The 144,179-nt window shown below is 39.3% G+C and overlaps 1 protein-coding gene and 1 pseudogene across 1 annotated transcript; both read left to right on the forward strand.

The window, feature by feature from the left end:
* Positions 1-4,872: 4,872 nt before the first annotated feature.
* On the forward strand, positions 4,873-65,647 carry Colec10 (collectin subfamily member 10). The gene is given in 6 exon segments (NM_001130541.1): positions 4,873-5,029; positions 35,239-35,310; positions 38,285-38,356; positions 56,801-56,854; positions 59,102-59,197; positions 61,545-65,647. Coding segments are annotated over 6 exon segments (834 nt in total). The 5' UTR covers positions 4,873-4,881; the 3' UTR covers positions 61,937-65,647.
* A 20,412-nt stretch (positions 65,648-86,059) lies between these two features.
* Positions 86,060-86,533, forward strand: LOC103692934 (ubiquitin-conjugating enzyme E2 C pseudogene; annotated as a pseudogene).
* Positions 86,534-144,179: the final 57,646 nt, after the last annotated feature.

Below are 144,179 nucleotides of genomic sequence, written 5' to 3' on the forward strand. Positions count from 1 at the left end.
AATCCCCATCAAAATTCGAACTCAATTTTTCATAGAGTTAGAAAAAGCAATTTGCAAATTCGTTTGGAATAACAAAAGAAAAACAATAAAACAAAACAGGATATCGAAAACTATACTCAACAACAAAAGAACTTCTAGAAGAATTGCCATCTCTGACCTCAAGCAGTCTTACAGAGCAATTGTGATAAAACTGTATGGTATTGGTACAGAGACAGGCAAGTTGATCAGTGGAATAGAATTGAAGTCCCACAAATGAACCCACACACATATGGTCACTTGATCTTCAACAAAGGAACTAAAACCATCCAATGGAAAAAAGATAGCATTCTCAACAAATGGTGCTGGTTCAACTGGAGGTCAGCATGTAGAAGAATGCAAATTGATCCATTCTTATTGTCCTATACAATGCTTAAGTCCAAGTGGATCAAGGATCTCCCCATAAAACCAGATACACTAAAACTAATAGTAGAAAAAGTGAGGAAGAGTCTTGATCACATGGGCACTGGGGAAAATTTCCTGAACAAAACACCAATGGCTTAAGCTCTAAGATCAAGAATCCACAAATGGGACCTCGTAAAACTGCAAAACTTCTGTAAGGCAAAGGACACTGTCATTAGGACAAAATGGCAACCAACAGATTGTTAAAAGATCTTTATAAATCCCACATCTGATAAGGCTAATATCCAAAATGTACAAAGAACTCAAGAAGTTAGACTTCAGAGAATCAAATAACCCTATTAAAAAATGGGGTACATAGGTAAACAAAGAATTCTCAGCTGAGGAATATCGAATGGCTGAGAAGTACATAAAGAAATGTTCAACATCCTTAGTCATCAGGGAAACACAAATCAAAACAACCCTAAGATTCCACCTCACACCAGTCAGAATGGCTAAGATCAAAACTCAGGTGACAACAGATGCTGGCAGGGATGTGGAGAAAGAGGAACACTCCTCCATTGTTGGTGGGATTGCGAAGTGGTACAACCACTCTGGAAATCAATCTGGCAGTGCCTCAGAAAATTGGACATTCTACTACCTGAGGACCCAGCTATACCTCTCCTGGGCATATACCCAAAGGATGTTCCAACATATGACAAAGACACATGCTCCACTATGTTCATAGCAGCCTTATTTATAATAGCCAGAAGCTGGAAAGAACCTAGATGCCCTTCAACAGAGTAATGCATTCAGAAAACCTGGTACATCTACACAATGGAGTACTACTTAGCTATCAAAAACAATGACTTCATAAAATTAAGAGGCAAATGGATTGAACTAGAAAACATCATCCTGAGTGAGGTAACCCAATCACAGGAAAACACACATAGTATGCACTCACTGATAAGTGGATATTAGCACAAACGCTCAAATTACCCAAGATACAATCCAGAGACCTCAAGAACCTCAAGAAGAAGGATGACCACGACACAGATGTTTCACTCCTTCTTAAAAGGGGGGAACAAAAAATATTCATAGGAGGGCATATGGAGGCAAAGTTTTTAGCAGAGACTGAAGGAAAGAGCCTGACCCACATTTGGCCCATATATATACAGCCACCAAAACTAGATAAGATTGATGAAACTAAAAACTGCATGCTGACAGGAACTGAATATAACGTCTCCTGAGAGACATAGCCAGAACATGTCAAATACAGAGGTGAATGCTGGCAGCAAACCACTGAACTGAGAACGAGACCCCCATATTACAAAAAGGATTGAAAGAGCTGAATGGTCTTGCAACCCCATAAGAATAACAATGGCAACCAACCAGAGCTTCCAGGGACTAAACCACTACCCAAAGGCTGACCCATGGCTCCAGCTGCATATGTAGCAGAGGATGGCCTTGTTGGGCACCAAAGGAAGGAAAAGCCCTTGGTCCTGCCAAGGTTAGACCCCCTACTGTAAGGGAATGTCAGGGGGCAGAAAGGGTGGGTAGATGTGGAGGGGAAATATCCTTATAGGAAAAGGGAAAGGGGAAAGGACAGGGGGCGTAGAGACAGGAATGTGGGAAAGGGAATAACATTTGAAATATAAATAAAGAACTATCCAGTAAAAGTATATAAAAATAATCCAACATAAAACAAATGGCCCAAGAGAGATGAGTATAATATTATAGAAACTTAAGTTGTTTCTTTTAATCTATGGTTTGTAACTTCAATGAATTCACAAGCCACATGCATTTGCCTTCCTTAAAAGTCAAAAAGAGTGGACACCGACTAGGTGCAAATATGATAAACATGCCCAATACCATGTTACATTGATAACATCAATACAGTCTAAAATGCTTTTTCTACTATATTTGTTTGAGAGTTTTATTAGTAAAATATTGAATGATGTGTAACAACCTAAATTTTTATATAATAATTCTATTGTTAGATATAGAAAAATATTTATATGCACTGTTAAGTAAAAGGTGGAGATTTGAGATAGAAGAAATGAGCTACTAAGGATATTAAAGACTGGCCTTTCCTTCAGATTGCTATCCAGTCTGTCCCTACGCATAAATGGAACAAGTCTGCTTTCACTGGGTTCCCGGGAATCCTGGAAAAGAAACAAAAGAAATGAAAGAGTATCAAATTAGACTAAATAATTTAAAGGGCATCAGTTTTCAAAGAGCATTAGATATAAAGTCAAAACTCACTTTATGTGCTGTAGGGCAATGGAAATAGAGTCATTTTTCTCTGTCACGTATCTACCAGTAACAGATGTGGAGTTTGAAGCTTCTAGCATCATTGTGTTTGTCCTCACTATCTTCCTGTCTCTGTCAGCCTGATAAGTGCTTCCAGTCTGTACATCCTAAGTGACTGTGAAAATCAGTGCATGCTCAAACTTCAGAGTACTCACCTTTGTAGAAATCAAATTGTACTTTAAGAGCAAGAATTTTCAGAAATAATTTCCCTTCAGTCGTGTGTGTGTGTGTGTCTCTGTGTGTGTGTGTGTGTGTGCCTGTGTGTGTGTCTGTGTCTGTGTGTGTGTGTCTGTGTATTTGATTTGTCAGTTGATTTATCTACAAAATGGGTGGCCAACTATCTATTCCATAGGGTGGATCTGTGGCTGAAATGAGGTAATAGTGAGGTTGTCCATCTCTCCTATATAATGATATACAATATAATATATACTTATATATAAGATTCAATGACTTCTATCTATGTCAGTTCCCTTCCTTCCTCTTCTCTTTATTTCATGAACAGTTCACTAAACTGTTACTGTTGTTCCTGGGAGGGATGGGTTCCAAATGCCTTTTATTCAACTCTAGATAGTACACCTACCAATATTAATTCAATAATAAAGAATGTAAGAGCCTGGGGAGAAAAATCAATTGGTAAAATGTTTTCCATAAAAGCATGAGTATCTGAATTTAATACCCAGCACCCATGTTAAAAGGCAGAAAGAAGGAAAGAAGGAAAGAAAGAAGGAAAGAAAGAAAGAAGGAAAGAAAGGAAGGAAGGAAAGAAGGAAGGAAGGAAGGAAGGAAGGAAGGAAGGAAGGAAGGCAGGCGGGCGGGCAGACGGACAGAAGGAAGGAAGGAAGGAAGGAAAGAAACGTGGGTTTAGTTGCATCCCAGCACCTGCAATTCCAGTGCTGGGTGTGGAAATGGGGTACCTAGGAGCTTCCTGACTGGCCACCTTAGCCAAATTGGCAAGTTTTAGGTACAGTGAGACATTATGACATTATCTTAAAAAGTAAGGTAGAGAGCAGTTGATACCTAATGTTGACTTCTTGCTTCCACATGTACACATGTTGCTTATGCTCATACCTGCATCCATGTGTGCACACAGGGGAGAGAGGGTGCATAATGGTAGGAGAGAGGGGGAGAAAAGAAGGGAATGACATAGCAAGATAGAGACAGAGAAACACAGAATTTAAAAAGAATATGAGAGGTCTCTCCAATGTAAATGACTTATTCTAATTTTCTAATAAATTACAGTCAAATCTAGACTGTTCATAGTGAAACAGTTATATCAGAATAGCAATACATAGAGAAATATAGAGACCTCAATCACCAGGATGTCTATATGTCTATATCAAATCCATATAGTAATATAAAAATCATCTGTCATTTAAGAAATATAATTGAACACTTTCTCTATAATTAAGTAAAGAACTTGCTACAAATGTCATACTAATATATTTGTATTTTACCATAACTTGTCAGCTATTATTATGGAGATGGATAAATCATATCCCTTCCTATCTTGTCCCATTTTCCAAATAAAGCTGTCTTTGTTTTATGTTATTTCCTTGAAAGCATGATAGAATGGCAAGGACCAGGCCATAATTATACACATTTTTAATAACTTTTATCCTTATTACCAGATTGACTTTCAGAAAAAAATCATTCATTTGGAGCTTACTCTTAGGGTAATTTATGCTCTCAAGAGAAAGAGCTATGTCATAGAAAATATTAAGAACATCTGTGATCAACTGCACATTCAGGAACAAGCAACACATTATAAAAAGCTTAAAGCCATGCATGATGTTTGCAAAATGTGCAGAAATCTCAGGTCGCAACCTCCCCAACACTCCTGGAATGCAATGTTTAAACTCATAGCAAACTAAGTACTCAGTACCAATCAGCTCTAGTCTCTCTGCTTATGGGAAAGTTTCCATTGACCTGCACATCCGAGTGTTTAGTTTAGAGATAATTTTCAATAAACTGTTGTCATTTGAAAAGAAACGGTCTGGACAATGTATGGTCCATTTGGAATCCTGAGAAAATAAACACCCAAGGGAATGCCTCCTTGCTTGTCTTTGAAGCCATTTCTGGAATGTACTTTCCAGATACCCCCTTTTTTTTCTTCTGAAGCAGAAGGTTTTACTTTAAAAAATAATGCTGTTTATTTCGTGTGCCTTAGGGACCCTCTTTTGAAGAACCACAGTCATGAATGGCTGTAGAGTCCTGCTTCGAAGAAACCAGTTCATCCTGCTGCTGCTGTTTCTCTTGCACTTTCAGAGTCTGGGTCTGGATGTTGATGGTCGCTCTGCTGCAGAAGTCTGTGTCACACATACCATTTCACCAGGACCTAAAGGTGAGGAAGAAACCTCAAATTTTATAAAATTTTTATAATATTGTATAAAAATAGATAGGATCTCTTTCCTCACCTCAAATCCGCCCTAACTGCTGTGTGTCCTCTCTCCCCCTCCTTCCTAGTTTCCTCTGACTTCCTGTCTATTTTGGAAATCAGTGGACTATTAGTTATTTACTATAGATTTCCTTGATGGTAGTTTAGGGAAGGTGGAAAAAGGTGAAGTCCTAGGATTTAAGTCTGATGTCAAACCCTGAGGACTCTGGGAAACTCTTCCATTGTATTTAGATGAGGTGAGGATTCTTAACCTTTTCGATTGGACTACCTTCCTTTACCCTAGAGCTACCATCCTTCCTCTCTTTCCTCACTCACACTGATTCGAAAGATAAATTTACCTAGATGGTCAAAAATAAATTTTTCTAAAGTATATGTTTTTTAATTAATGGGCTCCTAAGTTCCAGTGGGGAAGATGTTCTTAACTAAAGATCAAAAGTAGTATACAAATGAATATTTTTTATTCAAAAGTGGAATCTCTGAGGTCAATTGCCTTCAGCTGGAGAATGATAAAATATTCCTTTTTATCCCCCCAGGTAGAGTCAGGGTCTAAGGTCCAAATGCCCTTCTAGCACTGGTTGTCATTGCTATTTTTTCCCTTGGAGGTAGGTGAGCAGTCAGTTAAATAAATCTGTTTTCCTTGTGTCAGCTCTTACCCTTTTTGTTCTGAAAGTGGCCAGTGCAGTGTAGATTGGTTCTCTCCTATTAGTAATTCATGCTATGCTTCCTGAGGCTATTGGGCAAAAGAATTGTAGCTGCTTAAAGTCTCGAGTAGAAAATAAAAGATTTAAAAGAAGAAAGAAAGGAAAGCAACATGACTCGGTGCTTGTCAGTTATTTAAATTTGTATTGCTTAAAGTGCATTTTTCTTAATCATTGAATTAATTTTCTCCTGCGATTGCAATCCAGCTTCTAACCTTTGCTACCATAAAATAAATGGAGGGAGTCACAGAGAGACCTTGGGGCTTCCAAATCATTTCCTTGGTGAGTAGATGAATAATGCAAGGGCAAATGTTCAGAGAGGAAAGTTTTGGTTAGAAATAGTATTTACTTAAATCTATTACTGGACCTTTCACAGCATACAAGGAAATTGTGTTTTCCCTGTGGTATTCTGAAGACTGTATATTGAAGGCTTCCTCAATTGTGCAACTGAGAGAATCTAGCTGAGTTTTTTTTCCCTCTTGAAGAAATGCTACCATTTTCATGATGGAATAAGAAGCTCTTAATTAAATACCCTAAACATAACACATTCCCATCCAACAACTATGTCCCTGGCAATTCAACTACTAGGCATTGATTATACATTGTCAGGCCCTATTTTAGGCACAGCAGTACATGAAATAATAAATTAGTGTCATGAACAATAAAGAGATAAATTGTTTTGTGTAGATTTTCTGAGAAGGTATTGAGTTGAGGCTGGGACATAATACCGCAGAGCAAATGAGGAAAGAAATTGTTGAGACAGGAGCCAGTCTGCAGAATGAGCTTAAGAAAAGCATTAAGTAATTCTAAGTTTCAAAGGGCTGCATGCAATATGCAATAAAATCTGAAATGTTTGCAAAATCAGCCATGTACCACAGCATTCAGGAGGTTAAAGCAGAGGAATTATAATTTCAGAATGACTCTCATCTACTTGCAGACACTGAGTTAATTTAAGAAACAATGCAAGTCTTTATAAGAAACAAAATAAATAAGTTATCTACCTTTTAAAAATTAAACAAAAATATTTCATTTTATCACTTCAACCTATAATAGTCTTTATTGAGAACCAGTAGCATCCATGAGCTGTCTTTCGTCATGTCTTCACCTAGTACAAAGGTAGAGTCCTCTCATTAAAAATTCAAGTACGGGGGCTGGGGATTTAGCTCAGTGGTAGAGCGCTTACCTAGGAAGCGTAAGGCCCTGGGTTCGGTCCCCAGCTCCGAAAAAAAGAACTAAAAAAAAAAAAAAATTCAAGTACGGTTTTAAACTTTGGAAGCGTCACTCTCTTCCTGAGCCCAAGGATAACTGTAGGCAGATTCTAAGCTGCTGTGGGAGGACAGAGCTGTAGGTATGCCTTGAAGGAGGAGCTAAGAGAGTGTTTTGGAACACCGCGTTTCAGAACTTCATATCTTATAGCTCGGGTATGGTTTCCCCTTATGGAGCATGCGGCCTTTGCACCACGGGTGTTCTAAGTTCCCTTCTCAGTAAAGAGATTCCATGATTCTGGAACATCCTGAATCCTTCCCAAGTTCTAGGCATCAAGTCAGATGACACAGGTAAGATAAGGATCTCATCTCAGGACTTGTCTGTAGGTATCAAGCTTGGGAATGGATTGCAAGCTCAGGCTGAGCTCCTCGTTAACTTGTATCTTCGTGAACGGCCTTCACAGGGCCCCAACCTTAGCATGAGTTCTGATGCCTTTCCTCTGCCCCAGGCACAGTATTAGAGGTGAAAGCACATGGGACTTCCTTTGAAATATAAACCATATCTCATTCCTTGTAAGAACTACAATAGGCTCTCACAAATGTCAAGAAGGCAGGTGTAAATACTGCACTCCTGGCAAGGGGGAAACATAGCTTGATGGCCAAGGAGACATTTTTAAGGGGCCTAATCCTTTCTTTCCTCCATGAATAATCAGCTCATTTCAATGTTTACCAGCACAACAATACTGTGCTCAGAAATTTCCAGATTCCCCGAGAAACAGACAATTAAAGGAACGTAACTCAGTTTTGTGCAGGAGAGTGGGAGCTGAATAAATTATTCAGACCAGCAGATGAAATACCAATAACACCATCCCCTTAGTGAATATGTGGTTCAATAGACAGACATGCTTTTCAGCGTCTTTTCTGAATTGCATCCTACCAGAGGAAAAGAGCGAGATTCTGTTTGATCTACTCAAGGTTCAGCCTCTTCATTCAAAAACTTGGCCTTCATCATACATATTTTCTAATTTTAAGATATAAGAATCACCACAAACAAATCTTGTGCAGATATCACAAATACTTATTTAACAAATTTGACTTCTCTATCTTTTGCCTGCCTCTCAAGTGCACCAAGGAGCAATTTTTACGTTAAGTTTTCTAGTTACCAAGACTTCTTCGCTAAAAGCCCCCCATTATGTTTCTTTCTATACCTGAAGCCTTTATTTTCTGCTGCTTAGCAGTGAATGCTCTTTTTTATTTTTTTTTAAATCCCTACCACTGCAGTTTCTTTTAGCAACTTGTGTGAAAGTCTGACCTCTGGTGGTTTTAATTGTAAACAGCATGTATGAGAGAAAAATGAAGAAACAACGTAAAGGCTTTTCAGTCACTAAGGGGTATTTGGGAGGCTCGGCTAAGTAGACTTTGAATACACTGTCCTGTTTAATTTTCACAACGTCCATATCTATTATCAATATCCTAAGCAAATGAATGAGGAAATGTTCTCTAGAGAAGCCAAGTGGAGCTCCCAAGTTCACTCAGAGCTATAGTTACTCTTGAATTTATCCTCTTGTCCAGGCCTAGTCATTCCATGGCATACTTTAGTTTGTAGTTGTCATGTATTACACTTAAAAATATTAGCCACTGACTACCTTCTAATGATTATAGCTGCTTGTTCGTTTATCAAAGGACACTGACCTCAGATCACCTCAGTTCATCAGTGGACACTAAGGTATGTTAAAATGACGCATATGCCCTCATTAATCATTAAAGCTGGTGCTTCATTTATTTGGCAATAAGCATTATTTCACTCAAGTAATACATGTTAAGCAATGTATTACCATTCGAAACCATGTGAGTACTTTGCCACCATGGTGCACTTTAATTATCTCAATAAAGTTTGCAAAAGATATACAATTCCCATTGGCCGTATAAAGAAACTAGGCTTCAGAGTTAAAGTCACTAGTGTTATGCCACTGAGCTCCATTTGTATTGTCTTTTCCAGTCAGCCTGCTGAATGCTTTAGCCAGGCAGAGCATGGCCCTCAAACCGTGCTGAGTGTGCTCTAGTGTACGGAACCAGAAATGAGCTGATTTGGGTTTTATTTAAAACTTTCATTGGTCCCTGTAGAACTCTCACATGGAGAGATGAGGGCACACATCTGGGCAGAAAGCAGTAGGCATATGGTGTATCGCATATGTGTGTCACAGCTAACTTTCTTTTTATACTGAGAGGTCATACTATAAGGAAAGACAGGTGAAGATTATCCCCATGGGGAGGAATAAGCTCTTCCAAACAAATTAATTAACAATAGAAAAGGGACATACATCTGATCGTCCTCTTTATTATTTGACATTGTTGCATATTGCAGAATTGACACGACTTTCCTTATTTCTCCATATAGTTCTCAACCTCCAGTAAGAGGAAGGGCTCTTGCCACTTCCTCATACATAAAATTGGATACACCCAGGAGGTTGAGTCTCTCACATCCTTAGGTTAGACATATATCAATTGCCAGGCAACTCTCAATGATCATTTGGTTTAAGCCCAATTTTGTGAATTTGAAGTCTAGTGGGGCACACTAATGTCGTGCCAGTCTCACAGGCATTGGTGGCCAAGTTACAAGTAGAACTGGGAACCTAGAGCTTTTCATCCATCCTGTTTCATTATCCATGTTCTAACTGTGTGATCATTGGTTGTTTAGTCTGACTAGTTAGCATTAGAGAAAGAGATCTATGAGATCAATGTATAGTAAGGCATAGGACCACATCGATGGGGTCATATCTACATGTAGGCTGCCTAGTCTTTGCAAGTCACAGAGCATGTAAGCAAGTGGATTGGCTTCTTTAACTTTGATATTCCACATTGAGGGTCTTTGGGACCACTCTTCCTACCCATTTCCTTTGAATAGATGCCAAGATAACAACATTTCAAAGCTAGGTGAGGAGGGGAAGTATAAAACCCTCATTCATCAAAGTATAAAGATGGGTAGTGAATGGTCGTGATTTTTAAAACTGTTTGTCTCATTTTAGTAAAGGCATAGCCCTTAGACTGTACTTTCCTCAATTCTCTTATGTAACTATTTGGCTATGTACAAATCTCTGATTGAGACCATAGCACCAGACTCTTGCATATTGAAAAACCTTATATCATGGACATTGTATAAATAAATAAATAAATAAATAAATAAATAAATAAATAAAATATATTTTAATGTACTTAAGTATTTAATATATTTAGTATATCTAATATAATTTATTATATATAATACATAATTTTAAATTTGACATCTTCACTAATTATACATTATATATGTATATATAATAATATGTGTTCACATATGTATATAATTAGCCTTGCTGCCTTAAACTTTTGGTGCCTTCAACTTTAAAAATGTGTTACCATACACACTAAATCTTATTTTAAAACTAAAACAAGTTTATCATGCATCTCAGCTATCATTTATTATTTTTGCCCCCTTCTGGTGCTCTTACTGGTCACCATAAGCTTGCTTTCTCTTTAATTTGATTCAAAAAATTCTTTCATAGGCTTAACAAATTGGCTTTACAAGTGCGCCACAGCTTTCTGCCCCTTTTGGAACTTCATATTAGCCTCTAGTCCCACTTCAAACTCACCTGCAGTCTCCCAGGACACACAATCCCAAGACCCCACTTTTCATTCACTTGTATTTCCCTCTTTCTGTACTTTTTCACCTGGACTTCCCATCATTTATTCCTAAAATGAGAATAATAGTAGGCTTGTAATGGGGATTAAATGAACTTCAAGACAAATGATATCAAAGTCTGATTTTTCTAACCTGCAACATGAAGAAGAAAATTCTCTATGTCATGGTGTCACTGTGAGGAAGAAGGAGTTGAGCCACATGAAAAACTTAGTATACATATTTGATATGGCCTCAGGGATTCTGTGAATGTGCCCAAATAAATGGTTTAGAAGACTGGCTTTTGCACTTTCTTCTTCTTCTTCTTCTTCTTCTTCTTCTTCTTCTTCTTCTTCTTCTTCTTCTTCTTCTTCTTCTTCTTCTTCTTCTTCTTCTTCTTCTTCTTCTTTTTCTTCTTCTTCTTCCTCCTCCTCCTCCTCCTTTTCCTCTTCCTCTTCTTCCTTCTCCTCCTCTTCCTCCTTCTTCCTTCTTTTCCTCCTCCTCCTCCACCTCCTCCTCCTCCTTTTCCTCTTCCTCTTCTTCCTTCTCCTCCTCTTCCTCCTTCCTTCTTTTCCTCCTCTTCCTCCTTCTTCCTTCTTTTCCTCCTCCTCCTCCTCCTCCTCCTCCTCCTCCACCTCCTCCTCCTCCTCCTCTCCTCTTCTTCCTCCCCCTCCTTCTTCTTCTTGTCCTCCTCCTTCAAGAAGAATCACAGCAGCTATTGTCTACCCTGGGCAACACATTCTGCTGTCCTCCAGCCATTGTAGGATGATGTTACAGGTGAGGCAGGTACAGGATAGAAGGAGGCCTGTCATTGGAGGAGAAGGAAGGATGGCGGGAGAGAAGTTTGAAGGAAGAGGAGGAGACTAGGGGAGAGAGGAGGAGAAGAGGAGACGGAGAGAGGAGAGAAGCCATGGCAGGTGATGTTATGATTCTGCTCTGTGTATTTACAGGTTGTTATTAATGTTCTCAAGGGATGGATGCTACTGGGCTTTGTATGTTTAAGTGGGCAATTATATCTTACCAATTGGATCTAAGATTGTGTTGTGTTTTCTTTTATGTGGGGGTTTGAGTGTAGGAAAGTGCGGCTGGGATGTGTTTCTGCCAAAATATCTAGCAGATATCTTGGGACCTAGCGGGGTAAAAGATACCGTTACTTTTTATTCTTTTATATCCATACAACAACAAGCCTTTGCTGGGAGACGTAGGACAGACAACTTATCCCTCTTAGTTTTCTCCATTTAGCCTATGAAACTCCACCTGTATAACCTGGTATCTCTTTTAAAATGCTTCCATCAACCATCAGAGCTCATGCTATTTCATTTCCTAATGAGTCTGCCTGCTTTTATGCATCAAATTATTTGATCTGCAATCTTCTACCATATCATAAAAGTCTTCTAAATTATATTTTATAGCCATATTTGCTCTTTTAGGGATGGATTGTAAATACATGCAGTAAAATCCTGAACTCCAAATAGTCAAGTGAAATGTCATCTAAATAATTTAATGTTTGGGAGTTATTTACTGTGATTGTGCTTGATTTGAGAACTCTGTAAGCATCATTTCAGGTCTCTTGTGACCACTTGAGTATACTTGTATCTTTTTAGCAAATTATTTGCACATTGCTTTTGAGTTTACAAAAAGGCTCATCCATTATTTCGTTTTTAGTGCTGCTGACATGTATGGGGATCACAGCCCTTATTTTAAAGAGAAGGAATCTCAGGTACTGCTTTTGCTTATGGTTCTACTGAACCACCACGAGCCCATGTTTAAAGAGAAATAAAATGTGACTTATTCCCCCTCCTTAACACCATGACCTATTGCTTGTGTAAGCATCACCGTTGCTGTATCTATTAATTGAATCATTTCACATCAGAAGAACTACCCCTTCCTGAATGAGGAAGAATAGATGGACTACTGATACCAACGACTTTAATCAAGTGACAGATAATTACACCTTGCACTCAAGTTCTTCTAGATTCTTTCACTTGTTGTGAGCCAAAGTGATATGGTAAGAAATAGTATTTGATGAGGTAAAACAATATTTTCAATAGTGGTGTTTTACTTGTCTAAAAATGAACCTGTATCTAGGGAAAATGATATCATTTAAAGACTAAACTTAAAGTCACTTCTATGTCATTGGACCATCCTCTCGGCCACCTGAGTACACAGCAATGAGAGATATGAGACTCATACGTCTCTGCAAACTCGAGATGTAGTGAGGTGGACATAGTAATATGAGGAAGGACAAACTGAAAGTCCCCTCAGAAAATGGACATCTGGAAATAGTAATTTATCAGTGTCATCTTATTGCTCAGTTCATCCCTCAGGGATCAAGGCGGGCAGTCTTTCAAGGATTGTGAGGCAAAGCCTGTGCTGAACACATGGACCAAACCACTACCAGGAAGCTAGTAAAGTCACAATGCAGGAAACATGATCTATTTTCCTACATTACAGCAGACCTAAGATGGCATTTCCTTTTCCAAATTAAGATTAGCATTCATTTTAGCTGGCTAATCAAAGACTTAAAAGCTAACATTCACATAAAAGCTAACTATACTTATAATATAATACTGTATTTGTCTTTTTGGATGTGAGTTACCTCACTGAGAGTGATTTTTTCCCCTAGCTTCATCCATTTAACTACAAATTTAATGATTTCATTTCGTTTATCATCTAAGTATTTTTCTGTTTTGCAAATGTACCACGTATTTCCTTATCCATTCTCCTGTTAAAAGGACATCTTGGTTGTTTCCAAATCAGGCTATTATGAACAGAGCAGCAACGATCCATGTTGAGCAAGTGCCTCTGTGGTAGGATGAAGCACACTTTGGGTTTATGCCCAAGAGTGGAATAGCTTGATCTTGAAGTACATAGCTTCCCATCATTCTGAGGAACTGCCACAATGATTTCCCTAGAGGAGAGACAGGTTCACAGTCCCGCCAGCAATGGATATGTGCTTCGTATTTCACATCATCACCGGCATGTTTTGTCATTAGTTTTATTGGTCTTTGCCATTCTGCCTGGTGTAAGGGAAATTCTCAAAATAATTTTGTTTTGCATTTTTCTGATAAATTGTGTTTGAATGTCAATGGAGACTGCGATGCATCTGTAGATTGTTTTTGATACAGTGGCCATTTTTACTATGCTAATCCAGTCAATGCTTGAGCATGGGAGATCTTTCCACCTTCTGATATTTTCTTCGATTTTTTGCTCTGAAGTCTTAAAAGTGTTTAGCATAAAAGTCTTTCACTTGCTTGGTAAGAGAAATTAGAGGAAGTATTGAAAGAGTTGAAGGGGCTTGCAACCCCATAAGAACAACAATGCCAACCAACCAGAGCTTCCAGGGACTAAACCACTACCCAAAGACTATACATGGACTGACCCAGGGCTCCAACTGCATAGGTAACAATGAATAGCCTTGTGGGGCACCAGTGGAAGGGAAAGCTCTTGGTCCTGCCAAGGTTGGACCCCCAGTGCAAGGAAATATGGGGAGGGCAGTAAGGGGGATGTATAGGAGGAATACCTGTATGGGGAGGGGGAGGTGAGGGAGGGGGATTATGGACAGGAAACCGGGAAGGGGAATAACATTTGAAATGTAAGTAAAGAAATATATCTAATAATTTCTTTTTTAAAAAAGAGTTGTTTCTTTGATATCTTTTTCAGTCTGTAATTTGTATATAAGAGAGCTACTACTTTTGTTTTGTGAGTTTTTGTTTGTTGCTGTTTGGTTTTCTTATTCTTTTGTTGTTGTTGGGGTTCTTTTGGTTTTTTCTTTTGGTTTTTGGTTTGTTTGGTTTTTTTTGTTTTGGTTTTGTTTTGTTTTTTGGTTTTTTTTTTTCTTTTGAGTTAATTTTGTATCCAGCTACCTTGCTGAAAAATGTTTATCAGCTCTTGAAGTTCCCTGAGTAATTTTAGGTTCACTTGTATATACTATCATATCACCTGCAAATAAAGATACTTTGACTTCTTTCATTCCAATTTGTATACCCTTGATCTCCTTTACTCACTGCTCTGGCTAAGACTAGGTTTTGAATGGGTATAAAGAGAGTGGGCAACCTTGTCTTAGTCTGAATTTTAGTGAAGTTATTTGACTTTTTCTCCATTTGATTGCGTATTTTCTGTCAACTGTCTTTATTATGTTGAAGTATGTCTCTTTTATCCCTAATCCCTCTGGGTCGTTTATCGTAGAAGGATTTTAGATTTATCAAAGACCTTTTATTCAATTAGTGAGAGGATCGTGTGGTTTTTATTTTCCCTTTGTTTATATGGTGTTTTACGTTTATCTCTTTACACATGCATCTCTGGGATGAAGCCTACCTGCTCATAGTAGATGATCGTCTTGGTTTTGGATGGTTCTTGGATTCCATTGAAAATTTTTGCATCCATGCTCACAAAGGAAATTGGTAATTCTGTAATTTTCTTTCCTTACTGGATTCTTTGTGGTTTTTGTATCAAGGTAATTGTGGCCTCAAAGGAAAATTGGGCAATATTCCTTGTTTCTATTTTGTAATACAATTTGGGAAATATTGGCATTAACTCTTCTTTGAAACTCTGATATATTCTGCTCTTCAGCCATCTCACCATGGGTTTTTTTGGTTTTGGGAAATTTTGTTTGTTTGTTTGTTTGTTTTGCTTGGAAAGTTTTGTTGTTTATATGAATGTTTGTCTGTTCTTTTGGGTTTTGATGTTGGTTTTGTTTGTTTGTTTTTTGTTTGTGAAACTTCTTCTATTTCACAAAGGGTTATATGTTTCTTTCAATTGCTTATCTGATGTTGATTTAACTTTGGTAAGTGGTATATGTTGATGAAATCATCCGTTTCCTTTACATTTTACAATTTGGTGGAGTGCAGTTGCTCAAGGACATAAAATGTCCTTATGGGGCTCTGGATTTCATCAGCGTCTGTGTCATGTTTTTTTTTTTTCATTTCTAATTTTGTGAGGTACCATCTCTGCACCTTTTAATTACTTCTATCAATTTTCAAAAAGCACCAACTCTTGGTTTTATTGATTCTTTGTATTTTAATGTTCTTTCTTTCTTTGAAAATATTTTTAACCCTGAGTTTGACCTTTTTCTTTTTGCCACCTACTCCTTTTAAGTGTGATTTCCACTTTTTGTTTTTTGGATTTCAGGTGTGCTGTCAAGTTACTAGTATGAGATCTCTTATATTTTTATGTAGGTACTTAATGCTATGAGCTCTTAGAATCTTTTAACCTTCATCATATTTTATAAACTTGGATATGTTGTTTATTTAGTTTCTTTCCGTACTAGGGAGTCTTTAATTTCTTCATTTCTGTTTGAGACCAGTTTTCACTGAATAGAAAATTGTTCGGCTTTCATGAATTAGTAAGTTTTCTGTTGTTTCTGTTATTGCTGATATCCAGTTTTAATCTGTGGTAGTCAGATAGGATGCAGAGTGAGACTTTATGTATGTGGTAAGTTTTGGAGGAAGTTCCATGAGATGCTGAGAAGAAGGTAAACTGTTGAGTTTGTGTGAAATGTGTGATTTAGGCTGAAGAACTTTTTGGGATTTTTTTTTAATATTTTATGAACTGGTGTCCTTATCTTTCCTTCATAGTTATTAAGAATTGAACCAACTTCTTGGTGGATTTTTCCTTTGATAAATATGTAGTGTCCTTCCCTATCTCTTCTGGTTTGAAGTATATTCTGTCAGAGATTAAAATGATTGTACCAGCCTGCCCCTTATGTGCATGTGTTTGGAGTAACATTTTCTATCCTTTTACTCTGAGGTGGTATCTATACTTAATTCTTAAGGCATGTTTCTTGAATGCAGCAGATAAATTCTGATTTTACACCTATGCTGGTAGTTTGTCTTTTTTATTGGGGAGCTGAGTCCACTGTTGTTGAGATGTATCAGGATTTGCTGATTCCTTTTGTTTTGTTGTGGTGGTGGTGGTGGGAGGGCGATGCTGGTGTGTGCATGTGTTTTCTCTCTTTTGATTTACTTGTCTGGGATTATTCATTATCTGTGTTTCTTGGGTATGTTTAAAACCTATTTAGGTTGATGCTATCAATATATATGGATATTGTTTAAATTTGGTTTTATCATGGAATGCTTTATTTTCTCTGTCTACTGTGATTCAAAGGGTCACTGTGTACAGTAGTAAATTTTTCAAATTTAACGTTTTCTGACTAAGATATCCATTTCTTCTATCTTGTCTTCAATGACTGAGATTCTCTCTTCCATGCTGGGTATTCTTTTGGTGAGGCTTGCCTCAAAGGTTCCTGCTTGAGTTTGTAAATTTTTCATTTCCAAATTTCCTGCAGTTTGGGTCTTTGTTGATTAAATTTTCTCTTATACAACTTAGACTGTTTTATTCATTTCCTCTTTTAGAACCTCTATGATATTCCTAGCCACTATTGTGTTTTTATGCTACCATCTAGTCATCTGGGACTATTTTATTCATTTCCTCTTTAAGAATCTCTATGATATTCATAAAGATCTTTTTCTTGTGTTTCAGCTATGTCCCAGTAGTCAGGCCCCACAGTGGTAACGTTCCTGGCCTCTAGTGGAGACATATGTCCTAGCTGTTATTGATTGTGTTTTTATGCTAGCATCTAGTCATCTGGGTTTAGGGAGATTATAATTCTAGGTGCTGATATTTGTTGATATTTGTTCTTGTCCCTTTTTTTTTTTTTGGTGTTTTGTTCCTTGGTTTCTGTAGGCCTCTCTGCTTCTTAGGAGAGTACTGTCTGGAAGAAAATTGTTCTGGAATCCTGATAGGTATGACCACTTGAGGGTCCAGGTAAAATGTGTTTTTAGGTATTTGGAGTTGACACTCATTCAGTAATGAGAATGGGCTGGGAAAGGGGGCTAAGGTCCACAGAAGGGAGGAAAGCAGGGTATCCCATCACGTTCTGCTTAGTCCCCTGCAAATGGGGTCAGAATCTTCAACTGGTGTTTTGCTACAGAGTTGGTGAGGAAACTGAGGAATGGAATTAAAGGAGGTGAAGATTTGCAAAAAGCCTACATGGTCTGCTGCCCCTGCCTTCCAGGGGTTGGGATGAAGCAATGAATGTGGTAAAGGAAGTTTTGAAAAGTTCTGTGGAGAAGTATGCAGAGAGGAAGTGGAAGACACACAAATGGTCTTCTGCAGAAATGGGGATGGGACTAGGGGATTGGGTTTGAGGGAGTGGAAGGACAAGTGAAGATTCGCAGTTAGCCTACCTGCTTCCCTGACTGGAATGGCCTGTTTATTTTCTAAAGAGAGGCAGAAATGCTATGGATTTAGATGGGTTGGAAAGTGGAGAGGATCTAGGGGGAATCAATGGAGAAGACATTGTAATCAGAACATATTGTATAAAAAATCTATTTTCAAAGAAAGTAAAATGGGAAAAAGATGAATTTCCATAATTTTTATAGTATTTTTTACCTTGTCCTTATGAGATAAGAAAATATCATTGTGATATTATTATCTATACTACAGTAGCATGCAGTTTCCTGTTGTTCTTTATTCCTAATTCTCTAATATTTTAATTCTATTATTTTAATTCTGAACACATGAGTGTATGTACAGCTAATGTCCAGAATCACCACAGAGTATCTGTGTCTGTCTACTGAGTCACCCCAAGTCCATCCTATCACTGCATATTCCCCAACATACTCTTCTTTTAGTTATAGAAGTATAGGAAAAATACAAGTCAGGGTGGGGAGGAGTCCTTGGAAAGAAAATCAACAACACTGAACTCATCTATGATGTCTCATAGATGTATGGGACAGTGTCCTAACTCCAGAGTCATTCATCTTCACGCAGGTTCACTTGTTAGACAGCATTAAAAAAACACTGTTCAGAGATTCTCCACCAAAGTCTTAGGCACAGATCAGATCTTCCTTAATACAATATTCAATTCCTTTCAGCCCAACACAGAGCTGGATAGCCAACCAAGCACAAATACAACTGATATGTGCTTAATGAACACACAAGTAAAACTGATGCTGTGAATGACACTTGATATCAAAGTGTTGGACAAAAACTCTCTTGTCAAATTGAGTAGTGGACATTAATATGAAGTTAAATGAGAGTGTGTTGCTTAAATAGTATTTCATGGCATCAGTTAGAATGTAGTAACAAGTAACTAGATGGTCTATTACCAAGAAAACAATGCTAACAACAAACTTCAATAATGAAGGAATTAAGGCAGAATTTATGGGTGGGGTTTATGAAGGAAGGGAAAGGTGTAGCTCTTTTTCATTATTTTTGGCGAGAGAATTTTGAAGAGAATCTATGTAAAATGAAGCTAATGAGTTTTCCTAGTACTGCTACCTCTTATTTCTGGATTCATTTCTCTCAATGGGGCTTTTCTATAAATTTATTCCACTTATGTTTCTTCTTCTAAATAGTGTCATACTATACACCCTAGGAGACATAAAACTAAAATAAAGATCACCCTCTCTAACCCATCTTTTTTACTATCAACATAAAACTGTGTTTTATTTGAATATAGCTGTAATCACTGGAACATAATGATAATTATTGTTCCAACCAATGTCATAATTACACATTTTCAGGTGTTTTCAGTTTCTGATTTTTACCTCCAAATGTTATATATGTCTATAAAGAAGTCCTTTGAAGTAAACTAAGGTATCATATTTTTTAATTTTCTTTTTCAATACTAGGGACTCGACCTCATCACTCATACTAGGCATGTACCCTATTAATTAAATATATATCCAGCTCTCTTTGCTTTAAAAGATTATTTATTGCATATTTATTTATTCATTTATTTATTTATTTATTTATTTATTTATCCATGCCATGTGTGGCGGTCAAAGGACAACTTTCAGAAGTCAGCTGGCTCTCTCGGTTCACATTATGGGTTCAGGGGATGGAACTTGGCTCCTCAAGCTTAGCAGCAAGTGCCTTTACTCAGTGAGCAATCTTACTGGACTGTCTTTTACAGGGTCTTATTAAGTTGCTCAGACTAACCTGTAACTAATTATGCAGCCTAGGCAGCCCTTAAATTTTTAATCTTTGTCTATTAGCCTCCACAGCAGTCAGGATTACAGGCCTACAGATGTTTTAATTCTTTAATACATGCACTTTGATTTTACTTCCAGATTATTTTCTAGATGTATTTCTATTTTCAAGAACCATGAGTGAGAAACTTCAACATTCTTTATTATGTGTTCCTTTGATCTGTTATAAAATATAGCATAGATGTTTATAGAGGAATACATAATATATGATATTGATATAATATATGGTATATGACATATGATATATATGCCTACATACACACACACACATATATATAAATGTTTTATATATAAAAAATTTCACATCAAGTATTTGTTATTTAAACTTTTGAGTAATCTTTTTTTTTATTAACTTGAGTATTTCTTATATACATTTCAAGTGTTATTCCCTTTCCCGGTTTCCGGGAAAACATCCCCCTCCCCCCTCCCTTTCCTTATGGGTGTTCCCCTCCCAACCCTCCCCCCATTGCCGCCCTCCCCCCATAGTCTAGTTCACTGGGGGTTCAGTCTTAGCAGGACCCAGGGCTTCCCCTTCCACTGGTGCTCTTACTAGGATATTCATTGCTACCTATGGGGTCAGAGTCCAGGGTCAGTCCATGTATAGTCTTTAGGTAGTGGCTTAGTCCCTGGAAGCTCTGGTTGCTTGACATTGTTGTACTTTTGGGGGTCGAGCCCCTTCAAGCTCTTCCAGTTCTTTCTCTGATTCCTTCAACGGGGGCCTATTCTCAGTTCAGTGGTTTGCTGCTGGCATTCGCCTCTGTATTTGCTGTATTCTGGCTGTGTCTCTCAGGAGCGATCTACATCCAGCTCCTGTCGGTCTGCACTTCTTTGCTTCATCCATCTTCTCTAATTGGGTGGCTGTATATGTATGGGTCATATGTGAGCAAATCATTCATTGCTTATCTGAAAAGGAATTTTTCTAAATTCTTTTTATATTATGACAATTACTTATTTCTTATCAAATAGTCACTCTTTCTTTTGCCATTTATTTGTTTATAACCTTCATACATTTATGTATATTTACTTTAAACTCTCACCACTTCATTATGACTGACCCATCTTTTATGACTTTTGCTTTCTTTATGCGGACGAATTTCACACAGAAAGAAAGCATATGTGCCATCCGGTGACAGCAAGAGCTCAAAGGCAGTTTGATCAGGAAACAAACAACTCAGTAAAGAAGAGATTGTACTATAAAATAAGATGGAGGAATTTCCTTGATGTCAATCAAAAGCCCACATACTAGACTAAGTGTGGTCTGACCCTATAGCAACTGCTTGAATATTTTGAATGAGGAAGTAACAGCGAAGATATGATATTTAAGATTAGTTTGTAAGATAGTTTGATACAGCAAGGTTCAGATTCATGTAAACCGGTATTTCAGTGGCTTGGTGAACAGATGCTATTCTAATTGTACTGGATGTATCAATTAATTAAACTTCTTAAAGACCATTTAGGAATTACCTACAATGGGCAAGAATTGGGGCCTGAAGATGGAATAGGTAAGATAGAGAAAAGAAAAACAAGAGGAAAAAGTAAGGTTGAAGATGAGAAACAGGAATAATGAAGACGGGCCTGAGGAAAGATAAATTATCAAAACCAGCTTGACTGTTGAGCCTGGGACATTTGAGCATGATAAAAATATTAGGAGAGAAAATAAATTAGAGGAAGAAACATAACCACTGCAGGGCAGTAGCAATCCTGTTCTGTGTGTTTTCCTAGGCTGCCTTATTGCTTTAGAGGCTGTTACCACAGACTGAGGCCAATTCATTAATCAGCCAGTATGGGGAATGACATTTCAATCAATCACAAATCCGTTTGACTGTAGTGTCATTAAGCTCGCATTTATCCTTCTTGTCTTTAGGGATGTTACTCCTTTCTTTTCAAGAACATTTATTGAGCAGGTACCTATGCAGCTCAGTCTCGGTGCCAAGTGCTAGGAATGCAGGGAAGATAGCATGTCATTTCAGATCTATCCACTACTGGAATGACATCTTATGGTAAGAAGCTTTGAGGTGCTGAGGACCACCCTTCAGGGAGCACCATTAAATCTCTGTGCTAAAGTGCAATGCTTACATAGACATACGTATGCCTAGAAGCCTCTGGACCTGAGACTGTCAGGAAAATATCTCCCAGTAGAATATAAAAATTCACACGAGCTCCTATGGGTGAGAATGTGTTAGCATGCACTTGTTATACATACTAACAAGAGTATACGTTAGCTCATTTTCCTGCATCTCTCTTAGATGTAAATCTTCTCTATTGAATCCTCCTCAGAGATTCTACTTTTTCCTAACAAAATTCAGGGAGATCTGGGGATGTGGGCAAATTGAGGCAGGTGGCTCTTTTCTGCTCCTGTAACAGATTTTTTTAGCATTTGTTACACTGATTTTTGGCTTCCTGCAGCTGTGCCCTTGCCATGGAGAAGGGTGTTGCTGTCTTAATCATCATCTAGTAATTATATTATTGAGAAACTTGTATTAGCAAGTGAAAGAACCCAGCACAAGGCCAAAAAGTGAACAGAGGAGAGAATGCCAATTTATAGACTTCTGTATGAGGGAGAAATAGATAGAGCCATGTTAGAGTCGCCCGCATGCTTGACCACCATGTTCTGGGCTCACGTTTCTTGCCTTGGCTTTGTTCTCCTCTCTAGTTACTACACTGGAAAGCCCATTCTTTCTTGTGCTGTTAGGATAGATTCAGCATCTTCTCTGAAACACCTAAGACAATTTGATTCTTCTCTACTTTATGGAAGTTCTAATTAAAATCCTGAAAATGAGATTCATGATTCCTTATAAGGCCACATGTTATCATAATCCCAGAAAAAAAATACCAAGAGAGTAAAATCAATGGATGACTATTCAGTGTATACATAATATTTACAGAGGGAGCACATTTGATCCAAGAACTCCACTATGAGTTCGATCATCCATATCCTATATAATCTTCAAGTAGTTCCATAATAAAGTAGTTCCACTATCAATCAAAAACTCTGAAGAATAGAAGTTAATTGTTTAGTATAAGATTTAATTTAAGACACAGCCTGTCTTGTATTTAAGGCGAGTGCCTTTGTTGCCCAGTGCTCCGTATCAAGAATGAGGTGTTCCTGCAATAAAGGCTGTTAAGAAGAATCCAACTGAAAACCAGCGGATCGCTGCCCGCAGCAGGTCTCTGCCCCCAAACCCCATGGGAGAGAGCCCTCACCACCTGGTCAGGTGGGCACTCCTGAGGCTACAGAGCGGAAGAGACCACCAACACTGCCCAGCCCTGCCCACATCCCAGGCCCAAGAGGAAACTGTATACGGCCTCTGGGTTCCCGTAGAGGAGGGCCCAGGAGCAGCAGGTCTGCTGCGTCTGAGACACCGCCAAAACCTGAAGGGACCAACCAGATAAACAGTTCTCTGCACCCAAATCCCGTGGGAGGGAGAGCTAAACCTTCAGAGAGGCAGACACGCCTGGGAAACCAAAAGAGGCTGCACTCTGCACACATTACTGATTACAGAGGAAAATACCAAATGCCATCTGGAACCCTGGTGCACAGAAGCTCCCGGAAAGGGCGGCGCAGATCTTCTTGGTGGCTTCAGCCGCGGAGAGCTCATAAGCAACATCCCACGAGCAAACTTGAGCCTCAGGACCATAGGTAAGACCAACTTTTCTGCTCCAATCGACCTGCCTGGTGAACTGAAGACACAGGCCCACAGGAACAGCTGAAGACCTGTAAATAGGAAAAACTACATGCCCAAAAGCAAAACACTCTGTCCCCATAACTGGCTGAAAGAAAACAGGAAAAGAGGTCTACAGCACTCCTGAAACACAGGCTTATAGGACAGTCTAGCCACTGTCAGAAATAGCAGAACAAAGTAACACTAGAGATAATCTGATGGCAAGAGGCAAGCGCAGGAACCCAAGCAACAGAAACCAAGACTACATGGCATCATCGGAGCCCAATTCTCCCACCAAAGCAAACACAGAATATCCAAACACACCAGAATAGCAAGATCTTAGTTTCAAAATCATATTTGATCATGTGGCTGGAGGACTTCAAGAAAGACGTGAAGAACTCCCTACAGAGAGGAATTGCAAAAATCCCTAAAAGAATTCCAGGAAAACATAAATAAACAAGTAGAAGCCCATAGAGAGGAGTCACAAAAATCCGTGAAAGAATTCCACGAAAACACAATCAAACAGTTGAAGGAATTAAAAATGGAAATAGAAGCAATCAAGAAAGAACACATGGAAACAACCCTGGATATAGAAAACCAAAAGAAGAGACAAGGAGCTGTAGAAACGAGCTTCACCAACAGAATACAAGAGATGGAAGAGAGAATCTCGGGAGCAGAAGATTCCATAGAAATCATTGACTCAACTGTCAAAGATAATGTAAAGCAGAAAAAGCTACTGGTCCAAAACATACAGGAAATCCAGGACACAATGAGAAGATCTAACCTAAGGATAATAGGTATAGAAGAGAGTGAAGAATCCCAGCTCAAAGGACCAGTAAATATCTTCAACAAAATCATAGAAGAAAACTTCCCTAACCTAAAGAAAGAGATACCCATAAGCATACAAGAAGCCTACAGAACTCCAAATAGATTGGACCAGAAAAGAAACTCCTCCCGTCACATAATAGTCAAAACACCAAACTCACAAAATAAAGAAAGAATATTAAAAGCAGTAAGGGAAAAAGGTCAAGTAGCATATAAAGGCAGACCTATCAGAATCACACCAGATTTTCGCCAGAAACTATGAAAGCCAGAAGATCCTGGACAGATGTCATACAGACCCTAAGAGAACACAAATGTCAGCCCAGGTTACTGTATCCTGCAAAACTCTCAATTAACATAGATGGAGAAAACAAGATATTCCATGACAAAACCAAATTTACACAATATCTTTCTACAAATCCAGCACTACAAAGGATAATAAATGGTAAAGCCCAACATAAGGAGGCAAGCTATACCCTAGAAGAAGCAAGAAACTAATTGTCTTGGCAACAAAACAAAGAGAAGAAAAGCACACAAACATAACCTCACATCCAAATATGAATATAACAGGAAGCAATAATCACTATTCCTTAATGTCTCTCAACATCAATGGCCTCAACTTCCCAATAAAAAGACATAGATTAACAAACTGGATACGCAATGAGGACCCTGCATTCTGCGGCCTACAGGAAACACACCTCAGAGACAAAGAAAGACACTACCTCAGAGTGAAAGGCTGGAAAACAAATTTCCAAGCAAATGGTGGGAAGAAGCAAGCTGGAGTAGCCATTCTAATATCAAATAAAATCAATTTTCAACTAAAAGTCATCAAAAAAGATAAGGAAGGACACTTCATATTCATCAAAGGAAAAATCCACCAAGATGAACTCTCAATCCTAAATATCTATGCCCCAAATACAAGGGCACCTACATACGTAAAAGAAACCTTACTAAAGCTCAAAACACACATTGCACCTCACACAATGATAGTAGGAGATTTGAACACCCCACTCTGATCAATGGACAGATCATGGAAACAGAAATTAAACAGAGACATAGACAGACTAAGAGAAGTCATGAACCAAATGGACTTAACGGATATTTATAGAACATTCTATCCTAAAGCAAATGGATATACATTCGTCTCAGCTCCTCATGGTACTTTCTCCAAAATTGACCATATAATTGGTCAAAAAACAGGCTTCAACAGGTACAGAAAGATAGAAATAATCCCATGTGTGCGATCAGACCACCACGGCCTAAAGCTGGTCTTCAATAATAATAAGGGAAGAATGTCCACATATACTTGGAAATTGAACAATGCTCTACTCAATGATAACCTGGTAAAGGAAGAAATAAAGAAAGAAATTAAAGACTTCTTAGAATTTAATGAAAATGAAGGTACAACATACCCAAACTTATCGGACACAATGAAAGCTGTACTAAGAGGAAAACTCATAGCGCTGAGTGCTTGCAGAAAGAAACAGGAAAGAGCAAATGTCACCAGCTTGACCACACACCTAAAAGCTCTAGAACAAAAAGAAGCAAATACACCCAGGAGGAGTAGAAGGCAGGAAATAATCAAACTCAGAGCTGAAATCAACCAAGTAGAAACAAAAAGGACCATAGAAAGAATCAACAGAACCAAAAGTTGGTTCTTTGAGAAAATCAACAAGATAGATAAACCCTTAGCCAGACTAACGAGAGGACACAGAGAGTGTGTCCAAATTAACAAAATCAGAAATGAAAAGGGAGACATAACTACAGATTCATAGGAAATTCAAAAAATCATCAGATCTTACTATAAAAGCCTATATTCAACAAAACTTGAAAATCTGCAGGAAATGGACAATTTCCTAGACAGATACCAGGTACCGAAGTTAAATCAGGTACAGATAAACCAGTTAAACAACCCCATAACTCCTAAGGAAAAGAAGCAGTCATTAAAGGTCTCCCAACCAAAAGGAGCCCAGGTCCAGACAGGTTTAGTGCAGAATTCTATCAGACCTTCATAGAAGACCTCATACCAATATTATCCAAACTATTCCACAAAATTGAAACAGTTGGAGCACTACCAAATTCCTTCTATGAAGCCACAATTACTCTTATACCTAAACCACACAAAGACCCAACGAAGAAAGAGAACTTCAGACCAATTTCCCTTATGAATATCGACGCAAAAATACTCAATAAAATTCTGGCAAACCGAATCGAAGAGCACATCGAAACAATCATCCACCATGATCAAGTAGGCTTCATCCCAGGCATGCAGGCATGGTTTAATATACGGAAAACTATCAACGTGATCCATTATATAAACAAACTGAAAGAACAGAACCACATGATCATTTCATTAGATGCTGAGAAAGCATTTGACAAAATTCAACACCCCTTCATGATAAAAGTCCTGGAAAGAATAGGAATTCAAGGCCCATACCTAAACATAGTAAAAGCCATATACACCAAACCAGTTGCTAACATTAAACTAAATGGAGAGAAACTTGAAGCAATCCCACTAAAATCAGGGACTAAACAAGGCTGCTCACTCTCTCCCTACTTATTCAATATAGTTCTCGAAGTTCTAGCCAGAGCAATCAGACAACAAAAGGAGGTCAAGGGGATACAGATCGGAAAAGAAGGAGTCAAAATATCACTATTTGCAGATGATATGATAGTATATTTAAGTGATCCCAAAAGTTCCACCAGAGAACTACTAAAGCTGATAAACAACTTCAGCAAAGTGGCTGGGTATAAAATTAACTCAAATAAATCAGTAGCCTTCCTCTACACAAAAGAGAAACAAGTTGAGAAAGAAATTGGGGAAAAGACACCCTTCATAATAGATCCAAATAATATAAAGTACCTCGGTGTGACTTTAACCAAGCAAGTAAAAGATCTGTACAATAAGAACTTCAAGACACTGAAGAAAGAAATTGAAGAAGACCTCAGAAGATGGAAAGATCTCCCATGCTCATGGATTGGCAGGATTAATATAGTAAAAATGGCCATTCTACCAAAAGCGATCTGCAGATTCAATGCAATCCTCATCAAAATACCAATCCAGTTCTTCAAAGAGTTAGACAGAACAATTTGCAAATTCATCTGGAATAACAAAAAACCCAGGATAGCTAAAACTATCCTCAACAATAAAAGGACTTCAGGGGGAATCACTATCCCTGAACTCAAGCAGTATTACAGAGCAATAGTGATAAAAACTGCATGGTATTGGTACAGAGACAGACATACAGACCAATGGAACAGAACTGAAGACCCAGAAATGAACACACACACATATGGTCACTTGATTTTTGACAAAGGAGCCAAAACCATCCAGTGGAAAAAAGATAGCATTTTCAGCAAATGGAGCTGGTTCAACTGGAGGTCAACATGTAGAAGAATGCAGATCGATCCATTCTTATTGTCCTGTACAATGCTTAAGTCCAAGTGGATCAAGGATCTCCACATAAAACCAGATACACTCAATCTAATAGAAGAAAAACTAGGGAAGCATCTGGAACACATGGGCACTGGAAAAGATTTCCTGAACAAAACACCAATGGCTTAGGCTCTAAGATCAAGAATCGAGAAATGGGATCTCATAAAACTGCAAAGCTTCTGTAAGGCAAAGGACACTGTGGTTAGGACAAAATGGCAACCAACAGATTGGGAAAAGATCTTTACCAATCCTACAACAGGTAGAGGCCTTATATCCAAAATATACAAAGAACTCAAGAAGTTAGACTGCAGGGAGACAAATAACCCTATTAAAAATGGGGTTCAGAGCTAAACAAAGAATTCACAGCTGAGGAATGTCGAATGGCTGAGAAACAACTAAAGAAATGTTCAACATCTTTAGTCATAAGGGAAATGCAAATCAAAACAACCCTGAGATTTCACCTCACACCAGTGAGAATGGCTAAGATCAAAAAATCAGGTGACAGCAAATGCTGGCGAGGATGTGGAGAAAGAGGAACACTCCTCCGTTGTTGGTGGGATTGCAGACCATTCTGGAAATCAGTCTGGAGGTTTCTCAGAAAATTGGACATTGAACTGCTGAGGATCCAGCTATTCCTCTCTTGGGCATATACCCAAAAGGTGCCCCAACATATAAAAAAGACACGTGCTTCACTATGTTCATAGCAGCCTTATTTATAATAGCCAGAATTGGAAAGAATCCAGATGCCCTTCAACAGAGGAATTGATACAGAAAATGTGGTACATCTACACAATGGAATATTACTCAGCTATCAAAAACAATGACTTTATGAAATTTGTAGGCAAATGGTTGGAACTGGAAAATATCATCCTGAGTGAGCTAACCCAATCACAGAAAGACATACATGGTATGCACTCATTGATAAGTGGCTATTAGCCCAAATGCTTGAATTACCCTAGATGCCTAGAACAAATGAAACTCAAGGCGAATGATCAAAATGTGAATGCTTCACTCCTTCTTTAAAAGGGGAACAAGAATACCCTTGGCAGGGAATAGAGAGGCAATGATTAAAACAGATACAGAAGGAACACCCATTCAGAGCCTGCCCCACATGTGGCCCATACATATACAGCCATCCAATTAGACAAGATGGATGAAGCAAAGAAGTGCAGGCTGACAGGAGCCAGATGTAGATCGCTCCTGAGAGACACAGCCAGAATACAGCAAATACAGAGGCGAATGCCAGCAGCAAACCACTGAACTGAGAACGGGACCCCCGTTGAAGGAATCAGAGAAAGAACTCAAAGAGCTTGAAGGAGCTCGAGACCCCATATGAATAACAATGCCAAGCAACCAGATCTTCCAGGGACTAAGCCACTACCTAAAGACTATACATGGACTGACCCTGGACTCTGGACTCTGACCTCATAGGTAGCAATGAATATTCTAGTAAGATCACCAGTGGAAGGGGAAGCCCTTGGTCCTGCTAAGAGTGAACCCTCAGTGAACGTGATTGTTGGGGGGAGGGCGGTAATGGGGGGAGGATGGGGAGGGGAACACCCATAAAGAAGGGGAATTAGGGGGATGATTGCCCGGAAACCGTGAAAGGGAATAGCACTCGAAATGTAAATAAGAAATACTCAAGTTAATAAAAAAAAAAGAAGAAGAAAGAATTAATTTAAATTTAAATAATTGATTAAATAAGTTAACAAGTTATTTATCAAATTATTATATATTTATTAAATGCAATGTAATGAAGTAGAACTATATATTATTTAGCATGTTATTAAGGAGCTTTTATTTAGGAAATTTAAATTTTGAGCCTATCTCACATATGTATATGTATATCCTATCTCATATATGCATATCCAAAGTATATATAAATATACACATTTATATGTACAGATTTGAATGTATATCTCAGCACTTAATAACATGTGCTTTGCCACCTGGAGCCCTTGACAAATTATATCATTGTTTAGATAAGTTTGCTTGTTGATTTTTACATAGAAAATTAAAATTGGTTAAATATTCAATTCTGCAAAATGCCAGGCATCTTCAATGGATCTTCAACCCAATTATAGAGGAGAAGAAAGCCAAGGCAGGAAGACTGATCCCAGAACAAGTTGCTCAATAATGTGGTTCGAGCATGGCTCCATTCTTTCCTGACACCTAAGTCTGTAAAGTGGCATTTCAGAGCTCATCAATAATTTTAGTTTATCACTGTTCATGCTGAAACTGTTCATGATAGTACAAAGTCACGTCTTCCTAAAGTGTTGCTATCTGTCTTGTAAGATCCTCCCTGGAACAACCGTTCTACTCAAGGACAAGAGTGCCAGTTAATTAAGATGCAACTGGTTAGCCTGGAAGAATAAACTTGCCATAACTGTAACAGAATGCCTGATACAACTGACATGTACAGAGGTTTGCTTCAATGCTTAGCACTAAAGAAACCCATAATGTTTGGCTACAAGTGGTGGCAAACATGACAATGGCAGAAGTCATGGAAAAGCAAACTGCTTAGTTCATGGACAAGAAGCAAAAGAAGAGGGAGAGACTAGATCCTAGGCCCCAAATTGCTAAAGGTTTCACCACCTTCTAAGTCTTTAAGACATAGACTGCAGGAGACCTCTCTCCTTCCAAAGTCTAGCAGAAGTTAAGTGATATGATGGGAGCTAGAATTCCTGATGTGTAGCATTTGATCCTATGGATATAATCAGTTTATACCCAACCTTCTCAGGATTATTGCTTTCTATAAATGACCAGTAGGAATTTGTCATCCTCCAACCTCTTTATTCTATTAGTAGTTCTTTCAGCAGAAAAATGACATTATTGTTCATGTTTTGTTTTCAAAGGACTCAGTTTCACTCCTATGAATTTTGACTTCTCTTTCTAACTGTTCATTTCTCCCACTTACTAAATTAAACTGTAAAAGCATAATTATATAGGCAGCCTATAAGTGGAGCCACAAGAATTCTGTGAAGCAGAACTTATCGAGTACTTGAATAAAAAGCAATAATGTTGTAATAGCAATGTGCTTACATAGGAGACTGTTCCTACCCTTTAGACATTTGTTGACATGTTTAAGGATGATATGCTGTCATATCTGTAATTGGATTTAAAAAAGCAGCAAAAATAGTTAAAGTAGTGACATCAAGCCAATAGCTATATCTTCGTACTGGTATATCTGTCCTTCATCTTTAAGTGTGTGAAAAATTTCATAGTGTGAAGTAAAAAAACCCATGCAGTCAAGCAAAAATGTAATAAAGTAACAGGGTAGAGGTTGAGGTAGTGAATACCGAGGGACAATCACTTTTTAACTATTAAAACACAAACAGTGGAGCACACCAAACGACTAGCAAAATACTCTTCACCTATTGGATGAGATACTTATAATTTGAAATTGTCCTATGGAATTGGTCAGATTTTTCTCCATTTTAACAATAAAAAATTAAGACTCAGAGAGTTGAAAGGAGAATTTTCAAAAATTCAATCTGTTCCTTGTGCCTCAGGGAGAGCTGTGTAGAAAGGATTGAATTGAAAGAACTTGGGGGTAAACAGGAAGGCAAATGAAGGCACTGAGGGAATGATGAATAGATAAACGTGAGCAAAGCAAACAATTGGAGATCCTAAGAAGGACCTGGAAAAGAGAAAGTGCAGATCCAGTATAACAACCTTATTCCCTGAGCCTCATGACCATATCAATTCTTCTATTGAAAGCTTCAAAACAGGAGGCAGAATTACTAAATTTATAAACAAGATGCAAGGAGTGAGGAGCATGTTATTAGGACTGAGGACATCCTTGCAGGGGTTCTCATGCCACATGCCCCACCCAATTCTAAGGGTGATCAGGGGAAAGATTGCTAACAACTTCTCTCCGGTCGCTAAGATTACTTTAATGATAGAAAAGACACATTTTGCAGTGATTTTATTTAGCATTTCCAAAATAATTATAGTAATCCATTTACATGGTACAGACTTGAGTTCAGCTATTTAATTTCAAATAAATCCTACCTTTAAAAAAGGTGGTCAACTGTACACTGTGTTGGAATTCTGCTGGGGAGAATTCTGCTGGGAACATATACAGTATGCTAATGGCCCAGCGGGGCTCAAGTAGATAATTTTTAGAAACTTAAAATTAGTCTATTATAGTTTACCTTATCTTGTTTTTTTCAATGTTAGTAGTTATTTTTAATGAAGGAATCTCATAAAACCTTTCCAAGAGACTAAAAGACAACATTGAGATGCAGGGCTCCTTCCCAGTGCTTGTTTTTGTCTCCCTTCTGTTTTCACGAAAGTAACTCCCAAAGATTAAATAACCTGGACCCAAGTGGAAGGTGAAGACACAGGTTGCTTACTTCAGCTCTAGCAGGCAGGCTGGTGCAGCCATGTAGGTCACAAGAACCATAATCCTGTTTCTGTCCTCCAGGATCTTTCATCAGAAGCCACCAGGGAGCAGCAAATGACTAAATCACTCACCTAGCCTCCTCCAGTGAGACACTTGCTTGGAAATGAATGAGCAGATCTCAGGGAGGGGAGGAAAGAAGGGGAAAATAATGGTGCCAATATTCATATCCATGTGGCTTTATGATCTTGCCCTTTGCTGAGCAGGAATTGTCTCTTTAGTCCCATTGCATGGATCCACAATCCCAGTCCCAGGAATGTGAGGATAAAAATCCATTTAAAATCACTCCACTTGTGCAGAACGTAGGCTTTGAGGAAAGATGCCCAAAATATGAATCCCAATGTTACCATTACACATTCTATAACTGGATAGATGTTGCCTCACCTCTGCTTGACCTCATTCCCTCATCTGTAAAATGGAGCTGAAGATAACATCCTTCTGAAAGGTTATCATGGGGATCAAATGATAGAGTACATGTCAGGTAGAATGGACACTTTGGCTCATAATATTCAATAATGCTGTCATAGCATTTGTAAAGTGTCATATGGTTCATACAAAGTATAGCCCATTCCATCTCATTTCAAGTTTCAGGCTGTGCTAAATTCTCTATGTGCAAACAAAAAAATTGTTTAGATGGCAGTCTCTCCTTCAGCTCTCAGAGGACTGAATGTGAGCTCTAAGCAGAAATGAACTGACACATTAAGTATAAAAAGATAACCATATGTACAACAATGCCAAGCAACCAGAGCTTCCAGGGACTAAGCCACTACCTAAAGACTATACATGGACTGACCCTGGACTCTGACCTCATAGGTAGCAATGAATATCCTAGTAAGAGCACCAGTGGAAGGGGAAGCCCTGGGTCCTGCTAAGACTGAACCCCCAATGAACTAGACTGTTGGGGGAGGGCGGCAATGGGGGGAGGGTTGGGAGGGGAACACCCATAAGGAAGGGGAGGGGGGAGGGGGATGTTTGCCCGGAAACCGGGAAAGGGAATAACACTCGAAATGTATATAAGAAATATGCAAGTTAATAAAATAAAGAGTGAACTAGATTAAAAAAAAAGATAACCAGAAGAATTTAGCTCAGTCTTCTAATGGTAGAGAAGACAATCATTTTCTATATAATGTCACATTGGGTGAAAAATGAGGAAAGAAAGTTAGGAACAGATGAAAAAATGAAGGAGGGAACCTTCTGGAAAACATATACACATGCACACGTACACACACACACACACACACACACACACACACACACACACACACACTATTTTGTCCATTCTATCACTGAGTGAAATAATACTCAAAAGGATAAAGGGACTCCCAGGATGCAGAATTGCTCAACTAGGGGGCAGCAAAGCCAGGTCTCACAAATTCTATCTCTGGGGCATGTTCTATATGAATTCAGTGACTTTCGGAATACTAACAGGATTCCTATTATCTTCCTTGTTTAGAAAATAATACAAATTGTAGGGTTTTTTCCTGGTAACTTTCTCCTCTCTCTCTGAAAACTTTGACGAATGTCATGTTTTCTAAAATCTACCATGTGGTAAGAGCCACTGGCACCTTAGATGAATGTGTCAGATTTACACGTGGAGGGCAGAAACAGACATGGGCGGATTCTTACTGGGATACTAAGAGTCCTGCAATAATTCAGAAGTATCTTAACCACACAGCATCTTGGTGGATATTTTGTTCTTGTTATTGTTTTGCTCGTGTTTTAACTTATGAATAAAGTGAGACTATTTTCTACCTCCTGGAATTACTACAAATTCCATGTCAAAATCCTTAGTTCAGGTGCAAAGCACATATTAACCTTGCTAAATAAGCACACACACACCACCCTGGCACTGGAAAATACCATCCAGCGCAAACCCAACTCCTCTAGTCTGACCACAGAAATCATCTGAGCATCTTTGTAAAAGCTAGCTCCAGAAGGATCCTGGAGTCAGTCCTATAAAGCAGCCTGGTGCTTGGATAATCTCACGACCTAGAATCTCATTTCCCATCATTCTTCACGCTTTCACTATCCTGAGATTGCCATGGTGACAATGTGGGGTAAACAGTCACAACATGCTATCTGTTACGCTCTTTATTTCCAAAGCACATTCAAATTCTTACTTTGTTGATTCTAAAACAACCGGACAAGTCAGGGAGGACAGGTAATACCCCCACACTAATGATAAGGAAACACAGAATACAGGAGAGAGTAACAATAACCACCATAATCACACACCAGTTGTGTTCTTGTCTTCTGGTCTATTGGTTCATGGAAACTTCTTGGTAGCCCACATGTCATTATTTTAATTTTCATGAAAGAAAAGTGAGGCTGAGAAAAGTTGGTCATTTGTGTATGTTTCTCCAGATAGATAATAAAGGAGCTGGGACTCAAGTCTGGACTTGTCTTTCTCCAAAATCAGTAAGCTGTATCAACAATGTATCAAAGAGTCACACAAACTATTAGTCCCTAGCATGATATTGTAATTTGTGCCTTCCAACTCATGGTCCATTTCAGTAAAAGGTTCAATAAATCTGGTTGAGCGCAATCAGTTTGAGCTGTTAAGGTCATCTGTGGCTATGGTAGTCACTGCAACATACAGCTGCTCGTCAGCTGTGTGCTATTCTTGGTCTCCTATTCTTAGCTTCCCAGTCCGTGCCTCAATTTGTGGGGTTCCTCTATTGTTGAGAGGAGACGGTATGCTGTAAATTTCTCTTTTTTACTAATTTATTAATTAGTTATTTCACAGTTTCATAGGCAGAGATTGCATGATGCTACAATGAAACAATGCCCTAACATCTAACTCCCTCCCACTGCTATCTATCTCCCCTTTCCTCACAAATCTTTTCCCATATTCATTTCTATTTCCTGCATTCTGACCCACTGAGTTTAACCAACACCTTCTGGGTGACCATGTGTTAGGAGCAGATAGAGTCTTTTGGGCTCAGCAGTGGGTTCAAAGGTAAAAACAATGACCCCCTTCCAAACTCCTAGCATCTACAAATAGCCAAGCATCCAGCAATAAAAATCAAGAATCCATTAGCCCCTCTCCCATCCATCGCAGATTGCTGACAGTCACTCTTATGTGGACCCAATGCAGGTAACCATAGCTACTGTGATGACTACAATGGACATCCATTCTTTTCAGCTGTCCAATCCTTGTAGCCTGCATACATTCTAACATCCAAGCTGCAATGGCATTATGGTCTCCTTCCCCTGGGGAGATTGAGCTGAATCCTTAGTTGAAATGACCTACTTTCTCTTGTTTTGTTTTAAAAGGAGATAATGGTGAAAGAGGTGACACAGGAGAAGAAGGCAAGGATGGCAAAGTGGGACGCCAAGGACCAAAAGGTAGGCTAGCCTAATTGCCAGTCTAATGCAACGCTCTCTCTCTCTCTCTCTCTCTCTCTCTCTCTCTCTCTCTCTCTCTCTCTCTGTGTGTGTGTGTGTGTGTGTGTGTCTGTGTGTATGCATGTGTGTGTCTCCATCCCTCCCTTTCTTTCTGTGTCTATATCTGTCTGTCTTCCCTCTCCCTCTCCCTCTCCCCCTCACCTCCCTTTCTCTCTCTCTGCCCTTGTCTTTGAAATTAGCAGTTTCACAAGCTCTCTGCTCCAGAGTTAGATATAATGTGTTTGAGGTATGAGTTATCTGACCAGCCAAGGGCCCCTATGGACTTACAGACTTGTCTGAAGGCTAGACTCTGTCATATTTCTCAAGCTTTATCATTAAGGCTGTGCACACTCTGTGGCTCAGGGAATGGCAGTCTCAGAAAAATATAAGGTGATGAGTTTTAAGAAATGTACGTGTCGCTTCTCGGCCTTTTGGCTAAGATCAAGAAATGTACGTGTCATAGATTTGATGGCTTCTAGCAGGGATACAGGAGAAGGGCTCAGTTTTCTTTAAGAGGCCGAACACTGGGCGTTTGTCCATCCTCCAGTGAGTAGAAGAACTACACAAATTGGACTTAGTTCCCACCTTTTTTTCTTTTTTTGTGGGGGGAGGGATTGGTCACAAAGGTGACTTGGGAGGAGTTGTAGAAATTGAGTGCAATGGGGTGCATGATGGAAAATTCCCAAATAATCAATAAAAATATGATGTTATGGGAAAAAAGAAACAGGTTCATAGAAAGGGTTGTCTGGTCCCTTGAAATGTTTGTCTTTTCCCAATCTCTGTGTTCCTTTATTCCTTTTTCCTTATAATAAAGAATAATGTAAAAGGTCAATGTAGAGTCTTAAAGGAAGGGAAAATAAATCAAACAATATTAACACAAAAGCTACTTAGATGTTTTCAGGAATAAACTTAGGAGTAAACCTTAGTAAAATTAAATCAATAAGCAATAAGTCACCACCATGCGTCTTCTAAACACCTGAGTTGTTCTATTTCTTATTGAATGGTACCCATGGACCACTTGTTTTAAAGTTTTAGTTAATTTAAAGTGTGGAAAAGATGCCTAAGCCCTTAGAACCTCAATCCGAGAAAGACTGTATCGTTCTAAAAATTTTTATGTTGATTGCTAAGTTATTTTCGCAAAATAAAGATTTGTCACCAGTGAATGCTTTTATAGTATCACTTTTTGTTAGTTATTCATTAGGTTTTTGTCTTTGATTTTTGGTTCAGTTTGACTTCATTTTCTTTTCTGCTTTTTGACTTTTTTTGTTTTGTTTTGTTTTGTTTGTTTTTATTTTTTGATTTATTGGTTGTTTTTTGTTTGTATTTTATGAGTTCTCATAATAGGAGCCTTGGCTACTCCAAAATTTGATATGTAGACCAGAGTAGCCTCTTATTTATAGAAATTTCCCACTTCTGCCTCATGAGTGCTAGGATTATACATGTGCACAAACATACCCATCCTTTATTATTGGGTTTTTTTAATATTTATTTTTTAATGTATATGAGAACACTGTAGCTTCTTCAGACACAGCAGAAGAGAATATCAGATACCTTTACAGATGGTTGTGAGCCACCATGTGGTTGTTGGGATTTAAACTCAGGACCTCTGGAAGAGCAGTCAGTGCTCTTAACCAATGAGCCATCTCTCCAGCCCCTATTGTCAGTTTTTTTTAATGACTTTAAAATAGTGTAGGGGTTCCTGGTGATTATTAGTTTTAAGATTATAAGCTCAGAAGCAAAGCGAGCTGTGATGGATCATATCTGTGATCCCAGCATCAAGACTTGAGGCAGACCTGCTGCATTTGAGGTCAACCCAGCACTCTGTACCCCAGGCCAGTCTGGGTTGCAGTGTAAGATGTTGTCTCCAAAGACAAAAATAAGCAACAGAACTTCAGGCAGAAAGTTTCTATGTCTCTTTCATCCCTAGGTTTTATAGCTGTGCATTCTCTTTTCTGTTCTGAAGTAGCTAAAAACTGTCAAATCTTGTTTGAAAGCAGAGACAAAAATCAATCCTAAGGCAAAACCAGAACTGTATCTAGAGGTAAACCTATCTAAAACAAAATAAAAGAAGCTTGCTCTGCCACTAATCTACCCTTTATTTTACAGACCCTCTGCTGTGGGCATTAGATATAATTTCTTCAGTAAATATTTTAACACCAGCATGCCCCGAATTGTTAGAATCATCACATTTCAATTAATTGATACCTTCTAACCCTGTTTAAATATAATATATACATATTAATATCTTGGGTTCATTTTCTGATACTATGATAAAATACTTTAACCAATTCAATTTTAAACGGAAAGTGTTTTTGTTCATGGTTCTTGAGTATCATGGGCAGGAAGCCACAGCAGCTGAAGTTTGAGGAATCTAAGCACATTGCATCCATAATCAGTAACAAAGAGCAAATAATGCAAGTGTGTGTGTGTGCCCGGTTTACTTTTCTCTTTTATGTGTGTTCATACTCCAAGACTAAGCCCAAAGAATGGTGCAATCTACAATAAACAAGTCTTCTTCCATCGATGAACATAATTAAGAAAACCCCCACAAATATGCATGCAAGTCAACCTAATTGTTGAAAAAACTAACCATCACAATTAGGCATCTTAGAGAGATAGATAGATAGAGAGATAGATAGATAGATAGATAGATAGATAGATAGATAGATAGAGACATAGATAGAGACATAGATAAAGAGAATTATATATATTTATTCTATATGGAGAGAATTTTATATAAAATATATATTAATTTACCTAATAGAATTCTATATAATATACATTATACCTAAGATACTTAATATATATGGCTAATATATAAATGATACCTAAATATATGTGTATGTTTCATCTATTTGGATTAAGATCATGCTAGTACATCCTTAAAGGAAAGAAAAAGCCTCATGCTATAACAATGGCATGCTTTGTTTTTCAGGAGTTAAAGGAGAGCTGGGTGATATGGGAGCCCAGGGCGATATTGGCAAGTCTGGTCCTATTGGCAAGAAGGGTAAGTTGGCCACATTACTTGGCAGTACAAACTGAAGCAAGGGAGTACATTGCAAACACATTTTTAAAATGTTTTATGTCATGAAAATGATGACTTTTCTTTCTTTTAAATAGTGTTTGTTCTCTCCTGAACTTGAGTCTTATACAATTAATATATCAGAATCAAAATAAACCATGGAGTAAAATTAAGCAAGATTTCAGAACAGAATCAAGCATAAAGTTCTGGTAGGTTCTATATTGAACTCTCTCCCTGGATTTATGGCTTGCTACAACCCAATGATATCATGATTCAAATACTCATAAACAGAATGTAGACAAGTATACAGTACAGAAATTAATAATGTCTCCAAAATCTCTTTATCAAGATAGGAAACTGAAGCATATCCAAAAATGTCCACCTCTTCAGACATATTCTCTTATAACTGCAACCTCAATAAGTTGTTTTTTTTTAAACCCAATCTCCCCTTCCCTGACCTCTTCTCATAAAACTTCACAATGGTAACAGGTCTCAATTCTTCTCAAATTCATTAACTCATTTATATATACATGCATTGTTCTACTTAGTTGGAAACATGAAGCTGAAGGAAAAATCAAAATGCTTTGCCAGCAGCTCAGAGATCACTCAGAAAGATAAGATTTATTTCAGGAAGAATTATAATCCTGAACAACATGAGTACTAAGGGGCCAAATGGGAAAGGAAGGCAGTAGTGAGATGGGAAGAAACTGAACTTGCTCTCAAGGAGTGGCAACAAGTTTTCCTGCACCAGGGAAAGACATCTGAAGGAAATGCACAGAATAGTTCTACAAAGGTTCAGATGAGATGCTCAGTGCCCTAAGTGTGTAATAATGCATCCTTTTGTGACAAATGCATAATTCATAAATATTTGACCTTTTTCAAAACTGGTCAAGTGTCCAGTGGTACCCAACAATAAATTCTTATAGGCAGCTTGGCAAAGTGGAGTCTGAGCAGAGGCTTGTAGCTTATAGTCTCTCCTGGAGGCTCTGTGCTTCCTCTTGTCCACCTCAGCCCACTTATTTCCTTGTTGATCCTTAAGGAGTTTCTGTCAGTTGGACTGGGAGACATGGATGGGTGCCTCCCTTGAGTGTTCACTACTAGCTGAAAACGTTACAGCAGGGGAATGCTACACAAGCACTTCCTAGTCAGGGCAGCTGTTGTTGCTTGAGTCTGGCAGTTTTATCAACAAAGCTGAGAAGCACTCGTTTCAGATCTCTTCATTTGCACAGGTCCTACTCAGACCCTGAGAGGAGGCTTACCATGGATTTACACTGTTATATGTCTTGGTAAACTTTGGAATTTAAGACATTTTTTAATCTATCAGTGGAAAGAATGATTCTCTACATTTTTAAAATCATTGCCCCTCCAACAGAACACATACGTAATATATTAACATGTATTTTGTGTGCATTATATATTAAAGTATGTTTCTTGTTCAACCCCTAACCCATTTGTACCACTGAGTTGATATTGCCACCAACAAAGCATGAGCTAAGACCACTGTCTTCGGCTCTAAATTCTCTCTATCATCCTTCTTGTGCTGAATGGTTTGGGAGTAGACACAAGTATTCAAGAAGTGAACTGAGACAAGCTTAAGTGAAGAAAAACATTTAGTTTGGACTTATGGTGATATATTTATATAGTTTGAAGTTACTTTCATAAACAGTTAAGTTATTGCTAACAAGTACAACATAGGAATGGCCTCCAAAAATATTCCCACCACCTACTGTGCAGGCCAGTACAAGTCATGGAACAAAAGTGCTGACTGTGTCCAGGCACATCTAGTACAAGAAATGTAGAGAAATCAACAAGCGGCGGGGGATGCTTGACAAACCTAGAGCTAGAGGTAATTTGGAGTTTTGCAAATCAGACATCCCAGGTAAACATGACAAAGATTTTACCAGAATGTGTCCTCAGACATAATGATTGTCTGAATATGCACATCCTTTCTAGAACAAGTTGCAGTGGAGGAAGAACATGAGTATAGTTAATAATCTCACAATATCCTTACTACCTATAGGGCAAGAGACTGCAGCCTACATCAAGTTTATCTTTCTGAAAACTGTGACTGGATAGGTTAAAAAAAAATACGTACTTATACTTGAAGGCGTGAGAAAATGGCAACCATGCTCTGGAGCCTTAGAAATCAAAATTAAGTTGTGGATTCTTCCTCGGACATTTATCAGTTTGTACACAGTTCTCAGTGTACAGGGAGACAACGCTAAGAGACTTGGGTGTGACTAGACACTTGCTCAGACTCGACTGATTCTGAAGGATTTCCAAAGAACAGAGGAGCCCAGAAAGATGCTCCATAATTTAGTTATAACTCCAGAAAAACCTGAAAAGCGTTTATTTAAACACATACCAATTTGTGGGGTTTTTTTGCATAGCAAGTTAAGTATGCAAGAAAATACTTGATCAAAAGAGAATATAGGGGCTGGGGATTTAGCTCAGTGGTAGAGCACTTACCTAGGAAGCGCAAGGCCCTGGGTTCGGTCCCCAGCTCCGAAAAAAAAAAAAGAGAATATAAACAACAAAGAATCTACTTTCAAAACATTCAATTAAAAATACAAAAGTCAAAATGTCTTTCTGAAGATTAATAACAAAGTTAGCATCTCCCTCCATCACCAATTCTAATCAACATTTCTCATGAGCATCTAGCTGTACCACAAATACAAGAAAAAGAAGTAGGAATCACAAGAGTAGAACACAGACTGACATTCATTAAAACATGACAAGGAACTGTAAATGGGCTGCATTTACAGTTCTCTATACAAGGAGAGTGTTAGGATGCCAAATGAATGAAAATCAATTTGACTTCTAAATACAAAGAATGAAATTAAAAAAACACCATTTGTCATAGTATCAAAGTTATCATGAACCTCAGAATACATTCAGTAAAAATTATATGAGCCCTCCACAACAAGCACGGCATGGTAATGGAATCAAAGGCTACCTGAGGAAATGGAAGTACAGTTACTACATCCAAAGTTGGTTTATACAGGTCGGTACTATTTTTTCGATAGAAAATCAGCTGCATATCTTTAAATATCCGTGTTTAAAAATAAAAATTGAATGAGTGAGTTGGCTGAGTGTGTAAAGGTGCTTGCTGTTTTGCATAAATACAAGCACAGATGACACAAATCTGTTTAGGGTCATTTCAGGGATTGTTGGAATTCTACCCAAATCACAAGTCAAAGTTCACTTAATGATATTTTATGAAATTCAAACAGTAATTTGAAATATCACATCTTGAGCAGCTATCTGCTCCCAGACCCCGTGGGAAAGAGACCTCACCACCTGATCAGGTGGGCACTCCTGAGGCTGCAGAGCGGAAGAGACCACCAACACTGCCCACCCCTGCCCACATCCCTGGCCCAAGAGGAAACTGTATATGGCCTCTGGGCTCCCGTGGGGGAGGGCCCAGGAGTGGCAGGACCCCTGCCTGAGACACCTCAGGAACCTGAAGGAAACAGACCGGATAAACAGTTCTCTGCACCCAAATCCCGTGGGAGGGAGAGCTAAACCTTCAGAGAGGCAGACAAGCCTGGGAAACCAGAAGAGACTGCTCTCTGTACATACGTCTCCGACGCCAGAGTAAAACATCAAAGGCCATCTGGGACCCTGGTGCACTGAAGCTCCCAGAAGGGGCGGCACAGGTCTTCCTGGTTGCTGCCGCCGCAAAAAGCCCATGGGCAGCACCCCGCGAGCGAACTTGAGCCTCGGGACCACAGGTAAGACCAACTTGTATGCTGCAAGTGACCTGCCTGGTAAACTCAAGACACAGGCCCACAGGAACAGCTGAAGACCTGTACAGAGGAAAAACTACACGCACGAAAGCAGAACACTCTGTCCCCATAACTGGCTGAAAGAAAACAGTAAAACAGGGCTACAGCACTCCTGACACACAGGCTTATATGGACAATCTAGCCACTGTCAGAAATAGCAGAACAAAGTAACACTAGAGATAATCTGCTGGCGAGAGGCAACCGCAGGAACCCAAGCAACAGAAACCAAGACTACATGGCATCATCGGAGCCCAATTCTCCCACCAAAACAAACATGGAATGTCCAAACACCAGAAAAGCAAGATCTAGTTTCAAAATCATATTTGATCATGATTCTGGAGGACTTCAAGAAAGACGTGAAGAACTCCCTTAGAGAAACACAGGAAAACATTAATAAACAAGTAGAAGCCTACAGAGAGGAATCGCGAAAATGCCTGAAAGAAATCCAGGAAAACATAAATAAACAAGTAGAAGCCCATAGAGAGGAGACACAAAAATCCCTGAAAGAATATCAGGAAATCATAAATAAACAAGTAGAAGCCCATAGAGAGGAGTCACAAAAATCCCTGAAAGAATTCCAGGAAAACACAATCAAACAGTTGAAGGAATTAAAAATGGAAATAGAAGCAATCAAGAAAGAACACATGGAAACAACCCTGGATATAGAAAACCAAAAGAAGAGACAAGGAGCTGTAGATACAAGCTTCACCAACAGAATACAAGAGATGGAAGAGAGAATCTCAGGAGCAGAAGATTCCAAAGAAATCATTGACTCAACTGTCAAAGATAATGTAAAGCAGAAAAAGCTACTGGTCCAAAACATACAGGAAATCCAGGACTCAATGAGAAGATCAAACCTAAGGATAATAGGTATAGAAGAGAGTGAAGACTCCCAGCTCAAAGGACCAGTAAATATCTTCAACAAAATCATAGAAGAAAACATCCCTAACCTAAAAAAAGAGATACCCATAGGCATACAAAAAGCCTACAGAACTCCAAATAGATTGGACCAGAAAAGAAACACCTCCCGTCACATAATAGTCAAAACACCAAACGCACAAAATAAAGAAAGAATATTAAAAGCAGTAAGGGAAAAAGGTCAAGTAACATATAAAGGCAGACTTATCAGAATCACATCAGACTTCTCGCCAGAAAATATGAAGGCCAGAAGATCCTGGACTGATGTCATACAGACCCTAAGAGAACACAAATGCCAGCCCAGGTTACTGTATCCTGCAAAACTCTCAATTAACATAGATGGAGAAAACAAGATATTCCATGACAAAACCAAATTTACACAATATCTTTCTACAAATCCAGCACTACAAAGGATAATAAAAGGTAAAGCCCAACTTAAGAAGGCAAGCTTACCCTAGAAGAAGCAAGAAACTAATCGTCTTGGCAACAAAACAAAGAGAATGAAAGCACACAAACATAACCTCACATCCAAATATGAATATAACGGGAAGCAATAATCACTATTCCTTAATATCTCTCAACATCAATGGCCTCAACTCCCCAATAAAAAGACATAGATTAACAAACTGGATATGCAACGAGGACCCTGCATTCTGCTGCCTACAGGAAAAACACCTCAGAGACAAAGACAGACATTACCTCAGAGTGAAAGGCTGGAAAACAATTTTCCAAGCAAATGGTCAGAAGAAGCAAGCTGGAGTAGCCATTCTAATATCAAATAAAATCAATTTTCAACTAAAAGTCATCAAAAAAGATAAGGAAGGACACTTCATATTCATCAAAGGAAAAATCCACCAAGATGAACTCTCAATCCTAAATATCTATGCCCCAAATACAAGGGCACCTACATACGTAAAAGAAACCTTACTAAAGCTCAAAACACACATTGCACCTCACACAATAATAGTGGGAGATTTCAACACCCCACTCTCATCAATGGACAGATCATGGAAACCGAAATTAAACAGAGATGTAAACAGACTAAGAGAAGTCATGAGCCAAATGGAATTAACAGATATTTATAAAACATTCCATCCTAAAGCAAAAGGATATACCTTCTTCTCATCTCCTCATGGTACTTTCTCCAAAATTGACCATATAGTTGGTCAAAAAACAGGCCTCAACAGGTACAGAAAGATAGAAATAATCGCATGCGTGCTATCGGACCACCACGGCCTAAAACTGGTCTTAAATACCAATCCAGGAAGAATGCCCACATATACTTGGAAATTGAACAATGCTCTACTCAATGATAACCTGGTCAAGGAAGAAATAAAGAAAGAAATTAAAAACTTTTTAGAATTTAATGAAAATGAAGGTACAACATACCCAAACTTATGGGACACAATGAAAGCTGTACTAAGAGGAAAACTCATAGCGCTGAGTGCCTGCAGAAAGAAACAGGAAAGAGCATATGTCAGCAGCTTGACAGCACACCTAAAAGCTCTAGAACAAAAAGAAGCAAATACACCCAGTAGGTGTAGAAGGCAGGAAATAATCAAACTCAGAGCTGAAATCAACCAAGTAGAAACAAAAAGGACCATAGAAAGAATCAACAGAACCAAAAGTTGGTTCTTTGAGAAAATCAACAAGATAGATAAACCCTTAGCCAGACTAACGAGAGGACACAGAGAGTGCGTCCAAATTAACAAAATCAGAAATGAAAAGGGAGACATAACAACAGATTCAGAGGAAATTCAAAAAATCATCAGATCTTACTATAAAAGGCTATATTCAACAAAACTTGAAAATCTTCAGGAAATGGACAATTTCCTAGACAGATACCAGGTACTGAAGTTAAATCAGGAACAGATAAACCAGTTAAACAACCCCATAACTCCTAAGGAAATAGAAGCAGTCATTAAAGGTCTCCCAACCAAAAAGAGCCCAGGTCCAGACGGGTTTAGTGCAGAATTCTATCAAACCTTCATAGAAGACCTCATACCAATATTATCCAAACTATTCCGCAAAATTGAAACAGATGGAGCCCTACCGAATTCCTTCTACGAAGCCACAATTACTCTTATACCTAAACCACACAAAGGCACAACAAAGAAAGAGAACTTCAGACCAATTTCCCTTATGGATATCGACGCAAAAATACTGAACAAAATTCTGGCAAACCGAATCCAAGAGCACATCAAAACAATCATCCACCATGACCAAGTAGGCTTCATCCCAGGCATGCAGGGATGGTTTAATATACGGAAAACCATCAATGTGATCCACTATATAAACAAACTGAAAGAACAAAACCACATGATCATTTCATTAGACGCTGAGAAAGCATTTGACAAAATTCAACACCCCTTCATGATAAAAGTCCTGGAAAGAATAGGAATTCAAGGCCCATACCTAAACATAGTAAAAGCCATATACAGCAAACCAGTTGCTAACATTAAACTAAATGGAGAGAAACTTGAAGCAATCCCACTAAAATCAGGGACTAGACAAGGCTGCCCACTCTCTCCCTACTTATTCAATATAGTTCTTGAAGTTCTAGCCAGAGCAATCAGACAACAAAAGGAGGTCAAGGGGATACAGATCGGAAAAGAAGAAGTCAAAATATCACTATTTGCAGATGATATGATAGTGTATTTAAGTGATCCCAAAAGTTCCACCAGAGAACTACGAAAGCTGATAAACAACTTCAGCAAAGTGGCTGGGTATAAAATTAACTCAAATAAATCAGTAGCCTTCCTCTACACAAAAGAGAAACAAGCTGAGAAAGAAATTAGGGAAACGACACCCTTCATAATAGATCCAAATAATATAAAGTACCTCGGTGTGACTTTAAACAAGCAAGTAAAAGATCTGTACAATAAGAACTTCAAGACTCTGAAGAAAGAAATTGAAGAAGACCTCAGAAGATGGAAAGATCTCCCAGGCTCATGGATTGGCAGGATTAATATAGTAAAAATGGCCATTCTACCAAAAGCGATCTGCAGATTCAATGCAATCCCCATCAAAATACCAATCCAATTCTTCAAAGAGTTAGACCGAACAATTTGCAAATTCATCTGGAATAACAAAAAACCCAGGATAGCTAAAACTATCCTCAACAATAAAAGGACTTCAGGGGGAACCACTATCCCTGAACTCAAGCAGTATTACAGAGCAATAGTGATAAAAACTGCATGGTATTGGTACAGAGACAGACAGATAGACCAGTGGAATAGAATTGAAGACCCAGAAATGAACTCACACACCTATGGGCACTTGATTTTTGACAAAGGAGCCAAAAGCATCAAATGGAAAAAAGATAGCTTTTTCAGCAAATGGTGCTGGTTCAACTGGAGGTCAACATGTAGAAGAATGCAGATCGTCCATGCTTATCACCCTGTACATAGCTTAAGTCCAAGTGGATCAAGGACCTCCACATCAAACCAGACACACTCAAACTAATAGAAGAAAAACTAGGGAAGCATCTGGAACACATGGGCACTGGAAAAAATTTCCTAAACTACACCAATGGCTTACGCTCTAAGATCAAGAATCGACAAATGGGATCTCATAAAACTGCAAAGCTTCTGTAAGGCAAAGGACACTGTGGTTAGGACAAAACGGCAACCAACAGATTGGGAAAAGATCTTTACCAATCCTACAACAGATAGAGGCCTTATATCCAAAATATATAAAGAACGCAAGAAGTTAGACCGCAGGGAGACAAATAATCCTATTAAAAAATGGGGTTCAGAGCTAAACAAAGAATTCACAGCTGAGGAATGCCGAATGGCTGAGAAACACCTAAAGAAATGTTCAACATCTTTAGTCATAAGGGAAATGCAAATCAAAACAACCCTGAGATTTCACCTCACACCAGTGAGAATGGCTAAGATCAAAAACTCAGGTGACAGCAGATGCTGGCGAGGATGTGGAGAAAGAGGAACACTCCTCCATTGTTGGTGGGATTGCAGACTGGTAAAACCATTCTGGAAATCAGTCTGGAGGTTCCTCAGAAAATTGGACATTGATCTGCCTGAGGATCCAGCCATACCTCTCTTGGGCATATACCCAAAAGATGCCTCAACATATAAAAGAGACACGTGCTCCACTATGTTCATTGCAACCTTATTTATAATAGCCAGAAGCTGGAAAGAACCCAGATGCCCTTCAACAGAGGAATGGATACAGAAAATGTGGTACATCTACACAATGGAATATTACTCAGCTATCAAAAACAACGAGTTTATGAAATTCGTAGGCAAATGGTTGGAACTGGAAAATATCATCCTGAGTGAGCTAACCCAATCACAGAAAGACATACATGGTATGCATTCATTGATAAGTGGCTATTAGCCCAAATGCTTGAATTACCCTAGATGCCTAGAACAAATGAAACTCAAGACGGATGATCAAAATGTGAATGCTTCACTCCTTCTTTAAAAGGGGAACAAGAATACCCTTGGCAGGGAAGAGAGAGGCAAAGATTAAAACAGACACAGAAGGAACACCCATTCAGAGCCTGCCCCACATGTGGCCCATACATATTTAGCCACCCAATTAGACAAGATGGATGAAGCAAAGAAGTGCAGACCGACAGGAGCCGGATGTAGATCGCTCCTGAGAGACACAGCCAGAATACAGCAAATACAGAGGCGAATGCCAGCAGCAAACCACTGAACTGAGAACGGGACCCCCGTTGAAGGAATCAGAGAAAGAACTGGAAGAGCTTGAAGGGGCTCGAGACCCCATATGTACAACAATGCCAAGCAACCAGAGCTTCCAGGGACTAAGCCACTACCTAAAGACTATACATGGACTGACCCTGGACTCTGACCTCATAGGTAGCAATGAATATCCTAGTAAGAGCACCAGTGGAAGTGGAAGCCCTGGGTCCTGCTAAGACTGAACCCCCAGTGAACTAGACTGGTGGGGGGAGGGCGGCAATGGGGGGAGGGTTGGGAGGGGAACACCCATAAGGAAGGGGAGGGGGGAGGGGGATGTTTGCCCGGATACCGGGAAAGGGAATAACACTCGAAATGTATATAAGAAATACTCATGTTAATAAAAAAAATAAAATGTAAAAAAAAAAAGAAATATCACATCTTGTGAGACTATAGAATCGAGAGCTATACTGAATGAGCTTTGCCTGCTAATGGATGACAATAGGAAAACATGGTCTTTGCTTTCTAGTATGTTTATGAATATTATGCCTATATAACTTTGTGTATACAATAAAAGCACTAAAACTCATAGTACAATCCTCTTGACTTTGATGTGTGCTGTGGTAACACACTGTACAAAGTGTGCATGCTGTATGCTCAGAACCAAGGCTGCAGTGAAGCCACAGATGCAATATGGGTAAGTGTTGTCACAGACACCTCAAATTCATTATATGAGTAATTTTGAATTGGCTTTTCTCGTGATATTTTCAAAAGCTTTTTACCACTTCCAAGTTTCTCAGAACACACACATTTACTTATTCAGCCCCAAATGTGGTCATAAACCACAATTTAAGGAACTAGGTAATAGGTGACAGAGGAAAGGGAGAGTAGTAAATATTTTTGTTTGACTAGCTAAGTCCCAAAGTGGATATATTCCAGAAATGTTGAATAATTATATTTGGAAATAATGGGTTAACTAAAATTTCTCCTTCTTGTCAATTCCCACTTTTCCTTTATTGCTCAGAGATGCACTACCCAGAGTATACCTCTATCACTGTCCTCCTGGTATGCTTGATTTTTTTATTTGTCACTGTAGAATATTGCTTTCTTGGTGTGTCTTAATTAGGGTTTCTATTGCCTTGAAGACATACCATGACTACAGCTACCCTTATAAAGTCTAACACTTAAGTGGGGCAGGCTTACAGTTTCAGAAGTTTGGTCCATTATCATCATGGTAGGAATCATGCAAACAGACACGGTACTGGAGAAGGGGCAGAGAGTTCTACATCTGGATCTGCAGGCAGCACAAGATGAACTCTCTTGAGCTTCTGAGACCTCAAAACCCACCACCACAGTGACAGACTTCCTCTAGAAGGGCACACTTCCTTCAACAAGGCCATTACTCCTAATGGACTCCATTTCCTATGGGCCAAGCATTCAAACACATGAGTCTATGGATGCCATTCCTATTCAAATCACCACAGGGGGAAAGATATAAGTAAAATATTTATCGGATCTGTTGACTTAAAACATATAAACAAGAGGCTGGTGAGATAACATGGTAGGTAAAAATACTTGCTGAGCAAACCAAGGGCATGTGACCAAACCCTAAAGACCAATTTTAAAGATGTGTAGCAACAGGCACCTGTAATCCCAGCATCATGGTAATGGGAAGGGGAAGTAGAGGCAGGAGGATCGCTGGAACTTGCTGGTCACCATTAAGGTTCCAGGTCTAGTGAAAGACCCAGTCTAAAACGATAAGGCATGCATATACAGCCACCAAACTAAATAAGATGGATGAAGCAAAGAAGTGCAGGCCAACAGGAGCCGGATGTAGATCTCTCCTGAGAGACACAGCCAGAATACAGCAAATACAGAGGCGAATGCCAGCAGCAAACCACTGAACTGAGAATAGGAACCCCGTTGAAGGAATCAGAGATAGAACTGGAAGAGCTTGAAGGGGCTCGAGACCCCTTATGAACAACAATGCCAACCAACCAGAGCTTCCAGGCCACTACCTAAAGAATATACATGGACTGACCCTGGGCTCCAACCTCATAGGTAGCAATGAATAGCCTAGTAAGAGCACCAGTGGAAGAGGAAGCCCTTAGTCCTGCCAAGACTGAACCCCCCAGTGAATGTGATTGTTGGGGTGAGGGTGGTAATGGGGGGAGGATGGGGAGGGGAACACCCATAGAGGGGGAGGGGCAGGGGTTAGGGGGATGTTGGCCTGGAAACCGGGAAAGAGAATAACAATCAAAATGTAAATAAGAAATACCCAAGTTAATAAAGATGAAAAAACAAAAGAGAAAAAAAAGATAAGGCAAAGCATGCATGGTAGAACAGGACATTTAATGTCCTTCTCTGGCTTCTGCAAGCACACATATTCACAGGCATGCATGCCTAAATATACAGGTCTACATGAATCATATTCACGTACATAAATACACATATATCTACAAAATGTGTGTGTGCATGTGCACATGCATGTGTGTGTTCACATAAAAACTACCTGAGGACTGTAATTTTACCTTTATGCCTATAACACCGTAAAAGCATTCTAATAATTTGCTGTACTAAGAATACTGAAAACTTGGCTGTGGATATAGCTGAGTGCTAGCAAGCTTGCCTAGGTAGGACAAACTCCGGGTATCATACACAGAAACACACGCACACATGTTTACCCACATATAGGGATTCATGAGTATACATGGGCATAGTAAAAACTGAAAGTCAAAACATACTATTTCTTACAAGGTAGCCTAAATTTTCACTCTTTTCTTCGAAGAACCACTTTTCTACACTACCTGTTCTATCATTGGCTGCCAAGATTTTCTTCCCCTCTATTGATGTGCCATAAAAACTTATGAGCATATCTTAAGAAAAATGGAGACGCAGTATTTTGGCTTACCTGGATTAATCTCATTTTTAATCAGTTCTTGGAAATTTATTGACCTCATTTGGCCACGGCCCCCTAAGTTTTTCACTGGCTTGGATTAATCTTGACTTTCTCTGTAGGCTGACCTTAATGCTGTCACCTGCGTGGTTAAGGTAGCTTTCTAGATGTCAATATTTCATTTTAAGAATAAGGAATAAGAATGATTTAGTATAGGTAAATTCAATCTCATAGCAAAGTAAATGTCTTTACTTCAGGCCAATAATCTTTTTCAAGCTGAAAGCATTCTGATTTCTTTTGTTCCACTGAATGTGACCTCTAATTCTTTACTTACGTCACTTGTTATTGGCATATTCCCACTCACAGGTCCAAATAAGGTATCGTGGGTGAGTAGAAATCATAATTAGGAAAGATAGATATACTGAGCCCAAATCTTCGGTAAGCAAGTGAAGGATGTAGCTTGAATGCTTTATTCTGAGCTCAGGTTGGCTCAGCATCCTCTGAGTGGAGACCAGTGAGAATTCCATTGAGAGGTGGGATTGTTTCATTTACTTTCCTAATGACTTATCATCTTAGGTACCATTATTCCCATTTAAGACATAAAAATACAGACAAGGAAATTCAGCAGCCTGTCCATGAAACAGCAAGCACATTATTCGAACATGTGGACATTCCCCTTCATGGCTGTGTCTTCCAATTTGTCACAAAAGGAAAGAACTTCATGTCAAAACATTAAAAATTGACCACAGGAATTACAGCTTCTCAGAACAGAAAAAGCCACATATCAATTCAAGAAACTATGTCCCACAAAAAAATCAGACCAGGATGGTGCTGCCTTGTAACCTTTTTTGCTGTGATTCACAAGGGTCTTTCACTGTTCTGACCACCTACCAGGCTTTTGTTTTATTTTGAAATGTTAGTACATCATGATGTCAATATTCTTCTTCTCTCATGTATTTTTATTTCCTTAAAAGCCAATCCTTCTTCCAAAGTAAATATGGACCTTTTTTATTCCTGGCAGAAACATCCAAGTTTTGCAATGGATGTCAAAGCTGCAGATAATAATCCAGGCCCTTTATTCAGCATGAACTTTTTCCCAATTCATACATTCTTTTTTTTTACAATCCAGCAGTTGCCCACCTCCCAGACCCCCCTCCCACAGTTCCTTATCCCATTCCTCCTCTCCTCTCCTGTCTCCTAGAGGATTCTCTCTGCAACCAAGCTTCTCCCCTCCTTGGAGCTTCAAGTATCTCCAGGATCAGGCACATCTTCACCCACTGAGGCCAAACCAGGCCAGACTCTGCTATATCTGTGTTAGGGGCCTCTGACAAGCTTGTGTTTGCTGCCTGGTTGGTGTCTCAGTGTCCAGAAGCTCCCAGGGGTCTGGATTAGTTGAGACTGTTGGTCTTCCTATAAAGTCATCCTCCTCTTCAACTTCTTCTATTTCTCTCCTAATTCAATCATAGGGGTCTACTACTTCAGATCAGTGGTTAGGTGTAAGTATCTGTGCCTCAGTCAGATGCTGGTTGGGCCCCTCTCAGAGGACAACCATATTAGGCTCCTGTTAGTAAGCATAACATAGCATTAGTAGTAGTGTCAGGCTTTACTGCACTCCCATGAGATGGATCCCAAGTTGGGCTGGTCACTGGGATGGATTCTTCAGTCTCTTTTTCACTTTTGTCCCTGAAGGTCTTTTAGACAGGAATAATTCTGGGTCAGAAAATTTGACTGTGTGTTGGTAACCACAAGCCTTAACTTGAGGCCTTGGTTTCCTACTGGAGGTGGACTCTTCAAGTTCCCTCTCCCCAATGTTGGGCACTTTAGCTAATGTCTCTTTCTTTGAGTCCTGAGAATCTCTCATCACTCAGGTCTCTGGTATTTTCTAGAGTGTCTCCTATCTCCCCCCTCCCCTCTGAGGTATATCTTCATTCGTTCTGCTGGCCATCTGGGCTTTTCTCCCTGCCATCCCCCCATATCTGATCCTTTTTCCCTTTTCCCCTCTCCCACCCAGGTACCTTCCTCCCTCTGCCTCCCCTGATTATTTTCTTCCCACTTCTAAGTGAGATTGAAGCATCCTCACTGGGGCCTTTCCGTTTATTAGACTTCTTAAGGTCTGTGGGTTGTATCCTAGGTATTCTGTACTTTTTGGTTAATGTCTACTTATTAGTGAGTACATACCATGCATGTCCCTTTGGGTCTGAGTTACCTCATTCAGGATGATATTTTCTAGTTCCATCCATTTGCCTGCAAAACTAATGATGTTCTTGTAGCTGAATAGTACTCCATTGTGTAAATGAACCATTATTTTCTGTATCCATTCTTCATTTCAGGGACATATAACTTGTTTCCAGCTTCTGGCTATTGCAAATAAGGCTTCAATGAACATAGTGGAGCGTGTGTCCTTATAGTATGGTAGGACATCTTTTGAGTACATACCTGGGTCTTTAGGTAGATCTATTTCCAGTTTTCTAAGGAACTGCCAGATTGATTTCCAGAGTGGTGGTTTACAGTCCCACCAGCAATGGAGAAGTGTTCCTCTTTTTCCACATCCTCACCGACATGTGCTGTCACCTGAGCTTTTGATCACAGCCATCTGATTTATGTAAGGTGGAATCTCACGGTCATGAGGTCCCATTTATTGATTGTTGATCTTAGAGTCTAAACCATTGCTGGCTTGTTCAGGAAATTCCCCCCTGTGCCAATGAGTTTGGTGCTCTTTCCAACCTTCTCTTCTATTAGATTCAGAGTATCTAGTTTTGTGTTAAGGTCCTAGATCCATTTGGACTTGAGCTTTGTGCAAGAGGATAAATATAGATCTATTTTCATTTTGCTACATACCAACTGCCAGTTAGACCAGCACCATTTATTGAAGATGCTTTCTTTTCAGCATTATATGTTTTGGGTTTCTTTGTCAAATATCAAATGTTCATAAGTGTGTGCATTTATTTCTGGGTCTTCAATTCTATTCCATTGATCAACCCGTCTGTCGCTGTACTGATACCATGCAATTTTTATTACTATTGTTCTGTCATATAGCTTGAGATCAGGGATGGTGATTCCCACAGAAGTTCTTTTATTGTTAAGAATTGTTTTTACTATCATGAGTTTTTTGTTTTCCCATATGAAATTGAGAATTGCTCTTTCTGTATCTGTGAAGAATTGTGTTGGGATTTTTGTGGGGATTGCATTGAAAATGTAGATTGCTACTGGTAGGATGGCCATTTTTACTGTTAATCCTACCAATCCATGAGCATGGGAGATCTTTTTCTTTTTTTTTTAATCTTGAAATGTCTTTATTCTCTGATGATTTATAAAAGATAATTTTGCTGGCAATAAAAGTATTTGGGGGAAGTTATTTACTCACGGGATTTGTAATATATCGTTAAATACTTGCTATCACATCTGTGAAGATACTGAGAGGCCATCGTGATCCATGGAGCCATATTTATGGATGATTGTAAGGTGCCCAGCATGGGTGCTGGAAACTGAACTTGGACTTTTTGTGTTCTGTATTGCAAAATCTCAATTTCCTTGCTCAATTTTTTTATCCACTTTCTGAATTTGTTGTCCATACTTTGTTGATCTGTTGATTGAACTTTCTTTGAGATATGGAATAATTTTTAAAACTAGGCTTTTGTGTTCATCGTTGCTCACACTTCAATCCACTCAGTGTCTTCAGTCTTGGTTCTGCTGGCATTGCAGTGTGGAGGAGTCACGTTGGCTCATTTGCATATTTATTCTGCTCACATATTGAACTCTGCTCATCTGTTTGAGGGAGTGGCTTTCGTGAGAATTCTTTCCTTTGCTATAAAAATTTTTTGTTTCCCTATTCTTCATTTTATAGGGTTTTTCTTGGTTAGCAGAATTCCCTTGAGATTATGGTTGCCTAGATACAGACTTCCGCCAATACTCCTCCATAAATGTTCCCCCACTGACTTTGTCATACTTCACAACCCATGATAGGCATCTGGTTTGCCTGAATTGTCTGAGTCCATGTTGCCTCTACCTGCATTGTAAGTCTATTCTGACCCTCAGAAGGATCACTGGCTTAATCAGAGGAAGGTTTAGTCAGTCAAGGTTTAGAGATATACAAGTATAATATCTTCTTCACCTACCTCAGAGGCTTGAGGCATGAATAACTTTCAGAATGGATGCTCTACAAACTACTGAGAAAGATGTGAAGACAGGCAGGTCCTTCTCCAGAGACCATTGTTTGTACTTTGCTAGTATGTAGCATAACGTGTTTTTTTTGTGATATGTCAGCTGTGGTATTTGTAGGCCTCACTGAGGCTTTCAGGGCCTTCTCTGTGGTTCCACCAGCATTCTTTCACCTCCTCGGTACGCTATTCAGTGTTCTGTGTTAGACTCTGTTTCCTTTGCAAACCTAAAATTCAGCACTACTGGATTTTACCTGTCTGCCTGATAGTGTCACTCTCCTTAGCCACTTTTAAGTATTTCACCACTTCAGTAGCCACATAATCTCAGTTTCATGGAGATGCAAAAGAAGGTTGGGTGTTTCTCATTGGCCATCCTTTTCTCAACTAAGTAAGCAATATATCCAAGGATATTTTAACATTCTAGATTCATAATTATGTTTTCTTTTATACCACTCATTTTTGCTTCATTCTTGTTTTTATTTCCGTTTAGTTTATAAACATTTTAGCACTTCATTGTTTTGCAAAAAGATCACATGGGCTGGAGAGATGGGTCGGTGTTTAAGAGTATTGGCTGCTCTTCCATTAAACCCAGGTTCAATTCCCAGCACCTATCTAGTGACTTACAACCATCTTTGTCAAGGGCCTTTTTCCTTCTGTCAGCCAAACACCTGCATGTGTGACATCACTATAAAGAAACTGTCCACACAGATCAGTTTAGAGAGGCATGGGAAATCTATGGGATCCCATTAAAAACGCTTTCTTCAACATATTAGAATCTCTTAGTGAGAAGCACTCAGCAGAGATTGTCTAAGACAGAGAGTGTCAGCAGAATGACACCCTCAGAGCAAATGACAGAGGAAATTTACAGAGGACACTGTAAATTTGCAGGATTTTCAGTGGCCTTGTGAGAGATGACATCATGCAGAACCTATTGGATTATATGTCCAACTTCCTGCCTTCCCTTAGTTCACCTGCAGGTAGGACTGCCTCCTACTCTTTCAATGTGGGTGACCTCCAGGCTGTGTTTATCCTTCACAATTGTTTCTTATATTGCCAAGTCATCTTTATTGCAAGAAACCTTACTTCACCCTGCTCAGTATCTTCTCTTTTGATCCTCAAGTACCTCAGCCAAATACGTTCTCCTAGAAATCAAAAGCCTTTCCTTTCAATTACTGTGTCTGATGTGGGATTCAAGAGTCATTTTGAAGTTTTAAAAAAAGAACCTTTTTTAAAATTTCTTTCTCCCTGTTTCAAAAGCCCTGTTTCATTGAGAATTATTTTTTGGAGGCCTCTGACTGAGTAATATAATGACCCCACAGGAAGAAGAACAAAAAGAAAAATTACTAAGGTTGACATTTCAGTCTAATGTGATATGACTCTTCAGAGCAGATATTTGCATGTGTTATGTCCTTCCAAAGGAACTTTAAATCAGAAGTTTAATCTTGTCCTTCTGTGTATTTCTCCAAGAACCTAGCTGTACAAAATAAATAGCAAATGTTTGTTGAAATCATTTGAAAAAAACTATTTTTTTTTCTGTTTTATGCTTTGTTTGTTTGGTTTGGTTTGGTTTGGTTTGCCAAGGTCAAAGCCACATAGAATAACCTGGAAGACAGTAACTAGAGACAGCTCAGAGTGTTAATTAGTGGATACAGATTTGCAAAGCAATTGTATTTTTAAAATTAAACCCCTCTGCTCATTGTATTGGCATTGTTACTAAGGTGAAGGCCATATTATCATCAAGACAAGGATCACTAATTCTAAGGTTCTTTATATATCCTGCAGGAATTTTAATGATCAATTTAAATAAATCATGGCTTATCTGATTACTTATGCTTGTGAACAACCCAAAGCAAACCAGGGTAAAAAGCCAAGGAATATTAGTTGGAGATGATGAGAATAAAATTTGGAGTCTGTTTCCTTTGGTTTTGGAGGGATAGAATGTTATCAGCTTGAAACAACTCACTGTTATTTATTTATTGTGATCTTTTCTTGTTTCTATTTAGGTGACAAAGGAGAGAAAGGTCTGCTTGGGGTACCTGGAGAAAAAGGCAAGGCAGGTATGAACGACACACTTATTTTGTTTTTGTTGATTCTGACAACACTCCAAATGTGTTCAGCTCAAAACTACATGTTGAAAAAAGAGAGAGAGAGAGAGAGAGAGAGAGAGAGAGAGACCCCTTTCCATGCATTCAACCTTATTTCCATGAACTAGAGGACATGGAAAAAGAGACCTTTCCAGTCTGCACACTGGTGACTTTCCAAGCCCTGGCGAAGGGAATAAGGGCACATTCCAACCCTGTCGTGCTCATGGTGAGAAGCAAGCCCAGCACATCAGGGAGTAGAGCTCAGTCTCTGGAACCAAGAGGAAAAGTCCACACCAGAAACCGCATCAGCAGCCATGCTTTGATTGGAGAGCATCTGAGCCAAATGCTGGACGAGGTTGGCCTCCAGTGCTGGTCTTTTTAAGTTACCTGGCTACAATGCCTGCCCTTCATAAGATGGAGGAGTCCTTAGAGGACTCAGCTGTGATGTTTGATATAAGGAAGGAAAGTAAGCTATTAGGGAAATTTCCCATTGTTTCTATTCACAGTGATTTAGTGAAGACTCATTCAAAGAACTGCCAGATATTTCCTGTGTTTATCTGTGTAATGGATTAATTAAAGCATTAGATATTTTTCCATTTGCATAATAAAATCAGTTTAACTTTTCATACTTCCAAGCAATAAAGAAGTGGAAAACTATAAGCAGCAATCATTAAACAGAAACAAAAGAGAGACATTTGAATTTACCACCATTTACTTTGATTCTGCTTCTCCTCACTACAACACAAGGCAGGTAGAAATCTGGAAGAGCAAAGTCAGCTGCAGAACAAATTTCAGTCCTTCTTAAAAGGAGGAACAAAAATATTCAAAGGCAGGGATATGGAGACAAAGTTCAGAGCAGGGACTAAAGGAATGGCCATCCAGAGCCTGCCCCACCTGAGTATACAGCCCATATATATATATATAGCCACCAAAACTAGATAATATCTATGAAGCCAAGAAAAGCATAGTGATAGGAGCCTAATATAGCTGTCTCCTCAGAGGCTTAGCCGGCAATGCTAATGCTAGCAGAAAACCATTGAACTGAGAAATGGGTCCCCATTGGAGGAATTAGAGAAAGGATTCTTCAGCTGAAGGGGCTGTCAACCCCATTAAGAACAACAATACAGACCAACCTGAGCTCCCAGGGACTAAACCACTACCCAACGACTACATATGGACAGACCCATAGCTCCAGGTGCATGTGTAGCAGAGGATGGCCTTGTTGGGCACCAATGGGAGGAGAAGCCCTTGGTCCTGCCACAGCTGAACACCCTCAGTGCAGAGGAATGTCAGGGAGAGGTGAGAATGGGAAATGGTTGGGGAGGGGGAACACCATTATAGAAGAAAAGAAGGGGGGTGGGTTAGGAAGCTTATGTCTGGGAAATGGGGGAAGGGAATAACATTTGAAATGAAAATAAAAATATCCAATAAAATAGAAATGTCAAAAAAGAATACTTAACCAGTAAACTGCCTTTTAAAATCTAAACTGTCTCTATTCACAGTATTTAAACATGGGCTTTGAAACTGGACAGCTATACCTTACATGGATAATCAGAGTTAACATGTGGTTGAATCATGAAAAGTTTCCTCTATCTTGGGAGACCTGTGTGAGCTCGTGAATAATGCAGTAACAGAAGAGAGGCCTGGCTGCAGATATATTCGGAGGAAGCTGTAAAAGTTTCTCCTGAAACTGAGCATGCCATGTCACACGTAACAAAAATGCCAAGTGGCTCGAGTTTCTGAGCAGCAGTTCATCTCATTCATCCCTTATAAACCCTCATTTACAGTTGTTTTTTCTTTTAAATCATTCCAAACACTTATTTTTTTAATGTACATTTTTTTATGTGCATTGGTGTTCTGCCTGCATGTATGTCTGTGTGAGGGTGTCATATTTTGAAGTTACAAACAGTTGTGGTCTGCCACGTGGGTGGTGGGATTTGAACCTGGGTCCTCTGAAGGAGCAGTGAGTATCTTATCCACTGAGCCATCTCTCTAGTCCCCACCTCAGTTCCAAACATTTCTTAAGGAAATGTTTATGATTTTTTAAGAGAAAATAATAAATTATTTAACAATAAACCCTTGTTTAAACATGTAGCGATTCATAGAGATATGTAACCAAACTAACAAATGATAGGAAACACTGAGAATAGAGAAATGGTCCTCTCCAGCAGGTCATGCTGTGCTTCAACATGAACTGATAGTTTTGTCATTGTTTACAAGGTACCATCTGCGACTGTGGCAGATACCGGAAAGTGGTTGGACAACTGGATATTAGTGTTGCTCGTCTTAAGACATCAATGAAATTCATCAAGAATGGTAAACATATTCAGTGCTTTGCCCTGTTTCATATCTATCAATCTGGTCTTTCAGCACTATATTCCTCAGCAAGATATACCTTGGGTCAAGCAAAATATCACAGTCCAAAAACCTCTCAAAATATTGAGTATCCTCTCAGATTCCAATATTTTTAATTTCACTGCACAGATTCAATCATATGTGTGTGGTTTCAGTAGGAAAGGGGACTTTGCTAAAAGTAGGTGTTAATCCCACCTATTGGGAGTAAGGATCATTACTCAAATTACTCTTTGGTCAAATTAGGAAAGTTTTATTTTCTGTCACGTAAGGCTATCTCTCTGAAGAAAATAGCATCAAACATATGAAAAAATACCACAGGGCTAGGAGGTTTCCAAGGTTTTTTGTTATGTAGGAACTGAGGAGAACATTTCAAAATTATTTTTCAGAACATCTTATCAGGGCAGAGGGCAGTCAGGGTATAATGTGTGGATTATGTCAAATTCCAGAAAATGGGTCAATACCTGGTCAAATCCAAGTTTTACAGAAACAGGAGTATGAACTTATTTTGACCTCAACACTAGATGGCTTTTAATCTTAAAATGGAGTGAAGCTGGTCCATCAGACAGAAGGAGAAAAGAGGAGAGCTGAGCAAGCCATGCCAGAAGAACAGACACAGATTGAAACAGAAACAGAATCTCTGAAACTATCCTAGTAGCAAGGGCTACTTCCTGGAGTGCTTGCGATAGCACATGACTGCTAACAATAGAGCGTTCGGTGTTTCTCAGTATTACGTTATACATGCTGTGAACCACCTGAAGCAGGAAGAGTGTCCTGCCTGGGGATACAGAAAGAAGAGTAGCATTTTCCTGACCCCCTTCCCAATAATACACTCAGTACAATCTTGTGTGTTTCTAAAAACTTTTCAGCTTGACCATTTCTCTTGTCCCTTGTCCATTTTCCCACACTAATGAATACTAAAGTCTTCAACTTGGAAAGAACTTTGCTGAGAGAGGTTTATTGAAGAATCAGATGCAGCGATGATGGTTAATTTCATCTGGCTGAAGTTTCACTTAGCATAATACAGATGTCCATGTTGCCCATTAGTAGAAGCAAACAAATACCATCGCTTGCTCAGAGTCATCATGTAATGATAGAGGCATAGGAAACACCAAAGTTTAACTAAGCAACTTAATTGGTTATAACTTCTAGTTGGAATTCATAATAAGGTGCTGTATCTTGCGGCTGGAGAGATGGCTCAGCAGTTAAGAATTTGTACCATTCTTTCAGAGGATTTCGGTTCAGTTCTGATCACTCATGTCAGGCAGTTCATAACTGCCTGTAACTCTACTTCTAGAAAATCTGACACCATCTCCTGATCTCCATGGGTACTCTCATATAACATGTCCTATACAGAGACATACTCACATAGCCATACATAAAAACAAATTTAAAGATAAAACTCTTCATCTTACATGACTCAGTCTGTCATGAACACATCACAAGCAAAAGTTAAAATATTTCATCAATCACAGATTTCTTAATGAAGTTAAAGACCCCAAGATGAATATAAACCACAATGACAGTATTATGTGCTGAAAGTCATTTTCAATATCTAGTTGTATCCTGAAAACTCAGTAGCGGAGTTTCCCCTATAACTGTGTGCTTAATCTCAATTATTGTGTATGTCCATATTCTAAAAGCTCCTGAAGTAGACAAAACACCTTTATTATTCCCATATTATCCATTGAATTTGCTTGTAATAAGAAGTTGGCATTTCTTAGGGTGCTCTAGGCATTGAGTTGAAGAGCATCAGACATGATGAATGACCTCAGGACATTTAGGGTTCAGTGGAAGATATAGACAAGCAAGCAGAGTAGACTGTGCTGCATGGTATAAAAAGGAGATGAGAAAAGAAATGGGGTTAGGGGGATAGAAGACTCCTTTCCACCAAGAAGCATTAGAAAAGCTTCATATGGAAAAGCTCAATTTTCTCTGAGATGTAAAGACCACCAGGGTCTTTACAGGTATGAAAGGTGTAGGTGGGGAAGAAAAGTGCCACATGTACCTGATACAAAATGATGAGTATCTCCAAGTAGGAGTTCGTGTTAACTAGGCTTTGTTACCAAGGGTGCTATGGAACAAATATGCAGGAAGCTAAGGAGGAAGGAGAGAGAGAACAGATGGTAGACTTTCATTTTGTACCCAATAAACAGAAAGGCACAGAAGAAATTAATTGAGTAACTCATTGTAACCTTGCAAAAGGAAGTCTTGAATAATCTTAATACTTTGAAATGTGACAATATTATATAGGTATTCGCTTCTTCTTGTATTGAGACACGTTATGCTATTCTTTCTCTCCTCCTTGCAGTCATAGCAGGGATCCGGGAAACTGAAGAGAAATTCTACTACATTGTGCAGGAGGAAAAGAACTACAGGGAATCTCTGACCCACTGCAGGATCCGGGGAGGGATGCTGGCCATGCCTAAGGATGAAGTTGTTAACACTCTTATTGCTGACTATGTCGCCAAGAGTGGCTTCTTCAGAGTGTTCATTGGCGTGAATGACCTTGAGAAGGAGGGGCAATATGTGTTCACAGACAACACTCCATTGCAGAACTACAGCAACTGGAAGGAGGGGGAGCCTAGTGACCCCTATGGCCATGAGGACTGTGTGGAGATGCTGAGCTCTGGCAGGTGGAACGACACAGAGTGTCATCTTACCATGTATTTTGTCTGTGAGTTTGTCAAGAAGAAAAATTAATTTCCTTCATGTTACACAGGCACTTTCTCCCAGGGTCTCCTAGCAGTTACTTTTATTCATTGTTGCCTTTCTAACTTCATTGTACTTGCTAAAATGACAGAAGGGCTCTGCCTCCACTATCTTCTTCTGTGTTAATTGTGAAGTTTTTGGACATGATGTTTACTTGGGACGTTCTTGGCCATCTTTCTCTTGTATCTGTATTTAACCCTCTGGTATAATGGAAGGAAGGCACTACAACTCAAAAGGGGAAGGGAGAGGGTAGTTCTGAAACAATACAAGTTATAATCCTTCTATTACATTGTTCCTTGCTATTAATGACTCCATTTTATTTCATGAATGTATTCATGCAGACATTCTTCACCTTCAGCATAAATATTCAAGAGGGAAGGGTTCAAGCCTTCAGAAAACTCTGAAAGTGCTAACGTGCTACCCTCTCCAGGGCCCCTCCCCCTTCCATCACATAGGTTACTCATGGAGAAATTTCATGGGAGGCCTTTCACTCCCTGTATATTGATGTTGCTGGAGACGCCCTTTGTATTATTTTGACATCACAGAGATATGTCCAGCACAGCATTTGAAATGTGTTTTGAATCCTCATTTACCGAATTGGCAACCTTGAGCTGCAGATCAAACCTCAAAGCAACTTTAATTTGGCATGTGAAAATAAACAGTTGAAAAAACCTCTTGCTCCTCTTCTATAAATGGATACCCTACTTATGGGTTATGACACATGATTAGATTGTTTAAAATGCTAGCAAAACAGTTAATGAAACAAGGGAAATAGATCAACAACATATGCTCTCCTTAAACCATCTGTTCATTACTTTGCCCATGACTAACTGGTAGTGAGATGAGGTTCCTGGCATTGTCTATGTGAATTCACCAAGAGCTACAAATCCACATCCTACGGAGTCCAGAAAGATGACATAAATAGATGATCTGGGAGGGGTGAGGCCCCTGATCCCTGATCCACTAGTCACAGCCTGCTCTTTAAAGGAGCCAAGTGCTTCTTAGCCACTGCGTCACTGCCACCAATGACCCAGAATCACTGCAAGTCAGTATCCTGACATCTGAACTGAAGTCAAATAGCTGGAACTTTATAACTCCATATTTCTAAGTGATGACAATTAATCAATATTTAACCCAGAATGTAAGACCTACAATTGTCTGTTAACCAAATTATGAACTTTCCATTTTCATCTCTGGGGAAAGTTCTGAAAGTTCTAATTGTGCCAGGTGTCATTAGGAAATGATTACTTCAACATCAGGTCTCCCATGAATGCCTTATTCAGTTCAGCTTAATAGGAGAAATTTAGTAAATCTTTGACATTTATCAGGTTATTAAAGTAGTTACAGAGTCTCTTTTGAGAATGTGGCATAGGATATTTTGAAGGCCAATCAGTTTAATATAATTACAAATCAGGGCATCACGCCAAATGCCAGCCAAGATCTCAGAGAACTGGAACATTCAGAAACACATGGAGGAAAGGAAAGGGCTGAAAGAAGAGGGTGGCAGCCAAGAGCAAATACAGACCAGGGCGGCTCCTGTTGGACTTATGTTTGCAATTGCTCTAAGTCCCTGAAGTCTGAATATTGTGAACATATGGCAAATGCTATCATTTCTATTATAAATTTATAATGCTAACAATCATCCTCTTAGTAACTCAACTCAGTTTGGAGGATACTCCTTAGAGTAGATGACAGTTTCAAGGAATAGGATCCATCCATTCTGGCCTGAAAGAACCTCTTTAAGACAGTACTTATTTAATCAGAACTCCATGAAAATGGTTTTTCTATTTGTCTTTCAAGTGTGAATGTCAGTATATAACCCAGGATGTCCTTGAACTTTCAATCTTCCTGTGTTAGCCTCTTAGATGCTAGGTGACAGGTATGCACCACCATGCCCAGCTGAAAATATACATGTTCTGTGTTTTAGGAAAGCCTCTGCACCTCCTTCCTCAAGGCAGGAATTTTTACTGCTATGTTTTTCAGGGAAAACACTGCAGCTCTGGGAAGCAAAGACATTAACAAGAATGGTGCATTTGAAAGAAAAGCAAGTTTCTATCCTGGTCCAACCTGAATGTTCCATGTATTACATGCTTAAAAGGTAGTGAGATCTGTGTGTGTCAGGGGTGGTGTGGAGAAATGAAGTGAGCAGCCTCACTTGAGATAATGTCTACAGAGACTGAGATTTGTGTTATCACTAATGAGAAGGTTGGTAGTGTGGGTTCTTTTAGGGTGATACACCTGTGTCAGTATTGCACAAAAGTTCAAACTCTAGATCTGACCATCAGAGCTGTCTAAGTGTCATTGCTGATTGTGACTCTTCCTAGCCATTTTATTGGGGATAATTTAAGTGCCCTTTTCCTTGTCTTTATCATTTTCATAGAGAACCATGACAACAAAGGAGGAGTCATGGTGAGGTATTTGGAGGAGTATCAACTAGACATAATATATGGGTGCCACAAGACTTAGACATTACTACTAAGTACCTGTGGTGTTAAGGGGTAAATGGGAGAAAACAATGAATATTTTGAGATATATAAAATATTTTGATATATATTTACTTAAGTAAATGTAAATGTATATCAGTATATTATGAATAGAAAATCTATATTTAGTTACATAAAGTATGAGTTTTAAATCATAAAAGTAAAATTACTGGCACCTGGACAGATAGTTGAATGGACAAGAGCCCATGGGGACACCAGTTAAGTTCCCAGAATCCACATTATGGGTAACACTTGTCTGTAATTCCAACTTTAAGGGATCTGACACCTGAAGGGGAAGTTTCTGGTTTCTTTAAAAAACACAGTTGTGTCACATGATTTTTTTTTCTGGGTGTTGTCTTGTGAGAGAGCACGTGATGTTTTGCTGAAAACAGACACTTGAGAGGGCATGTGATGTTTTCAAAGAATATTAATGAATCCCCACAAACAGTGAAAGGTGGCTTTTGCATTGTGATACTATACCATGCTTTGCTGGTCTTTATTGGCCATGCTAGTCTTGAGTGGTCTTCCCTTGTCTTAAGTTTGTAGAGCGAAACAAGCCAAAGAATTTATAATGGTATTCCAGATGATTCTGGCCATTTATTCTGACTTGTGGCAATTCAGCACAGCCCCTGTACTTTCTGCTGGATCTTGCTACCACTAATAATTTGTATCTGATGTATGTTGTTAGACTGGACTGCTGGTATCCTGACAAAGAAAAGTGGAGTTACCCTAAAAAACTACTTCTAAACAGGTCCACAACTCCCCTTTTTCTCCCCTACCTCTGGTTCAGAGGGCAAGAAAGAAGGTTAGGATTTGAAAAGAATCTAAGCCTACAGACACTATTATCTGGACTCCATGAGCACCTACCCTCATATGTGCACAGTCTCACACACAGATTCACATATATGCATATAACAGTAAAAGTAAAATCAAACCTTTTACAAAATAAAACTATTAGTCGTGCTACCTTTAGATTATCAGGCCTTCATATTACAGCTGAATCCTTTCATGTATGAGGGAAAATATCTCTTCACATCATTTCAATTAGGATTGAAGAACTATTTTCTATTGATCATATATATATATAAACCTTTATATAGTATAGGGATGTATTTCACTGTAATTCTAAGAGATTCTCATTCAGACTGTTTTTGTATGCTTTTGGTAATTTAATAAGCCTTTGTGACAAATTAAAATGCATTTCATGTAATTCACACTCATTATCCTTGTTCTGCATTTTGCTACTTATAATTGAGAAGCCTAGCCCTGAGATTAGCTGGGGAATTGACAGCAGGTTCTGAAAGAAAGGAGATACAGGAGAAAGTACTGTATTTGCCTTGCCAAACATTATCTAAGTGATAGCCAGTACTACAACATTCTCAAATACTAAACAGTTCCCATCACTACCAATTAACCTGAATTGTGTTCATAAGATACAAGAGGCAAAGATGAAATGTAGAGGTAGTCCTCAATCAACTGGGACATCTCAATCACAGATAATTTATTCAATGAGATGGAGTGAGTGTATTATACAGACAGGATCTGGGAATGATACTACAAATAGATGGTTTGCAAATAACATAGAAAAAGTTAAGGACAGGAGTCTTGTAGCAATGGGAAAATGAAGTAGAAATTGGAGGCCATGTTCACAAAAGTGTGATGCCTCCATGGGGGAGTAGTTAAAATAAGCTGTGTTTAGGGTAACCACAAAATTCATTAATGTGAGCATGAATCATCTATAGTATGGTATATCTATTATGTTTCTAGTGGTATTGTGTTGACAACTGGGAAAAACATGGAGAAGACAGCTCAGATTTCCAGCCTCATGAGCAGAACTTAGTTCTGATTCTTTGTACATCAAGTCTATGGTAATGAGGTTCAAGATTAAAGGCATTGCCAAGATTATATAAAGGCACGCTGCTTTTACATCTGTGTTGTTTTAACATAACATCTCTTCTACAGTACACTAAAATAACTTGGCTGAAGAAATTTTGTAGGAGGATTTACATCACCCTTTCTCAAAGAGTAACACTGACATGTCTGTTCAAATATATTAATTCATCTATTTTGGCTTACTCATTTTTTATGTGAACAAGATGTCCCATGTCAATGTGTACCTCCATCCACCCGCATTATTTCCTTACAAGTAGAATATCTCTTTTGTGTTTGTGCATGAATGGTTATTGACAAGTGGCAAATGTTTCTTGCCTTATCACTTTGCTGACCTATACCTGACAGCCAGTGAAGGTCCTATTTGCCCAGATTGTCAGTTTTATAGTGAAATATGAAAAGGATGACAAAGTGATGACCTCATTCTATAATTGACTAAACTGTGATTATAACAAACCTTACCTAATGTTTGCAATTCCTTTTGGGAAATGAAGATTCCTGTTCATCAGTCCAATATAACTTTGTCATATATGCATTGTTCTCATTATGAATCTTAGCTTAATTTATCAATAGTCAACAATAGTTAATTACACACACACACACACACACACACACACACACACTCACTCACTCACTCAGTATGCTACAAAAGCTGGGCTGAACATAGTCACTGGTTACAATAGTACACCCTTTGATATATTGAGAGAATTATAGTCCTGGAAAGAGTACTCATAAATTTCAATCATGGTGTGTAAAATACCCTACAAACCAATCATAGCCAAGTCTTGAGAAAATAAAGTAACATTCACTTTCAGTCCAGTAAGGTGATCATAAGTATAAAACCAAGAAGAGTAGTCTACGTGGTATGACATTAAGGAAAGAGATAATTTACCCTGGAAGGGCATAACTTTATATAGTTATTTATTGAACCAACTCACATAATGGAGAAAGCTTGTCAACAGAAAGGGTGTGTTTTAGAAGTGAGCACTTTCAGAAAAAGTTAATGTTTGACTTCTGTGACCATAGGACTTTTGGGACATGCACATCCTTCAACTATTGAGGAAATATTCTACTGGCACTTGAGTTCCATGTATTTCTCCATTTCACATAACATAGACCCTGGCATACCCCAAAGAAGCTTAGAAAACAGTCTATAAATACAGGGAGTATGTTACTTTGCTCATAGGTATGACCAAGATCCTGTCCATGTAATTTAGGAAAGGAAGAATTTATTTGGGCTCACATTTTGAGCCCATATGGCCCATTACTTCAGGAAAGGCCTGATGTTGAATGACTCACCAGCAGGAGTTTGCAGCAGTTAATTACATGTGACATCAGGTCAGTTGGGAGCTGAGAAAGAACAGGATCCTTTCAGGTGCACACTTCCCAGTATGTCTGCTTTAGGGTCACCCAAGCTTCTGCCCAGAACCCTCACTCATACTCCATAAGTAGCCCTAATGAACTTCAGTTCCCAAGGCTAAAGTTTAGTGGAATTGAACCTTGGTTTCTGCCTGGGACTTTAGAAGAAGGAGGTAAGAGTTTACCCAGCCCCCATCACCAACAGAGCCTAGAACTAAAAATTCTTCCAGCAATACGTAAATTAAATGGGGCAGAATGTCAAAATGCTTTTCACCTAGGTAATGTGGTTGCTGGCCTTCTAGCTCTTTTTATTGTAGATATAGTTGACCAAACATGAAGTTTCTGAAGAACTTTCCAAGAACAGATGAAATATGACACAGAAAAGGATCAAATTGACAAAATCTTGAATATTTAATTTTCCAAAACTTCTAAAGCCCAGTGGATGCCTGAGGGCTTCTGCTGTCTCCGCTGCACTATCTTTACTGCATGGAGTAGTTGACCTTGCTGCCCTTCTTTGCAACCAGTAACTTCATCCGTGTTCTTTCAGAAGTAGTTTACAAAGGTGTCTGAGAAGGAAAGATTTGCTTTCTTCCCAGACAAATATCTCCATTCATTTCTTAAAGTACTACCAATCCAAGTTGGGTGAACTGAGGTAGACTTCATTGAATTTGTGATGAAAGAAATCCATTAGTACAAAAGAGAAGAGAAGCCGTTTTGAATCAATACACCTAAATAAGGAGGGACTAATTTCTAATTATTGTGGCAGGTGCCCTTTATACTTTTTGGCAATTGGTACCAATGAAAGTGGTTGTGTCAAGAGTAAAGGAACTGGGAATAGATCATCCCAGCAGGTTCATGCAAAGACTGAGAATAGTCTGACTGAGAATAGTCTGACTGGTAGTGTCCAAGAGCTAATGGAAGGGCAAGTTATTATCAAAGCAAGAAGGATTCAGAACCCCAAGCTCACAAATTACTCAGGAATGCAAAGAATTTGACCGTAAAGACTACCAGAGGTTTCAAATAGCAGGAATCAGGTACAGAATGGTTTCTGTTCACTAAGAACTGACAGCTTGTGTGTAGAAAGCACAGCCTTTGAATTGTGAGTGATATCACTGTACAAACATGATCTTGATGATTTGTGGAATGGGAATTGATAAAGTTCAAACATTTGGTATGAATCAAATTGTTGAGCTTTCTAAAATGTAGGGGTTAGGGCTGTATCACAAAAGTCCTTTTGTAGACCCCCAGGGACATAATGTCCTCCCCTGCATCAATGACACTGGTCATCTGAAAAAGGAGAAGCCCTAGACCATCTTTTTTGTATTTTCAAAGAAATTGACTCAAAAAAAATATTATTACTTTTTAAATTTCTAAAATATTGCACTATTATAGAGATGTCTAAGGTTAGCAAATTTAAAAATAATTTTCCCACCTATTTAGAAACTGGTGTGTGTGTGTGTGTGTGTGTGTGTGTGTGTGTGTGTGTGTGTGTGTCTGTGTGTGTGTGTGTCTGTCTGTCTGTCTGTCTGTCTGTCTGTCGATACATGAGTGACTGGGCATGGCACATGCATGTGGAAACCAGAAGACAAACTGGTATGGTTCCATCGGGGCCAAACACATTGGTGACAGGTTCTCTAAATGGCTTGCAGCTGGCCAATAAGCTAAGCAGGCTGGACGGGGATTCCCCGAGAGCTGACTGTCTCTGTCTCCTTGTGCCAGCATTATTAGAGTATGCCACTGAGCCTTCACTAACTCTTCAGGTGAATCTTGGTGAGTGGAGGGCACAGCTGATTTGATAGAGATGGGAGCAGTTTGACTTGTCTGAACAGCACTCATGCACTTGAAGACAACAAGCCTTCTGCTCTTGCCATCTCAAAGCCTTATCTCTGTGCTCAATTGTTCTCTCCAACTATTCCACAGCAGCCGAGAATAGTCAGTTTCTGATCTACCTTGCAGGAGCATCAAGATAAATTTTCTTTTACCTTCATTAATGGAATGTGCCCAACAAGTCATTGGCTCATCTCTTGCCATGCCACTCTGACACAGAAGGTATGTTATTCTTATTTCCTTTCATCTCCAATCAGCTATTAGATTATTTTTACTTTATGACTCATATGCTAAGAATATCTCAGACCTAGATCAAAGAAGTAAAGAATGTCTTAAAGTGCTGAAGAAATAAAACTCATGTACGTTTGATTAATTAATCAAGAGCGATATCTACCAAATTATACATCTAAGCTTATACATCTAAGTTTCCTGATTAGAATTCACTCATGTTGATGGTGCTGGGCAAACCCATATGAGAGAGAAGCACACTATGGTAGAGAAGCCCTAGGCAATCAAGTTTCTCCCGCAAAAGGCTTTGTCAGAAACAACTTATGTTACCATATAAGACTTTGATTTTCCTACTCAGCAGCCGTGTCATACATAGCTAAAGATCACATTCTAAGACTCATACTTTCTCAGTGTCAATTTTGCAATCTTGTATTACCTGAGCATGTGTCTTAAAACCTAGACAGTTTCCACTTACATTCTTTCCTGTACTTTCCAAGCTTGGCTATAGAGTACTATAGAAACCATGAACATAAATTAAGACTTGATGGTACAAATGTGTAATTACTTAAAGAAAAGATACTAAATTTAAAAAGTAGGTTGAGATCTAAGTTATTCTAAATGATTATTCTTTGAGAGTTGAGATTTTTATCACACTAGTCTGTCTCCCTGAATTCTTCCTAGATCCACCCACCCAAGTCTGTGTCTTCCTTTATAGTCCTTCAAGACCAATTTGTGCTGCCAAATACACCTGGATAAGTGTACTTCAATTGGACAGTAGTTGCACTCCTAGAAAATACTGTCTCTCCCTCTCCTAGCAGCTAAAAATTGCTAATAGCTCTATGGCTAAGGGTGGGGCTCTGTGTCTAGATCTTGTCTCCATGCTGAGATTTGGACCAGTTTGTAGTTTCACAAGTTTGTGTGTGTGTTGCTGTTACAAATTCTGTAGGTTCATATGTGCAGCTGGCCTGTTTTGGCCCTGAAAAGTAATGTTTCTTTGCAGTCATCTACTACCTCTGTTTCTTACACACTTTTTGTTCCCCTTTTCACAATGATTCTTGGGTCTTGGGTGGCAGGGTGCAGTCTATATGTTATCTTTAGGATTAAGCATTCTGTCATTTCCTATTGTCTGCATCTTGCACATTTGTAGGTCACTGTGTTACCATCTACTGCAGAGAAGTTTCTCAGATGAGGGTTGAGAGATGCATCAACGCTCTGTCAGGTATAAGAAAAGTTTAAAAAAGGAAAAAAAATGGAGTATTTCATTAGAAAGACATAAGAAAAGCAGCCTGAAATGTAGTAATACACTCAAAAATGCTCAAAGAGAAAACAATCATTTACATGGAATGTCTCTGGAACTTGAAGTATACAAATACTTAAAAGTATCTATTGGGTTTGCCAATATCACAATGGAGGTGGAAGAAAACAGTAAGAATGAAGGGGATGAGCTTTAAGAAGTCAAAGAAGAATGCATGGGTAGTATTTGATGCAAACCTGCTTGTAAAGAAGATAGGAAATAACAAAATCAAGAATAGTATCTGCAACGGCAGTCAGAAAACAGGGCAGGAAGTCTTCATTCAAAACCAAAGGTTACAGTCCTAGACTTCAGATGTCTCAACCTAAAGATAGTACCCAACCCAGATTACGCATGCCCCATCATACGCATCTATAACTGCTATGTCTTTTCCATTAATTTTTCCTGTACTATGGCAGTAATACTTGCAGTGTGAGGCATGGCAACAAAACCAGTATTAGTATTATAACTTCATAGACAGAAGCATGAGTCTCACCTATGTTACTTCAACATACAATATTTTCCTTTTCTTATTAAGGACAGAATTTTCTTCTTTTTATATAAAGGTATTGAATTACAGTTTATTCTTGTTGTTTCCAAATTTCCAGTATTTATGACCTCATGATTTGGAGCAATTATTAAGTGAAATAAAAATTAATTGAATGGCTCTCTGCTACTCCCTGCTCCAGAGACAGCTGCATCTTCTCATGCAGTGCCAGCCTCATCTCCTAGACAAGATGGTGAAGGTCAGTGTGAAAGGATGTGTCCATACTGGGTGCCTGATTACAAAGGTTGCCTTCTGCTCTGCATTTGGCAAAGTGGAGATTGTTGCCCTCAACAGTCCCTTCATTGACCTCAACTATGTGGTCTATATGTTCCAGTATGACTCTACCCATGGCAAATTCAATGGCACAGTCAAGGTTGAGAATGGGAAGCTTGTTATCATTGGAAAGCTCATCACCATCTTCCAGGAGCGAGATTCCACTAACATCAAATAGGGGTGATGCTGGTCCTTAGTATGTCGTGAAGTCTACTGGCACCTTCACCACCATGGAGAAGGCAGGGGCCCACTTGAAGGGTGGAGCCAAAAGCGTCATCATCTCTGTCCTTTCAGCCAATGCCCTCATGTGTGCCATGGGTGTGAACCACAAGAAATATGACAACTCACTCAAGATTGTCAGCAATGCATCCTGAACCACCAATTGCTTAGCCCCCTTGACCAAGGTCATCCATAACAACTGGCATCATGGAAGGGCTCATGACCACAGTCCATGCCACCACAGCCACTCAGAAGTCTGTGTATGGATGGCCCCTCTGGAAAGCTGTGGTGTGATGCTGTAGGGCAGCCTGGAACATCATCCCTACATCCACTGGTGCTGCCAAGGCCGTGGGCAAGGTCATTCCAGAGCTGAATGGGAAACTCACTGGCATGACCTTTCATGTTCCTAACCCCAATGTATCCACTGTGGATGTTACATACCATCAAGAGAAACCTGCAAAGTATGATAACATCAAGAAGGCAGTGAAGTAGGCAGCTGAGGGTCCACTAAAGGGCATCCTGGGCTACACTGAGGACCATGTTGTCTCCTGCAACTTCGGCAGCAACTCCCACTCCTCCACCTTTGATGATGGGGCTGGCATTACTCTCAATGACAACTTTGTAAAGCTCATTTCCTGCTATGATAATGAATAAAGCTACAGCAACAGGGTGGTGAACCTCATGGCCTACATGGCCTTTAAGAAATCCTGAACCACCCACCCCAGGAAGGTCACTGAGAGCAAGAGAGAGGGCCTCAGTTGCTGAGGAGTCCCCATCCCAACTCAGCCCCCAACACTGAGCATCTCCCTCACAATTTCCATCCCAGACACCCAAAATAGCAGGAGGGTCCTTGGAGCTCTCCCCTACTCTTGAATACCATCAATAACGTTTGATGCACCCCCCAAGAAAGAATTAATTGAACACAAGTAGTAGTGACAAATAACCAAGAAAGCTACCAAGTGACAAGTGGGCAGATAGTATACAGTAAGAACCCACTTTACACATAGATTTTCATGTCCTGGGCAATTAACATACAGTGATGACACACTTTACACAAAGATTATTCATTTCTAGGCAGATAACATACAGTGATGACATGCTTTACACATAGATTATTTATGTCCTGGTTTGGGAAGAGAAAGGACACACAGAATTTCATTTTTCTACTTAGAACAGTAAACAATTTTAAATTATAAATTTCTTCGAAGTAGAAGTTTCTAGTAGTGTCATGTGATACAGACTCACATGGTGTTTTATTGAGACAAGACCCACAGGAGGACATGTGATGTTTGGAGAGAATATAAATAGGACTCAAGGAACAGTGACAGGGGTTTGCATACCTAGCATTGCAATGTCTCCTGTCTTTACTGATCTTCACTTCATTGAGAGAGGCATGGCAGAGAATTTCTTCTGGTATCACAGCTGGCCACTCCTGCTGACTAATGTTGACTCAGTGGTGGCCTAATGGTTTCTGCTGGATTATGCCACCGTTGCTGGTCTGTGTTTGGTATTCTGATGTTACTGAACTGAACTGCTGGCAACCTGACAACAGAGACTGGAATTTCCCTAGGGAATTACTTCTAAAGTGGTCTATATTCTTTTGTCCTATTTACCACCACCCCTCCCCACACACATACACCTTTGGGCAATGGGCTAGAAGCAGGGTCAAAGTATTTGAGAACCATTATTAAAAGTATGTATATTTAAAATCTAAACCTACATTTTTTATTTCCTAAATTTTCCATGCAATATTGGGAAACATATTGTGCCCAAGCATTTGAAATGGTATGGAGTGAACCAGCAGATAAGCAAATAAGAATTACTGTAATAATCATTATAACATGAACATGTTTCTAAGCATTTTACAGGCAATTTTCATTTACTATTCAAATAACTATGTGGTACAGGTAGTAGTAGTAGAAGTATTTTCTATTTTATATAGAAAAAACTGAGTCCCAAAGAATAAGTAATACCTTAAGGTCACCTTGTTATACCCTACATTCAGTCACCTTGTTACAATCTAAGGTCAACTTGTTATGTCCTAAAGTCATCTTGCTAACATTTCAATGATCCCATTCATCTACTGCAGTATTATTTAGTCATTGCACTATTTTAGTCTCATCATATAATACTGGCATTTGCAAGGTTTTGAATTTATACTATGGCTTTCCTGCTCCTGTTCTATGCTATTTCTTTCAGCTCTTTCTAAGCCTGTTTTCTGCATGTAGAGCACATCTATTCATGGAAATATGGGGGCAAAAAACTGCACAAAAACATTGCTACTTCACGACATTTCCATCAGTCTTGGGAGGGCTTGAAACTTCAGAACATTCCATCCATTTCTCAAAAGGAACAAATAGATATTTCAAGAATTCTTAAATTATTCTTTCCCTGTCCCTCAAAAGGCAAGTAAAAATACAGCTTCACATAAAGGAATTGATTTTAATAGAGATAGAGTGTTCTGAGGGGACTTGGTTGAAAACACTTAAAGTCAGACATGATAAAGTTTCCGAAAAGAACTTGAGAGGCGACTGCTCAGACAGAAGAGGGAAGATGATGTATTGGAGTCCCCTGGGCTACAGCAATAAGATATTGGAATAGCATATGACAGAAACATGGAGAGCACAGGGACCTCGTAAATGGCATTGTGAGTGCTACAGGAGGGTACACTGTGGTAAGGACATGAGGTCCTTTCCTTGGGATTCTACATGTTATCCTAGCAGAAAGACTGAGGAGTGATCCTTTGTTCAGTATTCTAAAAACATGTAAGTCCTTTACTGTAAAAATAGTATTCTAGTGCACTTATTCCTTGAGAGATTTGAAGCCCCAGGGAACGGGGAGGCTGGTGGGGTGGGGGAAGCAGCCACTTGGAAACAAGGAGGAGGAGGAATGGGATGAGGGACAGTGGGAGGGAGGACTGAGTGGGGCAATGACTGGAATGTAAATAAATAAAATATTTTTTAAAAAATCATAAATGAAAAAATAGTAGTCTAGAATCAAAAAATGACCTTCATCCATCTAAAATGATTCTGGTCTCCCTTTCTTACTATTGTGATGTATATACCAGGTTATGTTAGTTCTATTTAATATATGAAATAGCATTCAATTTATCCATGACAGCAATAATTTTCCTCTGTTAGCTCTGTTAGCCTTACAAAATAAAGCTGTGAACTCTTAACATCTGCAAAGCGTATATTTTGATGAAGGAATAAGTAAATAAATATGTATTCTTCGTGACCTTCTCTATAAGTTCACCCCCCCTCATTTGCAATGTTAGATACACATTTTCAAACCTATACATGTATTAGTTTTCACATAAGGTTCACCTCCTTGATTTATGCTTATTAACCTGAAGTGTTGTTGCCTATTGTCCACTCCTTTACTTCAAGTGGGTTGCTATAAAGAAATGCCATAAGTTATGTGGCTTATAGCCAGGCATAGTCATGCAGGACTTAAATCCCAGCACTTGGGAGAAAAAAGCAAGTGTACCTCTGAGGACAAGGTCAGCCTGGTCTGTAAAGTGAGTTCCAGAGCAGCCAGTTAAAACCTGTCTCAGAAAAGACCAAAAATGTTATGTGGCTTATAGACAACAGATATTTAGTTCTCATAGTTCTAGGGTCTGTGAAGTCCAAATGCAAGGCGTGGCAGATTTGTATCTGTGGAAAGTTCATTCTGAGTTCTTGTGGATAACATATTATGGTGCCACATTCATCTTTATAGCACAAATGTTAAAGTGGAGTGTTCAGGATATAACAAATAATAGATTGCTATTTAATAAATAATTATTTCTTAAGTGGAAAGGCTGGGAATAGAATGTAAAATCACTGCTACCTCTCAGCCCTTCTTTGTGCAAGATGCTATTGTACAAACTTTGAGAAACATAATCCATGTAAACAAGGACATTCAGAAGAATAGTAAAGGTGATGTGTTTATGAAGGTCCTGAGGAGAATTTTCACTGGCTAGTGAATGTGTTAGAAAGTCACAGCCTATGCAGCTAGCTAGTGGTCGGAACAACTTACAGACCCTAGCAGACATTCACACAAGAATTACCTGGCAAGAGATGCCTGGGAGGTAAGAAGAGATCCTGCATCCAGTCAGGGAGGAAATCCAAAAGCTCAGGAGTTGTCCTGAATCCTCTGTTCTGTTTCTGATATGTATTGCACATTGAGAAACCCAACCCATATATCAGAGGGCAATAAATCCATTCCTTGTATAAAATTCAGTGTCTTGAATATCTAAACAAGAGCCAGGCAGAGACAAAATTAAATGGGCAGATCAAACTCCAAAACAGAGTAAACTCCAAACATGCTTCTTAAGCCAGCAGATGAGAATCTTTGCCTATGAAGAATATTCCTATAAAAATCAGGAAAAACCAGGAAGTATAAAGACCTTGAAATCCAAAGATCAGCAAGCACTGGAAAACTAAAATTAATATGGGTAGTCCTGACGAGGCTTGGAGTTGAAAATTGTGAGGAATGATTAAAAACCTGATGTGATAGAAAATATATATTGAGTTAGGAGAGTTTCAATTACAAGAGACAGAAATCCGACTTACAGGAGTAGAAGCAAGGAAGGAAAACAGGAGACAGGGCCATGATTAAATTATGACAACTCTGGATCCTAGTCTTTGTTCATGTCCCTTTGTTTGTTTGGTTGGTTGGTTTTTGTTTGGTTTTCATTCTCTTAGAGGGAAAATGAAAAAATTATACAGTTCAGACTCTCATTCTTCCTCTTTATCAGCTCAGAGATAGAAGAGTGCATCCTACAGGATGACATAAGGACCAGTCTCATCTTGAAGAGGGTTCCTGAGAGAAGGGGTATTTGAAAGCAGAAAAAAAAATGACTTGAAGTCAATTGTGGGGTACAAGCTGATGGTCTGTGTTCTGCTCAAGACAGCTTTCTCTGGACAGCTCCAGGCAGCTCATGGAATAGCTCAGCTCCCACAGACCAAAGCCCAGTCTTTTATTTACATATTAATAAAGTCATTTACTCCAGGTTCCCTTTTAATTACCCTAGGAATTAATCTTCCATGACTCCAGCTCCCTGATTCTTAGAAAAAGACAGCAAGCACATTTTTTAAACATGCAAATGATTTCAGAGATCTTTCTGCCTTTGTAAGCACAAACAATAAACTTAGCTGTGTGGGATCCCATCCTGAGATTACCATTTTAACCATGCCTGAACCACTCTGTTCCAGGCCAACCTTGAACTCAGGAATCTGCCTGCATTTGAATCTGCCTGCCTTTGTATCTTTCTGACAAGCTGTCTTATAGTGCAGCTGCCACTGTTCTTTTATATCTGTGAAGCCCTTTATGTATATTATATTATTTATATAATTTATATTGTATCCTTATATTTTGCATAGTTGAGAAATTATATATTTTGAAACTCATGCTTTCAGAGTTCTTTCCCACAGCCATAAGGGCTGTCCTGAAGGTCACAGAATTTACTATTTTTGCTAAAGACCCTTACTTCCCAAACTCATACTATCTCTGATTATCATGGAGTCATTAACCTAGGCATTAACCTTGAGAAAGGACATTTCTCAAAAACCATAGCAGGGAGAATATTTTCTGAAGGAGGAACATGAAGCAAAATATACACATTTTTATTCAAACAAGCCTCATGCCTGGCAACTGTCAACATTTGTGCAGGCCAATTCCTTGCTGGCTCTGCTCCAGGAGTGGGAAAACATGGCATACTATCTCTTCCATGACCATGCAGCACTCGGAGTTACCCCAAATGCTTGTTCTCAATCTTACTTTCATCTATGCCACTGTTTTAGAGGCTCTAGGGCCTTCGGAGAATAAATCAGTCAATAAAGAAGGCAGACTAAAGCCAACTTTATTCAGAGCATCAGACAACTTTTATTCTGGGGGTTAAGAAGAGTCGACGAGTAAAGTGTACAGTTATAAGAACAAGCTTCACATGGTGTACAAGTCACATATGGCAGACAAACTGCATGTAGCAAAGGCATGTTTTTCCACAGAAGCATATAAACAAATAAAAATAGCCAAGTATAATGAATAACCTGAAATGAACTAACTCCAATCTGCTACACTTGGAGGAGAATGAAAACATATTTCAAGAACAAATTCTGTATTTTTGAAGAAACTTAGGTCAAAAGATCTTTGTTTTCTCACAAGTACTAAGAATTCTCCTTCACAATTCCATTCTTGGACCATGTTTCAACACATCATGACAAGTGTGAGGGTATGATAGAGGATTTCATTAGCATGTAGAGTTGATATATTCATCTCTGTCTTAATCTATCTATATCTATCTATCTATCTATCTATCTATCTAGAGATAGATACATTAATCTTCATATGATGTACTAGTATTTTAACTGTGCTGACTTAAATTTAAATGAAGAGCTGAGTAGGAGGAAGGTAAATATATACAATGCAATTAATTGGTATATCTAGGCTATGACTCCACCGTCACAGTTACTCAGCACTTTCTATCTTAAAAGTCCTCATACCATCTAGTTCTTCTACACAGTGTCCTAAAACCAGTGGGACTGTATATATAACTATCACAAGGCATCACTAGCCATCTTGTTAAATGGGAGAATGCCTCCCACGCTCCTTATTTCCTTCTGTTCTCTCTCATCCTCCAGTTCTCAGTTAACTTGCTCCTGCCAAGTTATTCAGCCCAGAGACACTTGTCAGATATGACTGCTGTAAGCATGAATTCATTTGCAGTTACATATCTTATCTCAAGACTTGTTCTAAAAGATGTGATCTGTTATTCCACCATGCAGGGCATTTATTTTGGTGTAAAATAATGAGTCCTCTCGGCCTTAAACTAAGAATGGTAGCAAAAGAAATATAGATAACATTTCCCTTTGGCCTGCTCCTCCTTGGGAACACTGGTTTGACCCTCAATCCAACCAGCAAGACTATATTGATTTTATGCACAGAAATCAAATATGAATAAGACCATAAGGATATAGCTGCTGGCCAGAATTCAATCTTATAATGCCATAATCACTTTCAAATTCACTGAAATTTTAGTTTTCTTGAGTGTTTAGACAGTTACTGGAAGTTTTCCAAATGGGGTGTTAGCAATTGTAGTTTTCCACAGAGCAAGTATGCAAGCTCTATAATGCATTTCAAATTGTTCAATGCCCATCATTATCTTATTGTATATTTATACTTATTTCAAGCTTGCATTCCAGGGGTGAAACAATGTTTGTTTCCCTATGCACTTAAAGCAACAATTTTTCTGTTAAGATAACTCACTATATCTGGAAACTTGACAATACTGTCAACTTGAGAACTGGAGCTCGTTCTGGGACTTAAGAATAAGTGCACATATGCACTGTTACTTACTGACCCCATCAGCAGGGCTCCTTTCTGAGAAAAGAGAATGTCTTTTACCATGGTATTCTGCCAACCAAGGTTCTGTGGCAAGGACATCCCCTTTGTCCATTGTTCTCCCCAGCCACATCTAATGTGGATAGTAGAGACCATGCTTGAGCTGTGATAGCCTTTGCAGATCAGCTTTTTTTCTTCAAATGTTTTGGGACCTAAGAGTACTTTGAGGTCTGAGAAGATCAAATGATTTTTAAAAACCAGGGTTGTAGTTTCCTTAGCAATGCAAACCCTTCAGAAGTTAGTATGTTTCTTGTCTGCTTACTTTTGACTCCCTGTGACAGTGCAGAGTTCTTTGACAAAAGTTCTCTTGATGCTGTCTTGGAGTGGCCAGTTCCTTTCTGACACATGCATGTATAATCAATCACCTTGCCAAGGCAAGTAGTAATGACCTAAAATACTGATGTTCTTGCCATATCCAGCCATTTCCAAAACCATAGGTTAAAGGCACCTATTCTGCTCTACTTACTAATGGCACAGCCTTTCTGGTTATGCATCACAGAATAACAAAGTTCATTTTTACTCACTTTACAGTTGAGAAGAGGCTAAGCACTCTTTTCCATTGCATAAGGATACAATAGGACACCTTTAGTCTCCTAGGTTGCCACAGTAAAAGAAGAGAAAATCACAGCATGTTTTCATAGGCCAGAGATTAAAGGGATTTGAGTACCTTTACATCTGTTTATCCATATAGTATTTCATAATTGGATCCCATAGAAAGATATTCCTTGGTTAAAGTTATATTAGTCCTCTATAGATTACTAAGGTGACACTTCTTTACTTTTCAATTAAAATAAAATTATATTACATTATCTTCTCTCTTCCATTCTCTTTCCCAACCTTTCCCAGGTATCATTCCCATATCCTTAATCTTTCTCAAGTTCGTTGCCTCTTTTTCTTTGTTGTGTGATACACACACACACACACACACTCACTCTCTCTCTCTCACACACACACACACACACATATACACCAATGACACTTTTTGAGATGAGAAATATTTATTCCTATCAGTTAAATATTGCTGATAACTGAATCATATGGCCAGGTGTGGTGGCACAAAATTTAATCCCAGCACTGGGGAGGCAAAGGCAGGTGTATCTCTGTGAGTTTGAAGTCACCCCTGTAAATTCTAAGACAGTCAATGCTGTACAGTAAGAATCTGTCTCTAAATAAGTAAGACACAATGAATCGTGTGAATTTTCAAAGATAAAATGAATCACGTGAATTTTAAGTGAGCAAAATTAAGTGTTCTCATTGTAGGATGTACCTGGGGAAGGTAGCCTTTTGTAGGTTCTGGAAGGGAAAGTGTACCAAACATGAGACGATAATGGTTCTAAAAGCTCTAGGTTAAGGGCATAGATAATGATTTTAAACAAATCATTAAACTCTGTGCTTCAGGTTCCTTCCCTTTGAATGGAAAAAATAAACAACTTTCCACACTAGATTGTCATAGGTCCTATACATATAAAGCAATGAGCAAAGTATGACATGCAGTATGTGCTAATGTAGTTTTTAAAGTATCACGTCATTTGGGACCTGAGGAGATAGTTCAGGGTGTAAAATGCCTGCCATACTAGTGTGGACATCTAATCCAGATCTCAGGATGCTACACAAAGCTATATGAAGTAGTAGGTGGAGCTGTATGTAGTAGTGTATGACTGAAACCCCCAAAGCCTCTGCTGTGCGATGGGATACAGAGGAAGGAGAACCTCAGAACCCTTGCAGCTTGCAGGCCAACTATCCTGGCATACATAGTGATAAACAACAAGAGACTCTGCCTCAAAAGTGGGAGATGAGCTCTGACTCCTGAGCTCATCCTTTCACCTCCCACATGCACCGTGACATGTACTTACATGTGAGCGCACATGTGTGTGCACACGCACGAATATATTTTCAAGTGTCACAGAAAAATGTTGAAACACCAGAACACAGTGCAGCAGATAATTAGCAGACATGGTATTTTCCAATAAATCACGACATCAGATATAGACACATATATGAATATATGGCACCATGACCCTCATGGCTCCACTGTCAAAATAACGTGCATTTTCATGATTCATCCCATTTTAACACATTTATATTTGCATGCTTTACTTCAGCTCTGTTGATGTGAAAAAACATGAATAAAACTTTTCTACATGGTCTAATCTGGTTACGCTTAACAAATATTCTGCCCAAATCTCATTCAGAAGTGTCCTGATCAATGACAGGTGAGTTTATCAGAGCATACATCTGAAAAAGATACTGCTCTTCATCACAAATTAAGCTATTGTTTTACCAAATTTCAAGAAGTACCAATAATGAGTACTTACTAAATCCGGTGCCAGACACTGAATTAAACAAAGCTATAAATAATCGCTTTCCCCTGCAGCAGTAGGAACAGAACATGTGCCTGTAAGGAACTTATTAACCACATGCTTATGAATATGAAATTGTAATTTGAAAGTTTTCTTTTTCTTTTCTTATATTTTGTTATTGGTTATTTTGCTTATTTACATTTCAAATGTTATTTCCCCCTACCGGTTTCCCCCCCCCCAAAAAACCTTCCACTCTACCCCCTCCCGTGACTCCGTGAGGGAGCTCCCCCACCCACCTACCCACTCCTGCCTCATCACCCTAGCATTCCCCTACAGTGGGGCATCTCCTCCCATTGATGCCAGACAAGGGTTTTGATTGCTTCTATCAGCACAGGAAACAATGAAGTCAAATTTTGCCACCAGAATCGACTAGTGGTAACATTTTTTTAAACCTCTCTCCAGGCCTTTTATCTATTGGAGTACTGGGATGAAAGAGAAGGCACACTCACAATGTGTAAGCTTAAACAAGGGATAGATAAGGAAAACCTAGGCAAAGCATGGAGAAACACAGAGATCATGGACTGGCAAAAACAGAGCAGCATTGTCACCTGTATGTCTGAGAGGAAATGAGAAGGTTTGGTCACCAAAGAAAGACCGCTGTGTACTCACAAGTGAGAACTTTGGTCTAGGAGATAGACTCCTATGATTCACAGGAGAGGTGTGAGAAGGGAAACAAACATTCAAAATCTTCTTTGATTCCCCCCAGAGTTCTCATTGGCAAAACATGTGGAAAACTCAAACAGCAAGGGTGCCTGCTAAGGAATTAATTAGGCTTCCTAATTCAGCTTCCTGAATCTTCCTAATTCAGAAGACATTTGAGCTAAAACAAAGTGGGACCAACTCTGAGGAGGTACTGAAGACACTCCTTCAATTCTAAAATGTACTTTTGAAAATTATATTTTACAATAGATTCAACTGGGTTTCCTCTGAAACAACTATCTTTTGGGGAAATATTACTCACATTCATTAAAATTTATTTATTTTCTTACAATAACAAGTGAATTGGCATAAACTGACTCTAGAATAAAACACATTTGAATCAACACACACATCAGTGGATACTACCTGAAGGTTGCAGGTGAAACACAAATGCTGACATCTGGAAGAATTTTGAAGCCTTTGGGAAGAGTCCCTTTGATTCAACAGATAATAAAGTCAATCAGTGAAACCACCCAATCAGATTTGGGTAAAAATTGTGTTGAGTTTTATGTTGAGCATGGGACAAATTTTGCAGGGTACCAAAAATGAATAATCATTTGTCTGGCTAAAATGTTTTTCATTCATTTTCCTAATTTTTTTCTGGTGTTATCACAACCTTCAGTGTTTTGTATAAGCTGTCACTGTGGTTAATATCTGTGTGGACCTCTGTCTGAACATTTCACAGATCAGCATCTTCTCTACCACAGGTGTGGTCCATTTTAAAAGACCATTTGTGCAGGCACAATGATTAATGGATCCTACAGAGTGAAGTAGCAGCTTGTTTGGTGTTTCTGACCTGGATGATGTAAAAATCATTACTGTTACCTATTGGAGCCTTTCTAATGGATTTAAAATAGATTTCACTATTCTTACATTGTTCCACTCTTAGGCAATCTTGACTTGCATGATCCTTGTATTTGTGCTGTCACTTGTCATTGTTAGGCACTATCAATAGACTAATATATATTTATATATTTTCTCAAAAGTCAATCTTTATTCAGGATGACAATTTATCATGTTCAATTTAGAAAACAAAGTCAGTACAAATTTTCATGCCTATACAACAGGCTTTAGACACAGTAAGCACATTCAAAGTAGAATTGCGTCTTTAGTATTACAAATGAAACTAGGGGCCTCAGATTGTCATTCTTCGGTGAAGCACTTAAACTGTTAATCAATATATCTGCTTCCCTGTGGTCATAGGAGGCTAGCAATTATTTGACTCTTCTTTCATGGTTAAGCTAGGCTGGCCAACCAGATCAACCACTTGCTCCAACCACTGTGATTGGCTCCTGAAAGGATATATGACCTATATACAAGACCAACCTCTTTATTCTCATGAGTTAATACACAGATTGGGAGGGATGCCTTTAACCTTTCTTCCTCTGGGATTACTAACAAATAAAGGTGGAGGATCAGTCACCGGCATCCATCCTTCTGAAAAAAAAAAAAAAGGAACTGTTTACAGTATGAGAATAACTTATAAAGACAGTCAGGTTTGACGGGTGGAAGAAAGTTCATTATCACTCATTTCACTGCTGGATGTCTGTCTGTCCCTAACATTCACACGTTAATTAACCGCCAGCCCGTGGGGCTCTCAACATAGGAGAGAAATTTCAGAGACTCCCATGAAGGGAGAATATAGAAAGAGAGATGGCAGCAGAGAAAACAAATCTTACATTGGAAGAAGAAAATGAAAACTGTAAGTGAAAAACCAACAAATCTAAGTTGAATACTATAGATTTTTAAAAGAATTATGAAGTTCTATAGTTTGAGTTTCAGGATTTGAGCAGTGATGACATCAATACCATGAAATGTGCTCCAGTGTCATTCAGAGAAAATGATGCATAACAAAAGAGTTACAAGTAACAAAGAAAATAGGACATTGATAAGGGACTGCCATGGTACATTCACATGTCTGATCACACAATGACTTTGAAGTTGTGTTAATAGTAAGAACTTCCAAGAAATTTTTGAGACTAGATAATTAAATATGTCAAGCCACTATCTAACAAGCAATGTTTATGCTTATTGAGGCTTTAAAAGTTACATTTATTTAAAGAAATATTATTATTAACAGATGGCAACCTCAATGGAAGTTCCAGAAAGAAACAAACAGGAAATTAGATCCCAGTAAAAGTAACTGATAACTTTACTTGACCAAGGCTGCAGGGGATAAACAATTAAAATTGTCTAGCCTAATCTAGCCTCACTAGTGATTCAATTCCGTGTTACATATTTGGAAGAAAATTGTATAAGCTTAGTTGTAAAAGTTTTTCAAAGAATGTGTGAGAAAGAAAAATATTTTTGACAGGTGAAGTGTTTATGAATTATAAAATAGGAAAGAGGTGGGAACTTATGCAGTAGTAGAGTTCATCAATGATTATCAGTATCCTTCCTTTCAGAATTTTGTTGCCTAAATTGTATTTTTCCCTTTTCTACCAAGCTATTAGATTTTCTCCTATTATTACCTGAGCATTTTAGGCTCTTATTACCTGATCACTATTACTCTAGAAACTTTATTTGCTAAGGAAGAGAAATTGCAAATAAATTAGAATTAAGGAGCAAAAGGTTAAAGCCACCCTGCAATAATTCAAATGTATAGCTAGACACCTGGCTGAATAGATAAAGTTATGGATACACAGATGAAAAGATTAGAAGAAATATCCTTCCTGAGTTATTTAATGATTTAAAACCCAAACTATTTATTTAATTTCGAATAAAATGTAGAAGTAACAGAATTTATGCCCCAGAGAGCATTGTCATATTTTTAAAGAATGCAGTACAATTGTGATATATGACTAATTTGTTTCCACAATATTTGGTGGTACAACTATGTAAAATGTCAAAATTAAAGTTTAGAAGTAATTTAAACAAACCTATAATCCCAATGAGATACTAGCAGTCATTAAATGTCAACCACCACCAAACTCCCCCACCAAAAAAAGTTCATAGTCAGATGGTTTTAGTGTAGAATTCAGTCATACTTTCAAAATGAGTTAATTCCAATACTCTTCAAATTATTCCACAAAATAAAAACAGAAGGGACATTGCTCAAGTCATTTTATGAGGCCACATAATATGAACCAAACCACATAAAGACCCAACAAAGAAAGAAAACTACAGGTCAATTTCCCTTGTGAATACAGATACAAAAATACACAGTAAAACACACACAAAATGCAAACAAGAGCACACTGAAAAAATTATTCACAGTGATCAAGAAGGCTTTATCCAGGCGATGCAGAGATGGTTCAATATATAAAAATCAGTAAATGTAATCTACCATGTAAACAAACTGAAATACAAAAAACACATGATCATCTCATTAGATGCAGAAAAGGCCTTTGACAAAATTCCAAAATCTCTTCATGATAATGAATGTTGGAGAAGTTGCTCTTTCGTCTCTACACCACTGCCTGTCTGGGATGACCTCGCAAAACTGCAATAGCCATCATTGCTGCCTTTGGCGAAGGAGCCAAGCCCAAGGGGGAGGGGACAGGGGGCACGGGGGGGACCTCCAGGCCCTATAGTAAGAGGCCACAGCAGATGCTGATGACACTCATGAGGTCTGCTAACAAAGGAATTTCCATTTCCCTGAATCCACAACCTGTTCAAATGGATAAGGACCATCCTTGGAACAACCAGCACTGTATCTGAAGACCTAAAGTATAAACTTTCCCTAGAGTTCCCCAGTGGCTACCCTTACAACGCACCTACAGTGAAGTTCCTCACACCCTGCTACCAGTCCAACGAGGACAGCCAGGGCACCATCTGCCTGGCTATCCTCAAGGATACCCAGTATATAATGTCAGGACCATCTTGTTCTCTATCCAGAGCCATAACATTAATAGCCCTTTGAACACGCATGCTGCAGAACTCTGGAAAATGCCCACAGAATTTAAGAAAAACCTGCAAGAAACCTACTCAAAGGAGATCTCCAGCCAAGAGCCCTTGATACAAGCTACTCAGCTTTTCTTTGTGTCACCTTTTTTCTTCGACAGTCTGTCCTTTCTCCTTGATTTCTAAGCAGTGGTGTTATTTTTTTAAATCAAGTCTGCTTGAGCACTTACAATGTATATTAAATAAAAACCCATTGCTTGTTTTGAATATAAAAAAAAGAATGTTGAGGAGATCAGGGATACAAGGGACATATGTAATCCTAATAAAAGGCAATTTACAAAAAGCCTATACCAACATCAAATTAAATGGCGAGAAGACCAAAGCAATTCCACTAAAATGAGGAACAAGACAAGGTTATCTACTCCCTCCATATCTATTCAATATATATAGTATTTGTTTTAGCTAGAGTGCTGAGACAACTAATGGGGATACAAAATGGAATGGAAGAAGTAAGCATACCAATGATAGTGAATGAAATGAAAGTATACATTAGCGACCCCCAAAATCTACCAGGGAACTACTACAGCCAATAAACACATTCAGCCAAGTGCCTAGATAGAGGATTATTCACAAAAATCAGTTGCCCTCTGATACACAAATGGCAAATGGATTGAAAATGAAATCGGGGGAAAATACCTTTCACAATTGCCTAAAATGATATAAAATATCTTGGAGTAACTCTAACCAAGAAAGGAAAAGATTTGTATGGTAAAACCTGAAGTTTTCAAAGAAAGAAATTGAAGATATCAGAAGATGGAATGATCTCCCATGTTCATGGATTGGTAGGATTAACACAACAAAAAATGGTCATTGTGCCAAAAGCAAAACCTACATATTCAATGCAATCCTTATCAAAATTCAAACAGTTTTTCACAGCCCTTTAAAGGACAGTTCTTAGCTTCATATGGAAAACTAAAAAGCTCAGGATAGCTAAAAAAAAAAATCCTAAACAGGAAAAGAACTGCTGGAAGTCTCACCATTCCACAACTCAATTGGAGTACAGAGCCTTATTAATATAAATCTCATGGTATTGGTACAAAAACAGACTTGTTGATCACTGGAACTTAATAGAAGACTCGGGCATAAATCTACATACTTACATACATTTTTAATAAAGAAGCCAGAATACACACTGGAAAACAGAAGCATCTTCAACAAATGATGTTGGTCAAACTATATGGTTGCATGAAGAAAAATCCAAATAGATATCCATACGTATCACCCTGCACAAAGCTCAACTTCAAATGTATTAAAGACCTCAATACAAAGTCATGCATTGAACCTAATAGAAGAGAAAATGGGACATAGCTTGGAACTCATTTGCACAGAAGACAACATCCTGAAAAAAATGTGAATAGCACAGACACTAATATCAACAATTAATAAATGGGACCTTTATGATATACTTCTGTAAGGCAAAGAACACCACCACTGTGTACAGTGGCAGTGTACAAAATGGGAAAAGATTTTCATCAATTCCACATGATATCAAGGACTAATTTTCAAAATGTATAAAGAATATAAAAAACTCGATATAAAAAAACAATCCAATTTAAAAGTGGAGTACAGATCTAAACATAAAATTCTGAAAAGAGGAAACTAAATCCCTGAGAAGCACTTAAAGAAATGTTCAACATCCTTAGCTGTCAGGGAAATGCAAATCAAAACTACTTTGAAATGCTATCATGTACCTGTCAGGATGGCTAAGATCAATAAAATGAGAGACAGCACATGCTGGTAAGAATGTAGAATAGGGCAACACTTCTCCATTGATGGTGGAAGTGCAAACTTGTACAACCACTATGAAAATCAATGTTAGTTCCTCAGAAAGAAGGGAAGGCAGACAAAAGGCACTCCATCCTACCACAAGGACACTTACTCAACCATGTTTATTGCTGCTCTAGTCATAATAGCCAAAGCCTAAAAACAACCTAAACATCCCTTAACGTATTGGATAAAGAAAACATGGTACATTTACACAATGGAATATTACTCAGCTGTTTTTTTAATGAAACCATGAAATTTTCAAGCAAATAGGATAAAAGTAGAAAAAACCATTCTGAATAGGTAACTCAGACTCAGAAAGATAAATATATTATATATTAACTTATGCAGACTATTAGTGATTAAATAAATGATAATCAACCTACAATCCATAGACTGAAAGAGTTTAGATATAGAGAAAAAGGCATACGGATTTCCAGGAATGGAGAAATAGAATAGATTTTATGGTTGGACTGGGGCATGGAGGTAATAGGAGAATCAGATGCAGAGGAAGGGAGACAAAGTTGAGGAAAAAAATATAGGAGATACAGTGGAATTAAGGTGCGTTTGAGGGATCATGTGAAAACCTAGTGCCTGCACAGTTCCTAAAATATATGAACATGATCCTAATGAAGTCTGCTAATAATTAGGGAGGTGGCTATTTTTTTTTGTCAACAACCAAGGCTTTCAGTACTGGCAGTGGGTTACATTCAATTGAGTTGTTTGCCAAGGAGGGGTGGGTTCCCATGGAAATCTCCAAACCACCCAAGCTGCTGCCAAGCTAATGGATTGCTCTGACAAACTGACAGCAGGGGCCATTGCTGAGGATTCTACCCACGTAACTCACTGAACATTGATAAGCTGAGCTGGTGCCTAGTCAAGGGAGAGGATACTGTAATCTGGATATATTTGATGAGAAAAGAATCAATTTTTTAATAAAAGGGAAAAGTCTCATACATTAAAAAGCAATTATAACATTATCTCTCACATTCCTTTAGAACAGTGATATAGTTCATAAACTCTAAGGTACAGTCAGTAGAGTATTGCAAAATTGATATGCACCTTGAAATCATTGTACTTGGAATTTTTAATTTTCATATTTTTTTTTCTAGGCTACAATAAAGCAGGGTGGTGCTAGACAGTGGCAGTGTATTCAGTTCACAGTCTACTAGGTTAACAGCAGGATAAAGAATCCTAAGTTAAAACAGAAAGGCAGGGCTGGGATTATGTACAGTGATAAATTATTTACCTGTTATGAGTAGGGTTCTGGGTTCAGTTCCCATTACGCCGAGAATAAAAGAAGAAATTATAAATAAAGTAATGCAGATAGGAAGTGCTTAACGTTAGCCCATGGTGAGATGGCTCAGTGCATAAAGATTTATGCAGCCAAGCCTGAGGATCTGGTTCTGATCCCAGAGACCCATGTATTAGACAGAGCCCTGACTCCTGCAAGTTGCTCTCTGACCTCCACATGGATACCATGCCATCCTGCCTGGGGGCAAGAGTGGGAAGAGTGCTTAATGTTTAATCAGGATTTTTCAACCTGAGAGGCTGTGATCAAAATAAATCTTTAAGTGACATTTTATTCCTTGTTTAGAAACTCATAAACCAAGTAGTTTCTAATGTATCCAATGAATGTATACTGTCATAAAGCACCATGTATTTCCCCAAATATAACACTAATAAAACTTTAGTTTGTTGTCCCCCTTAGCTAGAACTGAAGTGATAGTCTTGCATATGATAGACAATCCTCTATTGAACTACACCATCCCCCCCCTCTTTTGTTAAAACTTATTCTTTGAAAAGCTCAGACATAAATACATGTTGGCCATATTCATTCCTTACTCCTAACTGCAAGTCTTCCTACAACTTCATGCCCCCTTCTTTTTAAAACATGATAAAGAGTCCAATTACTGCTGTCTGTACATGGGTGTAAGACTGAACACGATGTGGGCTACAAACCCACACATCTAATAACCACATATCTGGAGAGGACTGACTCTCCCTCTCCCAGCAGCTATTAACCACTAAAAGCTTCTCAGTTAAAGCAGGGAGGGGGCTTTGTAAACACACACACACACACACACACACACACACACACACACACACACACACACACACACATGCTGGACTGTTGAATAGCTTGATGTTGAATGTGTCTATTGCAGCCAAACCAGAGCTGCTGTCATTTTATGATTGCAAAGGTCATGCCATGTCCAAAAGTCATGGTTACAAGACAATCTTCTCTGACCTCTGGCTCTTATAATCTGTCTGTGTCCTCTTCCACAGGGTGCCCTGACTTTTGGGGTGGCAGGTGTGATGGAGAGGTCCCGTTTGTGCTGAATATGCACAGTCTCTTATTCGCTGCACTGTGACCATTTGTAAGCCTCCATATTAACCTGTGTCTGCTGCAGAAATAGGTGGTGGGAGACGAGGAGGTGGGAGAGAAGGAGGAGAACAAGAAGGGAAAGTGGAAGAGGAAGAAAGAAGAAGAAGCAAAAGCAGCAGCTTCTCTTTTTGTCCAGGGCTGAGAGCTTCACTAAGCTATGGGCACATGGCTAGGTATTTAGAAAGCAGGTTGCTATTTTGTTCATCTGGCAGTTATCTTAAGATAGGCATAATTAAGTTGCTTAAGGTAGCCTTGAACTCCCTATGTAACCCTGTCAGACTTTGACGTTGTAGTACTTCTCTCTCAGCCTTGTAAGTATCTGGGAGGATTCCAGGCCTGTGTCATCAGGCCTGATTCTGTCAGCCTCTAAGCCTCACACGGCAAAGCTGTATTAGCAGCCATTTGTCCTTTATGACAATGCCATCAAATTAGGTGTCTGGCACATAATCAGCACCTCGGTGGTTTAAATGGAAGAAAATTGAACAAGGGAAGCAGTTCATAACCCCTTCAATTATTTATTTTAAAAACACACACTGTTGAATGCAAAGGAGGTTTAAACTACAACAAAGAAGATTAACTTGCAGCCTTTGACATGTTTTCCACATGCTGCATTATGTGCATAAACAAAATAGTTATCTCTGTGTATGTATATATGCCCATTGCAATGCTCTATTTGCACACCATAAAGTGTTAGTGCTGGCAATGTCAAATAATAATGAGATTAATAAAAGTTTACAGATATAGAGATAAAGATAGAGATGCAGTTATTGACTTCTTATGGGGGGGGGGCTGTGTTAGCTTCTTGTTTTCTATGACTGTAACAAAATATCTAATATAATTCCACTTGGAGAAAAGATCTAGTTTGACTAACAGTTTGATGATTGGTCGGCCCTGTGGGTCAGTGCTTTGGTAAAGCAGCACATATGTCAGAAAGCTTATGGTAGAACAAGTGGCTCACCTCATGACAGCCGATAACAAAGGACAGAAGAAGGAGTAGCAGATTCCCCAAATCCTCTTCAACAGAATACCTTCCAATGACCTAACTTCTTCCCACTAGAACACATGGGTTCAAACAACGTCCTCGTCATAGGCTAAAGGACATTTAAGATCAATGCAGCTCAGAGTTATATGTTTTGTGTATGTTAAGTCACATACCCGTCATACTACACACCAATTTACAAGAGAGACAATCATTTGATTCTGTAGATACTATGAAATCAGTGGAAAGTGATGTTATCTTTGCAGTTTGAACAGCTTTGCAAAAGAGGAGACAGGGGAAGAAGAAAAATAAAAAATGTAAAGGAGGCAGGGAAAGGGAAAAAGAAAGGAGAGAAAGGTGGAGGGAGTAAGAGAAAGGAAGGGTGAGAGGGAAGAAGGGGAGTGGAAGGAGAAGATAAATGGAGGGAGAGGGGGAGGGAGAGGGGAGGGAGAGGAAGAGGAAGAGGGAGAGGGAGAGGGGGAGGGAGATGAGGGGGAGGGAGATGGGGAGGGAGAGGGAGGGGGGAGGGAGAGGGGGAGGGAGAGGGGGAGAGGGAGAGGGAGAGAAACCATTCCTGCCCAGAACTTGCTGCATCTATATTAAGTAAGAATCACTCAGAAATTAGGAGACAGACATCACCAGTCCCAGGAGGGAAAGGGCTTGGTTGGCTTGGTTCTGTAGCACACAGAATGCAGCATACTTCATGCACGGCTAATTTTTTTTTCAAACCTCATGTTTGCTTTATGTGTTGCACTGGGTAAAAATATGTAACTCATCAAACAAAATACAAAAAGTAACTTATACAAAGATTTCATAATTGGTGAAGACTTGAGGGATAGCAGGTTGTAAATAAAAGGTCCTGTCATACAAAAGGTCAAGGTGTTGGCCCTGCCCATAGCTCTTGATAACACAAACTCTGACTTTCTTTTATAGAAAATGAAGGCCCAAAGACAACTAACATATAAGCTAAATAACTTTTTAACTCCGAAGAGCTGGAAGTTGGCAGGTTAGAGGATGGCGAGGTAAAAACATTTACAGGATGATCCTGAGGACCTGAGTGTTATTCCTTCAAACAGTGGTGGAGGAAAACAACTGACTCCTAGATGCTGGCCTCTGACTACCATGTACATCATGGTGTGTACAACCCCACAAACACATATAAAATACTAATAATCAATAAAACAACAACAAAAGGCAGTAGTTTTGTATGCCAACTTGAGGAGAGAGTAATATTTAACCATAATACACAGACGACTCTATGTGTGTATATGCTTATAAGTGTAAACATATTCTTACATAAAATAATTCAATAGAGTTAGTGGAAGTCCTCAAACAAATCAGACAATATTTACTGAGTCATTCAAGTACCCAAAGCACCTCATATTCAGGGTTATGGTTTCCTCATTGCACACATAAGGAAATAGAAGCTAATATCATGCCCAAGGTTATGCATTGTAAGCAGAGAGTGTCATCTGATGTGTGGTCTAACTAGTGCCAGCAAAGCCTCATAGCTCTTTATCCTACTCAAAAGCCAACTTGCATTTGATAAAGTACCTTGGCAATGGACCCAAATGCAAACATAGTGAAGGTCAAGATGAGAGCAGAGAAGCAAGGCAGGTTACTCACTACAGGTTATGGGCTAGTCTTAGAGGCCCTTTTTTGGTCACAGCTCTACGGGTGACCACAACCTGGCACAGGTTGGGTAAAATTTACAATAGTAAAGGGGAAAACAAGAGGAATTGTTAGTACCCTGGCTTGAAAGATAAGCAAACAGAGATTAGAGAATCTAATCAAGTATTTCTTTTCTTTTTTTTTAAGACTTATTTTATGAGTACACTGTAGCTATCCCCATGCACACCAGAAGAGGGCATCAGATCTCATTACAGATAGTCGTAAGCCACCACAAGGTTGCTGGGAACTTGAGGTACCTGTCACTCAGCTGAAGATACTGAAAAGAGCAAAGACACAGGAGCGAAGGTCAGGGTGGAAGACACTGAAAGTTTTGCTTGGGACACTGGAAGGAACATTTCCAAGGTGAGCAAGCTCACAGAGTGTGGGAGAGCATTCAGAGGGTTTAAAAAACGGAATAAGAAGTCGACCTTGGAAATCACTGACACTTTCGGTGTTGCTCTGCTTACCAAGGCCAATGTTTGATTTATCTGAGGTATTCTTTACTCTTCTGGATTATTACATAATTTTTATTTTTATAAATTTCTGTATGATTTCTTTTTATGCATATGGTTTGTTTGCCTCCATGTATGTCTATGTACATGTATTCATGATGACCACAGAGGCCTGAAGAGGTCATTGGATCCTCAGAAACCAGAGTTGCAAATGAATGTGGGCCACTGTGTAGATGCTGAGAACTACCAGTCTTCCATAAGAGCAACAAGTATTCCTAGCAACTGACCCATCTCTATAGCCTAATGTAATTGTTTTTTCTTCAATAAAATGTTATTTGAAAACCTGCAAGCAAGCATAAATTATATATACATAAAAATAAAATAAACATTTTTGACCCTTCTCAAGGTACTTGAATTTGAAATTATTTTAAATCATATAATTTTATAAATTATATTTTGTAGTTGTCTGTTGCTCAAGGTTTCTATCTTCTGTTTCTCTTGTATGTCCTGTGTACTGCTGAATGTATTTGTTAGTATCCCTAAGGCTACACATCCTTTCTAAATTCTATATACCCTAGAATTTGTAAATAAAATGTTATACCTTCTTTCCTAATTCTGTAGCAAGACTTCTATCCCCAGTGTTTTGGCTATGGTTTATAATCCAATTCTGGGTTGAATTATTGAAAACAGACATCTTTTCCTGGTACCTATGTTAAGAGAAAGCAATACATTACATGATCAAGTATATTAATTACAGTCAACAATTCCCATATTTAAATGATAAGTGCCAGTTTTACAAATCAGTGAGTGTGTGTGTTTGTGTGTGTGGTGCTTGTCTTTGCTTCATAAAACAAGGTACAAACAGTTCCCTGTACTTGGGAGGGATAGCTATACCTTCAGAGGGGCAGACACGCCTGGGAAACCAGAGGAGACTACTCTCTGCCCACACTTCTGACTTTACAGGAAAACGCCTAACACCATCTGGGCTCCCTGTGCACAGGGACACAGGAGAGGGAGGGGCAGGCCCTTTTGGTTGCTGCCCTCACAGAGAGCTGAAACCCGACCCCAAGGAGCAACTTAAGGCCCAAGACCAGAGGTAAGACCAACTTTTCTACCCCAAGTGACCTGCCTGGTGGACTCAGGACACACAAAGGCAAAACTCCTCTGCGACCGGACACTTCTGGTTTCTAGCTGGTGTCCAAACCTCACTGATCCTGGCCCACAGCTCCCAGCTCCTAAACCCCGTGGAAGACAGAGCTTATCGCCTAGACATGTGGGAAATCCTGAGACTGCAGGGCAGGAGAGACCACCACTTCTGCCCACCTTTGCCCACATCCCTGACCCAAGAGGAAACTGAATAGGGTCTCTGGGAACAGAAAGATAGGGGCAGTCAAGCTGCAGGAGCCCTGTGGTCCAGACTGTGCCCGGATCTGAACAGACCCAGTCAAATAGCTCACTGCACCCAAATCCCAGGGGAGGGAGAGCTAGACGTTCAGAGAAGCAGACATGCCTGGGAAACCAGAGGAGACTACTCTCTGCCCACATTCCTGACTCCAGAGGAAAACACCTAGCAACATCTGGGGGCCCTGTGCACAGGGACACAGGAGAAGGAGGGGCAGTTCCTTCTGGCTGCTGCCCTTATGGAGAGCTGAAACCAAGCCCCAAGGAGCGACTTCAGGCCTGAGATCAGAGGTAAGACCAACTTTTCTGCTCCAAGTGACCTGCCTGGTAGACTCAGGGCACATGCCCACAGGAACAGCTGAAAGCCAGTGGACAGGAACGACTACATGACTGGAAGCAGAACACTCTGTTTCCATAAATGGCTGAAAGAAATCAGGAAAACAGGTCTAAAGCACTCCTGACACACAGGCCTAGAGGACGGTCAAGCCACTGTCAGAAATAGCAGAACAAGGTAACAGAAACAACCTTATGGTGAGAGGCAAGCACAGGAATCCAAGCAACAGAAACCAAAACTACATGGCATCATCAGACTCTAATTCTCCCACCAAAGCAAACACTGGATATCCAAAAACACAAGAAAAGCAAGATCTAGATTTAAAATCACATTTGATTGTGATGATGGAGGACTTCAAGAAAAACATAAAGAACTCCCTTAGAGAAATGCAGGAAAACACAAATAAACAAGTAGAAGCCTATAGAGAGGGAATACAAAAATCCCTAAAAGAATTCGAGGAAAACACAATCAAACAGGTGAAGGAATTGAAGATGGAAATAGAATCAATAAAGAAAGCACAAAGGGGGCTGGAGAGATGGCTCAGCGGTTAAGAGCACCCGACTGCTCTTCCAGAGGTCATGAGTTCAATTCCCAGCAACCACATGGTGGCTCACAACCATCTGTAAAGAGATTTGATGCCCCCTTCTGGTGTATCTGAAGACAGCTACAGTGTACTTATATATATAATAAATAAAATAAATCTTTAAAAAAAAAAAAAAGAAAGAAAGCACAAAGGGAGACAACCCTGGATATAGAAAACCAAAGGAAAAGAAAAGGAGCCGTAGATACAAGCATCACCAACAGAATATAAGAGATAGAAGAGAGAATCTCAGGAGCAGAAGATTCCATAGAAATCATCAACTCAACTGTCAAAGATAATGGAAAATGGAAAAAGGTACTGGTCCAAAACATACAGGAAATCCAGGACTCAATGAGAAGATCAAACCTAAGGATAATAGGTATAGAAGACAGTGAAGACTCCCAAATAAAGGACCAGTAAATATCTTCAACAAAATCATAGAAGAAAACTTCCCTAACCTAAAGAAAGAGATGCCCATAAACATACAAGAAGCCTACAGAACTCCAAATAGACTGGACCAGAAAAGAAACTCCTTCCATCACATAATAGTCAAAACACCAAATGCACAAAACAAAGAAAGAATATTAAAAGCAGTAAGGGAAAAAGGTCAAGTAACAGATAAAGGCAGACCTATCAAAATTACACCAGATTTCTCACCAGAGACTATGAAAGCCAGAAGATCCTGGACAGATGTCATACAGAGGCTAAGACAACACAAAAGCCAGCCCAAGTTACTGTATCCAGCAAATTAACCTAGATGGAGAAACCAAGATATTCCATGACAAAACCAAATTTACACAATATCTTTCTACAAATCCAGCCCTACAAAGGATAATAAATGGAAAATCCCAACACAAGGTGGCAAGCTACACCCTAGAAAAAGCAAGAAAGTAATCATTTTGCAAAAAAACAAAGAGATGACAAGCACACAAACATAATCTCACCTCCAAATACAAACAGGAAGCAACAATCACTATTCCTTAATATATCTCAACATCAATGGACTTAATTCCCCAATAAAAAGACACAGATTAACAAACTGGATATGTAATGAGGACCCAGCATTTTGCTGCCTACAGGAAACATGCCTCAGAGAGCAAGAAAGACTACCTCAGAGTAAAAGGCTGGAAAAAAACTCTCCAAGCAAATGGTCTGAAGAAGCAAGCTGGAGTAGCCATTCTAATATCGAATAAAATCGGCTTTCAAACAAAAGTCATCAAAAAAGATAAGAAAGTACACTTCATATTCATCAAAGGAAAAATCCACCAAGATGAACTCTCAATCCTAAATATCTGTGCTCCAAATACAAGGGCACCTACATACATAAAAGAAACCTTACTAAAGCTCAAAGCACGCATTGTTCCTACCACAATAATAGTAGGAGATTCCAACACTACACTCTCATCAATGGAGAGATCATGGAAACAGAAATTAAAGAGAGACATAGACAGACTAACAGAAGTTATGAACCAAATGGACTTGACAGATATTTATAGAACATTCTATCCTAAAACAAAAGGATATACCTTCTCACCAGCTCATGTTACTTTCTCCAAAATTGACCATATAATCAGGCACAAAACAGGCCTCAACAGATACAGAAAGATAGGAATAATTCCATGAGTCCTATCAGACCACTATAGGTTAAGCTGGTCTTCAATAACAATAAGGGAAGAACACCCACATATACATGGAAGTTGAACAATGCTCTACTCAATGGTAACCTAGTCAAGGAAGAAATAAAGAAATAAATTAAAGACTTCTTAGAATTAAATGAAAATGAAGGTACAACATACCCAAACTTATGGGACACAATGAAAGCTGTGCTAAGAGGAAAACTCATAGATCTGAGTGCCTGCAGAAAGAAGCAGGAAAGAGCATATATCAGCAGATTGACAGCACACCTAAAAGCTCTAGAACAAAAAGAAGCAAATACACCCAGGAGGAGTAGAAGGCAGGAAATAATCAAACTCAGAGCTGAAATCAACCAAGTAAAAACAAAAAGGACTATACAAATAATCAACAGAACCAAAGGCTGGTTCTTTGAGAAAATCAACAAAATAGATAAACTCTTAGCCAGACTAATCAGAGGACACAGAGAGTGTGTCCAAATTAATAAAATCAGAAAAGAAAAGGGAGACATAACAACAGAATCAGAGGAAATTCAAAAGATCATCAGATCCTACTACAAAAGTCTATATTCAACAAAACTATAAAATCTGGAGGAAATGGAAATTTTCCTAGAAAGATACCAGGTACCGAAGTTAAATCAGGAACAGATAAACCATTTAAACAACCCCATAACTCCTAAAGAAATAGAAGCAGTCATTAAAGTCTCCCAACCAAAAATAGCCCAGGTCCAGATGGGTATAATGCAGAATTCTATCAGACCTTCATAGAAGACTTGATACCAGTACTATCTAAACTATTCCACAAAATTGAAACAGATGGAGTGCTACTGAATTCCTTCTATGAAGCCACAATTACTTTTATACCTAAACCACACAAAGAACCAAACAAGTAAGAGAACTTCAGACCAATTTCCCTTATGAATATCGATGCAAAGATACTCAATAAAATTCTTGAAAACCGAATCCCAGAACACATCAAAACAATTGTCCATCATGATCATGCAGGAATGGTTTAATATACAGAAAACCATCAAAGTAATCCACTATATATACAAAATGAAAAACAAAAAACACATGATCATTTCATTAGATACTGGGAAAGCATTTGACAAAATTCAACACCGCTTCATGATAAGAGTCTGGGAAAGAACAGGAATTCAAGGTCCAAACCTAAACATAGTAAAAGCCATATACAGCAAACCAGTAGCTAATATTAAACTAAATGGAGAGAAACTTGAAGCAATCCCATTAAAATCAGGAAATAGATAAGGCTGCCCACTCTCTCCCTACTTATTCAACATAGTTCTCGAAGTCCTAGCCAGAGTATTCAGACAACAAAAGGAGATCAAAGGATACAGATTGAAAAGGAAGAAGTCAAAATATCACTACTTGCAGATGACATGATAGTATATTTAAGTGATCCCAAAAGTTCCACCAGAGAACTACTAAAGCTGATAAACAACTTCAGCAAAGTGGCTGGGTATAAAATTAACTCAAATAAATCAGTAGCCTTCCTCTACACAAAAGAGAAACAAGCTGAGAAAAGAAATTAGGGAAATGACACCCTTCATAATAGTCCCAAATAATATAAAATACCTCAGTGTGACTTTAACCAAGCAAGTGAAAGATCTGTACAATAAGAACTTCAAGCCTCTCAAGAAAGAAATTGAAGAAAACCTCAGAAGATGGAAAGATCTCCCATGCTCATAGATTGGCAGGATTAATATAGTAAAAATGGCCATTGTGCCAAAAGCGATCTACAGATTCAATACAATCCCCATCAAAATACCAATCCAATTCTTCAGAGAGTAAGACAAAACAATTTGTAAATTCATCTGGAATAACAAAAAAAACCAGGATAGCTAAAACTATCCTCAACAATAAAAGGACTTCTGGGGGAATCTCTATCCCTGAACTCAAGCAGTATTACAGAGCAATAGTGATAAAAACTGCATGGTATTGGTACAGAGACAGACAGATAGACCAATGGAACAGAATTGAAGACCCAGAAATGAACCCACACACCTCTGGTCACTTGATTTTTGACAAAGGATCCAAAACCATCCAATGAAAAAAAGATAGCATTTTCAGCAAATGGTGCTGGTTCAACTGGAGGCCAACATGTAGAAGAATGCAGATCGATCCATGCTTATAACCTTGTACAAAGCTTAAGTCCAAGTGGATCAAGGACCTCCACATCAAACCAAATACACTCAAATTAATAGAAGAAAAACTAGGGCAGCATCTCGAACACATGGGCACTGGAGAAAATTTCCTGAACAAAACACCAAGGGCTTATGCTCTAAGATCAAGAATCGACAAATGGGATTTCATAAAACTACAAAGCTTCTGTAAGGCAAAGGATACTGTTGTTAGGACAAAATGGCAACCAACAGATTGGGAAAAGATCTTTACCAATCCTACAACTGGTAGAGGGCTTATATCCAAAGTATACAAAGAACTCAAGAAGTTAGACTGCAGGGAGACAAATAACCCTATTAAAAATGGGGTTCAGAGCTAAACAAGGAATTCACAGCTGAGGAATGCCAAATGGCAGTGAAACACCTAAAGAAATGTTCAACATCTTTAGTCACAAGGGAAATGCAAATCAAAACAACCCTGAGATTACACCTCACACCAGTCAAAATGGCTAAGATAAAAAACTCAGGTGACAGCAGATGCTGGCGAGGATGTGGAGAAAGAGGAACACTCCTCCATTGTTGGTGGGATTGCAGACTGGTACAATCATTCTGGAAATCAGTCTGGAAGTTCCTCTGAAAATTGGACACTGCACTACCTGAGGACCCAGCTATACCTCTCTTGGGCATATACCCAAACGATGCTCCAACAAATAACAGAGACATGCTCCACTATGTTCATAGCAACCTTATTTATACTAGCCAGAAGCTGGAAAGAACCCAGATGCCCTTCAACAGAGGAATGGATACAGAAAATGTGGTACATCTACACAATGGAATGCTACTCTGCTAAGCCCCTACCCAAAGACTATACATGGACTGACCCTGGACTCTGACCTCATAGGTAGCAATGCATATCCTAGTAAGAGCACCAGTGGAAGGGGAAGCCCTGGGTCCTGCTAAGACTGAACCCCCAGTGAACTAGACTGGTGGGGGGAGGGCGGCAATGGGGGGAGGGTTGGGAGGGGAACACCCATAAGGAAGGGGAGGGGGGAGGGGGATGTTTGCCCGGATACCGGGAAAGGGAATAACACTTGAAATGTATAAAAGAAATACTCAAGTTAATAAAAAAATATAAAAAAAACACACAAACACAAAAACAATGAAATTCATAAGCAAATGGATGGATCTGGAAAATATCATCCCGAGTGAGGTAACCCAATCACAGAAAAACACACATGGTATGCACTCATTGCTAAGTGGATATTAGCCCAAATGCTCGAATTACCCTAGATGTGCAGAACTCATGAAACTCAAGGATGACCAAAATGAGGATGCTTTACTCCTTCTTTAAAGGGGAACAAGAATACCCTTGGGAGGGGATAGGAAGACAAAGTTTAGAAAGAATGCCCATTTAGAAGGAGGCTGAAGGAACACCCATTCAGAGCCTGCCCCACATGTGGCTCATACATATACAGGCACCAAACTAGTAAGATGGATGAAGCATGAAGTGCAGACCGACAGGAGCCGGATGTAGATCGCTCCTGAGAGACACAGCCAGAATACAGCAAATATAGAGGTGAATGCCAGCAGCAAACCGCTGAACTGAGAACGCCCCCGTTGAAGGAATCAGAGAAAGGACTCAAAGAGCTTGAAGGGGCTTGACATCACATATGAACAACAATACCAACCAACCAGGGACTAAGCCACTACCCAAAGCCTATACATGGACTGACCCTGGACTCTGACCCCATAGGTAGCAATGAATATCCTAGTAAGAGCACCAGTGGAAGGGGAAGCCCTGGGTCCTGCTAAGACTGAACCCCCAGTGAACTAGATTGTTGGGGGGAGGGCAGTAATGGAGGGAGGGGAACACCATATAGAAGGGGAGGGGGAGAGGCGAGGGGGATGTTGGCCTGGAAATGGGGAAAGGGAATAACATTTGAAATGTAAATAAGAAATACCCAATCTAGTAAAGATGGCAAAAAAAAAAAGATACAAACTATCCTTCCACTTCTTAAAAAAAAATCTCTTGTTATTTTATGCGTGTGAGTGTTTTGCTGCGTGCAAGCATGTTTACTACCATGCGCATATCTTCTGCCTTCCAAGATCAGAAGGTGAAAAGAGAGTGACAGATGTCCTGAAACTGAAGTTTTAGACAGTTGTTATCATTATGCGGTCCCTGGGAATCAAGCCCAGATCATCTGCAAGAGCAGCAAGTGGCTCACGTTTCCAGCCCTGTCTCTCTGCGTCTGTGGAGGAATTTTTGTACATGGTAGTACTTTCTCCCTAAAAGTCAAATAGAATTTAGACATTCTCTCACCAAATGGGTCTGGACATTCTTTATTAAAAAATTATTTTATTGCATATTTAATACATTCAATGAATAAGAGTTAAACATATGTTCTGCTATTAATTTTTAATATGTTGCTTTTTGGAAATTTGTCTGGTGCCAATTTTCAAATGGGCTAGAAAATTATTCTTCATTATATTTCTTTATCCTTCCTTATCTGGAAGATATACAATAAAACCCTACATTCTTACTGGATATTAGTATTTGTGTTTCTGTGTGCATGTGTCTGTATGTCTCTCTGCCGTCCATCTTTTCCTCCTTTTGAGCAGTCTCATTACTATTTTATCTGGTCTTTTTTGTTTGTATACTTTTTCCTCATGACTGTAAGGCATGCTAGACAGTCGAATCTATTCTCTCCCATTATTTTCACGTCATGATTTTATTACTCTACTCAAAATTTATTTCTCATCCCTTTTACTTTCTTTTATTTACATGCCATTTGAAATGTTAGTTTTCCAATTTCTAAAATGTAGAACTTTTATAAATGACTTATTTTCACTATTATAGTCTACTTGTGTTCAGCTTATGAATCCCATTCAGTGGCTCTGTCCACAGAACACACTCTGTGAGTTTTCATCTCTTTGAATCCAGTAAGACTTGTTTCATGTCCTGAAATATAGTCTACCCTGATTGTCACTTTGATAAGATACATAATCACCATGGACATAAATCTCTTGGCATGTACATATGGAATTTTCTAGATTGTGCTAATTGAGGTAGAAAGGCCCACCCTAAACTATTCAGTGGTTTGGGTCCTGAACTAAATGTCAAAAAGAAAACCAGATACGCACGAGCACTCCTCAGTCTGTGCCCTGAGTGTGTGTAACCAGACATCTGCACCCGCCATCACACTAGTCCTGCCATGACGGGTCGTTTCTCCTGGAGCTGTAAGCTACAATAAACCCTTCCTTCTCTGTCCACAGACAAGTAACTACTACGACTCTCATGTGCTATTTTCATAAGAGATTGTTTCTCTCTTTGTTTCATCAGTGAGCAGAGAAGAGTGAGCAAATTCTGTAGGTGTGGATTTGGGTCTTTCTCCTTTCATTTTTGTCTATTGCTTTGTGTACTTTGGAATTCCGTTATTAATATATGAGTATAATTGACGTTCTTTTATCTTCTTCATGAGTTAATCTTTTACTCTTTATGGGGAACTGAGAAACCCTTGTTTTGCTCTAGTCTCAGATTACTATAACAATGTTTGCTTTCTAAATCTAATGTTTGTATTTTGTAGCTTTCCCATCATTTTTTTTCTTTTTTTTTTTTTTTTCGGAGCTGGGGACCGAACCCAGGGCCTTGTGCTCGCTAGGCAAGCGCTCTACCGCTGAGCTAAATCCCCAACCCCCCCATCATTTGTAATACTTTGTCTTATTTTACAAAAATTAACTTTGGTTTTTATCCATTGCAACAGATTCTGCTTTTGGTTCAAACATCATTATTAGATGGAAGCCCGAAATATGTCCGTTAGTACATTTTCTCCTCCTTAGCTGATCTCTTTCTTCACCTGTGGTATTTAGGCAGCGGTAGTAGTGTGAATGAGAATGGGCACCAGTAGCTCATACATTTAAATACTTGCTCCCCATTTAGTAGAACTGCTGAGAAAGAAGTAGGAGGCATGGCCTTGAAGAAGGTATGTCCTTTGAGGGTAGCTTTGAAATCTCAAAAGACTATACTATTCTTACTTAGAGCTCTCTCGCTCTCTCTCTCTCTCTCTCTCTCTCTCTCTCTCTCTCTCTCTCTCTCTCTCTCTTTCAATGGGTGCTGAAGGCAACACAATACATCTCTTTAACAGTTTCTCCTTTTTGTAGATTTTAATTACATGTGTGTTGCATACATGTGTGCCCATGTGTACCTTTTTCTATCATTCTACCTCATTATTTAAGACAGAGAATCTCACCGAACATAGGGATCACTGTTTCAATCAGAAAGGCTGACCAGAAAGGGGAATCTGCCTGCTATTCCTGCCCTAGCTCTAGGTTTACAGGCATCCAATGCCATGACCAACTTGTTTGTGTGTGTATTTTTGTTATTTTGGTTCCAAACTCAGATCCTCATGCTGGCATTCTGAGCATTTGATCCATTAATCTCCTCAGGTCCCTGTTTTCCTTTTAATAGTTTGGGCTTTTAAATTTATTGTAAAGACTATGAAATATGATTGTGTTTATTATCCTCATGTTATTGTGTCATGAGTTTTATTCCTGTGTATTCTATAAATAAAACATCTACTGCTTTATTATTTTAAACAGTTTATTATTCTTAGACAACTGGGGAGAAAGCATGTTTTATTTATCAAAGTAATTGTATATGGGCTATCATGCAGAAAATAGTTATCATTTGGGAGAAGGCAAATCTCTTCAACTCAAGTGATCTCTGAAGCATGTTAGCAGCCAAGAATTCTCTACTAGTGCTTCATCCAGCAGAGAAGTATTGAACTCTTCAGTCTTTAAGGGTCTACATCATAATATCTGTCACAAGTATCCAATAATAGCAGAGAAAACTGGAAGACTTTATTATCAATTTCAGTGAGATTTCCTTTAGAATCTCAGCAAAAGGATTTTGGCTGCTGACCAGAGACATGTAATTATATATACAGACAAACATACTCTATATACTTTCATACTTTATGTGTGGTTAAAATCAAAACTCATTTATAAATATTGTCAGGTTTAATTATCTATGAGGAGCCAATGTATATTTTGTCCCTGTTTTATTAAAAAGAGTGGTAATTTCAGTAATTTACATATTCTGAAATTGCTTTTTAATATACATGTATTTAAACTGACATATTATTGAGTGTATTTCTTCTGTCTTAGGATGTAAAATGTCCTACTCTTTTCTTTTCTATTTGTTGATCTTTTATATTTGTTGCCTTAATTTTGATGACTGTAATGGTTTTTACTGGTAGACAAAAAAGATATTTGGCCAAAATACACCTATGCCTTATTTACCAGGGTCTATGGATGTGAATTTATTTAGCTTATGCCACCATGGAGTTTGTGGATGTGACTTTGTTCAGAATCTTGAGATGGAGAGATTATCCTGGTGAGTCTAACGGACTTGGAATAATGAGGGACATAAGAATAATAGCGTCTGAGAAGGTTCTAGACTGCTGACTTCGAACACAGAGAATGTTGCCCTGAGGCCAGGAAAGCACAAGCTCGGTAAAACGAAAAATGACAAAACTGAGGATTTTCATCTAGACCCTTCAGAAGGAACACAGCCACAACCTGAGATGTAGTCCAGGGAGGCCTAATTCAGAGCGCTGAGTTTTAACCTGGAAACTAGTACGCTCCTGCTGAGTTGGTTGGATTCGTTGTGAGGTGCTTCTGGAGCAGCTGGACATTGGTGTTTTCCCTACCGTCTCCAGCACTGGCTCATTCTCATACTGCCTTGGCCCACATAACATAATGCAATCTCCCCGAACTCGGTCCAGATGGGCACGGTAATTTTTATTGACCCAGTTAATAATAACTACCAATAAGATACGAAAGACTCCTTTAACTAGATGGTTCTTAAAAAGCAGGATATGGGGCAAAAAAGACATGCGTTTGTGTGTATACTGGAAGGCACCATCATTTCTCGGCCTTTTGGCTAAGATCAAGTGTGGAAGGCACTAAGATCAAGTAACAGCCAGTATAAATTTGCTTCTTAAATAGCATTTATAAAGAATACAATGCTCATTCTTTAGAATTAGAATATAATTGACATGATGAGACGGTTGTGTTATCCCAACCACTCTTAAGACAAGTCTAAGCCACAACAGCAGCCTTCTTCCCACTTATACAAAACACCCCTCAATCCCTCTGTATCGGACACCTAACTTACTTGTGTACCAGCTTGAGCCTCTCCCTTTTCTGAAAAAAGAAATGTGCAAGTCAACCCACTAACATTTCTGTATTGCTACCCTTCAAGCTCACACTAAACCTTTACTTTTGTTTGCGGGCGTTATTAACATCTTCACTCTCTCCTTTTTATGAATTAAAAAGAAAATTGTAGAAAGTGGTTTTCTGGTCTTTGGTTTCACACTACAGCACATGCCCTGGATCCAATAAGGCTTCATATACATTAGCTATTTTCACTTCCTTGTATCAAGAATCAGGCAATGCTTTACCAAGAATGCAGACTAACTGGTTCGATTAGTTTTATGTACTCTATAAAATTTAATGAAAAGGAACTGAACGCAAATGCTTTCTTTAGTTTTGGTTTGTGTAAAGTCCACATGTCAGATACTTCAGTTAAAAATTGAAAACACAATTTTAAATAACGACTCTTTTATTTAGAAAAATAAAAGGGAAATGATGGCCTTAAAGTAAGGCTCTGTTGTGATAACACCAATCCTACTCTAACTAAGCAAGTATTTTTATTACCCAGCTGTTTCATTTGGCTCATATAGCTTTCTGTATTAGCTTAGTCTTGTAACTTAAAATTTCTCACACATTTTATTCCAAGACTATTCTATAAAGTTATATTACAGTGATTTTTCAATTTTCGTGTAAATTCGAGAACCTGGTATACAAAGAAAGAAAATGCCTTTTGCCCTGATTTCTGCTGCCTCTATTTTCTTGACACATCCCCACTCTGGGACATCTATATGTATAGAGGTCTATTATGTCCATTTCCCTGAGCTACTATATAAGTCATCATCACTATCCAGCTTGAAATGTATAAGAAATAAAGTGAGAGATCATTGGATTCTATAAAGACCTCCATTTGTTTCACTTCTTTTTTTTTTTTATTAACTTGAGTGTTTCATATTTACATTTCGAGTGTTATTCCCTTTCCCGGTTTCCGGGCAAACATCCCCCTAATCCCTCCCCTTCTTTATGGGTGTTCCCCTCCCCATCCTCCCCCCATTGCCGCCCTCCCTGCAACAGTCTAGTTCACTGGGGGTTCAGTCTTAGCAGGACCCAGGGCTTCCCCTTACACTGGTGATCTTACTAGGCTATTCATTGCTACCTATGAGGTCAGAGTTCAGGGTCAGTCCATGTATAGTCCTTAGGTAGTGGCTTAGTCCCTGGAAGCTCTGGTTGCTTGGCATTGTTGTTCATAAGGGGTCTCGAGCTCCTTCAAGCTCTTCGAGTTCTTTCTCTGATTCCTTTAACGGGGGTCCCGTTCTCAGTTCAATGGTTTGCTGCTGGCATTTGCCTCTGTATTTGCTATATTCTGGCTGTGTCTCTCAGGAGCGATCTACATCCGGCTCCTGTCGGCCTGCACTTCTTTGCTTCATCCATCTTGTCTAATTGGGTGGCTATATATGTATGGGCGACATGTGGGGCAGACTCTGAATGGGTGTTCCTTCAGTCTCTGTTTTAATCTTTGCCTCTCTCTTCCCTGCCAAGGGTATTCTTGTTCCCCTTTTAAAGAAGGAGTGAAGCATTCACATTTTGATCGTCCGTCTTGAGTTTCATTTGCTCTAGGCATCTAGGGTAATTCAAGCATTTGGGCTAATAGCCACTTATCAATGAGTGCATACCATGTATGTCTTTCTGTGATTGGGTTAGCTCACTCAGGATGATGTTTTCCAGTTCCAACCATTTGCCTACGAATTTCATAAAGTTGAAACATAATACTCTGTAACCAAGGCTGGCTGCCCTCCAATGGGCCACCCTCCTGCCTTTGCCTTCTGTGTGGACATAATCAATTCTTCATGTTTTAATTTATTTATGTATTCATTTATTTTTAATTTTGTTTGAGTCGTGGTGATGGGAATATGTGCACATGCGTGTAGTATCTAGATCCCCTGGAGGTAGAAAGAGAGGCTCTGTGAGCTGCCTAATTTGATTTTGGGGACCTGAAAAACCAGTACATAGTACACGTTCTGCGATGGTTCTTCTCGGTTGTCTACTTGACCTCATCTGGCACTAACTAAAATCCAAATGGATGGGCACATCTATGTGGAATGTTTTTTGTTAATTAAATTATTTAAATAAGAAGACCCACTTCTAGTCCAGATCTTTGAGATGGGAAGGTAAACCTTTAATCAAGATATTCTGAGGTAAAAAGATGTACTTTTCATCTGACCTTTTACTGGCAGCCTATATTAAAGTACATGGAAGAAGGAGGCTTGTTCTCTTTTATTGCCTGCTTATTCTTGCTCTCCTTAGCTAGTCCTTTGATGGCATTAGAGTCTATGTCTTAGAAATTCCAATGAATACTGAAGATCAGCTGAAACATCCAGCCCCGAGAACTGAGCAGTTACTAGATTCTTGGAACTTCCATTGATAAATGACTATTGTTGGACTGGCTAGACTGTTGTGAACTAGAATGGCCTAAAATCAATTCTAAGAAATCCTGTGTGTGTGTGTGTGTGTGTGTGTGTGTGTGTGTGTACAGATGTGTACACATTCATTCTCTAAGTACTTTACCTCTAGAAAATGACTAATCAGACTGAGCTAAGGGAACTTGATGGGGGGGGGGAGGCTGGCAGAAGGACTGGAGGAATGGAGGGGGATTGCAACCCCATTAGAAGAACAACATAGGCTGGCCTGACCACCTAGCTCTCCCAGAGTCTAGACCATCATCCAAGGGGTGTACCTCAAGGAATCCATGACTCCAGATGCATATGTAGCAGAGGATGGCCTTGCCTGACAGCAACAAGAGTGGAGGCCCTTGGTCCTGGGGAGGTTTGATGCCCCACAGTAGGAGGATGCCGGAGTGGTGGGGCAGGAGACTGTGAGTGAGTAGGGGAACACCCTCATACAGGCAAAGGGAATGGGGAAGGGCAGAGGTGGGATGAAGGGTTCGTGGAGGGGTAACTGGGAAGTGGGATATCATCTGAGATGTAAATGAATGGAATGATTAATTTAAAAAAAAGTTCTCAGCTGAAGAATAGTCTCTGAAACTGCATATTCAATTTTTAAATGATTTTTAGTGACTCACTGTGTATCCTGGACTGTATTTGAACTCATAATCCTTCTGCACAGCCTCATTAGTTTTGGGATTATAGGCATATGGTACCCGGTCAATTCTGAAAGTCTTTAAGAAAGACTTTCAAATTTTAGCATATTCAAAAACGACGATTTTTCCCCACTTAAAGACCATAGTTAAATCAGATTCACTTTTGGGAAGGAAAAATCCTATCCACTTTTGGCCAAAGCTGTGCTAGTTTTAATTCCAAATCCTTTATCCCCAAATCACCCTCAATCCTACACAATCTGGAACAGATGTTCACCCTTCTTTCACATGGCCAGAATCCAGGTAAGTTGAATTTTAAACATACTTAGTGAGTTTCTCATGTAGTCAACACACTGCTAGGAATCATTAGGGTTAAGCTAGAAGTACTCACTTCTCAAACCAAGAGCTCAGTCCTTTTACAGTACACAGTGTAACCAATTTTATTTGATGATACATGTAGATAGCTCACATAGGTAAATAGTACATTTTCCTCTTACTTACCACTTGGTTTTGAAACAGCAATAAAAAATTTAATGCCTTATAAAATCCAAATGACAACCTTCAAATCCTTTGGTTCTCAGGAATAACACCTGAGCAGTCACCTTGGCCTTTTATCCACAGTTTATTCTAATCATACCAGGGGTATCAGCAGGTGCAGTGACTTACACTCACTGAGGAAATTATAATTTAGAATTATTTCAAATTAGGTTTTGGATCTTCATTTTTAAGCTATACTATGAGTTTATATCTGTTTTATAAATATTTAAATTAGATGTTTAGTGTGGCAAAAGAAAAAAGAAAAGAAAAGAAAAGAAAAGAAAAGAAAAGAAACAATGAATACCATGGGCTTTATCAACTTGGCTGCTGTTGAAGTATTTTGGAGACTGATACGTTTGCTTGATCCAAATCCATAGCTATAAGAGAATCTTCAAGTATTTGAATAGTAACTATATTAACACATATGGGTCTGGGTTTCAAACACCAAGGAACTATACTCCAAGCCCCTTTTATGTTTTTTGCATCACTTACCATCTTTTCATGGACTTCTGACCTGATTACCTAAATAGTACAGTTTCCTTTTAGCCTTTATTACCACTTAGCATAATTTGCCTTTGTACTGTTTTGTTCTGCCCTAGGAGCATAAGCACCATGAGACTGTGTGTCCCCTGCATACATGTTTGCTTTCAGTCCTTCAAGCCATGTCTACAACAAAGTGGGTATGAAATGAGTACATGTTGCAGAAGAAACATTTATAAATTTGAATGAAAATTAAACAGGCTATGCCTTACACCATTTAGCGTCTCATTAGAGATGGAAACTATTAACAGCACCATTTAATAGAGGGAAAAAACTGGCAGGGAGTACCTGTGATCACATCACTAAAAGATGTTGGCTTCAGAGTTGAACCATATCTGTCTGCTTCAGAATGCAGAAGCCCTGAGGGTACAGGATCAGGGACAAACAAATGTGGCCCTCAAAGAGATTTTTTGCCTAACTAGGAATTATACAACTGTGATTTTTCTAATTTTACTATTTCTTCAATACCACTTAGCTAGGCTTCTCCTACTATGATTTTGTGTATATAAATCCTATCCTTGTTATTGAAGGAAATTCGAATTAGTCAATAATGAGGATTAGATATCAGGGATTTTGAAGACTTAGTGAAATATTTTGAGAGTAACAACAGAAAGGAAAAAATAAATATTTCTTAGTTCTGTCTCTTTCTCCTTTTTTTCTTCTTTTATTGGATATTTTCTTCATTACTTACATTTCGAATTTTATCCCTTTTCTCAATTTCCCCTCCCAACCCCCACCCCACCCACCTACCCACTCCCTCCCACCTCCCTGCCTGACTTTCCCCTACACTGGGACATCTAGCATTCACAGGACCAAGGGCCTCTCATCCCATAGATGCCAACAAGGCCATCATCTGCTCCATATGCAGCTGGAGCCATGGGTCCCTCCATGTGCACTCTTTGGTTGGTGGCTTAGTTCCTGAAGCTCTGGGGTGTCTGGTTGGTTGGTATTGTTGTTCTTCCTATGGGGTTGCAAACCCCCTCAGCTACCTCTTGTATATCAAGATACTTCTTCCCTAGATAATCTATTATATTTAGATTAGAAAGGTACATAAATGTTCTGTCACAGTTGCATTGAATATAACATATTTTCATGGCTAGGGGTACAGCTCAATTGGCAGAATACTTGCCTAGCATACACAAAGGCCTGGGTTTGATACCCAGCAACATATAAACTGGTTGTGGTCTTGCAGGCCTGGGCAGTGGAGTCAAGAGGATCAAGAGTTCAAGGTCACCCGTCACTGCAGATGAAGGGTAAGGCCAGCCTGGACTACATAAAACCTTATCTTTCATAGATAGATAGAAAGATAGATAAGTAGGTAGACAGACAGACAGATAGATAGACAGACAAATAGGTGTGTATATAAAGGTGTATCATATTTATATTTAAGTTATAAGAGTGAGAGAATTAAAATACTTTTTACAAATTACCAGTAGCTTTACTATAAGTAAAACTTTCCTAAAACGCAGAACATGATTGATATACTTGATCACAAACTCTCTGTCTTAGTCAGAGTTTCTATTCCTTCACAGAACATCATGACCAAGAAGCAAGTTAGGGAGGAAAGGGTTTATTCATCTTAGTTCCACATTGCTGTTCATCACCAAAGGAAGTCAGGACTGGAACTCAAGCAGGTCAGGAAGCAGGAGCTGATGCAGAGGCCATGGAGGGATGTTGCTTACTGGCTTGCTTCCCCTGACTTGCTCAGCTTTCTCTCTTATAGAACCAGGACCACCAGCCCAGGGATGGCACTGCCTACAATGGGATGGGCCCTCTCCCTTGATCACTAATTGAGAAAATGCTTATAGCTGGGTCTCATGGAGGCATTTCCACAACTGAGGGTCCTTTCTCTGTGATAACTCCAGCTTGTGTCAAGTTGACACACAGATCTAGCCAGTACACTCTCCTATACAACATACCTTTCTTCTCCCTTATGCTCTTGGATACAGATGATTTAAAACAGGAAACTTAATGACTGATAATGTTATCATCAGAGAGGAGAAGAGGGATCTTTTGCATCCTAATAGTGCTCTTATCCCCAGAAAACTAAATTAAATGACAGCACTGGACAGACATTGGAGCATGACAGATGTGGATAAGCCATTAGGCCTTGAACCATGTGGACCAGGAGGGGCCAGTATAAATCAGATTGTCCATGACAGAGAGCATGGATATAAAGATAGGGAAAAGGCTCAAGTTTTCAAGAGTAGATAACAACTGCTTCTAACTTCACACTTGCTTAAAATTGGTGTCTGCAGATAAGGTGAGATTTTAGATTTGGTTTTTGAATACATTTGAACAAAGCATTGATTGTCCTAGTCGGTTACCACATGGGAAGATGCATGAACGGAATCATAGAGTATTACAAAATCTTTTTCCTGAGGACCTAATGGTAGGTGTTCTAAACAGGAATCAAAGTATGGAAAAATCTTCAACTTATCCTGAGAGAAAATATAATCATGACACATGAGAGTTAATAGCTAGCAAACAACAAAAAGAGAACAGGGGAAATTATATAAAGGTGGGGTGCCTCTTTCTTCTCCACAATCCACAACTGTAGCATATGTCAGAAGCTCATTAGAGAAGGCTATTGCAATAAGAAACAAGAACCACATAAGATATTCAAAGCAAATAGTTAGCAGCAGCTGATATTTTTCTAAATGAAATGTCCTCTTATCATAGCTAACTGAATGGGTTTCATCCTTTCAAGCTACAGAAAACCTATGGAAGCCTAGCCAAGGTTAGGTTCCAGCCCTTTAGTCCCACAGATAATTTTGGTTTACAGTCAAAATTTCCTTTGCTCTTCTTCTCGTATTTCCTCTGTGGCAGTATAGGCCACCAACACCAAAAACTTTACCAGCCTACTTCTGTGGTGGCTTCATGACAGTGAGTACTGCTGGTAAATTTCTATTAATAAGCAAATTAGTATCCAGTACTCCTAAGTAAGTATGGATTGAAAGGACAGCTCTATGTCCCTAATCATCATATGCATCCCCATTTCTGCGGTGTGAACACGTTTCTCAGTGTCACAGATTGGAACATCCCCTCTAGTGTGACAGTGTTTAGAGGTGGGCCTTTGGAAGGTGACTGGGACATGAAAACAATGCCCTTGTGAACAGGAAATGCCCCTGTAACAGGAGCTTCAAGAGGTCATTGGGTGAGTCTCTGTGCCATCTACTAGGTAAAGGCAAAGCAAAAAGACTCATCGGGCACTGGATGCTGGAGACTTGATCTTGAGCTCACGGAGTCTGAAAAAATTAAATTCCTATTCTTTACAAATTATCCGGCCTTTAGGTAGTTTGTTCCTGCAAAATTTGCTCCTTACAAAAATTCCTTGTCTCAAACCACTGATGTCTCACCTTTCCTTCTCATCAGAAGACTTGAAGAGACCTACCTCCCAAATGAAAGGGGAGGAAGGGGGAAACCATCACAAGAATTATTCTTAACTTTGAAAACTGAATAAAAACTTGATCCTGAGTCAATATTTTGTACTTTTCATCATTTTGACAATCTTGCTTACTTAGCTCCTCAGACACACATGTGCACATACATAAAAATGCATGCAACAAACTAAAAGTCTTCCTCTCCACAGCCAAATTTCAGAGATTTTCTCATTACCTCCTTCCCATTTTTTTTACTTTTCACACCCAATCATCCTGCTCCAGCCATTCTACTAACACTGTGATTGCCAAGTCACTATAGTTTAACTATCAATAAAATATAGTTTCTAGAGCAAGCCATACTAAAGCATATTGTCAGCCTTCTCTTCTATCTCATAGCCTCATCCAACTGGGGAATTCTTTAGCCTTGAAGTACGTATTTCTTTTGTAATTCTTGGCACTTTTGCTTTTGCTTTTTCTCTTGGATCTATTTCTCTACCCAAACAAGACTTCATCATGGAATCAGATCCCTCCAAATTGCAATTGATCATCAGAATTCCTTGGGGTTCAGTCCAGTATTCACACCAACTCCCTTTCTAAGCAATCTCTTCTCTCACTGTCTCTGTTATGTCTGTCTATTTATCACTTATTTATTTGTGTGTGCCACAGCATACAGTGGGACCTGCTCTCTCACTGCCTCTGTTCCATATGTATCTGTAGCCCATCCCTATGTCTGAGTCTATGTCCTGTGTAAATCCAATGGCATGTCTATTTGAACTTTCAAAAAAAACACCAAACAGTTGGCATGGATCAGCAGGCATAGCCTCTTGCTGCTGCTGAATCCACATAGTAGAAATGAAGAACTAAGATGCATAAGTTGTTCTATGTCCCCAACTTGTGTGGCATAGCACACACAAATAGATGATAGATAGATAGATAGATAGATAGATAGATAGATAGATAGATAGATAGATAGATAGATAGATACTTACATACATACATACATACAGATATACATATAGATAAATAAATAACATTTTAGAAAAAGAATGCTTGCTGATCTTGTTTTTCTCATATGCCTCTATAAGAATGCTTATTCCCTCTGCATCTGTATCTACCTTTCATGATCTCACAGAGAGAAGCATGAGAGAACAGTCGCCCAGTTCATTTAGTTGGACCTCTGAAACATGTCTTGATTCAGTCTTCCTTTCTGTCCTACAGCACTGCCGCACTTTGTGTCTTCATCATCTTTGGGTATCAATACAATGAAGATAAAAAAATTCTCCTAAATGCTCCATCATATCCTAATGGTACCTTTCGGAGTCACACTGATTTTCTCTCCTTGTAGTCATGCCTCTTAATAATTTCTGATCTCTTTTCTTTAGGACAGGGTTCTCAACTTTCCTAGTGCTATAATCCTCTTAACATTGTGGTGACCCCAAACATAGAATTATTTTCATTGCTACTTCATTAGTGTAACTTTATCTTTTCCACTCTTGTGAATCTTAATGTGCATATCTGATATGAGGATGTCCTTAGGAGACGTCAGTGAAAAGGTTGTATGTGCCACAAAGGGGTCATGTCTCACAAGTTGCGAACCACTGCTTTGGGACAAAATCCAAACAATATTTACAACCTTCAGTGGATTGGCCCAGAGTTATCTTATATCTCTCTCCTCCCATGCAGTCGTCTTCTCAACCTTGTGATTCCTTGAGATCCTTCAACACATTCTGCTGTACTTCATGAGGTACCTATGTTTAAGGGCCTTTCCTTTTCCTGTGCCTGAGGTTAGTGAGCCCCTCCATGATGAAGTTGCCCTTCTTTTCCCATTTCTTAGAATCAAGGATTACATACCTCAATATCCTAATCCCCTACATTGTCCTTGCACATCATAAAAATTCAAAACTATTTGTTCATTGGCTTTTCAAACTGATTTATGATCCACACTTTAGACAATGTATTGCTGAAACCTGGTATGAATTGGGAGAAATAGGAAAAGATAATACATCCAAGTATTTGCACCAATCAGCCTCATTCTAAGAAACCACAGAGGTGAAAATTGCAAACTCCCTACCAACTACTTGTCAACAGAGGCCTGGTAAGCTTGCTATGCAGCTAAATGTTGTCAAAATTCTGAGTTTCTCCTCTGCTGAAATGCAGTAGCTAGGCAACTTTTTTAACATTTGGAGTCCAACCCACACATAGCTCATTGCAAGATAAAGTGCCAGAACTGGATAGTTTCCATTGAGAGACACCCACCTCAAGGCCAGGAAGATGGATCCAATGTGTGTGGAGAAGAAAAAAAAAAACTCTGACAACCAGTATACACTAAATTTGCATGACAACATCATTCTGTAACTAGAGAAAGTATCTGTCTTTATATCTGAACAGCTTGAATTTTCTACATTAAGATAAAGTTAAGCATAAAGGTTATTGTGCTGAAAATATGACATGTATTTGGAAAGTTGACTGCACATTTCAACACAGGAAATGAAGCAGAACCAACAGCTATTATGAAAGGACTTTTCAAAGCATTGAATTCCTGCTGTTCAATTAGTCCAGTAAACAACTCTAAAATGAAGTCATAAATCAAAGGTGTGCTCATATACACCGCCTGAACTGAGAGGCCCATGCCAGCAGCTCTGCAGACAGTGAGGTTATATTAGAACCAACCATTAAAACAAGACTATTCCAACAAACTCTCCTTTATGTTCTCGCTTATTCAAGCTAGCTGGAGATAGAACACAACCATTAAGGAATTCACTAAACAGCCCTCAAATTATCATGATTGTATTGTCATAAATCTTAGACTATCAGTGGCTGTTGAACGTTGCCCTTTAACACTCTTTGGTATAAAGTGACTGGGTGCTTTGTTTTATTGTTTAGGGCCTACAAATATGCATGTATAACCATATAGAATATGTGTTAACTCTAACCATTTCCTCATTCAGGCTCATGCATAACTAAAATGCCCAGTGGAGAAAGATGAGTCGGTATGTTGAAATTGAACGACTAAAAACAATTCCTTTCTTTGTAGCTATTTATTTAACAGTCTAGCTAAGCAACTATTTCAGTGATTCTCCATTTTGTTCCTTTATGAAATTATGAGACCATTCCAACTTTCCTCTGTGTTGAGTAACCCAGAAAATTGTATTTCTGACAAGGTTGAATGCATTTTGTTCTTTCCCAAATTATCCAAAATTGAAACAAAAGGATCTCATGGCACTATATGATTATCGTCCGTTTCCAGTGGATAGATTTTTCAGCCTATGATTTTCTCACTAAAGCAAACACACAATTATAAAAAGTAATAACTATATTTTATCTATAGTGATAATCTCTAAAAATGAAATAAAATACCCAAGCTCAGTATTTTCAATATCTTTTCTGACTTAACCGTGCAAAGGAAAACTCAAATCTTCTACTCTCGCTGATATATAGGTCAGCTAGCTATAAAATAATCAAATTCTGCTAGATAGTTTGAGCTAACAATAGTAGCTAATTACCAAACAGTATTGATGAACATCTGCCACTTCGTTGGTAGCATGATAAGATCCAAGACAAACTTCATGCTAAGTAATTGAAAAACTGAGGTTGTTCTATGGTAAAATAGCACATTGGACTCCTAGTGACAAGGAACTGCCTGACTTACATTCTGGGCTTTGAGTTCTGAGCAATTCTCAAGAAGTTCAACCCTGGACCAGTTATGCACCATCATGCTTAGAAATCAGGAAAGTGCCTGAATGGGACATGTGATGTCACGTACAGGATATCTCAGCTCATTCAAGGACAGATAATTTGTTCTGCTGTGTAGCGGCTGGAGCATATTGGAAAGGAAATATTCACAAAACACAATGCAGTCCCTGATTTCATGATAAAGTCCTCCCATAAGACCTTGGATAAGTTATTTAGTGCCCCTATCAAGACAAGATAAGACTTTTAAAAGTACTCTACTAATACCTGTATTGTGGAATTGTAATAAGGCCTAGCCATAGTAGTAAGTGGGAAAGTGTTTTCAATTCTAAAGGATCTTTCTGATCCAACTCGTGATGTATATTTTTTCCGTATAGTTATCCTTGCTATAGTGTTAGTGAGTTCATGATCTTGGATGGTGCATTCTAACATCATACCTAAAGAGACTACAACCATTTGATGGTGAGTACAAGTGAACAGAGAGAACATCCAAGAACCGGCAAATTAGTAAGGTAAATTTTACAACACTGGGATGAGATAGCCTTGTATCCAATCCTTGAAATCACATATATCACGAACAGCATGTTAAAAGTTGCGAAATTATAGATGCCCATGGAAACTGATTTGTGTTTATCATTTTGTCTTTCTTCCTAGAAGGTATTTCCTAAAATGCTAAATAAAATCGAGTCCTGAGTCGTGTTTAGCTGTAGTGAAAGGACACTACTCTTCATTTTAAAAAATGCTGTGGTAAATGCAGTGCATAACTGTGGAATAAAGAAGCTCTGTAGTGTTAAAAGGGTCTATTAATTTGAAATTTCACAGGACTGGTGTTCTTAAAACAGGAATTTAGTTTAACTAGGTTTTTTTTTAATTTTTTTAAACCTGGGAGCATATTCATAAACATGAAATATCTACATTGGACCGAGAGATGAGAAAAATGAATAATTAACACACTATTACTTAAATGCATTCATTGTCTTGAGCAGCAAAACATTCTATCCATACTCATATCACCCAGTACAGCAGCATTCCTTTTTAAACTAAAGTAACAATCACACATTCATTTGGTCCTAGCCACTATAAAGCATTAAAACCAAAACATCTATATTTGTGTTATATACTTTGCTTTATAATTACCCCTTCTGCCATATCTACTTAGTAACTACTTTGAATCTACTTCCCATTAAAGATCTACCTACTGGTTTTAACTAGTTTTGTCGGTGTGTATGTGTTTTGTTTTGAATTTTTTGTTTATTTTGTTACTGTTGTTGTTAATTGTTAAGTTTTTTGAGACAGTGTCTCTCCATGTAATCCTGGTTGTCTGGAACTGTTAACTGTCCTGGAACTCACAGAAATCCTCCTACCTCTACCTAGCGAGTGCTGGGAATAAATGTATGCAAGTGTCACCATGCCTGGCAGTGTCTGCTACTGTTGATACTGACTCTGACTGCCTTTCAATAGTCACCAGTTTCACTTGAGCATCTTTCTGGTTCCCAACCTCTCTGTTTTCCTTATTTTCAATTTTTTCTAACTCAATTCTGAGTGGAGTTAGGCAAGGACAATATCCACACCTGAACCTGAATCAGCTCCAATGTTAGTATCTTCCATTTAGACAGACTCTACCACCCCCTGTCTGCCGGGGTTATAAAGTCTTTCCTCTTTAAAAAGTGTTTCCTAAACCAACCTTCTTTCCCAAATGCCAGCAAGAATGCAACATGGAGAGAAAACCCCATTGTATTCTAAATGCATTACATTTCTTTTCTATATGTTGAATTCATTTCCTTACAAAAGACTTTTCCACAAAGAGGAACCATAGTCTCTTCAACCAGTCTGTCTCATCAGAATATGACTGACCCCTGCTGTCTCTTTCTCTGAATTAAAATACCATGATGTGATTCCCATTATGACCAGGTTGAATGAAGGACTCTTTTCTTATTATCTAAGCTCAGGGCATGATGTCACTTTAGATATCTTTGGTCACATTCTTAATGTATTGCATATAGAACACTAACCATTTCCTCGAAAGAGAACGTGATGTTCCAGAACCTGTTTCTACAAACAGGAAGTCAGGACTTTTAGACAGACAAGGAAATATTCATATACTGGGACAGATAGCTAACTCACGTCTTACTGTTGATGTTTTAATCTCTCTTTTTTTAACCTGCTAGATGCCTTGTTTGGGATTTGTTTGTTTGTTTGTTTGTTTGTTTGTTGTATCAAAGTCTACTTAATATCAAGGTGATGGGTGGAAAGAAAAAAGAAACAAATATACCTGAAAGAAGGTTTGTGGGAGAATTGAGACTATATGAAGACTAGTCAGTTTTCAGATATTTTTTCTATAATCATTTATTTCCTACCCTAAATTTCTCTAAAATGAGAGGTCTGCAATTCCAGTTAAACAACAGACTTACTAAGGGATAATAAATAATAACACCAAGTTATACAGCTAGTAAAAATTGAGTTAGAAATAAAACCCTGTTTATATCCACTTGAAAAGGGAAGGATAAAGAAAGAGAGAAGTCTTGTCAGTATGACTGTGAGGAAGGGGCATGCGATACCTAGGGCTCTTCTTTACCCTTTTACTACACAAAGGAGATTTAATGCTCTCTGAGAATCAAGTTCAAGAAATTCAGATCATATTACTGATGGCTTTTAGTACAAGGATAAATATATAAATGTTCTCTTTTCTTTCCTTTGGGTCAGTTTTATACACTATCCTGTTTTAAGATGGAAAATTGAGATTAGGGTGTAGATCTAGAGAAATGAAGCCAAGGAGAGCAGCTATCCAGCTGAGCACAGTACATGCTGACAGCATTCTGAGAGCATCATGTAGCTTGAAGACACTATGGGGATTTGGTGGGAAATCTTTTAGAAATGAATAACATGATTTTTTCCAAGATTATTCCTTTGATATTGTGCCTTTTTCTTAAATTCATTGAGGTGTGTCCAGAGAGTGAGGAATCCTGTGCCCTGGTTCCTTGTCAAATGCCATTGAATTTTAATAACATTTGCCTAGAAATTGTCCCATACAGAGAAGAAAGATAACATAGTACACTTAAACCCATGGAACACTGTTGAAATCATGTTTTTTCATTCAATCTCAGTGGACCAACTTTGAAATATTCCTCAGTTCAAAACATCAAATCAGTTCTCAAGATAATTGTTACATAAGTGACAACTATGGTGACCACTAGACATAACAAGTCAGCTCTGAACAACAGTTTTGTAAACTATCTAACAGCACAGATCTATTTGTAGATCATCAATGAAGCCTTTCATTTCATCGGCAGGATCTAGAGCCCACACATTTTTTTTTTGTAAACTTTTCTGTGTGAATGCTGTACTTTTTTTTTTATTAACTTGAGTATTTCTTATATACATTTTGAGTGTTATTCCCTTTCCCGGTATCCGGGCAAACATCCCCCTCCCCCCTCCCCTTCCTTATGGGTGTTCCCCTCCCAACCCTCCCCCCATTGCCGCCCTCCCCCCACCAGTCTACTTCACTGGGGGTTCAGTCTTAGCAGGACCCAGGGCTTCCCCTTCCACTGGTGCTCTTACTAGGATATTCATTGCTACCTATGAGGTCAGAGTCCAGGGTCAGTCCATGTATAGTCTTTAGTTAGTGGCTTAGTCCCTGGAAGCTCTGGTTGCTTGGCATTGTTGTACATATGGGGTCTCGAGCCTCTTCAAGCTCTTCCAGTTCTTTCTCTGATTCCTTCAACGGGGGTTCTATTCTCAGTTCAGTGGTATGCTGCTGGTATTCGCCTCTGTATTTGCTGTATTCTGGCTGTGTCTCTCAGGAGCGATCTACATCCGGCTCCTGTCGGTCTGCACTTCTTTGCTTCATCCATCTTGTCTAATTGGGTGGCTGTATATGTATGGGCCACATGTGGGGCAGGCTCTGAATGGGTGTTCCTTCAGTCTCTGTTTTAATCTTTGCCTCTCCCTTCCCTGCCAAGGGTATTCTTGTTCCCCTTTTAAAGAAAGAGTGAAGCATTCACGTTTTGATCATCCGTGTTGAATTTCATTTGTTCTAGGCATCTAGGGTAATTCAAGCATTTGGGCTAATAGCCACTTATCAATGAGTGCATGCCATGTATGTCTTTCTGTGATTGGGTTAGCTCACTCAGGATGATGTTTTCCAGTTCCAACCATTTGCCTACGAATTTCATAAACTCGTTGTTTTTGATAGCTGAGTAATATTCCATTGTGTAGATGTACCACATTTTCTGTATCCATTCCTCTGTTGAAGGGCATCTGGGTTCTTTCCAGCTTCTGGCTATTATAAATAAGGCTGCAATGAACATAGTGGAGCACGTGACTTTTTTATATGTTGGGGCATCTTTTGGGTATATGCCCAAGAGAGGTATAGCTGGATCCTCAGGCAGTTCAATGTCCAATTTTCTGAGGATCCTCCAGACTAATTTCCAGAATGGTTGTACCAGTTTGCAACCCCACCAACAATGGAGGAGTGTTCCTCTTTCTCCGCATCCTCGCCAGCATCTGCTGTCACCTGAGTTTTTGATCTTAGCCATTCTCACTGGTGTGAGGTGAAATCTCAGGGTTGTTTTGATTTGCATTTCCCTTATGACTAAAGATGTTGAACATTTCTTTAGGTGTTTCTCAGCCATTCGGCATTCCTCAGCTGTGAATTCTTTGTTTAGCTCTGAGCCCCATTTTTTAATAGGGTTATTTGTTTCCCTGCGGTCTAACTTCTTGAGTTCTTTGTATATTTTGGATATAAGGCCTCTATCTGTTGTAGGATTGGTAAAGATCTTTTCCCAATCTGTTGGTTGCCATTTTGTCCTAACCACAGTGTCCTTTGCCTTACAGAAGCTTTGCAGTTTTATGAGATCCCATTTGTCGATTCTTGATCTTAGAGCGTAACCCATTGGTGTTTTGTTCAGGAAATTTTTCCCAGTGCCCATGTGTTCCAGATGCTTCCCTAGTTTTTCTTCTATTAGTTTGAGTGTGTCTGGTTTGATGTAGAGGTCCTTGATCCACTTGGACTTACGCTTTGTACAGGGTGATAAGCATGGATCGATCTGCATTCTTCTACATGTTGCCCTCCAGTTGAACCAGCACCATTTGCTGAAAATGCTATCTTTTTTCCATTGGATGGTTTTGGCTCCTTTGTCAAAAATCACGTGACCATAGGTGTGTGGGTTCATTTCTGGGTCTTCAATTCTATTCCATTGATCTATCTGTCTGTCTCTGTACCAATACCATGCAGTTTTTATCACTATTGCTCTGTAATACTGCTTGAGTTCAGGGATAGTGATTCCCCCTGAAGTCCTTTTATTGTTGAGGATAGTTTTAGCTATCCTGGGTTTTTTGTTATTCCAGATGAATTTGCAAATTGTTCTGTCTAACTCTTTGAAGAATTGGATTGGTATTTTGATGGGGATTGCATTGAATCTGTAGATCGCTTTTGGTAAAATGGCCATTTTTACTATATTAATCCTGCCAATCCATGAGCATGGGAGATCTTTCCATCTTCTGAGGTCTTCTTCAATTTCCTTCTTCAGTGTCTTGAAGTTCTTATTGTACAGATCTTTTACTTGCTTGGTTAAAGTCACACCGAGGTACTTTATATTATTTGGGTCTATTATGAAGGGTGTCGTTTCCCTAATTTCTTTCTCGGCTTGTTTCTCTTTTGTATAGAGGAAGGCAACTGATTTATTTGAGTTAATTTTATACCCAGCCACTTTGCTGAAGTTGTTTATCAGCTTTAGTAGTTCTCTGGTGGAACTTTTGGGATCACTTAAATATACTATCATATCATCTGCAAATAGTGATATTTTGACTTCTTCTTTTCCGATCTGTATCCCCTTGACCTCCTTTTGTTGTCTGATTGCTCTGGCTAGAACTTCAAGAACTATATTGAATAAGTAGGGAGAGAGTGGGCAGCCTTGTCTAGTCCCTGATTTTAGTGGGATTGCTTCAAGTTTCTCTCCATTTAGTTTAATGTTAGCAACTGGTTTGCTGTATATGGCTTTTACTATGTTCAGGTATGGGCCTTGAATTCCTATTCTTTCCAGGACTTTTATTATGAAGAGGTGTTGAATTTTGTCAAATGCTTTCTCAGAGCCCTCACATTTTTTTCTCATGCCCCACGCTAAAACTCCACACTGGGAAAACTTATTTTTTATTTTCCATTTCTTCCTTATATAATTTTCTAATACCTGAATCATAAATCTGAAATACATTCCCTGAACCAGGTACCTGACACCTCAAAAGAATTAACCTGATTTGGACACTGTAGTGCTAGTTTAAGCTTATGCTCGATTTATGTTAAGTTGTAAAAGAATATGATCTTTTCATATTCTTTTCATCTAGAAAAGAAGATGAAATCCAAAACAATTTCCTTATGTGGCCATATTTCCATCATCCAGAATTGTATTCAGATCTATATTTAGATTTGGTTACAAAAAGCATTCTATAATAGGAATGGGCCAATGAAATGACTCTATATAAGAAAATATGAAGTGGAAATTTCTGGTTTCTTTGGAGACTCAGGTATGTCATATGATGTTTTGCTGGAGTGGATGGATGCTCAAGAGGACACGGGATATTTGGAAATGGTATAACCCGAAAGACAGTAGATGACCCTGTGGCATTGGTTCATCTTCACACTTCTTCACTGGGCTTTGCTAACGCTCGCCTTTGCTGACAGTGTTGTGGTATTGGTTCGCCTCGCCTTCTAAACTAATCATCCTTTACCATGACTTCACACAGAAAGACTCGCCAAAGAATTTCACGGCATCTTGCTCTTCACAAGGACACAATGATTGGCAGAGCCTAGTGGTTTCTTCTGGATCAGACTGATATTGCTGATTCGTGAATGTTACTGCTGCTGGTTTGTGTAAACTGAATTACTAATATCCTGATAACAAAGATTGGAATCTCCCCCAAAGAACTATTTCTAAACAGGTCCACATTTCCCTTTGTCCTATTAACTTTTCATTTCCACTACTTCTGGCAGGTAGTGGGCTAGAAAGGAGGTTGAAATACTTAATAATCTTATTAAAGTAGATTTTGAAGAATCTCAGCTTATAAAATATCTTAATGTTATTCATGAACATTTGTAGATTCTATTTTAACCAAAGTTTCAAATTATTCTGACCAATATTTTATGGACCATTTTTTATTTTACTTTCCAAGTGTTTTATTACATATAGTCAAACAAAATGATACCCACAAGTAATATCCCTTGTATTGAAGTTCAGAGCATATATACATACACTCATAAAAGTATTACTTGCCATAAATAATCTATCTCTAGTATATAAACCTTCTTTAACAATCTTTGATATTAGTTAATGCAAATTAAATAATTTTGTCAGCTCTCTTATAAGTATTATTATGAAGATGATCAAATGAGGATTAAGGTGGTTGATTCAAATGTTCCAGGAAATTTAACTTCTGAATGTTTGCACAGGATTATGAACTGATAAAGCATTTTTCCCTTACTTTTCAAACACTTAGTAAAGTTACTATCACTCATCCTTCATTTATTCTTAGTATAAACATTTCTTCACCCTCTCTGTCAATTCTCTGTCATATTTTCAACAGTTCAAGATCACCTTGTCTTATCTACTTTTCTACTCCTTTGACAAAGCATCATGACCAAGGCAGCTTATAGAAGAAACGGTTCTCTAAGGGACTTACGGCTTCTGAGTCCATGGCTGTAAAAGCAGCAGCAGGCGCAAACAATTCCATCAAGTGTTCAAACTTATCAGCCTAGGAGGGTCATTCTCATTCAAACCACCACACTATTCAAACACCTAACTCATGAAAAGTATTATGCCAGACAAGCTCTGGCCTTATGGGTTTAAACTTTAGTCTGTGAATGGGTCTTTTTTTTTTTTTCATTTCCAAGTTTACTAGAGTTAATAACAGCAAAACAATCCTAAGGCCTCCTTTTTCCTTCAGTCCCTATTGCTGTGACAAATGCTGTGAGCAACTTAAATAAGGGAAGTTTTGTATTGACTCAAAGATTCAGGAATTTTATCATAGAACTAAAGGTAAGGCGGGCTGGCTTTCTCCATGGTAGAAGACACAAGGTAGCCAACAGTTTGTTCAAATTATGCCAGACAGGAAGCAGATAAAACCCCAAAGTTTTCCCTTAGAGACCTATTTCTAAATGCTAGATCTTACCTCTAAAAGGATACACAACCTTCAAAAGAGGGTCAGAAAGTAGGAACTAATAGCTCAGAACGTGAGCCTTTGAAAGACACTGAATATTTAAACTGAGTCTGGTGTAGTGGCACACACTTTAATCTTAGCTCTCGTGAGGTAGAAGCAGGAGGATCTCTTTGAGTTTGAGGCCAGCCTGATATACATAATGAGTTCTAAGAGAGTCACATAGTGAGACCCTTTCTCAGAAAACAAGCAAACAAAAGATTTAAGCTGTACCAAGTTTGAAGATGATGAAGGATGAGACATTGAAGTTTAGGAACAGTTTGGGCAGAACCTCCTAAAGACTGTAAATTGTTTTTAAGGTGGGGCTCTGCTGGTCTGTAACAACCTCCTGGGGAAGATATTGACCTCACTTTATTCCCCTACACTTCATCTTTCCCCCTTCTTCTTGCTCAGCCAATAGTGCCCTGTGGTAGTGAAAGGGGAAAGGAGTCCTTTATGCTGAGCAGATCAGAAAAGAGAAAAAGGGTTGGAGGAGAAAATACACAGCCCCGGAAATAGACTTGATCCCAGGATCTGCTGCCTTTGCTTCCTATCATTTTCATAGTGGAAATAAATCGATGGCTGTATTGCTGCTTCTCTACATTGCAATCCCTGCCCTCAATACAGTACCTACCACATACATGGAAGACGCTGTGTAATTACAAGTTAAATAGCCAATGAAGAAATTATTTGGGAGTCTCGTTGACAGAATAGCTACATGATCGATATTTAGCAAACTCACTCATTTTGAACGAATCAGTGAGTATGGACAGCTGGCCACTGTTCATAAATCATATCCTGGTAGAATGCATAAAAGCAGCCCCTTCTGCTTTCGATCCACTCCAGAAGAAGACAATGAATAACAGCAAACCATCAGCAGCCTTACTGCCAATCCTGTCTTTCAACAACAACCACTTTTGGGTGAACCAAATCAAAAGTTCCATTTAGCTCATACAGTGCTGTTCGTTTTGGAAGTGGAGATCCAGGGAATTCTTTGCAATGTGTCTCATTTCTGGAGGGATAGGTAAGGAAATTGCAAAAGCGCATTGCAGTGAGAGCCTGAACATTGTTGGTGCTCTCAATAATAAAAAGGATATTACTCTGTGTAGCGAGGAAAGATAGCATCTCACGTTTCACATCTTCCTTTCACCATGTAAGGTTGTGTCTCTCGATTTTTAAAAGCTCTCCAAGAGCTTTTAATGCACAAGAATAATTACTTTAGAAATCAAATGTTCCCAGTGAGAGGTGGACCAGCATCACACGTAGTGTCTCAAATGACTGAGTCATCAGCCTTCATTATAAATTAATTACCCTCAGTACTGCATTACTACAGCCAAGTTACAAGACCCTGATACATCCATCCACCAACTTTATAGTGCAAAAGCTACCCATCACATTTACACTCAAATATGTGTTCCTTTAATGACAGTTCTATAAAATAGTCTGTAATATAAAATTCTTAAAGACACATATAACAACACTCAATCTGCTAAGTGCACCTAATAGATTATTGGCATTTTTAATTTATTTAGCCATGTTATATTTTTAGATTTCCTTATGTGTATGTTTGTCCTTCATCTAAGTACATGTACCACATGTCTGTCTCGTGCCTGGGGAACATCAGAAGAAGGGTTCAGATGAGACTGGAGTTTTCAATGATTGTCATTGAAAACCTTAGGTGCTGGAAAAACCATCAGAGTCCTCGGGAAGAGCAGTGAGTGCTTTTCACCACGGAGCAGTCTTGTTATTTTATTTTAACTGGGTCTGTTCTCTTTGCTTGTTGATTTCCATGACCTTCACAAACTGGTCAAATTTACAGGTCTCATAAAATGTCTGTGCTCTGGCCAAAAGTCTTAGCTCCAGTCCTGGCAGAAAAATGAATTTTACTGCCATTTTAGCAAAGGTTATCAGCAGAACTGTTTTTCCACAAAAGTCGTTGTGGATTTCAATATATGAACTGCCCAGCATGCCACAGCTCAGACACCTTGAGTCCAACAAGCACAGGCAGCACAAGTAACTTCTAATTCAACCTGTTCTACTGTGCTTCTGTCTGTTGTTTCTCCAAGGAATGGGGAGGGGGTGGTTGAAGTTCAGCATCATTTTGCTAAGTTTCAATCTGAATAGCCCAGCTACAGAGAAGCTTAACTTAAGCAAGCTACTTAAACTCTCTCTCTCTCTCTCTCTCTTTCTCTCTCTCTCCCTCTCTCTTCCTCCCTCCCTCCCTCATTCCTTTCCTCCCGCCCTCCTTCCCTCCCTCCCTCTCTGTGTCTCTGTCTCTCTCTGTCTCTGTCTCTCTGTCTCTGTGTCTCTGTCTCTGTCTCTGCCTCTCTCTCTCTCTCTCTCTCTCTCTCTCTCTCTCTCTCTCTCTCTCTTTCTCTCTCTCTGGATTTCCTGTTCAGTAAAATGAAAATTAAAAGTAGCATCTACCTGTAAGGACTTTAACAGGGGAAATGGGCTAACTCTAGCCACTTCCTGATATAAGACCCATCTTCCTATTGTCATAACACTGCATTATTTATATTTCAGGCATGGATGTTGCATTCACAGGACAAGAAGTTAGAAGGGAAATTGGGGGTTTTATCTGTGACACCCTCCCACATTCTATCTGCCTTATTTGTCTGGGTAGGTAACAGCAGGAGGCAGAATTCTTACAAGCAACTATTTAATGTAGCTCTCTCGAAATATGTGTTCAGCATGCATTTCTTGAGAACTTTTAGGTTAAGTCATATGGAGTTGCCAATGGTCTAATATGAGTATTTCCATATAACCAAATGCAATATTATACTCTAGGAAAACAGTTCTAAATGTCTAAAGGAACAAGACAAAGTAGAATTTGTCCTCACAAAGGTGCTGGTCCAGATGGTAGCTTTAGGTAACACTACTACCCAGACACCTTTAGGGGGTCAATGAAAAACAAAGCATCTTAGCCTACAGTACTTTACATGTTCACAAACATTCTGAAACAAACTTAAAGAATGCCTTGATTAAGAATTTGACAAAACTTGATTCTAATTGCAAGTCTATAGTGGGACTAACATGAGCACAGAGAGAGGAAAATGCATTGATGGCACAGTTAAAGACTTTTAAGGGCTGGAGAGATGGCTCAGTGGTTAAGAGCACTGACTGCTCTTCCAGAGGTCCTGAGTTCAAATCCCACCAACCACATGGTGGCTCACAACCATCTGTAATGAGACCCGATTCTCTCTTCTGCTGTGTCTGAAACAGCTACAGTGTATTCATATACATGAAATAATAAATAAATAAATAAATAAATAAATAAATAAATAAATAAATAAAAATCTTCACGTTGTAGCTTTAAAAAAACATGCTTAAAAAAACAAGCTTTTTTTAAAAAAAAAGACAGGCAATTTAAAAAGTATTCCCTGGGGTTGGACAAATGGATCCATCAAGAAAAAGTTCATGCTTTACAAACCCAAGGGTTTGGATCCCTACCCAGCCATGTCAAAAGGTAGGCAAGGCAGCGGCAGCATACACCTACAACCCCAACACTGGACAGGCAGAAATAGGAGACTCTCAGGTTTAGCAGCCCACAAATCTAACTAACTAGTGAGTACCTGGTTCTGTTAGGGATCCTGTCTCAAAAATAGAGGTGAAATTGAGACCCCACCATGTTGCCTTTTGGTTTACATAGCTGCAAACGCACACACATGTGTACACACCACACACACACACACACACACACACACACACACACACACACACACGGGGGGGGGTACGGGGAGGGGAAGGAAAAGAGAGAGAGAGAGAGAGAGAGAGAGAGAGAGAGAGAGAGAGAGAGACTGATTGATAGGCCTGAGTATAATAAAAGTGGGGAAGAGATAAAAGATAAGCTGTGTATAGAGTGAGTGGCTCATTAATAACATTTTATATCACTTAACTACTTCTTCAGAAGTGAGAAATTATCAGGTAGAAGAGGCAAAACAGTGAAGTTATTTGATCCATGCTGTCTCTGGAAATGCTACTTGCCATGTGTGGGGAAAGAACTGGAAGAAAACCACGATATACCTGAAGACCAGCTCAGGAGCACTGGTCATCAGAGGAAATGAGGTCCTATTCCATGGGCTCTAGTTCTTGGATACCAGGTATATTCATTTTATTCCCCAAGTAAGTGCACACACACACACACACACACACACACACACACACACACACACACCCTTAAATGCATTTAAATGTAATATCTCTCAACAAAAGGATTTCTGTTTACATAGATGGTGAGTGTGTTTCATTACATGTTGCAATTACCTACTGGGTAACAAGACAATTAGCTCAAGTTAATACTCTATACCATGTGTACTACAATACTGACATGTCAGGCAAGATTTGCCCACTGATGCAACATTGACACAACTATTTAGAGACTATATATAGGACTGGCTAGAAAGAAGATGGGCTCAAGGGAAGAATGCATATTAGGGTTTCTATTGCTGTGATGAAACACTATGACAAAGCAAGTTGGAGAGGAAAAGGTTTATTTGACTCATACTTCTACATCACAGGTCATCATCAAAGGAAGTCAGGAAAGGAGGCCAAGTGTGATGGTTTGCTTATGCTCGGCCCAGGGAGTGGCATGATTAGCAGGTGTGACCCTGTTGGAGTACATGTGTCACTGTGGGTGTGGGCTCTAAGACTCCCATCCTAGCTTCCTAGAAGCTAGTATTCTGCTGGCAACCTGTAGGTGAAAATATAGAACTCTCAACTCTGTTTATGCCGTGCCTGACTGGATGCTGCCATCTCTTTCCTTGATGATAATGGACTGAACCTCTGAACCTGTAACCCAATCCCAATTAAATGTTGTCCTTTATATAAGGCTTGCACTGGTCATGGTGTCTCTTCACAGCAGTAAAACCCTAAGACACCAAGCAAGCCAGGAATCTGGAGACAGGAGTTGGTTCAGAGACCATGGAGGCATATTGCTTACTGGCTTGTTCCCCACAGCTTACTCAGCCAGCTTTGTTATTGAACCCAGGACCACCACCAGTCCAGGGATGACAGCGCCGACAATGGGCTGGACCCTCCCCCATCAATTACCAATTGAAAATAATTGCCTTATGGGCTGTCCTGTAGCCTGTCCATAGGGAAGCATTTTTAACTGACATTCTCTCCTCTCATATAACTTTAGCTTATGTCAAGTTGGATAAAAAACTATCCAGTACAATATAGTATTGTTTAATCCCTAAATGAATATGCTAGCAAACTTCCTTTAAGTTTTCATTTTGGTACTCATAGACCAGCGCTCCTCTCAAGCAGAGGACCTCTTTCTTGCAGAGGACGACAATAAAGGCAGTGAGTTGCATTTGGTCAAAGTGCTGAGAACAAGTGGCTGGTGAGTGCTCAGACACAAATGAGACCTTGGACTGGCTGGTTTTGTGTGCAAACTTGACACAGCTGGAGTTATCACAGAAAAGGAGCCTTAGTTTTGGAAATGCCTTCATGAGACCCAGCTGTAAGGCATTTTTCTCGATTAGTGATAAAGGGGGGGGGGGACCCAGCCCATTGTGGGTGATGCCGTCCCTGGGCTGGTGGTCTTGGGTTCTATAAGAGAACAAGCTGAGCAAGCCAGTAAGAAACATCCCTCCATGGCCTCTGCATCAGCTCCTGCTTCCTGACCTGCTTGAGTTCCAGTCCTGACTTCCTTTGGTGATGAACAGCAACGAGGAAGTGTAAGCTGAATAAACCCTTTCCTCCCCACCTTGCTTCTTGGTCTTGATGTTTGTGTAGGAATAAAAACCCTGACTAAGATAGACCTCTTTATAATCCTCTCCCCACAAGGCCTAAGTACTCCCAGAAGAGCTTGAAAAGAACTTAAGAGCCAAGGGATGGAGATAAGTCTCATTAAATGCTGCCACCCAGAGATTATGTTGCTATGGCAACCATGAACACACAGTTCCTATGGAAAGCACTATATTTGGGCCCACCAAGTTTCCACCATGGATAAAAGATGTCGCCACAATGCTCCATCTCTTCTTGCAGATCTAATGACTGTTAATGGTTACTGGGGAGGGAGTGCCATTTTCTCTAATGGTGTCGCACCTGGCAGACTAGGTGCGATAAAGGTGTTTAGAGAAAAATGAAGGTGGGTATCAGTAGTAATAGAAGTGAATATTTCACAATACATTCACATGAAAAAGAAAAAGTGGGATTCGGCTCAAAGGGAGGTCTCAAGACCTGACACATTACTGAGGTTATGGAGTACTCACAAAAAGAGACCTATCATGACTGCTCCCCAAAAGACCCAACAAACAGCTGAAAGAGTCAGATGCAGATATTGGTGCACCCAGCCAATGGACAGAAGCTGCTGAAACCTCTGGTTGAATTAAGGAAAAGCTGGAGGAAGCTGACCCTGCAGGAGGATCAGCAGTCTCAATGAACCTGGACCCCTGAAATCTCTCAGACACTGGCTCACCAATCAGGAGCGTACACCAGCTGATATGAGGTCCTCAACACTTATATAGCAGAGGACTCCTGGGTCTGGGTTCAGTCAGAGAAGACGCACCTAACCCTCAAGAGACTGGAGGCCTCAGGAAGTTTAGAGGTCTGGTGGGGTGGGTGGGGTGGGGACATCCTTGAGACTGGGGGTGGAAGAAGAGTTATGAGATGTGGAACAGTCAGAGGATGGACTTTTGTTTTTGTCACTAAGGTTGTAAGAAAGATTTAAGAAATTTCTTCATTTAGTGGCTGGAATCAAAATAGTAGAACTACCAAAATACCCAGGGGAGATAGAACCTGTAGAGACCATATCCAGTGGATAGGCAAGGCTCCCAGTTGAGGGATGGGACCACCCATCCATCTCAAAAATTTTAACCCAGAATTGTTCCTGTCTAAGGGAAATGCAGGGACAAAGTGTGGAGCAGAGACTGAAGGAAAGGCCATCCAGAGCCTACTCAACCTGGGGATCCATCCCACATGAAGTTACCAAACCCAGATACTATTGCAGATGCCAAGAAGTTTGCTGACAGGAGCCTGATATAGCTGTCTCCTCAGAGGCCCTGCTAGCACCTGACCAATACAGATGTGGGTGCTTGCAGCCAACCCCTGGACTGAGCACAGAAACTCCAATGGAAGGGTTAGGGGAAGGACTGAAGGAGCTGAAGGGGAGTGCAACCCCATAGGAAGAACAATATCAACTAACCAGACACCCCCCCCAGAACTCCAAGGGACTAAACCACCAACCAAAGAGAACACATGGAGGAACCCATGACTCCATCTGTATATGTAGCTGAGGATGCCTTATCTGACATCAATGGGAGGGGAGGTCCTTGGTCCTGTGGAGGCTTGTTGCCCCAGCATAGGGGAATGCTAGGGCAGTAAGGTGGGACTGGGTGGGTGAGCACCCTCATAGAGGCAGGGGGAGGGAGGATAGGATAAGGTGGTTTGCTGAGGGGAAACCAGGAAGGGGAACAACATTTGAAATGTAAATAAATAAAATAATCAATAAAAAAGGAAGGAAAAAAGTAGGACTATTTCTAAGTTTTTTCTTCTTGTGGACATTTGATCCATAATGTCCTGTTCTTTCAGATGCAACCTTATAAATCTCCTGGTAGCTTCACTGTTATTTTCACTAGGCATACAGAACTTAGGAAGTCTTTAATCCAAGAGCTGGCAACTGTACAATGTTAACTACACAGCCAGCAGTTACGGAGATACACTACACTGTCTCAGGTAAGTGTCTTCATTTCAATGCCCACACAATCAGAGGACGAGACTGTTACCTGAAGCAGTGGTTTATTTGCTGATGTTCTCAAGGAGCAGAAAGGGGAGAGTTGGAAAAAAATAAAATGGAGAAGGGAAAGCAATATGAATGTGTTTTCGAGACTGCTCTTGCGGCTCCCAGGCCTGGATTCCCTGTGAAATACACACTTCGATGTCAAAGTGGATAGGGGATACAGTGGGAGGCAGGGTACAAATGTTAGAACAGTTGAATTCAGAGTGCAGTGGGGAGGGGAGTCAACACAAAGCAATGTGCTATGGAAATGTCACAGTGAGCTGGATGTGGTGCTGCAGAGGCAGGAGCGTCTCTGTGAATCCGAGGATAACCTGTCTTCATAGTGTCTGTCTAGGATAGCCAGAGCCACATCATAAAGAGATGCTGTGTCTTGGTTGAAGTTGTATTGGTGTGAGGAGACAGGATGACTATAACAACTCTTGTCACAGAAAACATTCCAGTGGGGCTGGCCTACAACTGCAGAGGCTTAACACATTATCATCATGGCGGAAAGAGTGACAGCAAGTAGGCAGACATGGTGCTGGAGAAGGAGCTGAGAGGTCTCCATCTGGATCTGTAGGAAGTGAACCTGTTGGAGCACCTGAAACCTTAAAGCTCATCCCTTAGTGACATACTTCCTTCCACAAATCAGCATCTACTCCACTAAGGTCATACTTCCTAATTGCGCTACGTCCTATGGGCCTAAGGGAGCCATTTTCTTTCAAACCATCACAGGTTACCTGAAGAAAATAATAAATAACAGAAAAAAAAAGAAAGGAAAGACAATGCCATGGTAAAGGAGATTAGTTTGTATGATAATTAAATTTTTTAATTTAAAAATATTTCAAGACATGAGGCAGAAGAAGTATCAGTTATAAGAAATATTGGATTGGCAAAGAGTTGGTTCATTGACTATTAACTCTCATATTTCTGGAGAGTATTTCTGTAAGCTGTCCATCATCTTCAAAGAAGGTTCTGGAATAGATGCCAAAGAAACATTATCACTAGCTATAGAGCCTGAGCTGGCAGGGAGCTTCTCCCCACATGACTGCTCTCAGAGGGAGTGAGTACCAAAGACCAGCTACCATGAGGCTCCCACCCTGCAGGCACTAACATGCTTTCATAAACTGTCATCTTTGCAATGTCGCTAGTGTTAACTCTCAGTAGGGTTATTTTCCTCTCTAACCTTCATCTTGAAGTTGTTCTGTCAACAAATGATAATGTGGTTTCTTGAGAACAGACTCGGTGGCAATAAACTTAACTGTTTAAAACACAGGATGTACCACACCTGTAAGGAAAAACAAAATGAATGAATAAATCCAAGCTGGGACCAACAAATCATACTAAACAGGGGGAAAACAAGGCTTATGAGGGTAGCAGGGAAACTAATCACTGAGGATAAGCTTAGAGTTTTTCTAGGCAAAACTCTGTAGCCAAAAAGTGAGGAGTGTGTGTAGAGGCTTTGAAATCAGAAGAGTTTCTGTTTCTAGAACAATAAGGGGAGAGTAAGGAAAGACAGCCTTCTCTGAATCCAAATGAGAGCAATAAGCTCTCCTTTACCAGAAACAAATGGGAACGGTGGGCATTGGAAGGAGAGGAATCCCATTACTAAACGAACATGGCGGTGGTTTTATCTAAAACAAAGACCACAAATGGGATTAAGGGGGTGATGACAAGAGTGCAGGGCATTAAAGAGATTCAGTCAGTGAGCTCCAACACAATAATACAGCAGTTCCTGGGAATCAATGACACTTTCCATTCCATTGTGGGTTTTGTGGTAAATTTAATATGTTCCCCTTTCATAGCCACACTTTCTGACATCTATTCATGGAGGTGGCATTTTATGAAACAGGCTTTCTGACTTGTTCTACTGAATGAAAGGTAGTGTCATCCACCAAACTATATAATGCAGAAGTGAAACAATAAAAAAGTTGTATTTGGTTTCAAACACTTTGAATCTGAGGTACAAGAACAGGTAGGTGTGAAATTTGCTGTGAAGGAGCCAAGAAAGCAGCAGCAGCATGTTGTCAGCTGTGCCTCCTGGATGCTAGAATTCACATTCTTGTAGCTTCACTTAGGTTCTTTCACCTGGCTGAGAAAGCAAGACTCTAGGATTTTCTCAGTCGTCACACATACTACTAAAGGGTTTGTGACCTTGAGACCCTAATTTTATTTTAATATTATTTGCATTATGATTTCACCCTCCCTCTCCATCTTAGAGAATCTATTGCTGTGATGACAACTCTTACTCCCCTCTTACTTCTCTCTTACTCTTTGTTCTTCTCTGTTCTTGCCCCTTCCCCCTCCTACCACGTGCTCATGGCCAGCCGCCTTTTTTCTCTTCTATTCTTCTCTCATTAAACCTCTCTACGTGGAAAAAAAAGAAACTCCATGACTAAAGCAACTTGGGGAGAAAAGGGTTTATTTAGCTTGTGCCTCAGCCTCACAGTTCATCATTGAAGGAAGACAGGACAGGAACTCAAGCAAGGTAGGATATTGGAGGCAGGAACTGATGCAAAGGCCATGGAGAAGTGCTACTTGCTGGCTTGTTCCTCATGGCTTGCTCAGCCCGCTTTCTTATAGAACCCAGTACCACCAGCCCAGAGGTGGCACCACCCACAATGATCTGAATCCTCACTCATTAATCACTAACTAAGAAAATGTCTCACAGACTTGCCTACCACCAGATATTATAAAGGCATTTTGCCATATGAGGCTTCCTTCTCTTCAATGGCTCTACCTTGTGTCAAGTTGACATAAAAGTAGCCAGTACATCCCTTCCGCTTTGTGGAATTTTCATAAGGACTGTGGAAAAAATATGAAAAGTATATTTGGTCGACTATGATGTGGAGGGGAAAGGAGTCACTGTGTCCTCCAAAATATGCCACTTCCCTAATATTCATTAAAATGTTTTTACAATCCGCAGCATAGAATCTGAAGGGGTTCTCCTCACATTTAAGTTAGCCTGTTCTAAACTTCCTCTGGAATATGCATTTGCTTTGATTTGGTTTGCTAAATGAATTTCTGTTTTCCTTCAGGAACATAAGAACAGGGAAGAACCCTTCACCTGATATAACACATGGAACATCCAACATATATAGCTATGGTAGTCTGAAATATAGGAGTTCAAAAAGATACCAGGCTTGAAATATGTGCAGTTGGGTTAAGGTAGTCAGAATTATGCAAATTACTGACTTCACTTATAAAGACCAAATAACAAAACAATAACAAACTAGAGGGCATTAGTGAAACCATGGAAAACCAAAGTTCAAAGACAGTTGAGAAGGATCACATGGTAGGAAGGAAGGGAGTTACAGAAATGAGTGCAGTAGAGGTGGAAAAACATCAAAGGAAAAAACTGAAATTTTTCACCTAGTGACTATCGACATTAAGAAAAGCAGATTAAACAGTGTCGGTGGGAGTCAGAGACAGGAGGAGGGAGGAAAGTGTATGCCCTATGCAGAGTTGCATGCCAACCATAGTTTTATAGTGAGATCTTGTCTCAAAATAAGACTGTAAATGAATGAATGAATGAATTAATTGATTAATTACTGAGTGAGTTCAGTTAACAGTGAGCAAAAGATGAAGGTTGAAACATGTGAAAATGAATAAAGCTGAGATTTACAGTAGTAGACACGATGTACTCTTTCTAGAGGTTTTCAGCAATGGGAAAGAAAGAATCATTCAATTCACAGGAGGCCTCGTGGCTAGACTGTTTGTGTTAGAAGACAGAAGAGACTTAAACAGATTTAGAGCCTAATGGGAAAAGAATGGAGAGGGTGAAATACAAGATGAAAAGGAAGAGGTTTTCTGATGATGTTTAATGTCTGAGATGTTGAGCTGAACCAGAGTGCAGACTTTCCATGGGTGGAAGGAAGAAAGGAAGGAAGGTAGAAAAGGACAGGGGGGGAGAGAGATGGAGAGAGGGTCATGGCAATGGGGAGGAAGGTGAGGTATACACAGAAGGTACTTTAGAAAGAGAACTGAAAGTTGCAAATAGAAGATGGGCTGTTTGATCCATGTGTCGGGACTATGCTTTTCTGCCCTCTAAGAATCAGTCAGGAGCAGTCTCTTTCAAGTAGCACCAGGAACAGGCTTTCAACCATCCAGCAAAACTGGTCACCAGCAGTTTCAAAGTCATCATATAAATATGGGGATGAACTTGCGTCAAGAGCTCAGATTTCTCTTCTCAGCACTGCCAGGTGGCACAGGGAAACACCAGAATGTAGATGCGATGGATGGACAGCATGGAAATGTAGAAACAGGGCATCTCACCAGGACACTTATACGTACATATTTAACACTGCGATTAGCTGCCACTCGCTGACTTCATAATGTACTTACCAATGCTGTTTCTGTTCATTCATCTCATTTCTGTTTCAAGAAAGTCTCTTTCATTCTCAGTAATTGTATCAAATGTTTTCAGGACTCCAAACGCCTCTGTTGATGTGACTACCCACATACATGCATTTGTGCATGAACATTAGAACCTTTTAGCTTTATCTGACATTGTGTACATCTGTAATTTTTTTTTCAGAACCAGTACCTTTCTGGTTGTTTTTTACAATTACCAGAATAATTCTGGTATAATTTATTGTTTGGAGAAAATTTTGTTCCACTTGAGGTCAATTCATTGTTTTATACATTGAACACATACTGGCTACATATAGTAGCCATGAAGTGTTTTGTGTGTAGGGTGAGTTTTACCATATTATCTTTAAAATATTTAGGGTTATGAAGAAAAAAGGCTGGCATATAAGTAATTACTAGACAGTGTAGCTTCTTTTCAATGCATATCTAAGTATTTGCTCCAGGTTCTAATGAACACCTGGTAACTTCTACCCTTGGGTTAGTTATAGGCGACTCAAAGGTATGTTCCCCAAGAAGGGGACAGCTTATAGACTAGGATATGAAGTAGTATGAGTAAGATGTAAAAAAGTAAAGTAGAAAGAAGAAATTACTTCAGAAAAACAAATATCTGAACATAGCATGACTTGTTACTCGAATTCATCCCTGTTTGTTTTACAGGTCAGCTTTAAGGCAGATCAGTGAACAAAAATACCCTTTAGATGATGGTAGGAAGAAGGGGATTTTTTTTTTTCACTTAGTGCAGTGCCAAGGAATCAGGCACAACGCAATAACGAAAGAATGGGCAGCATAGGTCATAGTCTGAGAGAGTGGTGCAGGCAATAGGATGAGTCTCTCTCTGCTGTGCAATTTCCCAGCATGCAATTCCTGCTACGCAAATTAGGATGTTTCTGATTGGTTGGGTTTTGGTCCCGGTTCGGGTGAACAAATATGTGTGCAATTAATTATACGAATCCAACCCAATAAATGAGGGCAACTCTGGCATGGAGTTGTAGCTAATTTTGTTTAGCTACATCATTCTGCTGTTCTGCTTTTTGAGCATAGCAAAGCTGTTTCTTTTTTCTATTGTTGGGCTGCTTCCTAGACCCCCATTTATGTTGAAAGACCATTTTCTTTCTTGCCGTTCAGTTTTAAGAGACGTGACCAATGAGGTCACACAGTTTGCTCAGATTAGTTTCCAAAAGTACACTCACCATGTTGAAGAATTTGGATTTAATCCTCGGGGCACTGGGTTGGTTGAGACAGAGATGTAGAATAGATAAGAGAAATAACAAAAGGGGTGAGGGGCTTCCACATTAACATTAGATCAACCTGTGTTATCATGGAAGTCCAGATAACATTATCGAAGTAGAAGTAGTATATCTACTTTGCGAAGAGCGTCAGGCTGGCTCTCTTTTCTCTGTTTGCCATCACTTGTGTGTGTACGCTTCACTCGTATGTGAAATCCACTTCCCATTGAACCCAAATACAGAGAGATGATTTCCAGTGGCAAACCATCTTCGTCTATAAGCAACCCACCAACCGTGAAGTAAGGCCAAGGGGGAGTTAGAAGACTCTTTCAAAACAGTATGTTGTTTTAGGTCAAAATAGAACGTAAGCAGTCTCCAAGGGAAGCTGCTGAAAGCAGAAATGTTAAACATACCAGCTCCCGGGCAAATCCCTGCCACCTTATCTGTCTAAGGCCTTCATAAACCACAGCCCTTCGTTTTCATTACTTTCTAACTCCTTGTTCCAGCTACAAGTGAATCCAGAAGATGGTGTTGAAAAGCAGATGGCAGAACAATTCTGCACCGAGCACCTGCTCCAAGGCGTGTTAGGTGTGTACTGTTAGGTATGTATTCAATTTGACCCTTACAGAATAAGGTATGCAAAACTCCCAATGTCTGCACACAGACATTGAGCTTCTGAATGCTACATTTTCACTTCCTCTATGCCAAGCCCTGGACTGAGCCACGGAAAGCTGTCTTGGGTCACAGTGCCTGGTTTGGGAGGAACCTAAGGATAGAGTCTTTGCTCATGCCTTTCCGACTACATCATAAACAGGGTTTGGTATCTGTTATCAAGGTCTTTTTGCTTCCCGGGCCAGTGCTCATGTAGCTTGCCCAGTTCCTGGTTCCCCAGCTGTCCCTGCCTTTTCCCTCCCTGTGGCACCCTGAGTTGATGGCTGCCTGCCCAGTCAGACTTTGGAGTGAGTCCTCATATTACTTTGTCCTTGAGTGCTTGTAGCCTGCTGATTTCTGAGTGCCCACCTGTGTACACTTCCTCTTTGGCTTATAGCCAGATCAAAACAGCTCACCCAGATTCAATATTTTAGTTCCACTTTGCCCCACTGACCCTCCAAAAAACCTCTGTCTGCCAAATACCACCAGGTAGGAAACCTGGATCTTTCCAGGTTCCAAATCCCTCTATGCCCCCCACTCCACTCCAAGGCCTGTCAGTCATTCTCAGACCCTCCAGTAGTATAGACCTTTAGAGCATGCTCTGTTTTCTCCTCCTGTACCATTGGCCAATTTAAAACAAATTCCAAAAACAAATCAAAAAGAGCCTTGTGATGAAGCATTAATGCTTTCTGTTTTTATTAAAGTCTCAGGATCGAATTAAGTCCAATCATTTCTTACAAATTGAATACAGTCAGTAAAACAGAGCTTATGGGTAAATTTAGGTCAGAAAACACAGGCAGAGAATTGCAAGTCTGAGCATTCTGAAAGGCCATTTACCTTACTCTTCCCTTCAAGAAGGAACATAATTAAAACTGGCAGACAAGCAGGGAGGGAGGGAGAAAGAGAGAGAGAGGAGCAGAGGCTTAGACAAAGAGATTTCATGATACGTGGTTTTCTGTTAAAGTTTAGGTAACTATTTAAGCTATTTTTCACCTAGGGCTGTTCATACTGGAGATTATTATATGGGAGAAAGCATCTTGAAAAGGGGGCTTGAATAGATTTTACAATGAGGGGAGTCTTTCCTGAAGCAGGTACTTAATTTGAAAAATTCCTATGTCGCACCCACAACTGTATAGCACAGTTCAATTTTGATATTAACATGAATAACTTGTTAACTAGTCATAATGTGTTTCCTGGCCCAAGATAAGATGTGACTAATCAAATCTAATGTTTCAGACTACAAAGTCATTAGTGCTGAGAACAGAGTTCTATTGCCTGTTGGGAAGGAGGGAGAGAAAGAACAAAGGAGGGTGGTAAAAGAGAGCTCACAGTGAAAGACAGGGAAATAAATGGAATCTGGAGAAGGAAAGGGATTGATCTTAAGGCTGCTGTGTGGAAGGTGGGATTGTTTCTTTTGGTTTCTGAGCAGGGTTTTTCTATGTGGCTCTTGCTGTTCTAGAATTTTCTATGTATATCAGAACAGTCTCAAACTCACAGAGATTCACCAGCATCTAGAGGGCTGACTGAGGTAAAAGGCATGAGCCACCATGCCTGGCTTAGCTTCAGTCTTGATATCATTACTTTTCAGATATTAGAAAAAGAAGAATTAAAAAACAAATACTCTGGGTTTGAGTTCAGTTCACAGTCTAGGAGCTAGCTGGTGGGCACTAGCGGAAGACACATCAATCACAGCTCTCTCAGCCTGCCTAGAAACTTAGAACCACTCATTTTGATACCAGGAGATTCTTCTGTGTTCTCTCTCTCTCTCTCTCTCTCTCTCTCTCTCTCTCTCTCTCTCTCTCCCTCCCTCCCTCCCTCCCTCCCTCCCTCCCTCTCTCTCTCTCTCTCTGTGTGAGTGTGTATCTCTGTCTCTGTCTATCTGTCTCTCCCTGTGTCTGTCCCTCTGTTTCTCTCTGTCTCTCTGTCTCTGTCCCCTTCCCCGTGTGTGTGTGTGTGTGTGTGTGTGTGTGTGTGTGTGTGCGCGCGTGCGCACTCGCGCACGCTGTTACGAGAGAGTGACCTCAATGAGTTCCTCGCTAAGAAGAAAAGTGACAGCACTCACACAACAACAAAAAGGATAGTCTTGAAAGCAGAGCATTGTCAGTGGGCTGGGGTGACCCATGCCTTTGATCCCAGCAATCTGGAGGCAGGGGCATGCAGATCTCTGAGTTTGAGGCTAGCCTGCTCTACAGAGTGATTTCCAGGTAATCAGGGGTTACACAGAGAAATCCTGTCTTGGAGGAAGGGGGAACAGAGCATGCTCAAGCCACATCTGCAGACAGTGTAACAATGGCTGTGAACGTAGTTCTTACAAAGCCCAGGTGGCTTTGTAACAATAGGGAACCTGTTTATCTTTATGCAGCACAAGTCTAAACCATTTCTTAAATGTATTTAACCCTCACAGCAGTTCAGAAGATGGACATTCTTGACTCTCCTTTGTAGAAAGAGCATTAAGGCACCTAAAGTCATGGAAAATCACCAGGAATATATAATTATCAAGTAGATGGAAGCAACTTTTACAGCCTGGCAGTGTGACTAGGGTGTAAACTTTTATTTCCTTTCTGCAGATGAATATAAACAAGGAAATGGGCTGCTCAGGGCCCAGAAACAATGCAAGGCCATGAGACTGCTCCGGAGGGGTGCAGACAACCATCATCATGCCCAGCATTTCCTGACTCAGAAGAGTATCAGCCTATTGGTCCAAGATTCTCAGTTTTTTTCTCGAAGAAGCTGAACTATAATATTGTGAATAAACTCTCACCTTTTAAAATCATTTCATTTTATGTATATGGGAGTTTTTAGTCTGTATGCCTATATACTATAGGCATGCCTGATGCTCAGAGAGACCAGGAGAGCGGATTGGAATCTGTGGAATTGCGGTTGTAGGCTGCTGTGAAGCAACATGTGGGTGCTGGCAATGGAACCCAGGTCCTCTGGGAGAGAAAGTGTTCTTAACCGCTAAGGCACCCTCACAGACCTCTCTTTCCATGTTAAAATATTGGCAACTCACTTTAATAATTTAAACATTGCATTTGGAATATAGTTGTGTTGGCAGAATGTTTGCACAAAGTCCTGAGTTCAGGCCCAAGCACTAAATAAATGGGGTGTGTTGCTACCCCTAACCCCAGCGCCAAGGAGAGGGATGCGGGAGGAGCAGAAGCCCAAGATTACCCATGACTGCATGGGAAATTGGAAACCAGCCTTAAATTTATGAGATCCTATATCAAAGGTGAGAAAATAACTTAAATATTACCTGGAAAATCTGTCTTTAAAAAAAACTGGAGATAGACAATATATGTAAGAGAAAAAGCTAAACATTCAAAAGATTAAAGGTGGGGTGCTTGTCTAACATATGTGACACCTTGGGTTTAATTCCTAGAAATGAATAATGCAAGGATGATAATAAAAAGCAAGATAATAATTAAAGACTAGTGATCAAAAGGAGACAAGGAGAAAGCAAGCAAGGAAGGAAGGCTAGAGAAGAAACTTGGACAGCTGTGTGTTTAAGAAGAGAAAGAACGTGCGCTCAGAAAACGATCCAATGAACGTGCATCGGGAAGACAGATTGGCTCAAAGAACCAATGCAAAGAGAAGAAAGGAGAAGGCCTTTTATAACAACAAAGAAAAATGCTGGCCTATATCATAGTCAAGGAGAAATGGAGGGGGCGTCATTCTTCAGCAAAGACAAACGTGATCTGGAGAAGTAAAGCTGCTGCGCTAAAACTCATGTCTGGATAACATCAAGTTGCGCTCTCTTCTTCTTGTGACGTCACCCTGGGGGTGTGGATTTGCTTCTTACTTTGAATGATGCCCTGAAAAGGTATTTGATTGCAAGATTTGTGACCTAATGAATACATGAATATGTTATTGGGGTCTTAAGTGGAGAGACTCATTGGGGCTATGCTTTTAAATGAAGAGTATTTGATTTCGAGATTCTTTTCACTGCTTCTCAGCTGCCTGGGGGGGGGGGGCGCTTCCTTCTGCCCCATCTTTCTGCCATGATAATTTTGCCCCATCCCAGGCTGAAGAGCAATGGAGCCAGACAAACATGGACTCATCTCTGGAATCATAAGCTGACTTTCTCAAGTGATTCATCCCAGCAACTGAAGCTGATTAACACAAACGACCCCTTAAATGACCACACATGTGGTACATGAGCACACACATAGTACATGACCATGCCCGCACGCAGCTAGTGAAAGGCCCTTTGGGTAAAAGGCCTCCTCGTGAAAGTACATTTATGTGTCAAAGTAATTTCAGTTCTTTTGCTTGACAACATGGCTTTTGAAAAGGATCTTATCTACAGAGATATTTAACTTCATGGTTTTTTTTTAATAACAGTGCAATACTAAAAAACACAACCAGAAAAAGTGATAAGATGATTGAACTGTGTTAGAATAACATGAAAAATGCTTGTAATATCTTGTAACAGAGAATGAAGGAGTTTGTCTTAGTCAGGGTTACTATTGCTGTGATAAAACACCATGACCTAAGCAATGTGGGGAGGAGAGGGTTTATTTGGCTTATCCTTCCACATCACAGCTAGTCATTGAAAGAAGTCAGGGCAGGAACTCAAACAGGGCAGGAACCTGGGGCAGGAACTGATACAGAGGTCAAGAGGGGGTACTGCTTTCTGGTTTGTTCTCCAAGGCATGCTTGCCCTGCTTTCTTATAAAATCCAGGACCATTAGCCCAGGGGTAGTCCCATATACAATAGGCTGCCCCACTAACCCCATCTGTCACTAATTAAGAACATGTTCTACAAGCTTGCCTGAAGCAAAGTCTTATGGAGGCACTTTCTCAATTGAGGTTCACTCCATGCAGATGACTCTGTGTTAAGTTGATAGAAGACATAGCCAGCTGAGTTGGTTGGAGTAC

The sequence above is a fragment of the Rattus norvegicus genome, chromosome 7, assembly GCF_021556685.1.
Source record: "Rattus norvegicus strain SHRSP/BbbUtx chromosome 7, alternate assembly SHRSP_T2T, whole genome shotgun sequence".
NCBI classification, from domain to species: Eukaryota; Metazoa; Chordata; class Mammalia; order Rodentia; family Muridae; genus Rattus; species Rattus norvegicus.